This window comes from Tachypleus tridentatus, chromosome 9, assembly GCF_004210375.1.
Source record: "Tachypleus tridentatus isolate NWPU-2018 chromosome 9, ASM421037v1, whole genome shotgun sequence".
Classification (NCBI taxonomy): domain Eukaryota; kingdom Metazoa; phylum Arthropoda; class Merostomata; order Xiphosura; family Limulidae; genus Tachypleus; species Tachypleus tridentatus.
Window position 1 is genome coordinate 137,706,639 of NC_134833.1, and position 140,640 is coordinate 137,847,278.

Consider the following 140,640-nt stretch of genomic DNA (forward strand, 5'->3'; position numbering starts at 1 on the left):
ATATTGTTAAGGCGTGCGTCTCGTAATCTGAGAGTCGCAGGAATCCCTGTCGAACCAAACATGCTCGCCCTTTTAACCGTGGGAGCGTTATAATGTGAGGATCAATCCCCCTATTCGTTGGTAAAAGAATTGTCCAAAAGTTGGCTGTGAGTGGTGATGACTAACTGCCTTTCCTCTAGCCTTACACTGCTACACCAAGACTATCTCCATTAGCCGTCCGTAATTACATAGTCCATTTTTCACTCAGTAAGATTTCATTTGTTCGTTTATTTTTGAAGCACCAATACCACAGTATCGAAACTCAACTTTTAGTGTTATAAGCCTTCATACTCATCACTAAGCTACACAGAGGTAATATGGTTATGTTAATATACTTTTATTGATTATCGCAGGGGTCACCAAACTACGGCCCTCGTGGTCATTTTGTCCGGCCCACCACCAGCTAGCCGCTTGGAAATAAAAAGTTACATTTCATCAAATGTCCGACTGTCATAAGAAAATAAATCACACCGATGGTCGCTTTAAGCTGGCAAACACAAGACGTTATGGTAAAATGAAACAAGGCTGTCACGCGCATTTGTAACCGATAGCAAAATTCTTCTTTCATCCTTGCTGCCCATTTATTCATATCGAGGCACATATCTATGAAAGCATTAGGATTTCGAAAACAAATACAGAATTCTCCCTCGTCCCATCGACTCGTCTTGTAAATTCAACGGCCTTGGGTTACCGCTTCAGCAAGCTCATTTCCTTTAGTAGTCGGGTTATGCGCTTTTTCATAACTCGTTCTTAGGTAAGTGTCGTGGCAAACGTACGTTTTAATATATTTTGTTTGTGCGTTCTTGGACCAGTACAATACTTTTCTCACAGCATTCTGTGTTTTTCATTTTCAGATCCTGTTTTTCTTTCACCCATCATTATGGCTGCTTTTAAAAGAATAAAAGTGGACTCTGAGTGTCGTGCTTTCAATGAAGAATGGAGAGAAAAGTACTTTTTTGTGGAAACAAAAACCATAAAGCTACTTGTATGATATGCACCGAAAGTGTTGCCGTTTTGAAAGAGTACAATCTTCGGCGTCACTATGAAACAAAACATCTATCAAAGTATTTGAAATTTTCAGAAAAGTTCCGTTCTGAGAAATTTGAATCCATGAAACGTGTTTTTGAATCTCAAAAGAATCTCTTCACGAGAAAGTTTGCTGAAAATGAATCTGTCACTCGTACAAGTTACAAAATAGTGCATAGGATGGCAGAGCGAGGAAAACCTTTTCCTGACGGCAAGTTCCTCAAAGAGTGTATGATGGAAGCAGCAAATGAGCTGTGTCCTGAAAAAGCCAATTTCTTTGAAAGTATCAGCCTTTAAGCAACTTCAGTTGTATGGAGAGCAGAAGAACTTGGAGAGAACATCGCATTACAGATACGCCAAAAAAGCTAGAAGCTCCCTATGGTATTCTGTGGCACCGGATGAGTCTACTGATCTCTCGAGTACGTCACAACTTCTCGTGTTCATTCGTGAAGTTAATTTGGACTTTCAGATCACGGAAGAGTTGGCATCAGTTTGCAGCATACATGGAAGAACAACTGGAGAAGACATTTTCATGGAAGTGCATAAAACTTTGCAAGACTATAATCTTCAGTGGAATCACCTTAGAGGTGTAACAGTTGATGGAGGAAAATCATGGCTGGAGTAAAGAAGGGTCTGGTGGTGCTGATCAGGAAACAGTTGGAAGAACTTCAACTCCCAAGCGCTCTGTTCATACACTGCATCATACATCAGCAAGTACTCTGTGAAAAAGATTTAGATATTTCTTGCGTACTGAAACCAGTCATTTCTGTAGTGAACTTCATTTGGGGTCATGCACTTAATCATCGCCAGTTCAAGGCGTTTCTTGAAGAAATTGATTCAGATTTCTGTGACTTGTCTGAGGTGGCTCAGCTACGGTAAAGTCTTGTCTTGTTTTTATAAGCTAAGAAGATAAATAGATATATTTCTTATCGAGAAATATAGAGCCGATCCATTTCTGTTGGATTCAACCTGGTTGTCAAAGTTGTCATTTTTGGTTGACATCACATCCCACATGAATGAATTGAACTTGAAGCTTCAGAGGAAGAATAACCTAATCTGTGATCTCTATAGAATCATTAAAGGATTTCGGAGAAAGCTGTCATTGTTTAAAGCACATTTGGAAGGAGGTAACCTCTCTCATTTTCAGTGTTTCAATGAGTTTCATGCTGGAATCACAGAACATATCAAACTGGAGTTTCAGATTATTGGTGATTTAAATAAGCATTTTAAGAGAGATTTTTGGATCTCGACAGAATCGAAAGTGACATTCTCCTTTTTCAGAATCATTTTGATTGTATCAGTGATGACGTGCAAGTAGAACTTCAGCTGGAGGTCATCAGTTTGCAAGGAAATGACTTGTTGAAAACAAAACACAGAGAGGGGCAACTTATTGAATTTTATAGCTGCATATCTGAAGATGATTTTCCAAAGCTGAAGCAGTTCGCATCAGTGTTCGGAACAACTTATGTCTGTGAACAAGCATTTTCAAAAATGAAGTATGTAAAGTCAGTACATTGATCAAGGTTGACTGATAAACATTTGAAAGTAATTCTAATGATTGGATGCAGCAATTCAAAACTGAACATTGAAGATATTTTGAAAGCCAAACGCCAATTTCATAAATCTCACTAACTTTTTTGCGGCTTAGTGAAAATCAGATATGTACTCACTATGTGCGATGTGACAATTGTTTTTGCTAATGTCATCTTCATTGATAACCTTTTGGTAAATAAAAATGTTGGTTGTATTTCTGTTTGTTTTTTATTATATGTGTGTATTGCATGCTACTCCCACGTGGCTAATGTGACATCCTAAACTTAGTGTTAAGTCTTTTACAGAGAGCTTTCGCTCTAGCTTATAAATATTGAACATAATGATCATGTGGCCCGCGCTTCTCATTCCCCAAGTAATCTGGCCCCCTGTGAAAAAAATAGAATATCAGACCTCTTTTGTCACACAAACCCTGTCACATCATCTCTTTTAGGATTTGTTACTTTAATTCTATCTTACGTATAACTGATAGAAAGCTAATCTTTTCATCTATTAATTAACGTACTACTGTTTTCAGAATTTAAACTGTCAATTTCTATGTTAGTACGAGCTTCTTTCTCATTGGAAAGACAATGACTAGCTTGGATGAATTTGTAACGGCTGTTGTTGCATAGTTATAAACCCCGAAAAAGTGTGATAGATGGACAAAATTGTCTTCTTTTTGCATATTATTCGATGTACTATTTTAATTAAATATAAATATTTAGCGAATTACCATCATCAGTACATATAAAATGAGGGGTTAAGTGTTATTAACATACAAAACTTGAGTAAATATGTTATTTTTCAGTTATTATATATTATGAAAGTAACTGAAATGTAAAAATACGGTTCTCTTTAGGTTAGTTAAATTTATATTAGGTAAAATAAATAATAAAACGTTTCACGAGAGCAGTTCGTGGATAACGTAATTTGATAGTTAAAGTGACCTCTACGTTCTTCAAGTGATTTACAACTTATAATTGCGTGATATTGTAAGTAGACAGTTCACAAGGCAAACAAGATTTATTTATTAATAGATGTATACTCTTTTGAATTTAAAACTAACTAGGATAAAGTAATGTAGTTTCGTGTTAAAATATGAAGGCATTTTAGAAAACAAAAAGCGTAATTTACATGTTTTTGGTGGTTACCACGTCGGTCAAATTGACCAACCTCTTATAGTTAGGGTTGAGAAAATATAACGTTTTACTGAAAACACGTGAAATGTATTTAGGAGTCGTTAAAGACTACAGAAAAGAAATTTGGGAGATGAATAAAGTATTTTTAATTTTAACATGAAAATCACTTTACATACGTTAATGTTGTAGAAAATGAACGGCTGATTGGTCATTTCGTTGCTATAGGACGACAAAACAATTTATTAATTCGGCTCGAATATTTTTTTATTCAAAACTTATTGCATCATGATTTTAAAACGTCATTGGATATATCCTGTAATGAATGAAATATTGTATGCGTACAATGATGTAAGCGTTTGACTACGATATAACATTATTTAATGCTCTACAGAGCGGAGTTTCCAAACTTAAATATCCTAACGAAAATATTCGCTTTCATGGGGAAGTTCACCAATGTTATCACCTAATTAATCACGATTATTCCATTAAAAAATCATAAAGTGGCTAAACGCAAATGTAGTGTAACAGAAGTTTTTTTTAAAATTATAGATATTAACATTTAACATCTGTGAATGCTCCTGCGCCACCTGGCAACAAAACTGAAGTATCAAAATTTTAAGGTTTTGTTTAGAAATGTTTGGTGGTTTTAGTGCAAAGCCACGCTAAGTTATCTGTTGTGTATACCGTGGGGAATTGGATCCCGACTAGCAATAAGCTTTTGATAACTTGATGATAAACGAAATCCATGTCTAGCATTACTAAGTTAACTCAAAGAATCATTAGGTTTAAAGAATTATTCAATTTGATGTTTTATCATCCGACGTACGAAACTTTTTGGAATTGATGGATCTTCACCAAATTTGAGATGGTTTGTGAGACACAAGTTGCAAACTGCGGTTATACATTTTGCGTTTTTTTTTTACAATTGCAAATAAGGGAGAAGCTTTTCATGCTCTAATAAGACCTATCGTTAATCATGAATTTGTACTATAGCTGATTCATAACAACATATACACATGCTACTCTTCTCAATCTTGCATTTAGTAATGTTTCATTTAATCCGTTATCCCTTTGGAATAATTCTGCTCTCCATATTCCTTTAGAAATGCTTATATTGTTGAAAATAAAACTTTACTAACGTAAGAATTACTTATCAAACACAAGTTTATCCAAACAGTACAAACCATTTATCTGAGCTCAAGATAACTGAATATTTTAGTAGTGCAAAAATTTCCAGTCACTTTTCTTCTTGTTGCTCTAAATAATTTATATTTAACTTGTCATAATTCTCTGTAAATATATAGAATCATTCCAGCATTATTTGCCTAATTTTTATATTTCATTACAGAAATGCCCAAGTATGGTTGTAAGCAATATGCAGGTAACACACACTCTTCTATAACATACATATATTAATTATTGTAGATTGAGTCTCCAATTTTCTTGTTACACTTTCGAACTTAGTATGAATTACACCACATGCTAATTTAGTCCTAGGTGATACTCTCCATGGCATGAATTGGTAAAGGATTTGCTGTTCATGACATTGTAATATTGTACTTTCTTTCACACTGAAGCTGCAGTATGAGTGTTGTATAGGGGAAGAGATACTCTTCTCTGCACATATCTTCTTTAATCCAAGAGACAAACCCATTTCTATTCAGTTTCTTAATTATATACAAAAAAAAAAAATGGGAAGGAAAACTGAGAATCTTAATGTATTTGTCTCAGAAAGATCATGTTAATTTCTCTGTATCACAGTAACAGAGAAATCATTGATTTTTTACAACTTTCATTGACCCCCCCCATGGCACAGCAGCATGTCTGGGAACTCGTACCTCTAAAATCTGAGTTTGATACCTGTGGTCAGCAGAGCACTGATAGCCCATTGTGTAACTTTGTACTTAATTCAAAACAAACCAAACTTCCTTTTCTTACTTTTATGTCGTTACTATTTGAAACTTCAAATATTATTACACTGGTACTTTGTAATTCTTACTTATAGTATCCTTACTTCAGTTAACTGGATTCTGTAATGTATTATACAATCTTTAGCTCACTAAATTATGAAATTGTTTCACATCCAATGTTAAAAACATTACAATGTTTTAACTTACTAAATGTAAACATTTTAATACATGACTTAAAAGATCCAGGACAAGGAAAATCATTTACAATGGAGATTTTATTTGTACACAATTCTGATCTTCAAAATTACAATCATTTATGTACTTTTAGGCTGCTGTTTGTGAGGCTTCTTGTTGTGCTTACGAGCAAATCGCAGATTCCTCAAAAACTTGGGATCAACCTAAAGAATAAAAATGCTTTAAAAATTAAACATAAATTTGTAAGAAACTTCTGCCTTATTGAATAAACTACTCCACTATAATCACTGAAAAAAATACATCTACTTAAATAATTGATTAGCAATTTGTAACTTCATAATTTTTCAAAGGAGGTTATCAAGGTTTTGAAAATAGTTTAAGACATGAAACAACTTTGTAACACCTGACTGAACCTAGAGCCTAAATAAATTTACCAGTTCTGAAGTTTGAAGTAAGTACAGAAGTTGTTTGCTTACAGTAACAGAATGTTACTTAAAAGGAAGCCACAAAAGTAACAATCGTACGTAGCAGTTTCTTTAGCACCATTACAAAGGTACACCAGAGGGCTCTTTTAAACACACTGATGTGGACACTGGTGCCACGACTAAAGATGATTACAGTTTTTGATATCGATGGAGAATACATCTTCAGCAGCACAATCACACAATTTTAACCTTCTCCATTGACAGTTTGATTCTTTACAAGGTTTCTTATCAACAATATGCTTATTATTTCAATGTATTACCCTTACGAATCCTTTTCAAGTCAAATGTGAAAAGATTAATATTACAGAAAAATCTAAATATACATACTCCTTTCATGGAAGGCTTCCTGTGTCCTTTGGGCTTGTAAATACCATTACGGTGATCTTTACGGTCTAAAAGATACATATAACGTAAACAAACTTTTCCTTATTAAAGCCTAATTGTATATACATTTATTTACCATCTTTAAATCTTTTTTAAGTTGTCAAGTACTGTTTAAAACCACAAGTAACTATCAGATATTACCAGAATAAAGAAATAGTGAATATGACATTCTTTAAACTACAATTAATACTGTTTAGTTTACAAACTTGAGAAATAATAAAAGTGTATGCATTAAATTACCAAAGTATCAACAGCTTTATTTGTATTGAATATTAAAACTGCACCTAAAATAAAAAGGTTTAAAATGTTTGCTTTGACAGTCAAAACTGTTACTGAAAGGTATCAGATCTATAGATTATATAAAAGCAATTTCATTTTGCACCTTTGAACAGGTACATCAGAGAGTATCTTTAACCCAATGATGTGGACACCAGTGCTTCTCGTGTTTCGTGGAAAAGTGTACATATATAAATGTAGATATATAATTTTAAATATGACAAACTTGCCTAAAAACAACAAAATAATAACAAAAACAGTACTTCACTAGAGTACATGAACTAGGTTTAATGACAACACAAATGGAAAATGTTAGAATATCTAGAAATATAAAACATACTGTTTAATATAATTTACTTTGCAGAAAGTTATTTATGAGAGAATACCAATATTTAATTATTTTAACTTAATAAACTTCAGAAAGATTTTGGTAAAATATATAATCAATCAGATACTCAAGTTTGTAAACCTAAATCATTTTATGTTTGCTTTCAAAGAATGTGTGTATTGCTTTGTTTAACTGATGGCTATTTCAACCATTTTTTTTTAATATTATACTTAATAATGCAATTAACAAATTTACATTTCAAATCTGTTACATAATGTCAACATTTTATTATGTCCAGTTTTTCAACTTTTTTTTGTAACTGAAAATTACTGACTATAGAAAATGTAATGTTATTTTAAAACATATTATTTCAATTCAACTTGTAACTAGAAACTTACTCTGATTGTGATTGGTATGGTTCTTTGTCTTCGCCATTTTCTAATCTTCAGTGGCTTCACCTGAAACATTAACGCAAGTTAAGCTAATACAGTCACTAGAGCAGCATATGACAATTTCATCTGAAACTCAATTCATCAAATCATGCAAGAAAAATCAAACAGATCTATAATGTTTGCTTGGACAATAATGTTACAAAATGAAAATTACAGTAACAGATAATTATCTAAAGCAATTTATTTTGCATCTTTTTTTACAGGTACATCAGAGGGCTATTTATACCCCAGTGATGTGGACACTGATGCCATACGTAGATCACTGTATACCAAGTTGACTGGTAAGGGTATTAAAACGTTTATTAAAATAAAGTAGAAAGCAACATTTCAACCTTCTTAGGTCATTTTCAAGAAAGTTGAAACATTGTTCTCTATTTTAAGAAAGGTTTTAATACCCATACCAGCTATCTTGAAATACATTTTTACTTCAAGTGGGTTTCTCATCATCACACATATGTAGATCAGTATAACAGGCTCTAACATTATGCACTATCATAGAACAGTTTTCTTTTCTGAATAAGTCTGGTATTTTGTCATTTCAGTTGTTCAAATTTAAATTAAAAAGTAACAGCTTTGTTCCAGTAATAATTTTAATGGTAAATACTTAAAATGATTTACAGAAAAACAGAAACTGTGTCAGTTACATTTTTAGATGCAGTTTCATAATGATTAATAATAAACAAAAGTAACACTAGATTAACACACAGCATTTTTTTTTTTGATATACTAGTCTCAGACCACTCTGCTTGATAAACATTAGGCCAAAATGAAATTTTATAAGCTCAAATTTTTTTATTCACATTATGACTAAATTATTACACTTAGTAAGTATATACATGTTCTAGTGACTTCTTCCACACTATTACAAACCTAAAAATAATTTACTACAGAATATGTTATGTCCACACTATATATAATACATATAAACCAGCCTACCTATGCAATATTTTATTTTTGATATAATAAAATACTACCTCAGTGGCATTTAATAAGCAATTTATTACTTCACTCACTGTGGGGTTGTATTCAACAAGTTATGTTTACAAAGTCAGATGAAAATAAGAAAAATTATTCTCAAAACATGACTTAAAACCTTGCAATTTCACATCTTGACTTCATGTTCTTCATAATAAGTATTTAACAGTATTATAGCTTGTGCTACATAAAGGTTAGAATGAATTGTAAACAGTGTGAATACCATTTGATATCAAACAAATTATTCCAATATTAGAGTGAATTACAGACATGCTTATTTTTACGTAACACTTTCTAGCCCACAATTATTTTTTACTAGGATTAGAATAATTATTTTTTACAGCAAAGATCTGTTGATACAAGATGAAATAAGCTGGTTTAAGATCACACGATTCAGAGTGCTATTAAGAACTTTCAAGCCACCTTTTTGTAGGTATCTTGATAAAGTGTAAGATGTTCAGAATGCCAGACTTGCATGGTTGTCCTGATATTACCAACTTATATGTTAAATCAGAAATATATATTCATATCTTTATTTTCTAGTTTAAATATATTACTCAACACATTAAAATTGAGAAATTTCTAACTGTATAGAATAACACAACCATCTAAAACTTTAGTGTTTATCAGAGCTGTAGAAAATGATATAAATTTGAAACATTTTGTAGGACAAGTAAAATATGTGCAGGAAAACTGGCCATACCATTACCAAGACCTCAAGTCCCGAGTATGCGTAGAAGCAAATTTTAAAAGTAAAATACAAAAAATTGTTGTTTTTTTTATATTACAATTAGTAGTGGTAACCCATCTTCAAAGTTTAACTAATGAAGATTTTTTTCAGCATAATAAACCACTTAAAGTCACTCTTATTTGGTAATGGTATAAATCTGAGTGCATTCAATTTTACGAAATTGCGTTATTTTTATCATTTGATTTATATCAATATAGTAATCCTCAATTAACGCTTCATACTTGCTGGCTTAAACTTTCGAGTCTGAACCATTGATATAATCAAAGAGTGTGGTAAAATTCAGTATAATAAAAGTTTATGATTTTTGATGCAAAAGGTGACAATATACAAATAATATTGTACTACTTACTCATGAGAAATAAATATAAATCTTTGCGATACAAGTAACACGTTAAAATAAGGTTATAAATACAGATTAAATTAGATTTTTGAACTCACCACAATCACCACTTCTTGTCTTCTATTTCTAGAACAATAAAAGAAGGAATTTTACAGCGCCCTCTATTTTAATACGATTTTCTTGCTTCTAGAGTAATGGAAAACAGTACATTTGGTAAAAATAATAAAAGTGTTGCAATTGATATCTTTTACATAACATTTTTTCAATACCAATTTAATTCAGTTTTTATAAAATGTCATTTAACTGTAATATAACAAGTGTTATAACAATAATAAAAATAAATGTACGTAACATATCTAGCTATATTAATAGTGAAAGCTTTAATAATATATATATATACACACACTAATGTCTTATGGTATAAGAAAAGAATCATTGGAGCTCAAGGCAGAAAAGTTATGTAAAATAATGATAGTTAAAGAGTTTGTCAATTTTTGCTTGTCTGAAAAAGCTACTTACTTAGATGAAAATTCTTTGAAATAGTGATATTTCTATTCACTCCATCAACACGCAAATTTTGAGCCAGATGGCCTTATAAGTACTATGAGTTTTACTTTTGCGTGTGTTTGTGTGGGTGAGTGTTTACTTATAGCAAAGTCACATCGAGCTATCTGCTGAGCCCACCGAGGGAAATCGAACCCCTAATTTTAGCGTTGTAAATCCGTACACATACCGCTGTACTAGAGGGGGGCGTTTTACTTTTGCTTAGCTGATACTGATAAATAGTCATTGTTGATATTCTATCAAGCATCTTAAAAGTAGCTTCAAACAGGCGATTTTTATATTCGATATTTTGCTGTATTACTATACTTAATTATTTAATAGCACTAAAATAAATAAATAAACAGTAAGGGTGAAGTAAAACAAAAACGAAAAGACCGTTTGAAAAAAAAAATAGATAAAATGAGACATAAAAATTTAATTTGTAAATGAATTGGAAAATATTGAATTTTATAAGGTTGGAATTAATGTCGTGAATGTATTAATATCCCCAACTTGTATATATATATACACACTAATACACATCAGGTTTGAACAGTAAATTCAATCCAATTTTATTAGCATGATAGATAACATAACATGATGGCCCGGCGTAGCTAGGTGGTTAAGGCATTCGACTCGTAATCCGAGGAGCGCGGGTTCGAATCCCCCTCACACCAAACATGGGAGCGCTATAATGTGACGGTCAATCCCAAAGAGTTGGCGGTGTATGGTGATGACTAGTTGCTTTCCCTGTAGTCTTATACTGCTAAATTAAGGATGGCTAGTGCAGATTAGCCCTCGTGTAGCTTTACGCAAAATTCAGAAAGAAACCGAAACCAGATTGTACAGGTTTTCGTGTTATTTGTCTGGATGGACGAATTTCTTAGAAGCTTCATACAAAAACATGTACGCTCTCGTGTGAGACTTCAGAACCAAAGTTACAGCACGAAATAATTACTGCTTGAAATGATTATTTTCTGTTTACAACTTTGCAACATTTGGTCAACACGTGTATGAACAGCTGTATAAGAACTACATGGAAATTTAAAAAAAAATCACATGAATATGTCTACTAGCGAAGGAGAATATTGGCAGTAGTTTTTATGGTAACAGTTGATAAGCATTAACGAACTTCTTTTAATTTTAATTTTGACATTACAAATTACAAAGTGTAAGTTCAAATTACACTTGAATTTATAACTGTTGAAAAGCGATATATTTTATGGAGTTTGTATGAGAAACTGCTATGTTTTGTTTTCGTTATCATAGTTTATTCTTGTCAAAACTTGGTCTACTTAAATTAAATTTTCTGTACTGTATATTCTATATGTTATTAATAAAATTTTCCTTTGCTCAGGTGTTTTTGTTTATTTGGACGAGATAATTTATGTGCTTGTTCATTCTGCATCTTGAAGATATTGTGTTTTTATTTCTGTAAATTCTTAGGTCATAGTCCTTCTAGTAACGTGTGTGTTAATTAAGTTCAGTGAAGAAAGACTTCACCCAAAATGAAGCTCAGAAATGTAATACCACAAGTGAGAGTAAAATGTAACTAATATGAGTTGATTTCAGTTTCTAATACAGAATCATACTGTTTGTAGCTCATGTGTATAAATTAAACGTAGGCACGATTTTAACACGAATTAGTAAAAATAATGCAAGTTATATACCACTTAACTATAAATTAAGAAAACTGTTTTTTTTTCTTTCAACTATGACGATCAATTAAAAATATAATTTTCAATAATAAGCCAAACTCAAAAAATAAATCTAAACAGTAATTTGTTTTCCAGCTCTTTACTTTGTTGAAACACAGACTCAAACGTATAGCACCGAGCTTGGTGCAGTTTAAAGACTAATCAAACCTTACATATGTCCCACTCCATCTCTCTATCTTTGTAGTTTACTTTCGCTTTTATAGTAATCAACAGTATTTAAAACAACTATGAAAGTTTGACATGTCGTGCATCATCAATATGTCTGAAGAAAATTCTAAAACTCACCAGTTAATACTACAATAGTTCCCAATCAAAACGTAAAAACGTATCTTATAACAATATAATGTGTAAAAAGTATTAATTACAGTTAATTATCCATATTTGTATAACAATTGACCTTATATAAGAGACAGTGACAACGTGAGTTTGGTTAAAGAAGTTTTCTTTAGTATAATTGATACCTTAAAGTAATGAAATTAAAAACGTCATATAATCCTGACTCCACACACACAAATAAACTGCTTCTTTGTGGAGCAGTACTGTTTTAAATATATAATTAAGGTATTCTGTATGGAGTTTCATTCTTTTATAAATACTTTAGAATAAATTCCATATGAGTATATTTGCCCAATATTCTTGATTTTTTGTGAATGTATTCTGCACGTACTTGTGACAATTTTGTTAATCCATTGCCAAAAAGTCATAAAGATGAATTAAACGTTTTTACTTAGTACTTGTCCCTAGACTAAAACAGTTAGAAATTTCCAAAAATATGTAGTTAAGATTGTTAATAGGAAATACTTGTGAAATGTGTTTAATTATCTTAAGATAGAGCACTAAGTCAGTCAGTGTTCCATTGTGAAGTATTTAGATCTGCGTTTACTATCACACTTGCTAAGTTACGTTGCATAAGCAAATTAACTATTAAACGCTATCTAATTTTATTTGTAAGGTAGGCTTTCAAGTGTTTAAACTTATTGAAACCTTAAATAAAAGAAATAAAATTAATCGTTCTTGTTACGTGTATTGAATGCTGAGCTTAAAAATACCCACCAAAGAAAACAAATTACCAAGTGGCTTCTGTATTTTGCAAAATAATCTCATATTGATTACTAGGGTAGAGAGAAATTTACATTTTCCTTCAGGTAAAGCACAGAAAAATTCAAATTTATTGCCTAGCTTTTACAATGTTTAATTATTGTTACTTTCATTAGCAGTATTGGTCAAAATGTGACACATATATTTATTATTATTATATATTTTACTATAACGACTACTTTAATTCTTCTAAGCTATCATCACTACGAGTCTATATTTTAATACTGTTTATTATCTTTATCACGCCAGTATTCAAATTATTTTAATTATAATTTCAGACAGGACGCCTTCACTGAGGGGCCGTATTGTTAGTATAGCAATGTTGAAGAAATGAGATTTTAAGTGATATAAAACGCCATCTTTTGGAAATAGGCTCATAGAAACAAAAATGTGTCTGAAACTTTAGACTTTTTTAGGTTTTATCTGGGAAATTAATAAGAACGTTGTGTGAGGTCTTGAATATTTTGAAAACTTTCGTTGTGTTATCCGTAAGGGAGTTTCCTTTCTTAATATTTTAAACAATATAAAAGAATTATAAGCTTTAGAGTAAATTTTTGATTTTTTATAATTTATGAATATCGAGTCTAGATTTAATTTAAACTTCAAAAATTTAAATTAGTTAATTATGACATTATTCAACAAGGTTCTACTGAAAGTTAAAAGTGTTTGCACATTTAATTTTACTAATTCTTAGTTTCAGAATCGGGGTTCAGCTATAAACTGCTATTTAAAATAAGTTGTATATTGTAATATGAGTAGTACAAGGAGTCGTGTGATATAACTAATTGCTCTAGTTTTGCTTGTGGTATTATTATTCTAGATGATATGTGACAAATTCGCTAGTTTCTTTGTAGGTTAGGTTAGAAATAGTGGGAGGTTATTTATTACATGTTCGTAAATAACGTTGATAAAGATATAAACTACAGGTTATAATCTATAAGTATTTAAAATGTGAAATTGCCCAAATGAATCAAAATAATTTTCATTTTGAACAGTTTGTTTTTCAGGATGATCTATGTTATCATGCAAATAATAAGATGTTTCTATATTTTTAATTTATTGATAAATAAGCTTAGAATACCATCTTCTTCCTTTTCATAAAATTTTATATATAAAATTTATTAGTGTTTCATGGGAAACCTATTCTTGCAGGCACTGTTTGCTCTTATTGGTTGGTGTGAGAGAGGCATTAGTGTAGAAAAATAATTGTTTTTTGTGACTAAAACATCTAAGAATGGTAGTTTTTTGGTTTTTCTTAAAATTATAATTTCATTATGAACATGGTACCTTTGTTATGACAGAAATGATAGCTAACCTGGTAATACTGGATGAATGACAAGCTTGTAATTAGTTTGATATATTTCGGTGGTAATGTCACTGATCAGCATTTGTGTTCTTTGACATTTAATATATCTTTTATCATCAGTGTTTTATTATTAGTTTGATTATTCTGGTTTTTAGAATATGTTGCAGACTACAGTCTGCAAATGTATTATCTCTTTAGAGTAAAAACATTAACTGTTCATTTCACTTTAAAAAACACCTCCAGTGTTTTTGCTATTATGAATATTAATATCTTTTGACTGTTACAACTGTTACCACTTTTAAACTTTTATTTACTATATCACGGAGAATATAAGTAATTTCTATCAAAAGTGTACAGATGTTTACCAGTAAAAATTGATGCGCCTTTTTAAGATTTGTAGCTAATTACCAAAGAAAGAATTACCAAATCCTGTAATCTTCCATATCATCTCTCATTGCTTCTTTTATAGATAGAAAATATATTATTAGTCTCTAAATCAGTAGGAATTTTCCTTGACTTTTTTTATAATTTTTTATAAGCTGTGTGTTACAAAAATTACCATATTTAATTCTTAAGTTGGTAAAGAATCCTTTGTAATAATTATCTTTTCATATTAGTATGTCTTTTATATTTTCCAGTCATGTTTTAAAAAGTTTGTGTCTTGTGATAGACTGAAAAATATTTTGCACTTGTGCTACTGAAGTAGAACCATTTATTTTTAATTAGATGCCACTTTTATGCAATAAAATGCCAATGTGTAATTTCTCATTTTGAAAAATACAAACTATAATTACCAAAATACTTACCTAATTAGATTCTCTCTTTGAAACAAATAAATTTAAAATTAGAAACAAACAAACAGTCAAGATGTCTTCAAAAAAGTAATAAGAAGATAAATAAAAATGTAAGCTATATATATATAAAAAAAAAAAAAAAAGGGGTAAATTATTGTTCTTTTTATTTCAAAAACATGGTGAGACATTCTCATATTCACACATGAATATGAGAGTTCACATGCAGTTTTTTTAGTATGATTATTTTGATGGATGAAATATCTTTCTCCTTCTCTTTGTACTTAAAATCAAAGTTAGAAATATTACCACTTTAGTTATAAGTTTACTTACTGATAAGGTATGTTTTATTACAACTTGTAGATTTTATGATAAGTGAGATTAGTTTAAGAACAGATGCGATGTTGTTATCACTGGTGAGATTATTACTATAAATTGTTATAAAATATTGAAGTGTCGTTGACTAAACGAAGAAGCATTTTAAAAATAGATGGAAATCCATCTAAAGAAAATTTAATTGTTCTAAGGTGTTTGGTGTTATGAAAACTTGCAGAAAGGGGAGTTTTGAAAAGTCTGTCTTGCAGAAAAGGAATACTCTATCACTTTGATGAACTTTTATTAAACATCAATTTTCTACCATCCTAGTATTAAATTTTCAATTATGCAAAATTTAGAAATAATATAAATAGTTTTATGTTTGTTTTCAGAGTACATACTTAAATATCACTTCGTTTGGTATTTATGTAAGTTGAATGTACACGAGGTCAGTTCAATGTCTTGACTGTGTTGTAAAAGTAACATTAACACTCCTACGAAAAGACGTTTCTAGTCCTGATTTCTCCAAGCCCGTTCCCCTGGCTGTGGGTTCGCTAGATAGTAGATAGGGACAGTGGGAATCTCTCTAATCCATTTATTAATGGATTTAAATGGCAATTTAATTTAAATACAAAATTATTAGCCTAATATTAATAACCTTTCAAGTTGCTCTGGGGCCTATTAGGCCCCACTTTTCGTAGGAGTGTTAACTGTAATTATGAATTTATAATTTATACCCCCAGTAAATGTGGTAGTCTTTCAGTCAACAGTGCAAGACTTTTGTGTAGAAAATCTGAGGTGTTACTAATACTTTTAATTAAAATATGTCCAAGATCCAAAGCTGTCTGATATAGATTTTAAAACATTGGAGTAAAAGTAATGTGTATGAATCAAAAAAGAAATACTTGTCAGTGTAGAAAATTTGTGTTTATATTCTCTACAGATTTCTGAATATATATCTTGAGTTGTTTTCAGTATTTTTTATTTCTGGTGCTTTAACATGAACTGTTGTGACATTAGTAATGTGAGGTAACATATTGTCCCCTTTTTATGCACATAAGGTTAACACTACTAACTGGTGTGATATTTGCTCAATATTTATTACTATGGTAAATTAATGTAAATAAATACATTTTATATAAGCAATTAATTTTAAAGATTGCCTCTAAATATGCTGAATTAAACGTATTTTATTTTTTTTTTTTCTGCTAGGTTTGAAGATGCTGACACCACGTTTTGAACTTACTCAGAACCACCAGTTTGTCATTTTAGTTATTCATGCTCCCTATACAAAGGTAATGTTGTACCTAATGAGAATGATGATCATTATTGTTACATGTGTGTGCACATCATGCGATTAATGAGACTGATGCTGGTGTTGTTACAGCTACTTGTACATATTACTTTGTGTATAATAAGACTAACATCATTACATTTTACAATATTCAACTGACGCTGGTGAATGAAAAATGCTTATTTCTAAAAAGCAAAACAACTCAAGCACTATAAGAAATCTCATTTTCTGAAAGCACTTGGGTTTTGGGGTTTCTTTTCACAAGTTGTCATTGTTACAGTCCACATGAAAAAAAAAAAATTATGAATTATTTATTTAATAGACAGTCTCAAGTCTTATCTTTGTAACCACTGTTGTATGAAATGTTTAAGTGTTTATAGTTAGATTCTGTAAATTTTCTTTTTGATAGTTTTTTGTTTAAATAAATCATTTATTATACATGTTAAGCTATAACATGTATGTTATTCAAGACCGTATTGAAACAATTTGATAAAAACTTTACACTTCCAGTAATTTATGAATCTATTATTAGTATATATCCATACATTTTGTTTTGAATAAAACATTTTTACTGAACATAATAGATTTAAAGTAGAACTTTTAGGTAACTGTCTTTATACTTTTTAAAGACTGAATATGTTAACTTGCTTTTTACAATTTGTTTTTAATCTTAGTATTTTTGAGTGTACTAAACAATTTTGTTTTCTGTTTTATTCAATTAAAATAGTTTTAATAATAAAACTTCAAAGATTATTGATGTTAAGAATATGGAAACTAGTATTGTTAGTTTATTAACATGTAGTTGATAGTATTAATAATAAATCAGTTCTCTTGACATTTTTGAAAAATATACCTTTTAAAAAGTGGGGTTTAATGGATGTTAACTAATAACAGCTGTAATACTTAACATTTCCAACTTGTTATATTTTCTATTGGGTTCTTGCTTATTAGACTTTAAAAGTTAAAGTAGAAATTATTAAAATTAATGAACATTGTTTTTTGTCAGAATAAGGTAGTTGTAAATAGGTTTCACTGTGTATCCTATTATCTTTTTGTTAAATGAACTGTAAATACATTTTAAATGTTTTCCTTTGCTTTCCCAAGGTGGTTTTAAAAACATTTTGATGTTTTTTATGGTTTTAAGTATGTTTCAGTATTTACTTACTACATTTTTGCTAAGATAGCTCCTATTTATCTGTTTTTGTCTTTTTTAAAGAACATGTCATCTGGTTTCTTTTATATCCTTTAAGCTTTTACTTATGTTAACTGATTATGAACCAACTTGTATCAATGTAAAATTTTAATTAGCATACATTGTTCTTTAAAACTTTAACTTACTGAGTCAGTTTGATTCCCATCTGTTTATTGGGTTAGATTTAAATTTTAGTACTATAACACTAGATTTAGCCATGGCATAGAATCAACGAGATGCCTGAAAGTATATTACTAGGTTGTAGCTAATCTTTTGAAGATTATTTGCAGTGGTTTCACTGATGGCAGCAAAGGATAAATGTGAGGAACTTCATGTCCGAGTTTCTCTTGGAAATACTCCATTATGTTAGGACTGGTGATTATACTGGCCAGGAAGGTGACTGAAAACACTCTTGTTTTCAATTAAATTTGACTCTGCAGCTGCACAAGAGCCAGTAACAAGCAGTGGATAATGCCACTATAGGTCTGGGAAACTGATGGAACTCAAAATGGGTTTAACCATCAACTTGGAGTACAATGAACAGCTTGCACTGAAACGTTTGCTGGTCAACCCAGCTCTTTCAAAACTTGGGTGTTGGTGTGTGCTTTTCAGAGTACAAGGGTGAGAGATGGAATACCAAGAAAAGCTAGAACTCTGGCACATCTCAATTGCTTCAAATAAAACTACCAGATGGATCGGTTAACTCAAACTTTGATCTGACGATGGAAAGATACTAGAAATGAATGGAAAGGCAAACCTCTGATTGTGTCTAGGAGACATTAGTCACAAGATGAAGGTAGTCTTTGTCAGCTTTAGTGCTGTGCCATCAGTTAACTAATGTTCCATAGGAAAGTTACTTGAAAGTTAAATGATGGTTCTTAGTCGCACCACTACTAGCTGTAACTAAAGTTGTGATACACTAAAGATTGAGTAATGTGAACACAGATGCTGTACCACAAAGAAATAATTGCAATATAGTCTCGGTATAACACTTTCAGGAATGCTTGTATGGTAAAAAGTTCGTTATTTGAGTAGACCATGTATTGTTGAAATGGTTGAACTTGAATATCCAGATGGGATGACAGCAAGCTGTTACAGAGCTATGGCACAAATGTGATTTAGTTATGCATTATTGCTTGGGCTTGTAACATTGAAATGCCAACAATTTTTCTCACCTTACAAAGAAACTACACACACACACACACACACACACACACACACACACACACACACACACACACACACACACACACACACACACACACACACCATTTCTGCCATAGTTAAGATAAGCGAGATTTTAATTTATGGATGAATACTAAGATTAATGCTTCAGAACTTCTGAGAAGAACAGTTAAAGGACCCAGCTTTAAGATGAGTACTCCTTGCCACGCAGTAAGGTCAAAACAGTTTTGATTAAAGAATGTAGCTTGGATGCATATAACTTACGGCACTGTTACAAACCGTTAAAAGTGCAGGAGGGTGTGAAGTAGAATTTGATAACCAGTTTATCATTAGGATGTCAGTTATTGATTACACTTTACTAATTGATTATTTTCTCCCAATTTATTTTAATTAACTATTTTTGTGAGTTGAGATGCTAATATATTAAGGTGAAAAACCTTTTAATTAATTAAAAAAATAATAATAATGAGAAACCATAATACAAATGTTTTTATTATGTGGATAGTAGGAATAGTCAGTAACAATTGGAGACAGTTTCCTCGGTTCATTGTTATCAGGATAATAATAAATTTAATAGTAATTTCAATCACTTGATAATTTTATATGATACTAATTTGTGTAATAAATGCTCAAAGGTAATTTGTTAATCATCCAGCTCTGGTGTGGTGTACCAACCTCTAAGCCATGGTTCTCACCCTGTGGTATAGCTAGTGATCCTTAATGTAGGAGGGGAACCTATGGCTGACGTCTAATCAATTTGGTTAGGACTGAACCTGATCATTAAGAATAGTAGTTGGTTTAGTTATCTTATTTTAAGATCATATTTATCAATTTTTTTCTAATAAAGCAACAACACATTTACCCACAACTAAACGTTTTATACATAATTCATTTTTTCCTTAGTTTTTCTATTATATTTGACAAGCCAGGTACATAAGGAATTGCACAATAAACCATGTTATCTGATCGATTTTTCTGTTTGTCTTTTTTTTTTTTCTGTCACCCTATAAATTCTTAAGTATTTCCTAACCACACTTGTAGGATAATTCTTCTTTATCAGTATGGTTTCCAGATAATATACTTCCTTAAACAGCTTTTCTTTTTAACAACAACAATTTCTACAATAGCCAGTGATGTTTTTATAATCTGTTTCTTGATTTATAATGAGCTGATGACCAGTTCAAGTACAAATCAGTACCAGTTTCCTTTCTAAATACCTTCATTTTAAAAGTATTATTAACCCTACTAACCATGATATTGATAACTCATTTTCAAGGGAAAATTTTATATGAGGGTGCAGTGAATTTAAAAACAATAAAATATATGTTCAGTCATGTGCTCAGAAACAGCCAGGAAGTGTACCATCAACAACTTTGACAAAAGAACGTGATCTGAGATTGACTGTACTTTTAACTTTTATAATGAAGCCTGTTCATAAAGATGTTATCAAGAGTAGGTGCTAATGGATTGTCCATACTTATTCCCTCAATTTGATCATAAAATTTCTTGTTAAATTGAAATATGGTTTGCTTTATTATAAAGATTAGAATTTGTTTTTAAACTTCTTGAGGTAGTTGTTTCTGAATTTTCATCTTGTGTAAAACAAGAAAGAACACACTCAATAGATTCATTGATTGGTACTTGTGTAAATGATGAAACAACGTTAAAATTAACATACAAAACTACAAGGATTGAAAGTATCTAATAATTTTGTGCTATAAAAAACAAAAACAAAAAAAACAACAACACATTTTACTTTCTCCCTGTAGTGCATAAGGTCCCAATATCCAGGCTAAAAAATTACTTTGATTAATTGAGTGAATACAATAGGCATGAGAGATTTATGTATCCTAGGCAACCCATAACTGTAAGGTGTTTTTGCATCAGTACATTTCAAAAAGTTTTGAGGAAAATTATTCGGTAACTTTTGTTTTTGATCAGGTTGTTAGTTAAATGTTTGTTTATAATGCTTTTGATCACACACTAATTTACTTGTTTTACTTAAATAATTACAATAATTCAGTACTACATCAATATTAACTTTGTCAACTTTCATAATAGTTAAATTATTTTGTTGCCATAATTGTTGGAAGGCCTTCAGTTCAACTACAGGGTCTTTGGAAAGTCACTGTGCACTTGTATATGATTACAAAACTGCACAGTGACTTTCTGAACACCCTATATTATATTAGGTTTAATACATTTAGATCTAGTCATCAACCTTTTTAATTTCTCAGCAAAAAAATCGCTGAGAACATTAAATAAAATGTTTTTTTGGTACCTGAGTAAAATTTTGTTTTTATAACAAAATGATTCTGTGCTGTTTGTTCATAAATCATGTCATGTTGTCTTATCTCATGCTTTTGTGTTTAATTAAATAATTATTTTTCTGACAGAAGCGTCCAATCCTGGTTTTAACCAACAAAGATGTTCTTTTTGGGAAAATGGAAAAATTGTCCTTTTTTTTTATTTTCATAACATCTAGTTTTGAAAATCTGTTTAAATTAGTTGATAAGTCGTGAACAGCTATAAATTACTGACATCTTATTATTAAAGTAGAAGTTGCTCCTTTAACTTTCTTTCATGATTTACTTTAACTCTATTATCCAGATATGTTATCTTTTTTTTTTTTAATAAAAGTTCATAAAAAGCATCATCTTCAGGAGTAATCAATGTGGCCATGGTCACTTTCAACACCAGCATTCTATTTATCAAATAGTTTTGTTCTTTATACTTAAGTTGTGTATTTTGCCTGAGTAGTGTATTTGTATTGTAGGTACCTGTTAGCTGCATCTTTAATTTGGTATAAGCAATTTACATGAAGGAAAAGTTGGAATAGATCTTTATTTTTACAAGTTTTCAAAACCTGTGTCCAATTTAACTTTCTTGCCACATAAGTAGGTTTTCTGTAAGTTTCTTAATGCATCAGGTCATTCCTTAAGTAATGTCCGATTTTTAGGTTAAAAAAAAAAGAGAAAGAAAGGACTTCAAATGCTTTTAATGTTATTTAATTAATAATGCATGCTCCATTATTATTAATTACTTCTTGTCAATGACTTGCAAGCTTCTGAATGCCACTTCTATAAAATTTTGGGGTTTGGAGGGAAAGAATGTAGGGAGGGTAGTTTTGAAATCTTCATGTCCAAGCTCTTTTCCAGCAAGATAGTTCTGCAAACTTTCTCATCATCATGGAAGCTTTGGAGTACATGATTATAAGATAGGGCAAGGTCTGGAGAATAAGAAGAATGTGGAAGTTTTCCCAGTTTAGCTCTTCAGTCTATGCAGATGTGATCCTTGTTGTATGGGGGGCCCATGCATTATCCTGGTATAATGCAACACCTTTACTGTCAATCAAAGCAGGCCTCTTTTCTTTCGGTGCAACATTCAAGCGTTCTAACGGTTGGCAATAGAAGTCTGATGTAATCGTTACGTTGAGTGGTAGCAACTCAAAGTGGATCGCACCAACATTATCTTGCCAAATACTTAACAAGACTTTCTTAGGGTAGAGGTCCATTTTGGGCTGTGCTTTAGTCATTTTATCTCCACTAAGCCACTGTCTGCAGCACTTAACATTTTTATAAAATATCCATTTTTATCTCTAATCACTAACCTGTCCAAAAAAGGTGTTATGTTCACGAGAGTGCAGAGAAGTGCAAATCTCCACTCTTGCTCAAAGGCTGGCTTCTGTCAAATCATGGGGTACCAATTTTTCAAGGTTTGACACCTTTCCAAGCTGTTGCACATGATTATGAACTGTTGAATGGGTTGAATTAAGCTTCTGTGCTAGTTCTTCGACTGTTACAGCACAATCTTTAAGTGCAGCAAGTCATCATTAGATGCAACAAGATAACCTGAACGTGGTGCATCACTTAAGCTGTAGTCACTCGTTCTGAACTTCTGAAACCACCTTTGACATTTTTGTTCATTGAGAGAGACTGCACCATAAACACCTTGAATGTTTCATGTAGTTTCTGCTGCACTATTGCCTTTTTGAAACTCTCAATTCCTAATGTGATCTTCAGACACATCTCTCTTCTGAGGGTTTATTTAATTAATGATCTGAAAGAGTAGATTTGGGTTAGTTTCTTTTATTTGTCTGAACATTTTTATATATGTCCTACTACATATTTTAGTCATTAAAGCCTTCTACAAAGACAGAAATGGTGATGCACTTTCTCTATTAAATTTTCAGATGTTACTTGTGAGATGACCTAATATCTTTGGTACAAGTTCTATAGCAAGTTAACAGTTTTGTCTTAACAAACTTGTATTACACTGAATGAACAGAAAGATTCATAAAACTAGAAACAGGAAAGCATGAAAAACCTCTCTCATTCACTTAACAAACTTTCAAAATAGATATAAATGTTGGAGATGTCTCACACTATAAATAAAAAAGACAACACTAAAATGGGATAAAAAAAACATATTTAAAAACAGTTTTGCCACTATTAATATGGCATTGTCAGTAGTTAGATACTCACCTAAGTGGAATGTAAGATCTCTGGAAAAGGTTAGGAAGGATAATTTTACTGTAGCATAAATGTCTTTAACAAAGTACTATTATTGAGGTAGACTATTTCTATTTAATAAGTAACTTTCATCTTAAGTTTGTTGCTTTAATAAAGCAGTTCACAGTTTAAAGTCATAAAAGAAACGCACAGTACCTTGGGTGTGTTACGTCATTGACGTATTTGTATAGGAAAGGTTTGAGAGGTTAAAATGAAAATAAAGATTGATTATTCTGGTAAAGCTTGGCAAATCAAAGATAGAACAAATACACAATTTTGATGAGTTTTTCTTTCAGACATACTTAGCTATTCAATTGATTATCAAAAGTTCTATAATAATTATACAAAATAATACTTTATCAGCAATTTTGTTTGAATTATCTATGAAACAAAATATACATAATTAAATAGTGTATATAATGCACAATATCATGATGTGAAGTACAGCTTCGACAGAAGTCATTAGTAGCCAATGTTTCTAAGAGACAGCATATCATCACTGACAGTTAAGGAAACCCTGTTTGAAATGGAATATTGACAACTGTATAGGCAATTTGTAGATGAGTTTTTGAAAATAAAATTGAAAGATAATGTTTCATTGATAGTAACTAATAATATGGCACATGTGGGAGTTTCGGAGAATACAGCATTATTTGTCATGCATGAGTTTTTGCAGAAGTTGTTGAACTTGTGTTAGTGAATGACTTTGTTTAGTTTACCTATTAATCTAAAAGTTAATGCATCTCATATCTAAGTAATATACTGGAAACTTTACTGTTTGCAGAGCTACGATTCTCATCCATTAAGTGTAAGACTTAAATATCCGAGTTTATTTTCATGCCCACGTATATTAGTAACAACAACAACTTTTGATAAATCTCTCTCTCTCAAATACTTCATGTTTCAAAAAGCCGCCCTATTGAATTTCTAAGCAAAAACCCAATCATGCAAAGTATTTCACTTGTACAGCTTTCAGGTTGAGGTTCTTCTTTACCCTACAAAAAATTTGAATTGTTGATAATTATGGACGTGAGAAGAACTTTCTGAAATTTGATGTTATCCAATGTAAATGTATGCAATCTTGAAAAGGAGTGACAGGGTGAAGGTATGCAATCTCTCTGATTGCTCTTGTTTATATTACCATGATTACTGTGTCATTTCTACCTCTCTGCTTATTATGCCGTATCTTTCAGTTTGCTTATCTTTTAAATTTTGAGAAAGCTGTACAAGTGAAATGTAACTTTTCCTTATTAATGAACACTGGCTAAGGACAAAGTATAATCTTTTTAAAAAATCAGTATGTGTTATCACATATAATTATAGGATAAACTTGATTTGTGCTGATGACTGCCAGTAGCGATTAATTACATTGAGATTATTAAAAAAATTGACTAAATAATTTATATCAGAACATCTATCATGTAATTGTTTTATGTTTACCTGCTCCTTTTAATTCTACCAAAAACAGGAACATGCTATTGAAATATATGGTTCTTACTTCATGGCTTTCTGCATGATTAAACTAAATGGTTCATACAAAAACTGTTAGTTTGATGGACATAAAATCATTGTGCACAAACTTGTTAGGTGAGACTCCACTCACCTTGCTGCTAATTACAGAGTTGGTAATGAGGATTGGAAAACAACAAGAGTGTTGTGCAACATAGAAAGTTTATCTTAAACACACAACAAACATATTTTTTATTAGTGACAGTGCATCAGAGTGGGAGAGTTAGAAAGAGCACTTTGCTTCGATCCTAGATCACTTTTATATGCTCTGTGTATTGTGTGTGTTTAGCAGAGTTAACTTAGGGTGGAATGGTCTAAAACAAAGCTCTTCCTTTTGAAGATTTAAGCCATTAATGGTCATTGTCTGTTTGGAATGTCAAAGTGGATCACAAAAGGGAGTGTTTCACCTCTTTTAAAAATTGCACTTTAACCATTAGTAGGTAGTAGTTACAAGTGTCACAGTGATGTTTTGATCTTAATTTATATTTAAATCCATTTTACATAAAATGAGTTTTCAAGATAGTTTATTGGAAAAGATTTAAATTGTGATTGTTAAATAGATTTTATATAAATATTCTACACTACTGATTAAAAAGACATTTGACTTTACCACAGAAATTTCCCATAATCAAGTACTTGAACACTTTTTTTTTTTTAGAATCATTTGAAATCTTTAAATTTTCCACTGATGCTTGTTTTTAAAAATTCACATGTACCTTGTCCATCTTTCTCTTTGACTTTATTGTACTGTCTATACAGGTTACAGAGGCAGAGCTCTTCTTTGAAGGGAATGATTTTAAGTTCTTCTCCAAGCCTTATTTTCTGAGGTGAGTATATATTAAATCATATGTCATGTAGTAAATTATTTTCAACACAGTATTACAAGATTTGAATGCTAATATTTAATGTGGTTGTTAGAGAATGATGTTATACACTGACACCTTTAAGAATGCAGTGTTTCACAAATTACTTATTCTGTATGGTAGTATGTTATGAAATTTCTGAAATAATAAAGATGTAGATTATACAAAAAAAAACACCACAGAATAAAGCATTTGAAGTTGGAAACTAGAGTAGAAAGACCAAGGTAAAAACCCCACAGAATAAACCAGTTATAAACTAGGGTAGAGAAGCCAAAGTGAAGACTGTCATAGGCAAATTTGAGTGGTGTAATATTTGTGTGGTACATGAGAACACGATGTGACTGTGTGTATAAAGGTCTTCAGCAAATCTGTAGAAGCATTTGACTTTGTTGTTGTAAATTACATTTATATTTTGTGTGTGTGTGTTGTTTTCGTGAAGTTATGGTATTGATTTACATGCCTGAGAATAATGGTAGAGATATTGAGTTCCAAAAACCAATCCTTAGTGTTTGTGTACTCTGTTTGAAGACATTAGCACCAGAAAGAATGACAAGAAAAAACAGATGGTGTACAGGAATGAGAAGTTTTCCAAATAAATATCGAAATTCAAAGAAAGAGGAAAAGAGAAAAGGGCAAAATTTGGAGAGGAAATGAAGTGAATGAAAGTAAAAATTAGGAAAATAAATTATAGATTGTTTATTGTGTTTTGTCACTGAAGCTACCATGTTGGTATTTTAAACCAAACAGAGTTAAAAATTAGTGAAGAATTTTAGGAACCTTGATTCTGTGACTTATTGGAAGAATATTTACCTGTTTATTTGTTAGGTTTGTAAACTTGAAGTAAATACTAAACTGCTAGGAATTTTGTAGAAAATTGTATTAAACATTATTAAATATTGAGAATCAATTAAGGTGCAAACCAGGATGACTTATTTAAGATGTTTTGATCATCAGATTGTGTAATTTAATTATTTTTAACAAGTTAACATTTTTATACCTCATGAAATGTTCAAAGTTAATGTTCAATACAGGTAAACGTACACTGCACTTTCAACTGTGGGCATGTTATAAGAGTGACAGTTAGTCCTATTTATTCAAAGCTGGATGAAACCCTTGTGGTTGCTGTTAACTATCTGCCTTTATTTTTATCAGTAGTTCTAAATTTGAGAAGGCTGTACTTGAATGTTGGGTTTCTGATCTGGTTGTTTAGTCTAAATTTCATATAAGAAAATGCTGAAGTTTAAACAACCAAATACATTATTTAATAACAAATATGTCCCCTGCTGGTACAGCAGTAAGTCTACAGATTTACAATGCTAAAATCAGGGTCAGGGATTCAAATCCCCTTGATGGACTCAGAAGATAGCCCGATGTGACTTTGCTATAAGAAAATACACACAACAAATATATTCAAATGACGGCTGGTATGAGTATTAAAGCTTTAATTAAAATAAAGTACAGAACCATATTTTGACCTTTTTAGATCATCTTCAGGTTAACAAAGAATGCATTTTTATTTCAAGTGGGTTACTCATCATCATGAATAACAACAAATATATTTTGGTTTTATAAAGTTTAAATAGATATTTTATGGGGGTGTTTCATTGCTTCTTCTGTTTATATTTATTGTTTAAAAATTATGGCAAGAGAACAAAATATTTTATTAGAATCTGTACTGTGCCAAAATGAATATTTTTTTGAACATACAAACACATCACAAGAGTAATTGAAAAATAACTTCTAGTTAACCTCCTGTTTTTCATATCTTTATGAAGAAAATCTTTCACATTCCATTGTTGTACAGTTTTCTCTCAATTCTTTATTTCTCTTGCTAGACATTTTCATAAAGTCAATTTTCTGTTCATTGTTATATACTTAAGAAATTATTACTTTTGTAATGTGTGCTTCCTGAAGCTAATTATTTTTTGTTTTGGAAACAGGTTGACTTTGCCTGGAGAAGTGAATGAAAATGGAAATGAAAAAGCTACATATGATGCAGAAAAAGGTTAAAAGAAATGCCATTTAGGCTGTACTGTAATGAATATTTTGTAAATATTTTGTGTTATTTAAATACTAAATTTGTAGTTTCTTTGCACAAACTATTTGTCATAAATGACGTGTACTTTAACTTGTCTTTTTTTTTTTTTCACTAATCACCACTGAATATGCGAAGTACATTTTATGTAATAATGGTCTTTATTTCAGTGGAATAATAAATGTTTTATTTATTTGTACTGTAGTATTCTGTGGGGCTTCCAGTTCATATACATCTGTTGTTATTCAATGAGAAATGTTAAAACTTAAAGCATCACACAGTTGAATTTAAAAGAAGTTTGCTTACCAATGCCTTGCATTTAAGCTGTGATCAGTGAGGACTTTCAAGCAGTATGATGGTGAAAGATTAATACAGTTCAAAACTGTATTATATTCAATCAAACAACATGATTTATTTACATAATTTATTTGAAAACTTCTTATGCTTTCTTGTGATTTCTAGGAAAGAAATCTTGTGATATTGTGAAAAAAGATTCACCCAATGTACAATTAAAGTTTGTGTTACCAAACAAATTGTATGTTGTGTTAGTAGTTATTACATATGATTAATAAAAGTTTGAATAAAGTAATAAAGAGTATGTTTATCATTCAAAAACAGTGTTCTCTCTAAGTTATTACCAAATATATTTTACTTTAAAATGTTTTACCACCCAGAATAACAGATTCGCTATGTTACTGTTTCAAAACAAAAGACCTCCTGTTGGTGTTAAGAAAAGGTTTTGTTTTATGGCTAACAGTTTTTCACTTTTGTGATGTGTGTTATTAATGAGTTTTTCTACTGGAAAACATCAGTATTAATTGTTTTGAATGATTCACTCATTGGTCTTATTTAGGTACATTTACTATAAAGATGCCCAAGACATCTCCTGGTGAAGTCTTTGAAGGTTTGGACATGATTACCAAACTCTTAACACCATCAGGAAAACTCTCTGCAGCATCACCACTAATTGAAGTCCTCGGTAGGGTTATTTTTATTATCCCTCTTTGTTTTGAAGAATAGATTGCTTGTTACAAGGAATATAGAGCTTCTAAATGTATGAAAAGTTTGTGGGCTTTATTACCCATTCCTCTAGTAAGATTTTATTATGAAATAATAGACAGAATCCTTATGTTCTTGTATTTTAGAAATAAATTAACATGTAACTGTATGAATTATACTTTAACTACTTCATCCTTACTTCTTACAGCAGTAAATAGTTTGAATATTTAGTTCCACAAAATGGTTTATGTAGAATTCATCAGAGATCATGTAGATCCTCTTTGATCAAATCTAGTCATTTGTGGGGGGATTTTTGGTTTGAAGACAAAGGTGCTCAGAAAGTAATTAATTCCTTTTTGTTCCATTCCTATATAGTTGTATTTTGAAGCCTAAATGAATTGTTTTTCCTAACTCGGATATTTTCAGGATTTTTAAAATTGTAGTTTTCTAACTAGTAATTTTAGAATTTGATTAACTGACAATTGCTTCATTTAATTGTCAGCCTCATGCAGAGATGATGGCAAATCCTTGGTAAAGTTAAATTTTCTTCTTTCTCTCTACTTTTTTTTTAATTCCTGGTACCTTTTTCTGTTTATCATTTGGCCTACTCTTACAAATGTTTACTAACAGAATGGTCTTAACTAAGGATAGATTGTAGCAAAATGTGCTGTTAAAAACATTAAACTGATGTCATAGAAGAGTCCTTGTCCTCACCTGTCTGTAACCTGAAAAGAAGGGACTAGAAAAGGTAAAAGGTGGTATTTGGTTTGTGTCCTGTATATTTAGTGGTTTTCTTAAATTAAAGAGTGGTGTATGTTTATTACAGGAAACTAATGTTTTACATGATTTTGCAAATTGTGTCAATGGTGAATTTTGATAGATTTTTTTTTTTGTTTAACACCAGTTATCTCACTTTTTAAATTGTTTATTTTATGGAGGTATGTATACCAATGGTGTAAATTTGGAGATAGTATACTATTCAAATTGCTTCAAATTGTAGTGACTCTGACTTGTACAGATATTTTGACGTGTGTGTTATTACGCCATCATATTCTGTTATTTATAGATTAGGATGTGGATTGTACTTTGTATTTTTAGTATAATTTTCTCTTTTTCTGAAGATAATTTATTCTTTGACATACTTTAGTTAAAGATTCAGAGAAGTGTGTATTTCAGGTTATTTGTTGAATATTAGTCCTGGAAATTAGGAGAACTTGATATACATGTTATAGTTTAAGTTGAACTTTATTTACTTTCCTAGTATTTCTTGTAAGTGTTTAATGGAATACTATAGCTTCTATCTTCTGTGGGTTTAATCTAGCATGCCAGATGTTACACTGTGCTGTTGCATGGTTTAAGGATATCTTAACTTTTGATGGTGCTATTTATTGTTGGCAGATATGTATGGCAGTATCATTCGTGTACTGAGATGTGCGAGTTTGTGGAAGTTTTGGAAAGTTAACACCATTGATGAAGATAATGTACAATTTTAAGCTTAAGATTGAGCCTTGTGGTACATCTGCTTGTACTGTAAATGTTGCTGAGGCTGTGTTGTTTATTCTTACCTTTGCTGTACAACTTGATAAGAAGCTTGAAATCCAGTGAATTAAAAAAAATGAGAATGCTGTATTGAGACAGCTTATACTGCAGGCCCTTGTGCCAAACTGAATCAAAGGTTGTTTTTTTAACATTTAGAAATACTTGCAACCATTACATGGTTATGATTAAATCTTTGATGAACTGATAAGAAATCTCTTAACTAAGTGGTTGGCTTTTTGGTGATGTTTTTGTGATGCATTTTGGATGTCTGTTAGTAAGTTGTCAGTGTCTAGGGAGTCTTGCATGGCATGATATTTAAGAGCTCAACTAACAATCTGAGCATCACAAGTTCCATTTCCCATCGCATAGAACATGCTTATCCTTCATGCTCTGGGGCATTTAAAAATGATGGTCAGTCTGACTTTTCAATTTTAAAGTAGTGGCCCAGTAGGATACAGTGGGCAGTGTTGATTAACTTCCTTCCCTCTAGTTTTTTACTGCTAAATTTTGTATGGCTAGTGCAAATAACTATTGTGTAACTTTATGTGAAACATAAAACAAACAGTTTCGAGGTGAAATAACAATGTTGCTGCTATTATTTTTCCAGTGTGTTACATCTGCATTAAGAAGACTAATTGGCCAATGATTACCTGGATTGCTGAGATTTAAGATTTGTGTATGAGTAGTCTAGAGATATCTCCTTTCTGATTTATAGTTGAATATTTCTGCAGTTAACTACTAGTGATTAATATTTTGGTTTTTGTAACATGTAGAAACAATAAGTGTTAATGCTTGTGTTATAAGCACTTGATATTTCTGAGAAATATATGCTTAACTTGCTGCTGGAGTTGACTGAATAGAAGGATATTGGTAGTATGTTTAATTTTATTATATTTGGATTTGGTGAAGTCAAACTTTTGGTAGTAGGTTGGATATTATGTTTTGTACATTGATAATTAAGTTTAAAAGAAATGTGGTTGTTGTTTCCTCCAGTGTGTCTAAAAGTTGCTTGTGTGGGAAATTCGAAACTGCAAAATGTATGCTAAACTTATTGTGAGATTTATTATGATGGGTACGAATTGGAGTTCTGTTGTTTATTACCATGTGGTCATTATTTTCAATGAGGTTGTGTGGTATATTACCATTCATATTAGTTGCACATTAGTTTTATATATATATTTTGGTTTAAGATGGTTTGGAATAAAGTGGTGTCTAGATGTTGTTTGGGAAATACATGAACCTCCGTTAGTACTGTGGTTGATTTGGAGGCTGAAAACAGCATAATGTGTTGATTGGGGCTGTTTGTATTGAGGCTAGGAAATGTTATTTTTATTTTATTATTTTTTGTTTTTTAAATATAACATTGCTATTCCACATGTGCCTGGAATTTTGGGTATCTGTTAGGGCTGCATAGAGTTTCATTAATGTTTTTTGTTGTTTTTTTGTCTGAATTAAGTTTGGTATTAAGGTTTAAAAGATTGCACTTTTTATCATGTCATGCAACACTTTGAGTATTTTACCTTTTCTTAGGATGAGATGGCCCTCACTGATGGTTCCCTTTTTCTTTTTGATAAGTTCTTCCAAGGATTTGAAACCTGGATTGTATAAATCAAAGTAGAAGTAAGTTTCCTCTATTAGTGTGCCAAAAATCTTTAGGTCTGCACATGTTACTTGGAGAATAATATCCATTGTGAAGGCTAGAGTGCTGTCAATGGTGATGTATTTTCGGAAACTGCTTGGATGTTCCTTCAGGCTAGTTTGTATTGTTCTGGGTATTTTGAAGACCTGCTCCCAGCCTTAATGAACACAAGAGCAGCTAAAGGTTTCATTTGTTGTTCTCCTCCTTGTTTACTTGAAACACTTCATTCTTATTTCTTACAGACTCTACAGAACTAGAAGAAGACAAAGATGATGATGAATTTGATTGGCAGATTGAACAGATACCTTGGTCAGATGACACTATTGTATGTGGAGAAAAATATGGGTTTGCTAGTGAACGATACGGAGTGTGTACTCGTCTTCAGGTACTAATGTTTCTTTATCTAACAACATATGGAGTGTGCACTCGTCTTCAGGTACTAATGTTTCTTTATCTAACAACATATGGAGTGTGTACTCGTCTTCAGGTACTAATGTTTCTTTATCTAACAACATATGGTGTGTACTCGTCTTCAGGTACTAATGTTTCTTTATCTAACAACATATGGAGTGTGTACTCGTCTTCAGGTACTAATGTTTCTTTATCTAACAACATATGGAGTGTGTACTCGTCTTCAGGTACTAATGTTTCTTTATCTAGCAACATATGGAGTGTGTACTCGTCTTCAGGTACTAATGTTTCTTTATCTAGCAACATATGGAGTGTGTACTCGTCTTCAGGTACTAATGTTTCTTTATCTAGCAACATATGGAGTGTGTACTTTCGTCTTCAGGTACTAATGTTTCTTTATCTAGCAACATATGGAGTGTGTACTCGTCTTCAGGTACTAATGTTTCTTTATCTAGCAACATATGGAGTGTGTACTCGTCTTCAGGTACTAATGTTTCTTTATCTAGCAACATATGGAGTGTGTACTGTCTTCAGGTACTAATGTTTCTTTATCTAGCAACATATGGAGTGTGTACTCGTCTTCAGGTACTAATGTTTCTTTATCTAGCAACATATGGAGTGTGTACTGTCTTCAGGTACTAATGTTTCTTTATCTAGCAACATATGGAGTGTGTACTCGTCTTCAGGTACTAATGTTTCTTTATCTAGCAACATATGGAGTGTGTACTCGTCTTCAGGTACTAATGTTTCTTTATCTAGCAACATATGGAGTGTGTACTCGTCTTCAGGTACTAATGTTTCTTTATCTAGCAACATATGGAGTGTGTACTCGTCTTCAGGTACTAATGTTTCTTTATCTAGCAACATATGGGTGTGTACTCGTCTTCAGGTACTAATGTTTCTTTATCTAGCAACATATGGAGTGTGCACTCGTCTTCAGGTACTAATGTTTCTTTATCTAGCAACATATGGAGTGTGCACTCGTCTTCAGGTACTAATGTTTCTTTATCTAGCAACATATGGAGTGTGCACTCGTCTTCAGGTACTAATGTTTCTTTATCTACCAACATATGGAGTGTGCACTCGTCTTCAGGTACTAATGTTTCTTTATCTAACAACATATGGAGTGTGCACTCGTCTTCAGGTACTAATGTTTCTTTATCTAGCAACATATGGAGTGTGCACTCGTCTTCAGGTACTAATGTTTCTTTATCTAACAACATATGGAGTGTGCACTCGTCTTCAGGTACTAATGTTTCTTTATCTAGCAACATATGGAGTGTGCACTCGTCTTCAGGTACTAATGTTTCTTTATCTAACAACATATGGAGTGTGCACTCGTCTTCAGGTACTAATGTTTCTTTATCTAGCAACATATGGAGTGTGTACTCGTCTTCAGGTACTAATGTTTCTTTATCTAACAACATATGGAGTGTGTACTCGTCTTCAGGTACTAATGTTTCTAGCAACAAAGGTCTTTATTTTAGTGTTAATTCATTTTGTTGTTTCACATTTCTCAAACTTTATGTGCTTTTTGTTTACAATTGGTTTTTGACAATTCTGTTTAGTGTTGAATTTTAACTATATATGCCAACTGGAATTATAGGTACTAGTTCATTTTTTATGGTCTCTATTTAGGATTGTATGGTGGGTCAACTGTAAGTTTACAGAGTTACAATGCAAAAATCCAGGGTTCACTTCTCTGGAATGAACAGAGCACATATACCTTATTTTGTGTCTTTGCATTAAAACAAACTCTTTAGGAGCAATAAAGGATAGTTTCAATTCAACAATTTTTTTTTTTATATTCCAAATTGAGAAATGATGGTAGTGTATAAAGAAGAGATCCCAGTTTGTTGTATACATATCTGAAATCTATCTGGAACATTCATTTTCTACTATAAAGTAAAATGCTCATTGAAAATTTTAAATAATGTTCAAAAACAATATTTGTCTGTTACATATGAATATCATAAATATATTGTATATATAAATATATATTACTTTTCTTTTTAATTGATGAGTATGAGATTATCATGTTATTTCGTTCACAGTTGTAGCTTAAAAAATTTGTCAGTTATTGATAGTTTTATTTTCTTAATTAAAGGAAGAAATACCAGACTTGTAGATGTTAAAAATCCAGATCATAATTTTGTTGATTGTCAATTATTGATAGTTTTAATATTTTATTCAAAGGAAGAATTACCAGACTTGGTGGATGTTAAAAATCCAGATCATAAGTCTGTTGAAGAGAGGAGGAGAGAAAGAATGACCACAGAAAATGTCCAGTTCAATGATGATCATTACCTGTAATGAAAATTTACAGTTATTACTTTTTGAAAGTTTGTTATATCTCGTGTCTGGATGTAATGTGTTTATGTTTTTAATAGCAATTAATCCATTCTATTTTCTTGTGAATTGTTATGACATTATATACTTAAAGGTAGCTGTATGTTTCTTAAGTTACTTTTTCTCTTTAGTTTTGACTCTGTATAATTAACTTGCTTTGATCAGGAGCTATTGATAATTGAAAGTTTGGTGACAGTTTTATGTGGCTGCAACTTTTGACATTGAATATAATGACATGAAATAAAAAGCTTATTTTTTTATTAGTGCTGACATGCATCAAACTGAGCTAGTCCAACAAGTGATGGAGTTCCAAGCTCCATGGGAAAAACTCTGCTATAATCTGGGAAACTCTAGTAATGTAGATGAATTAGGTGAGAGTGAAATATGTAGCAATTTATTGTAATAGTATTTAAAACATTATGTACATTGTGTTTTTATGTTGAAAAAATGTCTTAATCATTTTTTTTTGTTTCAATCTTATTTCAAAGCGTAAAATGACATGAAATAATTGAAAATTATAATGATAAGAATCAATATTTTTTATGGTTGATTAATTTTGTGTTGTGACACTAATCTATTAAGCTGATCAGCAACCTTAAATTGAATAGTTAGAAATCATAATGCACACATCGATTATATGAATAGTTGTAATAATTGAAAACACTAGTGATTGGAAACGTTCATTTAACTTGTTTAATTATTTTTATGGCATTAATAAATTTACTTGCAAGTTTGATTAATCAGTTATTTTATGCTGTACTGTTTCATGTGATCGATCTTCATGGATAAATGATTAATCATGTAGCTTTGCTATAAATAGAACAAACAAATGATTACTAATGACATGATTTTGTTATTAAATTTGTAAGCATGCTCTCAGTTATACCACTATTATAAAAATCTTGCTATAAGTGTGAATGATGGTTAATATTTTAATAATTAGGCTTAGCATAATGTGTAAAGTGCCCTGAGTATGCTTCTCATTTTTATCAATTTCATTATTTCAGTCAGTTTTACAGAAGCAGAAAAAGAAAAAATGAGGAAACTACCAAAAAAGGAATATATCCTTTACCTTTGAAATTTATGTGTTTTCTGCTAAACTGTATTTTAGATGGTTAATTATTTGTTTTGAAAAAACCACTAGAGTAAAATATTAACATTGTATTGAATTTTAGTTTATCGTTTTTCTAGTATTTTGTCTGTTATATGTTAAAATAAAATTAATAATTATAATTTAATTTATAAGCTTAATAGTTAATTTGTTTCCTTAAAATTGCATATATTAAAGTTATATTTTATTAGGACTTTTTTATGACTGTACATTAAAAGATATTACTGTAATTAGAAGGTATTAAAATGATAATTACATCTTACTTGAGTTGAATAAATTTGTTTATTAATACATATATAGGGTGTTTGAAAAGTCACCGTGCACTTATATATTTATTAACAGACGTGTTTCAATGTAGAATACAAGAGGTAAATATGAATGACAATTATAAACAATGTTGAAAGTGACCCCTGTTGGCATCAATACAGGCCTGGAGACTTCTTATTTTGTTTCAAAATGCTGCTATCAGTTGCTGGCTTGAAATAGATTGAATAAAATATGATTACAAAACTGCACAGTGACTTTCCGAACACCCTGTATAATTTCAGTGTATAATTTAGTGTTATGTTTCTTATTTCTCTTAACTTGCATTACATTTACTCAGCAAGGCTACTAAGCAAACCTTGTTTTTAGGTCTTGTGGATATATTGTTTGCTTATGCTTATGATATTCGAACAACAGAAGGTGAACAAACGGTTAGTTTGAGTTACTTGAAATGAACTTGAGTTGTTGTTTAGGTTTATTTTTTCAGTTGTTACATGTCTTGAATTTATTTATTTTTTTTTTTCTTTTAGATTAATGTATGACAGCATTATTATGCAATCTGGCATGTCTCTCTAGATTAATAAGTGACAGAACTATTATTATTTAAATGTATGATGGAAAGTTTATGAATAATTTGGAGTTCTACATTCAGATCAGTTTTAAACATTTATTTATCAGCCAATATTTGATCTCTAAGTTAGATTGAATCTCTGATTGGAATATTTTCTTCCAGTTTTTATTTTCTTCTAAGAGTTATTAAGTATACTCTGTAGATTTCTGTTAAATTTTAAACCTTTATTATTAACTGTAATCATACATTAGTTTTAGCATATCCAGTGGTAATTTTCATGCTATGGTCAAAATTTTTAAGATAATTCAAATTAATTTTACAAAATAAACTAATAAGAAGTAAATTAAAACAGTTTTAATAACTCCATAACTAACAGACTGAAACTAGTATTTCTTTTTATCTCCAATCTCCATGTGTCTGGTATCACCAGGTAGAGTCAAGCTGGACCATCAGCAAGTTAAGTGCTACTTTGTCGTGGTTGGAGGTGAGTTTCGTTAGTTTAGATAACTAAAATGTAGGACTGGACCTGTTTTAGTTATGCTTTAGCTGTTAATGTAGTTGAGATATTAGTTTAAAAAAAAAATAAAGATATGAATTTTTTCAATAATTTGTTCTCTGTGACTACAGGTATTTACATCATTAAAAGTGTGACCATTACCAGTGTTCGACGTAGCCTTTGTTACCCATTGTTACGTAACTGGAATTTGGCCATGAAGGTGGTTAAAGATACTCAGCAGATTTTAAGCTTAGGTAACTTTTTCTAGTTATTAAAGTTATAAAGAATATTGTCTTAGCAAGTTTTGTCCCATCCTTTGTTTTTTATACATTTATAATTATTATCTTACAGTTTTTAACCATCCATGTTATGAGATTCTTTAAAGTAGTTTAAGGTAGCATATACCTTTTACATAATGTCTAGATTTGGGCTGTTTCATCAGTAAAACATATTTTTATGCTATATGTTTTGTTTAAGAATATACTGATATATGTTCAAAGACATATTCTGGCTCAGTTTGTGTAACATTAGCAATGCCTAATATATATATGAAAAGTCTTATGTTCTTGATAACTCCTACAAACATGACTGAATGTTCCAGACTGATGTGATTTGAAGAACTTGTCTGGACTAAGGAAAACTCTGAAAGTAAAAGGATTCAAAAGATGTAAAATTAATTGCATTGTTGTTGATATTTATAGGGTGTATGTTAACTTAAATGACAACTTCTGATATTTCTACTATTTTGACTTGCAAAGTGATGAAAAAAATATTGGATCACCTGGTTTTTCTCATTTTTTTGGTTTCTGTAACTTATTGTATGTTGTGGAAGTTTCAGAACTAGTGTAAAACAGTTGTGGATATTGTGTAGTGTAAGCTAACTCATATTTCAGTCATCCAAACATATATGTGTAATTTTGTTGACAAACGTATTACAGCACATGATCAACAAATATTTAGCAAATACAGAAATGTTCTCTGAGTAAGAAAAACCTAGATTGAAAAATAATGCCACTAATGTAATAGACAAAGAAGAGGTCACAGTCTGTTTTTTGTTTTAATATTCAGTTGTGCCACTTCTGATTTGGATAACTTAATTGACTTTACTGTGACAGAGTGCACTAGGGACTGAATGTAGGCAGTTCATGATGCCACACTTGAATTAGGGCCTCTTACAGTTCCAATGTGCTTCTTGTTTTCTTCTTTCACCCTTTGTTACTCTCTAACTTTTTAGCAATTTTTGTAAGGATTGTTTGACCAGCATGGTGTGTCAATCCTTCCCCTTCAAAGATAGTCCTTTATCTGAAGCAATAAAATGAAACCCAAGATTTATTTTTGACAAACGCAGAGTGAAATTTCTTCCATGTTTCACATCAACTGCATAGATTGCATGATGGAATGGAGCAGAATCATCCAGGTATCAAAGGGATTTGGAGTTGTTGGCTTTAATTGGGACTCGAGAATATTCATGTACTTGTTGCCATTATCAGAGCCTGTCAGAGGCCCACCTCCATCTGCTAGACATGTGTCTACATATGATCCGATCCTTCTTATTGTTCATAGTTGTGTTCAAACACGTTTGATGAAATCTTCTTTACATCAGTGTTGTGTAAAATGCTTTTGATGAGGGTTGAACGTTGTTTCATATAAGAAGATCTCTCTGCTCTACATTGTTTGAGCTCAGTCAGCATGCACTTTGACTCAGTTAAGTTTAACATAGCAACTTTCTTAGTTGCTATGCCAAGAGACTGGCTGAATCAAGGTGAAACTGGATAGTGAGCTTGGTGACAGTGATCTATAATCATTTTTATGTTGTTTTGAGATTCTGCAGACTCTTCAGAACACAATCAGTAGCTGCTGTGTAAGCTCTTTCTTTCCCTACCATTCTGTTGCTGCACATGGGAAGGTGGTAAGGGTGCTTGACTTTAATCTGAGGGTTGTGGGTTGGAATCCCTGTCACACCAAACATGCTTGCCCTTTCAGCCATGGGGGTGTTTATAATATCACTGTCAATCCCACTATCTTTGGTAAAAGAGTAGCCCAGGAGATGGTGGTGGGTAGAGATGGCTAGTGCAGAGAGCCTTCATGTAGTTTTGCATAAAATTCAAAACATACTATGGCTCTGCTCAGCTGGCATCTTTATATCTCTGTTTTTTGCAATTCACAGTAGATAGGTTTGATTTAATTATTCTAGCAGTTTGTTTTGTTTAAAGTCTCTTTGCTCAAGGAAACAATGACTGCCTTTTTCTGTGGAGTTAACTTACAACTCTTAGCCATGGTGGTGTTACATGTATGTTGTAGCAGATAGGTTTATCAACTGACTCTCAGTAAGACCCTCTATTGTGGCCAAAACACGAATGATATGATAACCAACAGCTTATAAAACTGCTGAAGTAATAACACAGGCCTGCAACTTTTAACTTCATTAAAGTTGTCTTGGTTTCAATAACCTATTTTCTCCAATTTATCTATGCAGATTTCAAAAATATTTTTTTATCACATAAGGATTTTTTTACAGATCAAATTTAGATCAAATCTACAACAAATTCACCACAAATATAACAAAATTTGTTTGGGTCATTTACACAACTTATTGTTGCCCTAGCGATGAATAAGTAATATTGAAAAGAAAAAATAATGTTAAAGTGCATGCATGAACAAATACTGTCCAGAAATGACATCATTTAGTCTGTTAACCATTTATGTACTAGTGGTGTATTTCTCATTGATTCTAGAATAATTGATAAGATGCTCATGTTTTAAAGGGCCTAGAGAAATCTATTGTCAGTGTTTGTCAACATTTTAAGCATAACAAAATGTGACCCAGTTTCAGTGAAAATAATTCACTCATGTAAAAGTACATATGACATTTTGTGAAAAATCTGTACATAATGGAGAAACAATGGATATCATGTTCAGATTCATCTTACAGAAGTTATTGTAGAACATGTAAACATTTCAAGAAAATAAAACTACTACAGGCCTGTGTAATTAGACAGTATTGCATCGTCCATGAAATAAATTATCACCTGCATGCATTACAGCCTTGAAATAGACAATGATTCTAATGAGAAGTGTGAAAAATTGCAATAAATGTTTCCACCACTGTTTCTCAAGAAATGACAAATGTCTGTTTCTTTATCAACCTATGTTTAAAATATTGTGGCATAGAAATACACAGTTAATATAAATTTAAGAATAAAATTTTGCAACATTCTTGTATAAGGTATAATGAATAGATACAAATTTATTTGTGTATTTTATCAAACTATTTTGACACTCTCTCTCTGTAGGACGAAACTTTGTTTTAAAGTGTTTGTTGAAGATCCATGAAACCCTGAATGACAGTGACTCTCGATATGTTCTGAATGACTTGTACATAACAGATTATTGTGTTTGGATTCAAAATATCAAGTAAGATCCAGTTTTTCTGAAGCTACATATTTTCATTATGAGTTTATAATTTTTAAGTTACTTGAAAGTTTGTCTTAAGTACAAAACTACAAGGGCATACTTAATAAATTGACTAATTTTAAAAACAAACTTTTGAAATATATAGTTTATTTATATTGAGAAGATGATATATTTTAGTTTGGAAAACAAATCTTGTCTTGAAGTAGGTAATATTGTTCTTGTATGACCTAATTATGAAAATTAACCTTTACTTTGTTGTTTTGTAATTTTTATTTTTCAATTTCTGTGCTGTTAAGTTTGCTTAAATATTATGGCTAATGTAGATTAACAGGGAAGCTTTAGAGATTGATTTAGATTTACAATAAAATATTTAGAAATAATGGATGGAGGAAGGTTCATCTTTTACATTGATTTGAATGAGGTTTGGATCATGAGGAATATTTAGGCTTAAAAATTGTGGCTAAATTACATTTGTATTAACCCTTTTGCAACAGGCTCGGTATAATATACACATTATATATTTGCACACATTAAGTATTTGCACTATAACGTTTGGTACAGTGTGTGTATCTTCACAAAACTTGGTAGGGTTTTAGTAAAGGTTAAAAGTATATTGTTTACAAACAAGTCAGTTTTTTTAATGAATTATTTTTACTAAACATTTGTTTGTGAAAATAGTCTCTTTTGTTAATAGTCTGAATGCAATGATTTAATGTTATTATTAAAAAAACTATTCTTTATTCCAAAAATCTCAAATATTATTTACGTAATCTCTAAAACTTCCTAAATAAATTTCACACGTTTGTTTTCAATAAAACTTTATATTTTATTAATTTTTATACTTTAACTGTGTGGTGTCAGTCACTTAATCAACCTCATAACCATTGTAAAAAAAAAAAAAAAAAGAAATAAATATAAACTGTGCTTTTTTTCATGCTTGAATGACAAAATATTATAACACAAGGATACAAGTGTTTAGTCTTAGTAGCTTAAGTCTCATAATGCTATATATGAACATATATATTTATTATTTTTTATTATACTGACCTTCCAGTCATGCCTAGCTAACATTACACAACTTGCATTGATAGAGTGCACATGTACATGGGTCACATATCCAGTAATATAAAAGTGACCTTTAGTTTTCCTTATGTTTTAGTAGACTAGTATTTTGTAATATAAAGTCACATTTCAATTATTATCCATTATATATACATATATAGATTATCACTATTTAGAAATAAATTATTCAGCTTATTTTTCTGAAAATATAGAACACTAAATGAAGATGTAAAGCAAACAACTATCTCTTCTTGCTATGACCTTTGTACTCGGTTGTAGCTGGACATGGGTTGCTAAGCCTTTTCAAATTTTGCACATGAAAGATATCAAACAAACATTTTCTTAGGTTTTATGTATACAGTTGTTTAACCAAGAAACTATAAATAACTATACCAATACCATAGAATTTCGTTAGAATTTATTAAGCTTAGTGACTAAAATTTTTTTAGATTTTACAAAATATAAAACTTCGATCTGACTAAAGATATAACATACCCTTTTGAAAATGGGGATTGATAGAATGTGGAAGCCTTTTTAAAGATTAAAATAGCTGAGAAAAACACTTTCTAAGCTATTTGTTGGTTATTCACACATCATATACTGTAGTAAGAGTATATAAAGGACAGTTTCAAGAAATGGAAAGAGTTGAATGGGACGACCGTGTTTGATTTGGTATATAAGCTATATTTCGGCAAAATAAAAACATATAATGTTCTTACTTTATATTAGAGCTTGCAAATATTAGTAATTTGAGTTTCTAATTTTACAAACCAATAGACTTAGTATTTTGACATAAATTATCTAATTTTAAAAAGTGCTATATTCAGTATACCACATGACTCGCTAAAATCGTGTTCTTTTAATATTTACTTTTAAATTAAGAAATTAACTGATATATAATATTAAAGTATAAATTATAATCTACAATTTGATTCCAAACTTATTGACATAAAATAGTAGTTCAATAAAATTTTGAATGCAAGTCACAAACGTGATGACATGGTCTTTGAACTCTAACCTGTTGTGAAAGGGTTAAAACTGTGCAGAAGCAGTAAACTAACTCGTGTTAGAATGTAATGCTGGTTGTAAATAAAATAATCCTGGTGGTTACACTTTTGAATAATCTTGAAGCTTGTTGCAACTGAATGTTAAATTAGATTTTTTGTACAGTTGCATGTAAGCAACCATAATGATATTATATGAAATATATTTTTATTCTAGACCCAAACATTTGATGTCTTTAGCTAAAGCCCTTGAAAAGGTAAGCTGTGTTTGTTTATAATCACTGAAAGTTTAACATGTTTATTGAGAAAAGAGTCATGAAGAGAAATCTGATAGTATATATAAAATTGGAACATATTTCAATTTATAAAAGTACATTTTATTGTTCTATCTGTTTTATACTCTCATAGTAAATCTCTTAATAATGAAACGGTAAACTACAGTTAACCAATAACTTTTTAATGATATAATATACTTAACTATATAGCTACCCCACTCATGGTAGTATACCTTGAAATACAGCAAAGCTAGTGATCTTACTATTTTTATTAGTGTGTTTGCTGACTCATCTTTGTGTGTTTTTTTTTTGTTTTTATATACACATTTAAAATATTAAAATTTTAAGTTTACCACAGTAAAGTTTACAATATAGATATTACTGAAAGAAAATCATTTGTTCCTAAATTTTCATTCCAGTGCAAGAGTCAGTGGATAGATTAAAAAGTGGAAGAAATTTCAATGAATTATCTTCAACATTCATCTTCATTCTTTTTGTTTTATTGCACCTCATGCTCTGTTATGAATTAGCTACTCTTTCCCCCCCCCTTCAGTTTGCTCATGCTCTCCTTTAAGTGTTTGAAATATTGCAATTAAATTTTTTTCCCTACAGTTGACAGTTGATTTGGCTAAAAACTACTAAGTATTAATAATTCTTCATTCATTTGATTGGTCTAATTTATTTTGTAAAAGATGCTACTGTGACATAGTTGCCAGAAACTCATATTCAGACAAGAAAACTAATTGCTTCTTTGTTGATATATTAAAAAAAAGGATTGATCAAGATATAGTGAAGCAAGTATATGTGGATATTTTCAATACATCTTAGACAATGACTTATTAACCCTCTAGATATAGGTGGATAAAAGTGGACATGTCGTGATCATTTTAGAATGGCAACTCATGAAGGGGTGGAGAGGATCCTAGTATTTGAGGGGTCCAACCCCAGCACACCACTTTGGCCTTGGGGTGCTCCTTCCTATGGACAGTTGGCTGGTCCTCTGGGACTAGCATCAACTGAGTTACCAGTATTAGACATTCTCAACAGGTGTTGTGCACCTTATTGCTGATGCTGGTGTTTGGGTATAGTGTTCATGAAACCCTAGCATTACTGCTGAGACCTTTGCTTTCAGCTCTGTTTCTTTCCCTTTGTAGAGCTTCATGATGGGTGGGGTCAATGGATACGAAATTTTGGTTCTTTCTCATGGCTTCTCTCACTGTTAAGGTTAAACAGTTCTTGATTGGTAAGAGACCATGATTGGAGGGCTCTAATACTCAGTCTCAATATATATTGATAACATACCTTGATTCCTCATTTTATGCTCACTATCTGAAAAGTTTCTTAGGCAGATGTTGCCATTTTTTTTATTCAAAACATATTAGAATGGTTTGCTGGCTCTCCCAGATCTGCCCAAAAATTAAGATCTTGAGGCATTTTGGTTGAAACATCCAAACTGGGACACACCAAACTCCTCTTGAAGTCCAAGGCTTTAGGGTGTTTATCAATTTAGGTTACTTCTCATGCTACCCTGAATACATATGAAGTAGTTGTTGCTAAGAGGAATCTTCTTAACATCCCTGAGTCAGAGATTCTTGCCAGTCTATCCAGTTCAGGAGTTTTGGCTATGAAACATATCTCCACTTCCAAAGATGGGGTACTTTGGGCTACTGGCCTTCTCATTTTAATGTTCACTTCATCCTTATATTTCTAACCCTCTATGGTGTCACTATAAGAAGAGTGGCTCTTTCTGCTGTACTCATGGTGGTGGTAAAAACCATAAGTCTCACTGCATCAACTGTGATGGCTCTCACCCTTCCTGTTCTTGACCTAAGTGGATTGAGGGGGGAAAAAAAAGTATAGTCCTGGACTTTTGACAACAAGTCCTATTGTGAGGCATGAAATTTGTGTCTCCATGTTGACAGAGACATACACTGATGCCCCCCACTCTACAACCTCAGTGAATTTGCAGACCAACCTATCTGCATCTTTTTTTTTTAATCTTATGTTGAAAGTTTCTTGCGCTATGTGAAAAAGGGAGTTGACAGGTCCACATCAATTCCTGTCTCTGTCCTTACCTCTGTTTCTGATGCTGCTTGGGTCCTAAGGTGCAAAACCATTACATGGTCATACCCACAGTCACTAGACTTATCATTTTCTGATGTAGAGCTTCCCACTCAACCTTGGGCAGAAACCATGTAGGTCAACAGACCTGTTTTCTAAATAGAATTGGCATGGTTGCAAACCAAATGGCTGTCTGTCCTCATCCCGTACTAAATTACAATAGTCATACTGATTACAGTGGAACTTTTGAGGCTTACATTCCAACTTTGATGACATTAAGGCTCAGACTGATTTATACCATCCAGTTTGTCTCTTCTTACAGGGAACTTTCCTCCACCTTGCCAATGCTTGTCACCCTTAGGGAGTTTCCCCTTCATAGGAAAGACAGGTTGTGATGGTCAAACCCAGGATGGTGTGACTTTGCTGGTTGCCTAGCATGTGCCCTTCACATCTGTTTCACTAGCCACTCCACTTCAGGCTGTGGTAAATCATATTTCTTTGTGTTGTACCATCACTATTTGTTCTATCTACTGGTCTGTCTGCAGGAGAGATTTGCAATCAGTTGAACCTAGATGTTCTTTTAGATCAGTTGACATCTCCCATTCTTCTCTTGGGTGAGTTTAATTGAAATAGCCCTCTGGGGCTGTGCCTACATTGATAGAAGAGTTTGTTTTATAGAGTGTATGCTCTTAGATCATAATCTCTCCCTATTCAATTATGGTACTTTTACTTACTTTTGTGAACCTAGTCAGTCTTTTACTACTATAGATCTATCTATCTACCCACCCTCGATCTATTCTCGTTTTTCTTGGAGTGTGTAGAGTGATCCTTGTGGCAGTAATAAGTTTTCCATCATCATTCCTGAAACTGGCCGTGGTCATTGCCACCTGACATGTGTGCCATAGTGGAAGTTGGACTAGGCCGATTGGATCTCTTTCATCTCACTATCATAAGAATTATATGATATGTATAGTTGACGACGATTAATTAGTGACAGTTGTAGCATGAGAACGACTTGATAAGATTGTTGAAGGGCTTGTTGTCAGTATATTGAATTTAATTCTTTAAACAAAGAATTTTAAGAGATGTTACTGCTGTTACTTTTAATGTCCTTCAGAAATGAATGACAACTTTTAATATTTATTAGTTTATATAAAAGGAATATGTTTTTGTACTGTAACTGAAGCATTGGCATCAACTGACTTTTTAAGTTTTCAGTATACATGTAATGTTAACCTGGATTATTACTGAGCACTGAATTTCAGTGACTTTGCTACTAAATTTTAATATATAGCTTATGTCTGATAGATATGAATTAAATGTAAGTATTACTAACTGATTTTAAAGGTTTTAATAAATAGGTATTAAAATTGGCTATGTTGGTAAACTTTAGTAATTGAGTATTAAAAGATCACTACCTTTGTAAATCTGAATAACCAATTGTTAATGTTGATTGACTATAAATCCTGACAGACTGGCTTGCTGGTTTTCCATGTTTCCCAGTTCTTCTGAGTGATGGGTAGAAATAAATAATTGTTGTTACAATGAATAAATAATAGTTATTAATCCTTACTCTATTTATGATTTGTAAACGACTTAAAAAATTATTAATGATTACACAACACCAACTTATAATTTATTTCACACCATAACAGTTGTACATGATGAGGTTTGGTACTGGGTAAAAGTCTTTCTCATCATTGTATATGACAGATGTAGGGTGGTATACATTCTTGACTAGTTTCATTCATGAATTCTTAGAAATAAGTACAAAAGATGTAAAAACAATGCACACCTTAAAAGTAATAAACATAATGTACATTTGTTGATAAATTTAATAGGTTGAAATAAATAAAGGAGATGTAAATCTGGATCTTGAAGAACTGGAAGCAGCTGCAAGACTGGCACTTTTGGAAAAAGAAGAAAATGTTGATATTCCCAAAACTGACACATTGGGATCATGTAAATCTAATTCTGTGGCTTTGGTTGGTGAGCAGTTGGATAACCTAAAATTGAGTGAGGAACCCAGTAAGAATTCCTCTGACCAGTCTGATGAAGATTCTGCTACGGACTCTGATGACAGCAGTGGAAGTGTTGGAACATTTACTTCTTGTTCTTCTTGCATATCTTCATCTTCAAACAGTGGTGCTTATTCTAGTGCTTTTAGTGATGATGAATGGCTCTCAGATAGTAATGATGACAGCTCTGATTCTGAAGATAGTAATGAAAATTCCTCACTTCTTCAGAAGAACTGTGAAAGAAAAAGATAACTGATAACATAGCAGAGGTTTTACGTACTAGTTTTACTTTAAATGTTCATAACTTTAGTTTCCTGATTCATTTTACCTCTCATGAGATATTTTGGACCAAACAACTTGATTCAAGAGTTTTTTAAACTTGTTGTATCTATATCCTTAGCTTAAAGAAATGTTATTTAACTCATAGCTACTGAATTTATTTGACATATTGAGTTGCTTGATAAAATGACTAATTGTTTTTAACAGCTCTTTAGGTTACTTGTTTTGCATGATGATCAATGATATGCACTTATAATCAATTTATGGGAAAAAAAAACAAAAAACCTAATGAAGATAACTTTTTCATGCAAAATATTTTTTGTAAATAAAATACCATTTTTACTACACAAAATATTTGTGATAACTTGTAAATTTAAAGTGATTAGAAGCCTTCCTAGAGTCACAGTTGTTTATCTTTTGTCATTTATGACTTGTAGTCTTTAAGACTACTAATTTTTTGAAATAACAGTTAATTCCTGTAATATTTTTAAACACTATGACCAATAAGAACTTAAGTGTGTCATGAAATATGTTATTTTTGTCATTATGTTTAAAAGAATGTAATTTTTACTCGCTTACTCTAAGAGTAACAAAAATTATCATGGAAGCTAAAAGGTATTTCTTGCTTTTCTTCTTATAGAGAAGAAAGAAACTGAAACTGTATTAACTATAGAAATTTCAAACAAGTTTCTTTCTGATGCCAGGATGGCTCTTTTTATTTAATCCCATCATATATTTTTACATAAATTTGTTTCTATTACTATTTAACAAATATTTGAATAATTACAAACGTGTGTTACTTTGATGCAGACTTTTAGCCTTGTATTAACATATTTATATAATTACAAACCATTATTTTCACAAACGTATGGCTGTTGTAATTAACTACTACACTTTTATATAATTAAAAATATTATTTTTTGAAATGAACTTTTGTTCCTTGTTAATTGAAAGACATTTCATGAACTTGCATGGTAATTTTTGATACCAGGGTATTAATTTTTTCATTGATTCTATAAAATTTACTATTATATCTTGTAAAAAAACAACAAAAAAACATCTAGTCCTCAAAAAATGGAGAATGTGTAATTCTCACTTGAGTACATTATTATCTGTTTTAGGCCCTAATCTTTTTAAAATTAGACACCCTCAATTCTTTCTAGACTAAATGTGTACTAAATTACACAATAACTGTTAGTCTAAAAGAATTAAATATTCACTTCTAGGAATAATAGAAACTGTTATGAAAGCAAAGAATACTTCTTGCTCTTCTACTTGTAATAGATTCATACAGAGAAGAAAGATCTGTCAAACTTTTCAGATGGAACTATCGCAATAAGTTGTGAATAACTTTTATTACTTTATCAGTTTAATACTATACCATTATAAATCGAATTTTGTGAAATCTGTGTAGAATGATCTTTATGTATATTGTGAAAGTAAATATATTTTATGTAGCTGTGACATGTTGAATACTTAATGTCAAATTATTCTGAAGAATATGATCATATTGGAAATTATAAATTTATAACTATTAATAATATATGACAAAATAATATACAAATATGTTAGTTTCACATGATAAAAAAACTCTTTAGATACAGTAAAGGAAAAGCCACAGATTTCTGAATCTCTAAAGATTTAAGCTGAAATCTTTTAAGTTGGTAAAAACAGAACCAGTGAAGTGTACATAGGCCTTGCTGGCATTACATTTGTTTTTTCAGTTTAAAAATACGAGCAACCATTATTTTCCACCTTGCCTCTGATTAAGAAAAATAAAGTCTTGAAATATTTCTTTATGATGGCAACTCCTTGTAAATGTGGAAAACAAATGTGAATTAATTCTTATATGATTATTAAATTCATGGCATTACATATACAACAGAAAAAGGAATAAATACTGGTTCAAATATCATTACTGCAAAATGAAAATAGACAAATTGTGGTACTTCTGTGTATGCTAATAGTATGAGCAGCAAATTTTGGTGTTTATTGCCAAACAAAAGTTGATTTGTGAGACACATACTAGAAAACTATGAAATAGGTATTGCATACAGTTTGCATATAAAGTGATAAATGTTCAAGACAGTGAGAGAAAACCTTCATTTTGGATTTTTTGTTTTAAATTTCATTAAAAGGGAAAATTATTTCAGTTGGTTTTCACTTAAATATTATCTTTGAATTAATTATTTTAAAACATAATTTGTATTTAAAGACCTATGTTTTAAGAATAAGGATATTTTAAAATGCTTAAGCTAAATCTATTTCAAATTTGAAAACAGGTAAATGTTAACATTTTAAAAGTTTTAACTGTGAATATAACTGTGTGCTGAGTGTAACATCAAATCACTTGAGAAAAACATATCTGTATATCTTCATGCATTTAATATATTTTTATACAAAGTACTGTATATAACCAAACATTTAGTTAAAACTACACTGGCAAAAAAGATATCAGAATTAAATAATAGGTTGAACAACTCCCAAGTGTTTTTGTTTTTATTTCAAGAAGGATGACATTTCAACTACCTCTCTTTGTCAGATTGTATGGCTTACAATAAAGGTGCATGCACAAAATTAAAAGAAATTGTGTGCATACATAAAACAGCATTACTTTCAACATAAGACAGTCCTTTACATGTACCCTGTATCATTCATAAAAATATTTAGTTTATACTTTAAGACAGTCCACCGACTTGGTGATTTGAGCACAAGAACATCAGAACCAGGAGACACCTATTGAGAAACATTTCACTATCAACAATACAGTTGAGAACTTTATTATTAGTACTCCAACACATTCAACAACAAACAAAAATGGAGAAAAAATTAGTCTACAATGTGAGTGCCCTTCAACCAGCTGGTTTAAGTTAATACTTTTCTTTCCTATAGAACTTGAATTTGTTTTATCTTTTCATGGCTTGTAATTTTGTACAGAATTTTTACACTGAGAAGAAACAGTTTGCATAATCTATAATTTATCTGTACTGGCATTTTGTGCAAGGCATTAGCATGAAAACTTGTATGAAATAAATGACAAACTGACACATATGGATGGAAACGTTTTTAAGTTTTATTTTGCACAATGTTTCATACAAATCCTGGTCACATTAAAATTAGGCTAAAAAAGAATCAGTATGTAGCATGGTAACAAAAACATTGTTTGATAAAATATTTATTTTTTGTTAAAAAATATTAAAATTAGCAAAAAATAGAAATGAAGTAGTTAAAGCAATTGAAATTGGATATATACATCAGTATGGGAAGAATTCACTTAGGTAAGATATAAGGAGGTATAATAAGTAAACAATAAGTAAGACACATCTAAAGGTTAATGGAATTTTTTTATTATTATTTCAAACTAAATTTTTAATTAATTCCAAGAGGAGATAGTGTTCATCTGGAAGATAAGGCAATGTTCTAGGCTTTCTTTTTAAGTTTTGTGTTTTTCATACCATTCAGACATTCATGTCAGAGGTACCAATTTTTTTCAGGAGTATTAAAGTACCTGGAAGTCAGTGAAGTCTTTTCTTACAGATATAAAGTTGTCAAAAAAACAGCCACCAAATCTTCAGGCTATTTCTCCAACAGAGAGTTTATGAACTAGGACCAGTTATTGTAGTTTTGTTTGAAATGTGTGGACAGTTGTAATATTTTTCTAGTACAATGGCAAGTTCCAATAGTGGAGAAGTTGTTTTCTTGTACTTTTAAGTTTTAGATTATGGTTACATGAGATTAAAAGGGAAGACAGTCACGAGTAATTTAAAATTGTTCTGTATAATATCTGTTGAGAAGATGGTACTTTAATATTAAGGGGATTCTTTCATTTTGACTTTTATCCTCAGGTTGGATGCAGCTGGTATTTGATACAGTATGTGTTTGTGGGTTTTTTGATGACATGAGCTAGGCAGTTGTTCAAAGAATCCTGCCATCTTGGTGGTTTTGGAGAGAAGGTTTTGATTCTCAGAGCATAAGCTTCTCAATCTTATGAACTGCCCTAGAAAAATGTTAGTCTGAGTAAGCCCAACTATCATTGTCTTTGTAGTATTTTATGACGTGAAAGAGAGTCACCTGAAATGAAGCAGAGGTATTGGAGATTTGGCAAGTGTATCAATGAGCTGGATAAAGTTGAATTGTTCTGTTTAAGCTTTAGTACATGTAACAACACCTAAAATGTAGTCAATATAGCAGGTAAAAAGGTTAGGGAAAATACAAATGACATAGCCTACAAACATATCAGTGAATAAACACTGAAATTTCATGCCCATGGAAACATTTGTGAGTTAATACAGTTAGCAATTGAATTTGAAGATATTTATCGTTAAATCTGTTTCTAATGGTAGACAGAAGGTTTTAGTGGCAGGGGATATAGTGTCCTTTTTGTTCAAAAAATGTCAGAGCTGGCATGGCATAATTAAGAGGAATACCAGTGTACAGTAACTGTACATCTGTAGGGAAGATGCAAGTAAAAGATCTTGTGTGATGAGTCATTGAAGTGGTTTAGAACATCCATTGTGTTTTTAACAGAGAAGAAAAATGACAATCTAAATAGTTAGAAAGCTTAAAACTAAAACTTAAATACCCAGATTTGTGAATCTTGAGTAACAGGAAAAAAATTCCTGTTCTATAGAAATCTATTATGATTAAATGCTGTAAGTTTACTTTCTACAGAGTGAGAGTTATTTTTGACTGAACTCTGTCTGAGCATAAAACAAAAACTTAATCCATAAAAAACAACTTTTACCCATACAATATCATAACACTATGTAACAAAGTTTTTACTTTTTCTTGTTCCTGGGCAGAAAGTGTTATTTCCCAATTAATTATGCCTAAAGTAAATGGAAAAGACCTATTTTTCTTTTCAAACTTTGCTCTTGTGACCTGGGAGCGTATAACGAAAACATGATGGGAGACTATATTTGGGGGCTGATACGTGAAAGTGATTTACGTTACAGTTGCAAATCTCGAAAAACTATTCACTTCTAAACATTTTTGTATAACCTTAGTATAAATACATGTAAATCTTGATTCATGTTGTTTTATTCAGACCTTATGTAAATGAAAATGTGCAAATTTGCCCGTTTTTATATAGAAAATATGTTAATTTCTAAATTTCATTGTCCAGGTCACAAAAGCAAAGTTTGAAGAAAATATGAGCCATTTTCTGTACTTTTACAACATAAGCAATTAAGAAATAACACATACTATCCAGGAACAAAATTTGTGTAACACTGTAATTTATAATTCTGTATAAGCCAGTGAATGAAATTGCTGGAAAGATTTTTCACATCTAACATAATAAATTACCTTAGCAGTAGTGAGCAAAACTGTGTTCAAGTATCATACTGGTGCAAAATATATTTTACCTCAGATTACATTTAGTAAACAATTTTATACAGAGATTTTTGCATATATGAATCCCTGAGCAGAATAGGTTCAACAGTTAATTTACAGCTTTATCATGAACTGCAGTAAGTGGTTCATAATATGAATTTCCCATTTTTTCTTTATTATTAGTTAATATTGTTTTACTAGCCTATAGCAAGAATAGCTGTGAATATTACAATAAAACCTAGGTAATATTACTAAATGTCACTGTGCTTTGTACAGCATAGTTTTACGTTCATTTGACTACCTAGCAAATAACAGCAGCTGTACAAATATCATACTCAATCATTTTATTGTTGTCTGTGGTTTATATGGAGCATAATCTACTACATGCATATGTATATAGCTGGAGACAGGCCATGGATGTAATATAATATTTATATGACAGGCATGACACATGTACCACCACAGTGATTATTAACTTTCTGTTGCATCTGTATTAATGTCAAATATCATTTGTTTACATATAAAGTTTCTGCTCTTTTGAATATGATGCTATTTACAGGGTCTCAGTTTTGTTTTACCACTGCATGATTGATTTTAGCCATGTTACACAAAGGTCTAAAACATCATACAAAAATCTAGATTGTCACTCACAATAGAAATCTTTTAGCTATAGTTTAAGACAGCACCAAGCTTAGTTACAGATAGAGGTCAGCAACAAAAATCTACCATCAGTTAGGGTCATCACAGTGGAAGATAATCATAGAAGTGTCATGACCCATACTCCATCAAAAGGGAGAGGGGAAATGTGCATTAATACAATCAGTTTATAATTGTAATAACACATTTTTGACCTTAAGGAATGTCCAGAATGTCACTCTAAGAGAGAACCTGGCTAACTGCAGCAAAACCTTGACAAGTGGAGAGGAAGGGGGAAATATAACAGCGATAAGAAATGTATACTAATACTTATTAGTATTCATATGCATGCATCTTTACAACTTGAAAAATTGATGTGACTATATATGTATTGGACTTTACCACTTAAAAATTATAAAGCCTTCATGTATACATAGATATAAATACTAGCCAACATGTATTGCATGTTTGAAACTCATGCATTTACAAAATCCAGTCCATGTATACCATTCCAGTATAGTTCAGTATTCCTTCCAATCCAGTGTTTAGACTCCCCATAGAGCTTCTGGGTATAAATATAGTAACTACATATATTTTACATACATACATATATGTGATATGCTGATTATCATGCATCATGGTGACCACACAAGTAGTACTGCTATTAATGATAATATTATGGCAATGATGTAAGAAGCAATAGCAATCCAGTCTGGATAAAACCAACCCAAAGGTTTTCACTGTGTCCTGATACACCAACTACATATTTCACTAAACTATTTCAAATAGGACAGTATTGTTATTATACAGATTTATGTCCATGATGGATATATATAAACTAAACAAACAAAATTATTAATAATTGGTAATATAAATAGGGGAATATGGATCTTTAAATAATTACAGAAAGAAGGCAGGTAGCTGAAAGTTAAAATGAAATCACAAACAAGCTTTAGTTGGAGATGTATGGTGTTGATGCTATTTCTAAAAAAAAAACCACTTCAGTAATCAATTTGCAAAGGCAGAAAATTCTTTGGGACAGAACATCTGGAAATATTTCTGTTAGAAAACTGACAGTTTTAGGTTAATGAGGAAGATCCTTTCTTGGAGAGTAGCTGCTACTACACTAAATAAATTGAATTTGATTTTAAATCTAAATACTGAAAATTAAATAGCAAGTTTGTTTTCACATGATTTTATTATGTATTTTAAGAAATATACAGCAAAGTATTAAATATTTGCATAAAATAAATCTTAAAGGGCCATAATTATCAAACATTATCTGAAATATTTCAAAATTGGAATCTACATAGCTTTCAGTGTTATGAAATTAGAGTATGTGCAGGAAGAAACATTTGTTACAGACTGGAAATTAATTTAACTTAACAGTACCACATGTACAGAAAGCTTTGAGGATATTTTAAGTTTATTAAACCTATTTCACTTATTTTAAATCTCCTATTCTTCTGTTTTCTTTTTCATTCCTTCTCTTTGTTTCTTTTTCTTTTTGGTCTCGGCTTCATCAATAGGTGCTAGCTTCACAAAGGGAATTTCATCTTGATATTCTACAATGTTATACAAAATGTCAACATTTTTTCTCAGAGCTGCTAAGCTGAAATATCAATTTTTCTTGAGATGTATACTTACTATTTACAAAATGTTAATTTTTAAAAGCACTTATAAATTATATTTTCATTTATTTGTATTAAAACATGTAACAGAATGAACAATATTTTTATAAAGCTAAAACTTTAGAGCAGAATTTATGTGCTCCACTAATTTTTTTTTCCACCATTACAGAAGAGGCCACTGGTGGAAAACTCAGTTTCATGTCCTGACCATCAAAATTAATAATGACTAAGAGAAATGAAGTGTGCAAGTTTAAACTTCATATTCCATTTATTATTCATCTTCAGTGTCAGTGCACCATATTAAAGGAAGTAATAAATTTAAAACAGTTGTAGTAACTTGTTGAAGAATAGGTATGTATATCATCAAAATTAGAGCTTCTACTTTTTATATTTATCAATAAAAAAAATATGATTGATGCTAAGTTCTGGCTTTAGATTATGTGTAGTAAGTTATTCTTAAATAAATAAAATTCATTCATTATTAACACGTTTTAGAATCATCAAATCAGTAGTACATTACACAGCACACAAAGCACAGTTAAAACTAAGGTGATAAACACAGCCCTAATCAGTTCAACATGAAGCAGTCACAGCTAATATGTTGACATATAAAACAACTCTCAATATCAGATGTACATGGCTGGGACACATAAAATATAATTTAAAAAAACTAAACATCCAATAGTGAAATTTTAACAACACAGCAAAACAAACAAACTTTAAATACTTAATCAAGTGCTTGTATCCACAATAAACATTATATTAACAGCCTATTTGAAATTCCAGATGTAACATTCCTTATTTAGCTCATTTCATACAGAATCAAATATAAGGAGAGTAAATGGAACATATGTTGTATTTTTTAATGTTACATTAATGACAGGGCTTGAAAAGCCAATGGATTGTATAGTTAGTGACCATGAATGTGTACTACTACTGTTTGCTCCATTGTTAATCCAGGCACCATTATGAATATTCACACCAACCATAAACAGCATTGGAAATTAATATTTATAAAAACTGACTGCAAGCTAAACATTCATGGCAAACCACACTATGATGATAAACTGATATGCCTTTCCTTGTAACATCATTCTCATACACTTCAGTTGGATTCTTCAACTTTAAAATACTAAGACAAATAATCCATAAATGTTTTTATATATATTTTTAGTTTACTTTATATTATAAAATATAATTGTCACAAAGACCTAAATTTTGCTGGCATATTAAAAAAATATTAATCTGAAAAGTCATATCAGCTAGCTAGTTTTATGAGTTATAACTATGAATTTGTTTGCTTTTTTTTGCCAGTATTACTATCCTTTTTTTACAAATAACTTTTAACATTTGCTAGTGCCACAAAAAGTTAGTGTGAAGTCCTTAATGATGTTCCTCAAAATTATGCAAATATGCTGCAATTGTTACATCTACAAGAAAATATTTTCATAAATGATATCTAACCAATTGTATTTTAGTTATGTTCTCTGCTCTGATTCAACAAACCTAGAAATGAAAACATGATGAATAAAATAACAGGCAACTCACCAGAAGGAAGATATGGCTTAAGGGCTTGGGGAACCTTAACACCAGTGTCAGTCTGATAGTTCTCTAAGATAGCACAGATACAACGAGTTGTTGCACACATTGTTGCATTTAACATGTGAACATAATCAACCTAACAAAATAAAAAACACAAAGTTAACATAAGTGAAAAACTGGCAGTAATGAGTGATATTATAAACATTTAACATCTACAAAGTCTTTGGTATTATAGCAACAGTTTAGAATTACTTAAAACAATGTATTTCTTTAGTTTCTGAAACTAAGAAGAAATCAACGAACTGAGTATAATAAAATAATATCATAAAGTATGTAAAAAACTCAGAAACTCCAATTAATTTAAGTCTGCTAACTGAAGGAAAAAGAATAAACTTACCTGAGCATTCATCTTCTTGGTCTGACCATATCTCACTTGGAGCCGACGTGCCTGATAGTCCAGACAGTTGGAACAAGACACTAACTCCCTGAAGGCTCCTGACCCAGGAAACCATGCTTCAACATCAAACTTCTTAGCTGCAGCATTATTCAGTTCTCCTACAGAATAAAACATTAAGATTACACAACATACCAATTATGCTGTACAACCAAATAAAATCAGATGAGATCTACAATTCTAACTAAATGTTATATTTTATCAACACTGACAGGTCGATAATAAAGAATGTTAACCAACTGCTTCTTGTATAAGGCCTAGTATGTCATGGAAGTTTTGTGTAATGATTAAAAGACTATCAGAATTATTCATAAACAAAAACTTTACAGATGGGATACAACAGCTCCACGTACCAGAGACAATGTTCACCACGCGATAGGGAATATTCAGCATTTTACAAAACTCCTCTGCATTGCCAATCATTTCATCAAACATTTCCCAGGACTTGTTATCATGTGGGGAGGTCAAACAGAACTGCTCAACCTGCAAGAGTTAATACATTACTAACTGCAGTACACTTGGAAGACATTATTTTCATCTGATTAACTACTGTATATGCTTTACTAAGCAACATTATCACATCTAAGTTCTTGTTTTCTTTACACAGTTCTCTTCCTAATTCACATCACAGTAAAACTTCTTTTTTGAAAAATACACAGCTATATATATTTTGATAAGAACTTGTGGTTTGTGCCAAGTTTCTACCACCTAAACCTCTTTTCAGATATAACTTACATAAATAAGAATCATAAATTTCTAATTAGATGAAACCCTGTGATTTATTTACTGTCACAATTATAAATATATTACTGTCATTACTTAACTATTCCCAAGGAAATAATAGAATCTATCAAATGTACAAATGAACTTGTCACAAACGTTTTTGCATATTTCCTTAATGCTTTTAAATTATACCTTTTGGAACTGATGAACCCGAAATATTCCTCTAGTGTCACGGCCATGTGAACCAACTTCCTGGCGAAAGCATGCTGACAAACCAGCATATCGGATGGGAAGCTGTTCTGTTGGAATCCACTCATCTCGATGAAAAGCTGCTATTGGTTGCTCAGAAGTTGCAATAAGATACTTTTCTTCTGATGAAGCTTCATTATCCTTGTCTGATTTTCCAATAACCTAAATTTTTGGAAAATTCCACAAAAATGTTTTTAAAAATTAAAAGAAACTTGTATACTGTAACAAATGCATATAATTATTACCCATAATATAAAACTCCAATATTTTGTCACACATTTGTAGTTATGTCCTGTTAGCAACATGTACAACTATTCTACAATATGTGATATTGCAATTAACTCTTCTGCTATGGTTAGGTCAAAGTGTGCATGTCATGACCCTATAAAGAACTACATTCAAAATTTACTTAATCTTTTTTATCATCACTGTATATAAACCAACTTGGCATAAAAATGTACTAATAAATCAAAGTTTAACATAAGTCTTAAGTTTTTAATTTTATAAGGAAATGTTTAAAAATCCTCAGTCTCCTCTACTATGAGAATTTTGATATTTGTTCTCTTGGACTTCCCTTTTTCCTAACGTATTTACAAATCATCTAAAAATTATGGAATTTAATGAAAGTTATTCTTTATAATACAGATATTACTAAAAAAGCAAGTCATATTTTCATAATCTCTCTAGTCTTTAATATTATCAGAACCACTTGTCATGCCCACTTGTTATATCCCTTCTTTCACAAATTGTCAGTAGTTCTCTGATGTTTTATACTGTATTATTTACACCCAACAGAAACCTAAAGTTTTAGTCTATCAAACAACGTTGTTTACTGCAGAAAGTATTGTTTATTTTACCTCAGTTTGAAAATGTCTCTTAAAGTATTCACAACAACAGGCTTAGCTAAATTTTTAAAGGCCCTTATAACACAATTAGAAAACTAGAAAAATGATTATAGTTATAAGATACTGTTTGTTATGTGAACGTTATTATTTTGTGTTCTAAGGTTCATTATTTAATTAAATAATTATTTTGCAGACTAGTACCATTAGTATAAAAAAGTAAGTTTAACTTTTGTTGACAGTCAATAGCAAAAAAAAACCAAGGGAAATAGGTAAATACCATTTCCTGTTTTTCAAGTACATTATAAAACTAACTAAGATGTAAAAATTAGATACTTTTTAAGTTAGATAAAGTTAGGTTAAGTATGATAACAAAAAATAGTAATAATAATTATTCACAAGCTATGTTATGTAAATAAACACAGTAAACTGACTTAAGCATTCAAAGTGATTTACAGCTTGTATGGAGGGATTATTAGTTAGGCATGAGTCAAAGGTCAATAAAACAATAAAACTAAAGAATAAGCAGATGTTTACTGTTCTGAGCTTTAAGCTATTTAGGATCAAATGTTAAAGCTATTTGCAGTCATTCTAGAGAGAAAAAAAGGATAATTGGGAATTATTTAATTTTTTTCATTGTGGTTTTAAGGTCAGCCAAATTACCTGAATGTGCATAGAGATAAAGTTTTGTATCTTTGATTCATTAAACTTACCTTATACAGTTCTTCATCAAACTGGCTTAACTGTGCAACTTCCTGCATTATTTCCTTTCTTACAAAATATGGAGTTGAGAGAATTTTAAATTTCTTTTTATGCAAAATGTGTAGGGCAAGCTGTATAAGGGCTTGTTCAAGAAACACAGCAGCATTCTTTAAGGAAAAAAATATATACATGTAAACAACTACATACAATATGGCATCACAGTGAATAAAACTTGCTAAAGAAAGACAGCTGCTAATATAATTTATAAGAATTATATTTGGTAATTCTTACTGCTGTCTAAACTGTTAATGACAAAACAAAATGTTATAAAACTGATTTTTTGCAGACTTTCTAGCTTGCCCTGTAACTACTGCAGCATATACATATATATTTAAGGTAATATAAAACAGAAAAAAAGAAGACAATATTATAGTGCATGAATTGAAATAATTAAGTACACTAAGGAATACCTAAAATGCTTCAGCAACTTTGGTGTTACTAAAGTTAACAAGTTTAATGATTTGTTCAGTCTATACAGTATAGCATTCTCTATTTTTTTATGTAATTTGAGCATGAGGTAGTTTTTGTGTAAATACTGTGCCATGACATAAAATACTGCTTAGTGTGGATATTATCTACTCTGAGAGAATATTTTGATTGTTTAGTTTTGTTCATAACAAGAGAGTTAAATGCAAATATTTTAAAGTAGAGAACATGAAAAGTTTAGTTACAGAACTTGGTAAGAATATGTTGTTTATAACTTATTGATGTCAAGTTTATAGAATGTCATGGAAAATTATTTGATGTTGAGAATATACAGTGAGTAGGCAATCCAGTAATAAACATATAAATAGCATGAGATGAGTGAGAAACAGCAGACAAAGACAGAAAAGATGAGAAACAAGGTAAAGTCATGTAAAAGAGATGTTCTGATGCAGGATTCGGAAGGCCTAGTGGCTGATATATATTATGGTGAGAATAACAGTGTTGAAAGAGAGATGAAAAGTTATTTTCTCAAAGAGTTCTCATATAACTGAATCTCCCCTTTATGCTCTTTGATAAAAAGTAGACATTTATGGAAAGTTTGCTTAAATATGATAAAGGAGCACATGACAAAGTAAAGGATACAACTCGATGAAACATAAGTGAACTATGCTTGGATTGTTTGGCATAGGTAACAGAGAAAAGTAGTTTGGCTTGTGGACTGAATTTCTAAAGCAATTGAATAGGCCTAAGTGAACTTTTGACAAGATGAAGAGAAAACAATATGGTGTCTATGATACACCTATACTCACCTACAGTATAAAAAATTTGTTGTACATACATTTAACTAGTTCAAAATAAATATACTATTTGGAAAACAAGTGAAGTGAGTGCTGTTAATTTATTCTTTTGAAAATATCACTAAATCACAGATGTCTTCTACACAAGAATCCTGAGACTAACAACAACACAATATATTAATACTATTAAGGACTATAATTAAGATTTTAATTGACAATTGGTAAACACAACCTTAACATCTCATATACTATTTAGTTCATTTAAACTTTCTTGAAAAGGATATACTGAAATACCAGGTATTTATACATAAAAAAGATATGTTAAAATACACCCCTTTACCTCCTCTAAGTTAATAATGAATCATTTATCATACTTGTATTAAAGCCAAGTCTGATAGTTTATACCCATTCTCCAAGAGAAGCCATTTGTATTGAAAGTGACTACCACAAATAACAAGTTTCCTGCATCGTGATGATCAAATTCTCTTCAACAACTTATTCTGCAGTACACAAAAAAACTTATTACATTCAAGTATTGCTAAGCTACTGATGAATAATAATAAAGGTTATTAAAACCTTTATAAATGAAATAATTTCTTATCTTAAGTAAAGAAAAATGGTCAGGATTTTTAGATGCTACCCATGACCTTAGTTACCAAAAGATAATATCCTCTGCCTCCTGCGGTCACTGCTCCTCGTTCTCCATCAACACCATCAATCATGTGTATAAGATCTACATGAGAGTATTTTTTCCGTGTTTCTACATCTCCCCACACTCGTATTACTTCATTTTCTTCCTACAAAAAACAAGCTAATTAGGGTCTAATAAAGGAAACAAGAGTTAATTCATGTCATCTTGGCAAGTTAAGAACTTGTGTTTTAACCAATGGCATCTGTATGCTTTTGTGAACTTTCACATCTTAAAAGCACTTTTTTTTTTTATATGGGTTCAAAACTTGCTGCAAAGTCTTTAGAAATAAACTTTGTAAAAATGTTTTACAACTTTGCTTTTAAAGTTCATACTGCTAAATTCACTGACTGAAAAAATTAGAGTGAATTATAAATTATTAAATTATTCTCCAAAACTAGCATTATGGAAACATTAAGAAGTTTGACAACTGAGAAGATGCTTTAATATTGTCATTGATCAGAAGCTAGGGTTATATTTGTTCAAGCAAATAATTTTATTCTAAATTAGCATTTACAAAATCTCTAATTTTTAAATAAACAAATCACTTATCATTATGTTTTCAATTTTGTAGTTTAGTAAAACAAAAACTTAGAAACATTTTCTGTTATATAAATGTACACATATATGTACATTATGATGAATTACAGTAAATATCGTTGTATATCTTGAATCTAACCCATAATAAATATTCACTAATATATACTCATTACTACCACTTACATAACACTGATATCAACTTTTGATTAGAACAAGCTACCTGATTAAAGTGAATTAATAATCAACTGGTTACAAATACAGCTAATCAAATAAACTTTCATTATGTTTTCATTTATTTATATAAGAATGCCTGTTTTATTAGAGCTGTACCCTCACCATCAACAAACAGGTGACAAGTCCTTAAGTTGATTACAAAAGTTCTAGCATATTCAAATGTGTGATGAACAAATGGTTGTGTATAACTATTCTTACATTTGTTTTTATTAACTATATCTTTTATGTTCCTTATTTCATCTATACTAGTTGTTAAAAGAATTTATGAATTCATATCTGGTTTGAATAAAAGTTACAAGGCAAAGCTTTGAATATTAATTCATGTAAAAAAAGAAAAACTGTCCCAGATTAGATTTTTTTTTTTTAATTACATGCAAAGCTATACAAGGGCTATCTGCACTAGCCATCCCTAATTTAGCAGTGTAACACTAGAGGGAAGGCAGCTAGTCATCACCACCCACTGCTGACTTGTGGGCTATTTTACCAAAAAATAGTGGGATTGACTGTCACATTATAATGTCCCCATGGCTGAAAGGGCCAGCATATTTGGTGTGGCAGGGATTGAACCCGTGACCCTTGGGTTACGAGTCAAGTGCCTTAACCACCTGGCCATGTTGGGCCTCCTAGATTAGAAAACTTCACAGAAATTGTGAATAATTTTCCATACATTTTAACCTCTTCTAGACCTGAAGGGTGACACTAACATCCCATGAAAGTTTTGTGGAAATACTTGATTAAACTGCATGAAACTTAGGACCAATGTACTACACAATAAGTAGTTTTAGCTTCAATTAAATTCAATTTTAGTTTTTACCAGTTATTACATGACAAAAACTTAAAACTTTTGTTACAAAACAATGAAAACATTTGAAATGCTTCCTTTTGTCCTAAAATTAAAAGTTTTTCATTGCTGATCAGATAGTTACATTTTATATATCTTCAACTTAGGTTTTTATTGCTCTTTATTCTGCCAATAACAGTGGTACCACTTCTGGCTATAAAACATACAAGAGTGGTAAAACAGATACAAATTTATTAATGAACTATGACCTAAATTTTCAAAATTGCATCACTATTACATATGTCAAGTTATGGAACAATATTGTTATTACTAGTATTCTGGTCAAGATCAACTTGTATTTAATGAAAATAGTTTGTTTTCAATAAATAATGATTTGAATCATCAAAAATACACTGATACTGCTTCCCATACTTTCTAAAACTTAAGTAAGCTGACCTAATGTTAATTCATAGAAGAATATTTTTACAAACATATGCCAAAGTTTGAATACCTTTTAATTTTTCTATGCATATTACATTAACACTAAAACTGAGAAAACATGAATTTAAAAATAGTTTTGAGTTAAAACCCATGAAAAAGCATTACAGTGATTTTTTACTCTTAAATAAAAGGTGCTCTGTAGTCAAAGTAGGGTTAAAACAACTTAATTCATATTGGTATGAAGTCATTTACTAATAAATCACTTGAATCATTCTTGTTACCATGACAACTATCAATAGAAGAGTTGTTCTGTCTTAGCTTGAAAGTAAGACTGTACCAACAAATTAGCAGACAACTTACCTCATCATTACTGATAGGAACAGAATCATGGATCCAATTGCCAACCTCCTTCAGTGTTTCATTTCTCTCTTTTTCAAGCCTTGTTAATTCTTCACCACATTTCACCATCTCCTCGTCCATCAATGTTCGGATTCTTTTAATCTGAGTGACAGTCAGTGTCTAATGTACAGCCAAAAACACAAGAAACATTTTAGTACTTTTACTGAACAAATATTTAGATGCATTAGTCTCTGTGGTGACACAAACAGGTTCAAAGACAATGTTTTTATGCAAACATACACTAATATCCTTTTCAAAAATTCTTTCACAGTTTATTGAATATAGTGAAGATACTACATTCTGAATCGATGCGTGAAATTACACTTTTATTACTTATTACTAAGTATGATGGTGTTTAGTATGCAAGGGATGAGCCATAGTCAATCTATTACTGTACGATGCTTACAAATAACTGCTAAAGTTCACGTGCAGTCTTATTTAAGCATATAATTGCCATTATCGAGCATTTCTCATGTGAAAGTCTCCCAATGCCACTGAAAAGTGTTGCTACAGTAGAGACCTTTGAACTAGCTAAAGTGTTCATCTTTCTTTTTTATTTTTCCACACTAGTCAAAAACTATGATGTTTTTGCAGTGGTTTTAGTGCAACAGAAAAATATTTTAAGAGCACTTGGGAACAGGCTATCACAAAGCACAGTAGTGCCTAGTATAAGCTAAAAAAAAATCAGTTCTCGTGTAAACAATATTATCATTACCTCTTGAAGTTAGTTTTCATATAGAAATTTAGTGTATCTTTATAAAACTTAAATACGGGTGAAATAGGAAATACTAGTCTATCATAACGAAAATTATATGGTTGTAACATGAAGAATACTTAACGCCTTGTACACTATACAACAACTGGCATCTTTAGGAACCAGCCCCTATACCGCATAAGTGACACAGTAACAACAAAAAAATTAATACATATAGTAATAAATTTTATTACATACATTCATATCTACAACTAAATGTTGAATTCCTATCAGTTGCATAAATTTAGGTTTGAATAAAAGCATATAAATTTAACAGTGAATTATAAGAATAAAACAAATGTTCACTTATCAGCCAACTTCAATGAAACTGTTAAAAAAAACAGTAAACAAGTAATAAAAGTTTGTTTGCAAATATTAAGTATGATGTAGAGATGGTAATGCCATAAAGTACAGAAACAAGGTAGAGATTAATACACAAAACCATACAAAAATCATTACATTAGTAACCAAATCTTTCAAGGTAGAGATTAATACACAAAACCATACAAAAATCATTACATTAGTAACCAAATCTTTCAAGGTAGAGATTAATACAGAAAACCATACAAAAATCATTACATTAGTAACCAAATCTTTCCAAGAATAAATTTTATTTACAACTAAATGTTGTTTTCTTATAGTTTCATGAATTTAGGTTTGAACAAAATCATTTAAACTAAGCAGTGTCATATAGTCTTGGAGTGGTGAATAAAAGACCTTCTACTTACTGAAAAATAGTGTAGAAATCTTAGTATGGTTTGGTGTGTTCACATCTTAATTGTATTTGTCTTTTTAGCATTACCACTCCTACACCAAACTTAATATTTGCAAAATTTTTGAATTATTTGTGATATTAAATATATAAACGAAGAAAAAGCACAGACCTCCTTCACGGACATGTACTACTCTTATAACTCCATGCTCTACCAAAAAAAAAAGCACAAACAACCAAAAATGACATTAACCATACCAACTACACAAGCAAGTTGAACACACTATTAAGTATTCTAGAGGAATTCCTTTCTGTGTACAGCAGTATGTATACAGAATACATTAGTGTTTTAAAAAAACCCTTATTCACAATAAAAATTCCAATATAAACATTATCAAACATTAAATAAAATATATCTAAGATTTGCAAAGGGAGTACAATTGTTATTTTAGTTAAATAGGCTTTATAGGGTTTAAACCAATGTTTTAGTATTTTTATTCATAAAGGGATGGAAAAAAACACAACAACCCATAAGTATTACATTTCATGTCCTCAGCAGTTTTATACACCAAGAAATCACTTTTTTTTTAAATCAGTTATGTTTGGTTCTCAGGGATTGAAATGTACACATTCCTTAATTATACTTTGTAAATAACACCACATGTATTTTGTGATTAATCAAAATGCCATAAACTACCAACTCTTAGCAGTTGTTGATTTAAATTGCTGAATAATGCCATCAAATCAAATGAGCCTTACCTTTTAACCCTTCTGTGATGGGCTTGGTATAAAATACACAAGTTCGTACACACATCTGCACACGTTAAATTGGTTGGCTGTTTGGCATTTATTGACACAAAACAACTGGGATAATTGCACCAAACCAGAAAAAAACTAAAACTAAAATCCTTGTAAAATGTAAAAATTAATCAGGATAAAAATAATGGACAAAAGTCAGATTAAAAACTTAAACAGAATAAAAAGGCCACTGGCCCTTAAAAAGTTAAAGACAACTGTGGCGGACAGTGTCACCATCGCCAATGACTGTCCAACATCAGGGGTGAACCCATGGTAAAAACATATCTAAAATGGTGCTGTTGCTCATGATCATAATGATAAGATGACAGTAAAATGTGGGCTACTGTGACTTGAGTGTCACACAGGACACACAGTGGTGCATCAGTCCCAGACAAAAGAAAATGATGAGTTAAAAAATTTTGACCAATGCATAACTTAGTCAACAACTTCCTCCTTTTGATCCATACGGAAACAAGATGGTCAAAGTGCAACAGGTTTTATCTGGAAAAGCTTGTTATCATATTGTCGACTGCTAACTGGCATGGAGCCAAGTCTTGAATACAGGACTGCAGTCCACGTATGGAATAGGCACAGCAGTGATAGCACCAGAGCAGACAGACTTAGCTGCAATGTCAGTGAGCTTGTTCCCGCAAATACTGACATGACCTGGTGTCCAGAAAAACTGGATAGAAATGGATGATAAAGAGAAATGGGCTAACTGGTTTTGAATATCGATGTGAACAGGGTGACAACTAACTTGAAGCAATTACAGGGCCAGTAGAGAGCTAAGCGAGTTGGTATAAACAGTACAATTTATGTACTTCATAGATTCTACATGATGCAGGGCAGGAGAAATGACACACAATACTGGCCTCCATGGATCCTGCCCTGAGTTAAGTGGACAGGTCTCTGTTGGTGGACAAAGATTCCAGCAACTGAGGGCATGAACAAATAATTGTTTTGCATTTTGGGGCCAAAGAAGCAGATGGACCCAAACTTATACCAGAAGTCAGAGCCAAAGGAAATGGATCTGGGGAGAGCCATTGAAAGGAATGAAGGGGACAGAGACAGGCATTGACACAGAGTCATCAACTATCTTAATCGTGGAAGGCAAAGACTTTTCATGTGATTTGAAAAGGACTTTGTTGGAAGCAAGGAGAGATTTATCTGCACTACCACTGTAGCAGTGGAACAGAGTGCAGCAGCATATGATGACTGTTGAACAGTAGTCCATATGTGGTCACTTTATGATGATCTGTTGTTTTTTTAATTTTTCATGGATGGGGGTGCCCATAATAAATAGAATACATTTCAGTGCATACTGAAGTATCCACCATGAAGCCCTACAAGGGGATGCACTACAATGTCAAACAAAGATACTGCAGCAATGCCAGGATTTCATGAGCACTATATTTTGGTATACCAAAACCCCAGCATAAGACACAATGTCCACAACACCTGTTGAGAACATCCAAAACTGGTGCTTGGCTGAACCTACCCCAAGTGGACCAGCTTACTGACTCTGGGTGGCCACCCCAATGTTGCCTGTCCACAGGAACTCAAGGCCAAGGTGGCCTTTTTACAAAAGATTTGTTTGTGAAAATAGTCTATTTCGTTACTAGTCAGTGTATGCATTGATTTTCATTTTAAGATTTAAAGAACAATTCTTCATTTCAAATATTTGTATAATCTGTAAAACCTTCCAAATAAATTTCAAACATTTATTTTCAGTAAAACTTTATATTTTATCTGTTATGTATTTTACCTAACAAATTCAAACTATACTATACTTGAACTACATTAACTACTCATAAATTAATAAAGAATGTTGACCCATGATTTATTACTGTGAAGGTACTCCAGTCTCTGTTTTTATTGAACAGCTACTGGAATTTGTAAAAGTTTAATACAATAATCTGTCTTGTACAAACAGAGTGTTAAACATTTTTTCTTTCATAAATTAATCCTCTAACAGTAAGTATTACCCACCTGCAAGATATCAGAAGTTAGTTCACTCAGCTTGTTTATAACATTATTTGTAAGTTCATCACTCTCTCCAATTGGTTCCTTGTTCTGGAAAATAAACAAAAAACTCAACTGCATTCATTGATGTATCCTCAAAATAATTCTTTAGTTAGTATGAAAAGAAACTTTATATAATTGAAAACACTAAATACCATATCTGAAGCACACACTTGTAGTTATCTGTATACAACTGGTTGTCAATTTAGAGAATATACAACTGTATGTAACTCCACACTGCACATAACAAGATAAAGAAGATCATACAGCCACATTAAATGGGTTCAATCATTTCATTTGAATTTTAGGTTTTATGTAAAAAAGTGATACTTTTTTATACATCAGTCTATTTGATATTAATAAACATGTACCTGGAAGAATAATACTTTCTCTTAATAACAACATGTTTCACAAATAAAAGCCCTAAAATGATGATTATCAGGTTTAATATAATTTGACTGATTATGTTACACATAATAAATCAAAGCATATTTAAGATAAAGATAACACAAGCCTAGCAGACAGTGTAAAAAGTAATTAATTCAAACTACCTTCATTTTGGTCCCAATTTCTTTACTGCACAGGTTTTTTAATTTGTTCCAATTGTCTAGAGAATAGCGTACTGCAATGAAAAACAGTTATTAAACAAAATATGCTACATTACCTTTACAAAAATACAAGTAAAAACAAGAAGAAAAATGTCATTTGACACACTCAGCTTACTCAACATACAAACAAATATAAAAACTCGGCTCTCCATCTCTCCAACATTACTGATATCCTTCCAGAAACTACTGTACACAGCACTCCAAACAGGGACTTGCTACAGACTTTAAACATCCTTTTTGGTTCTCAAGTCTAAAATATCTACAAATAGAACCATGAGCCCTATTTGTTCTTGTTATCATATATAAACACTCAGCATAGGGTTTTATCAACAATTACACCTAAATCCCTCTCTATTTGCTGTCTAACAACACTAGTGTTCCTCTCATACATGTCCTTTCAATATTTATATATTATAAGAACATAATTTAACACACCTAAAAAGGACCTAATTTATCAAATTCTTCACATTCTGATCCATTCACTAAAACTGTCAAAAACCTATAGAATATTGTTTCTCAACCTTTTGTGCTAGAGACACCCTTACACTAAGCTTGCCATTTTCATGGCACCCCTAATATTTTATAGCCTAGTTAACAGAGATGTAACCAGGGAGGGAGATCACAGAGATAACAATATTTTATCACAATCTTGTGGCATCCTGATTGAAAAACAATGCTTTAGAATAAGGAAAGAACAGTCAACAGGATCAGCTCTTCACAGCACTGATATTATTAAAATTCATTTACTAGTTTTCAAATAGTATACAATTATTAGAAATAATATTTATAGCTTCTGTTCAAGTTTTTATTCTTAGAAAATAACACTTATGCGAGTCCCCTCCACGTCATAAAGTGTAAATGCACAAAATAAGGTTCAGGACAATGTTATTTTTCATGTTCATAGTCTTGAATAAAAGAATGTAAAACCCTTACGAGTCAGTTTTTAAAATATTTTTTTATTTATAGTTTTGATCCTCAACTATTGACAGTTTCATGTTATTTGACTGTTAGTGTTTTGCAACTTCACTATTTTCAATGATGTACTGATTTCATGTATAGTATTGAAGATAATTATGGAAACAGAGAATAAAATGGGAATGAAATGCAAGTATTATGAGATGGTTCCTTTCACTGGAATGAAAATGAACTGCACAAGAGTATTCACATGTTATTAATTTTCAGCCATACAACTAATCAGGCAGTGCCACATCTGCTCATTCCTTATAAAAGTACTAACAGTAATATTACTCCCAGCAATAGTTTGGTGGATGAATTCATGGCTCCTTGGATAGAAATTCAAAATGACTAACATATATATGAAACTAGTACTGTTGACAACACAAACTATCAAAACATAATTCTCAAACTCTTCAAAGTGATGTTCAATAACTCAGGTTAGTTATACTTTTTATATGATACACAACAATCTAGTAGGGATCTTGTCATTGGCTTCAACAGATGTATACTTGCTCCAAATCCATTGTTCAAGAGGTGAATCAAACCATAAGAATTCTAAGAACTAAGCATCAGACTTGAAGTCATGGGATGAGTGAAACTGAAGTGTTCTTTATAGATGAATCCAAGTGAAAACTGTTTAATAACCAATCAACAACAGTATGTTTAAAAGTAAATGGCATCACAATTTCTGAAAAGAAAAAACAACAAAGAATCAATGGGGCTTTTACAACAATGGTTAGCCCACAGCAAGTCCTAATATGATTATTACTGCAACCACACAACTTGGTTGAATTGCAAGGAATAATGAAAGATATTAGGAACAATATTTCAGAATCATATGTTAATAAAAGCTATGGCAGCAAAAAAAACAAAAACAAGATATATTTATGTTTAAAGCAAATGCAAAGACAAAATGCATATTTATTTTTTAGGTACTCTGTAATATTAAATATATTGCACTACTGACAAACTGAACCTTTACTTTCAATTACTTATTGTTTATCACCTGTGTATTTTCATACTTCAAATTATATTAGTTCTTCCTTTATCAAATGATACAACTGTAAATTGTACTTGTCTCCAAAATCAGTGACTATGTGTATAATGAATACGTCTAAGAGCTTTCCTATCGTATGATCTAATGAATGATTCCAAATTTATAATTCAACAAATTGTGTTTCTAAACATGCAGCAGACAATCTCATTACACTAGTACAGTGGTAGATTACGTGTATTTTTAATATTAAAAATATTTTACAACAATATTACACCCTTTAACAACGATTATTTCACTATTAACTATAAAACATGATTAATATAATATTTGATTGTAAATTACTCCCTCTTCTAAAATTATTACGGCTTCATATTGTAGCTTGTATTGCATTCAGCCATCTCGTATGTAATCAATTTATCACATACAAATTTAAGCCGTGATATTAAAAAGCATGGCATACATTTTACAATAAAGTTAGCAAATGTTTTGTTACAATTTGCATTTTTCAACACTAGGCCAGGAGTGCACGTCACGGAGATGACGACATAATTTACTCTTATAACGTTTAAACAAGAAAATGTTTGAAATTGAAATTACAAGCTGTAAATACTGTCTTCCCAAATCCGAAACGTCATCCTACAACTCAATAAATATATATATTTCCACAAAACCAGTTTACAAATGAAACTTTATGTTGACATCACATTGAGCTGATGCAACGTTTTTCATGATTTCATCAACGGTTTAGGCCTTACTACTATAACATGAATCCCAACCACGTTGAACATAGTTTGCCACCGTGGAATATATAGCATGTAGCGTAAGGTCTTTTACGTTTACAGTAACAGTATTATTAACAGTGTTACCTACATTTCCTCCATTGAGAATCCGATTCAATAACTTTGTCTACTAGAGTAACATCTTTAAAACGTTTTGCTTGATTTTCTCTAATTTTTAAAGGATCTCCGCCTTTTTCGGCTCGAAACAATTCTAAATCCAAAACCATATTCTCAGAAAATTACGGTTCTCAAAAACTATCTTGTCGCACTTCGACTGCACCGGTTACTCTAAGCAAAGAATAAGAAATACATCAAAGGTGGCGTTGTGTATTAATTTAGCCCTTTGTTGCTAATGTTTAGTATAGTTGTTAATTGTTAACTAAACAATTGAGAAACAAAATAAGAAAGTAAATATTCAATTTATTGGTTTAAAGCAGTGGTTCTCAACCTTTTTTATGCCCCGCACCCCTAAAAATTTTAATATGTTCTCCACCCCTCACAGTAATTATTTATTTAAGAATAAAGGTGAAGGTGGCCAAAACAAAATTTTATAATTAGTTTTTAATGATATATAAACAAAAACGAAACATTTGGAAAAGAAAAAATATTACAACAAACTAAAAGTTGCATAAACCCTACATGGCATACAAAAAAATAAATTTTCATCCATGCATGAAATGAAACTTCTTTGAATTTGAAATGTTCAAATGTTCATAAGCCAATTTAAATTTAATTACTCTTTTGTTCCTGTTTATTTCTTTCGAGTTTTTCAAAGCGTGGCACTTTGTTGCTGATAGCAATCCGCAAATCTGCCTGTGCACCCAAGCGATTTCTAGATTTTGCCTTGATTGACAAAAGGGCACTAAATCCAAACTTGCATAAGTATGTCGTCGCGAATGGGATGAGCACATTTAGTGCTTTTTCACAAAGTCTTGGAAACATGTCCGTTGCCGAACACCAATATTGTTCCAAAGTTTTGCTTTCAAACTGTATTTAAAGAACTCGATTTGTGAGCAGTTCCATAAGATCTTTCTTCAGTTCTTCTTCATCCGACATATTATCCAAATTGAAGGAGTATGGATTCACAATCCATTCTTCAGAAGTTTCCAGTTCTCCAAAATATCCATTAAATGACTTTGATAGTATTTTCCAAATGATCCACAATTTCCTCACACACATGGGACTCATTCTCACCTACCATTTCTTCGAGTGTTGGAAAATCTGAAAGATTCCCTCTTTTAACTCGTCGACACCAAAGATGTAACTTTTCTTTGAAAGCATTTAACTTTTCGCAGCATTTCAATATGTTTATGTTTTTCCCTTGAGGAGATACACTCAGGTAATTCAAACGAGTGAAAATATCACTCAAATAGGCTAGCATTTGGTTGAATTCTTGTGATTCTATTTCTCCGGGCAGATCATAGTCACGTTTCTTCAGAAAAGTTTTGACTTCTTCTCGCAGTTCAAAGAAGTGCGTTAAAGCTCTTCCACGTGACAGCCAGCGGACTTCTGTGTGGAAAAGCAAAACTGAATTCTCACTTCCAAAATCTTCACAAAGCGACTTGAAGAGGCAGTGGTTCAGAGCGCGACCTCTAATCCAGTTGATGGTCTTCACAGAAGTGTCAAGGCCCTTTTTCAACTTTGGAGGCAATGTTTTTGATGCCAAAGCATGTCGATGAAAAAATCAGTGAGTACCTTGTAAGTGCAGAATCTCTTGTTTCATCAGTGCAAAAAATCCTGATTTATTTCCTAGTATAGCAGGGGCACCGTCGATACACACAGAACCAATAATTTGGATATCTAAATCAAATTTCGCAAAGAAGTCCTTCACACATTGGAAGACATCTTTCCCTTTTGTGGTTATTTTCAGATCTTCACAAAACAGGAAATCTTCCATTATGGCACCATCATGGACATATTTCACTAGTGCGATGAGTTGACTGCAATTTGCAACATCAGTTGTTTCGTCCGATTGAAGAGAGATTTTCAAGGGACTAGTCCTGATATATGCGATAACTTGGTCCAGAATGTCCGAACTTAAATCATCAATTCGGTTTTGAATAACATTATTTGATAACGGCACTAATTTAAGCTTGTTTGCGGCTTCTTTTCCGAGACCAATTGTTGCCATTTCTAATGCACACGGTTTATCACCTCTTCTGCAATTGTATGGGGCTTTTTTTATTTGGCTACTTTATACGCCACGTGGTATGAAGCCATCAGCAGTGGTTTGTCAGCAGATATAAAACCTAATTTTGGAAGGGTTGCTAGAGAATCAAAGCGGGCCCTTCTACCTTTCAACGATTTAACATTATGGCCTGCAATAGCTTCTTCACCATGCCAGTTGTTGAAGTGTTCTTGCAGCTTAGATGGCTTCAAATTTGCGTTTGAAAGGACAGCGTCACAAAGCATGCACTGGGGTTTTTGCAGATCATCAGTTGTTCCGATGCAAGTGAAACCAAACTTCACATAATCATTATTCAATTTCCTTTTCTTTGACATAATAAAGTTTTTGTACGAACTCAGAATCAACACTGTAATGACTATCATAGCATAACGCGAAACTTTCTAGAACATTCTTGAATATACGTCACATGACGTCATCGATTAATTCTGGATACTTCTGGAAGTTTCTCGAGTCATGATCACGTGAATACATAACATAAATAAATAATAGACACTTTAAGACGGCGTTCACGAACGTAACCTAATTAGTTGTGCCGAGTATTTAAGTCACGTTTACGTTTCGTGTGTTGTTTGTTTGGAGTTGTAAATTAAGAATTCGGTCTGCGCCGGTGACGGTAGAAACGATATTTCATCGTAACAAGAAAAATAATAAATAAAAATCGAACGTAATTTTTGAATATATAGGACAGTGCCCTCAATATAAATAAAAAAGAAACTGAAATGTTATCTCGCACGCCCTGGAACACTATCTTGCACCCACAAGGGGTGCGAGCACCCCTGGTTGGGAACCACTGGTTTAAAGTATAAATTATTTCATTAAAATTAAATTAATAAGATGGCCAAACATACTTGTCTGTTACTAGATATTTCTGCAAAGCAACTCAAACGATATCTTCATTAGTTTTCTCTAATTTTGAACTGATTAACTAGAAGGAAGGCAACCACTGCCAACATATGGAATGCTATCGTTTGACCTTATAACTGAAATGGATCTTACCTTTAATAACGCACCAATGGCTCCAAAGTGCAGATAACAACTTCTTTTTATTTGATATCGGAAAACGAACATTGGACCTGCAGATTCACAGAGTAGCACACTAACTACCTAAAATTGTGTATATTTCTGTAATATGTGTAATATGTTCATTACGTAAATGAACAAAAATAGCGTTTTCTTAATGGAAAAACTATTAAGACTGTCTGTCGCCATTCCTAATTTTGAATTGTCAACTGCAAAAGGTAGGTAACCCGGCCAGCAACACTCACAAAGAACTCCCAGAGCACACATTGTCACTAAATAGTAGGATTAACGTTACAACATGCCCGCCGCTGAAAGAGAGAGCATGTTTGGTGCTAGTTTTCTTTTCTCTCGTCCCACATATTTCGGGCCTGGCATGGCCAAGCGCGTAAGGCGTGCGACTCGTAATCCGAGGGTCGCGGGTTCGCGCCCGCGTCGCGCTAAACATGCTCGCCCTCCCAGCCGTGGGGGTGTATAACGTTACGGTCAATCCCACTATTCGTTGGTAAAAGAGTAGCCCAAGAGTTGGCGGTGGGTGGTGCCTTCCCTCTAGTCTTACACGGCTAAATTAGGGACGGCTAGCACAGATAACCCTCGAGTAGCTTTGTGCGAAATTCCAAAAACAAACAAACCCACATATTTCAATCATATCGTTTTAACTACAAGGCAAAAACAGAAAATAATTATACTAAAAAATATGATAGGTAAGACGAGTGATTATACTCCACTCCTCAGAGATGATAAACCTCAAATACTGGGATGATATTAACGCTGTCACACTGTAACATTCTATAAATAGTGTAAAAAATATCTTTAATCTTAAGTATAACTTTTCTAAATTTTCATGCAAATATTGAGCTCGTAGTAATTTGCAAGTGAAGGGTAGTCCAAGAGTTGACAGTGGGTGGTATTTATAGTTGCCTTTTCTTTAGTCTATTAATTCAAATTTACAGAACTCTAGCAAAAATGACCTTAGAGTAGTTTTACAGATATTTAACAGAAATAAACAAACAATCTGCAGTACCTAGCTTTTAGAGGTAAACAAATGTAAAAAGGCCAAAACGTCAGATTAGTTATTTTACTTATGTGTAGGTTACATACTATAACGATCATTCTCTTTATAAAAAAATCAAAATCTGTTTAGCCCTATTTATGTATCTGCCTCTTGGAGTGGGGTTATGTAATAAAGAAATTAATAGCTAGTCCATAGTTTGGTTTCAGTCTATACGGACACATCGACTTATTACTTAACAAGTCCTTGTTCGTACTGTCATTTCAAGAAATTAATTTTTACCTTGCAACCACTTCTAGTCATCCTCTGAAACATTACACACAGTGTAAGTTAATCAAGTAAAAGACATGTACACACTTTATTGTATGAATAAATATTTCTGTTTTATTTATGATTTACACTTCCTTTCCTACCTGAGTTTATTATCATGTTGCATTCTCACATTTAATGATAACTTTAGAGTCGAGTTTTGTTCGTTTTTGAGGATTTTTTTTCGTGCAAAGCCATTTGAGGTCTATCTGCACTAGCTGTTCTTAATTTTGAAGTGATATACTGGAAAAAAACAGCTAATCAATAACACCCATTACCAACTCTTGGACTACTTCTTACTAACGAACAGTGGCATTGGGCGTAGAATTATAACGTTCAATCCCCTCGTGGATGAAAGATACAGCATGTTTGTCGATAGGATTTGAACCGGCAATCTACGTGTTGCTATTTACGTGCCGTAACCGTGAGGCCTTATATCAAAACAGTTCATTACTGAGGCATTGGTTGAACACTGGATATCATACTTTACTACGTTTGGAGAAACCCATATGGACCAAGAAACTATCTTTCAAAGCTAGATGTTTACAGAGCTATGTTGAGTGTTAGATGTAGTAAAAATGTACACTTCGCTATATCATCCTCAATCTGATGGTTTGGTTGAATTGATAGTACAAAATGTTTGCTAATTTTATTAGCGTTGACCAAACTATTTGGGATGAGAACCTACTGTATTTCATGGTGGTGTACCACGTAACGAAATAACAGTTGACTGGTTTTTCTACAAACATCTTGGTATTCAGATAAAAAGCACATCTTTCTGTGAGTCTGATGGATGGCTCTTAACTCTTTTCAGAAAAATCACAGTGTCCACAGAAATATCTCGAGTGTCTGTGCTTTGCAATAGTCAACATACGTTATCAGGGCCACATGAAGAAAAAAATGTTACAATTGCCCCTGACCCCTGAATTGAAGGAGGCTCCTAACTAAGAAAAGTAAAAAAATGCAAAAACTAAATCTCCAATTGAAAACTATATTTTTGCGATTGTGTTACTGTAACAAACTATTAATTTTGTAATGTTTCATTAAGATTTGTTTTTCCGTAATTAACTGCTTTGTCATTTGCCAAAAAAAATCGTTTTCATCACATTATTTTTATGATATATTATCATTTTCCATATAATATATCCATTATGGATGTTTTCGTACTGCTAAAACTGTAGTTAATAAATTGTATTGAAATGTATTTGACATACTTATGAAATTCATTTTCCCTCCCCTACAAAAGCCCTTAATCCGGCCCCATGTATGAACATATGTGACAATCAATGGGTAAAGTATCTGTACATCAAAAGAATAAAGTAGTTACAACTGTTTGAACTTGGAGACAGGGTACGGTTGTGACACATGCTTTCAGTGCATTAAAAACGATTGGACTAGTCCATATCCTTTTTCTCAACACCTTAGGGATAAAAATTATGAAATATATTACTGCTAGTGGTCGTGTATAACATGTTCACCAGTAAAACTCATTTATAAGCTTGAACTCTACATTACTTACGAACCTCTAGATAACTGACCTCACCAATAATCAAAGGTGGTGGAGCAGGTTATTAAGGCTTGGATCAACTGCTTAATCGACGGTTTACTTGACAGGCTACTCAATACAATGACCACTGATAAAGTGTTGTGATCATTACTTTCCAGTCACACAGTACATATGCAAGAAATTTTGTGTTCGTTACTTAATTATTTTATTAAGGACAGTTGGTTGGTTGAAAATTTTACAGTTTAAAGAGCATTGTGACCTTTACTTTACGAGCAGTAAACCAATATTTGGTGGCGAGACGTTAATCAAATGTTTTGTGATAATCGTTTGAGCTCTATAGTTCAGTTGTAGTGGAATTTTTGTGAAGCATATTCCACTAAACTCTTATTAGATACACTGCGGTTGTTGCATAAAATCTCAGGAAAATGACAGCTGATCTTACCTATCAATAAGGACTGAGAAGTCTAACAAACCAACATTCTGAAATGGCTTTCTGAGCACTCGGGTTACGTTTTGTGCCAGATATTGGTGAACATCTGCTGGCATAAACTTCTTGAGCAAATTCTCAATCATGCAAAAAGTCACGGCTATTTTTTATGTTGCTAATTAAATTGTGTCTGACTAGAATACATCAGTCTTTTTGAACTGTAGTTATGGATAATTGTGTTTTAACATTGCAAGGAAAATTAACGTATACTGTATAAATCAAGCAAAATTTGTATCATTTTGCTTGATTTTTAGGTATTTGTGTTTATCTGATGGAGCGAGTTTTTTGCATGAGCCCTAGATGACAGCGCTAGACGGGTAAACTTGGTACTTTGTCAGGTAACGATTACAAAAATAATGTTTCCATTGTTTCTTTTTTTACGCCTGCTATTTTATTGTATGTTTGTGTGCTGTGACGAATTTACTGTTATGCATTTATTTTACTGTCGATGTTTGTTTTAGTTAAATATATATATTTAAAAATACGTGTAACTTATATCGTTAAATCTATATTACGCAATTCCCGCTTATTCACTAAAGTTGTAGAAAATTCTCGAGTGTAAGAATCAACATTGTATATGTAAATAATATTAATCGCCAGTATTGTTGGGTCAGCTGAAACTTCTAGAAATTCACATCTCAAACTTATACGGTCAACCAACACAACATACCAAGAGACAATACATATTGTTAGTTTACTACAGTTGATATACTATAAATCTCGGAAAATGTAGCTGTGATTAACGCTTATTAATCGGAAAACTACAGATATTTGACAAGGAACGTTTATAGATTTCGAATATTATAAACTGTTTAACTTTAGCTGATTGACATCGTACTTTAGTATTTTTACGAAGACGTTATATAACTTCAGCGGTGAAAAACTGATGTGTGATTAACGAAGGTCTAGCTAGTTGATCCCCATTAAGTGAATTGTTTATATATCAACTCAACATTAATTTGCTCATCGTGAACCATCGATTAAATATCTAGTTCCAGACCAAATAGAAGACTCAGTATTGTTTGCAAGTTTGTAAAACTGTTGTATATACATCCTTATTTGTAGTAACTGTTATAATAAATCTTATTATTGTTTGTATATTAAAATATACTTGAATTAAAAAGGAAGACTGTGTATCAATCTTGTTGGCAAATATCATAAATGTGATATATAATGACATTTAATTAACTTGTAAATCCAAATTACAATGTCACTCAGTTTTAGGATATTTTACATCATAATGCGTAATATAATAAATCAGAGGCTCATCCGATATAAATTATAATATATACCATAATAAATTAGGAGCTCGTGTTCAAGATCTGAATCAGAGACAAAATTCAATCAAAATTCAAATTCAAATCATAATTCAATTTATATTTCTCAATGCCATCAAGATTTGAACATGTCTGGTTATTAAGATTTTCATGGATCATCCTCCTTCCAGCAACTAGAAGAGTATAACAAAAGTAAATTGCTTGAAGTTGCCAAAGTTTTATAACTAGAGATTAGAAAGTGAATGAGAAAAACGATCTAAAAAAGCGTATTATTCAAATACTAATCGATGATCGTTTGTTGACTGAGGAAGCATTAGGAGAGTAGTTTACTGTCTCCACTAACAGATAAGAGTTGAATGATGAAGACAAGTTAGAAATCCAACTAAAATCTAAAGAAATCGAGCTTGAACAAGTTCGTATCGAAGCTGAAAGAGAAAATAAATGTATCGAGACCAAACAAGCTCGTATTGAAGGTAAGAAAGAATGAGATCATATCGAAGCCAAGGATGAGCAAGCCCGTGTAGAAGTCGAGAAAAAACAATTCCGTATTAAAGGCGAACAACATATTAGGCTGACAAAAATGGAAATTAACCTTAACTCCAATCGACCAAGGCAAAATGATAACTTTCGATATATTAAAGTACCATCATTCAATGAAAATGAAGTTGATACATATTTCCAACATTTTGAGAAGGCTGCTAAAACCATGGAATGGTCCAAAGAAAAATGGTCTTAAGTATTTTAACTAGTAAAGTACAAGAAGCTTATGCCACGCTCTCTCTAGGAGACTGTATGGATTATGATAAGATTAAAGCATCCATTCTCAAAGCATAAGAGCTGGTATCGGAGGCTTATCGCCGAAACTTTCGAGGTTATCACAAGTAAGAAAGTCATATATATATATATATGGAATTTGCTCAGGAAAAAGTGGTTTGTTTTGAAATATGGTGTAATTTTATGCATACTGATAGTTTTGACAAAACTAAGACAGTTATGTCTAACTAAGGAATATAAACGTTGTGTAAGTTATGACCTCGAAACTTACTTGAATGAGCAGAGTTGAAACACTACAGGAATCAGCTGCTCTTTCCGATGATTACATATTAACACACAAAACCACTTTTCATAAAAAAAAGTTCCTGCCATCTCAGCCAAAAACCTGTGTCAGTTCAGTCTTCTAAAGTTGAGGATTTTTCTAAAAAAATCCATCTCCTCTACTTTAAAATCTTCTGACAATCGGGATAAACCTTTATAACAAGGCCTCTCTGCAATTTTTGTAAAAATCTGGTAATATTATATCTGATTATCGGTGTTTGAAAAGCAAAAATGTGTTTGTGTCCACATATGGACATAGTTCTACCAGATCATCTGATATTGTTTATTTGGCCACTGATGAAAAGGGTGATGTAGTTAGGGAGAAATTTAAACCTTTTTTGTTTATTGTTTCTGTGTCTTTGGCAAGTGACACTGTTAATCCCATACCAATATGTATTCCACGTGATACTGAGGCGACTCAGTCATTGTTGCTGGAAGGTATACTGCTTTTGGGTTCAGGTTCTATCACTGGTGACTCTGTTATTGCTCAGGGCAATAAGGATGGTTTTATTAATGCTTCTTCGTAACATTTATTTAATATCAGACCGAGTTTTGAGACCAATTATGGTTGGTGTAAGACCTATCTGTCAATTAATGGTCTATTATTATTGTTTAGAAACGAGTTGGCTGGGAGTAAGTTGTTGCCGAACTCAAAATGATTAGTGAGCTGATCATTGTTATATCCTAGAATGATGTTATTGTGGAGAAGAATTCAAAAGTGTTTCCCTCGTGTGCTGTGACTTGAGCCCATTCTAAGAAATTAAGCTAAAAACAAATGATAGACAGGTATTTAGGGAACAGAATTATAGATTTGTCTTAGACTTTTTTTTTTGGATTGGACAGGAATCTCGCGAATAACTGTACAACTGTCAATTCCTTGGTAAGTGACAATGATGGGCGTGAGGGATCCGGCTCACCTGGTGGAATTCCGTTTGCTAGAAATAAAGATAGCTCGATGTGACTTTACTATAAGAAAAACACATAAACAACTGATGAAAAAACAACAACAGCAGGCAGTATTGATGCATCTTACTGAAAATGTCGTATTAAAAACTTGTTGCACTTTTAATTTTCGTTGTCTATTTTTATTGTTTTCGAACGCAGAGAAAACTTCACTGATGCAAGCGGTGGCCGTTGTCTTTGTGGATTATATCATCTGTTAACTTCTGCTTTTACATAAGATGTCTTCTCGATCATTTACAGAAGTAGTCCAGCCTTCCATCAGATTTACTTGCACACAGGATCACAAAGAAGCATCCAGACTTCAGCTCTCTTTATCGCCTGGTTTTAACTTTTCCAGTCACGTCTTGTTCCTGGTAGTTCTCCTTCTCTGTACTAAAAGTGGCCAAGAGCAAGCTCCATACCATCATGGCAGAGAAGGTCTGTCTCAGTAACTTGATGGTTCCTTCAGTTGAGTCAGAACGAGTAGTTAGATGGTATTCATGATCTCTTCTGAGACCATTTCATAACAATAACGTTTTCATTAAGCATATTGTATGCACCTACTGTATGTTGTACGGATTATTATAAGCATATCCCGTTACATGTACTATGCACAATTTTGTGTACTGTACTCAAATATAAATATATATATATGGAATGGTATTTTGGGGCTACACTACGGTGGCTGCTCATACTGTACGACTTGTTGTTTTATACAGTAACATGCTTCTGTTCCTCGTGCATAGCCGTATGTAATCCATGTATATACATAATATCAATAATAAACGGAGCGGTATTTCAAACACACAAAAATCAACGACTGTTACTTAAGATAAGAACAAGTGTTTGAGGGTCCTTTAAGTGAACTATGCTAGTTTTTTTATTGTTGCTTTCATTGATGTTATTGGTTATACAACTTAATATATGGAATATAATTATTTTTTCATTTGATGTTTATTATTGTATTTTTATAATAAATAAGTTTTTCACTGTTAGTTTTGAATTTGTATTTAGGACTAACATAAGTCCCATAAGCTGCCAAACATCGTAAAATATTTGAGTTTAAAGCTCAAAATATCGCTACTAGCGAGGACACCAAATTCTTAAAGCAACGCTTTCTAATATTTACTAACGCTAAAATCAGGGGTTCGATTCCCCTCTGTGGGCTGAGCAGATAACACGATGTGGCTTTGCTATAAGTAAAACACACAAACACACTAATCTTTACAAGTAGAAATGGGTGTTTATGTGTTTTCTTATAGCAAAACCACATTAGGCTATCTGCTGAGTCCACCAAGGGAAATCGAACCCATGATTTTAGCGTTTTAAATCTGAAGACAAGTAGAAATGAAGTAAAGCATGTTTAATAAGCTATACTGATACTGATAGCCAGATTGATTTTAGGTTTCGCTCTTAGTACATAGCTTATTCTGATCAAAAGTTCTGACTATTATTCAGTGTGCGCCTCCCCCCCTAATGGTTTGGGTGCGAGACACTACTGAAAGTATTCACAAGTTTTCTTTAATTAGGAATATTGAAATTCTCTAAATTTGGCATTTCTATATAGATATTGTAGCGTATTCTGGCTGTACGCGATGAAAACTTTACCTAATGGTTTCACCTAGTGGTTCAGCAATAAGTATAGCTTTTAACGCTAAAAACAATTTCGATGCAAATAGCTCATTGTGTAGAGTTGTAAGTAAGAACAAACAAACAATTCAGATTTAACAATGACTAAATATTAATTAATATTAAACTGAGTTTACATTTCATAAAATCGTTGATTTCTGTGCGAGCCTTGAGTTCCTTAGGGATATCTCTTGGAAAACTGAATATATTTAAATGTCAAACCAGTGCAATAGGAACTTGTGACTAACATACACAAAAGACAGTTTTTAAGTAATTTTATTCTTAACTGGAATAATTTTGAGTGAATAAAATAACAAAAGAAAATAAATGGAACAAACATATTTTTAAATGTCCAATAAGAAGTTAAACGCATAGTAAATAATCAGAAACTTACAATATTTATTAATTCAAATGTGCGTAACATTACTTTTTTACATATTGCGACAAGTTTGATCTAAAAAGATTGTAAAAATTGCTTGTTTGTTGAAAGTTTAATTAAAATAAGAATGAAAATTTAAAATGTTCCTAACGAAATTTGAAAGAGAAATGAACATGTGCACACCTTTCTACAGGTGATCTTTAATTTAGGATACAACTTAACTAATTTAATTTCTACTATCATATGTTAGAATGTAGTAACGGGAGACAACACTGCACAATGAAATAAGATAACAACTTTTCGAGAAATGTATGATCTTAGAAAAGAACTGTGAATTTAAGTTAGGAACTCACACCAGTAACCAAAATAGGCCAGACACCACTCGGATACTATCCCACATATTCCTGACTGAGGAAATCCAATAATGACATGACAACACTTAATACACCTACTGGGTAGGTCAAATGACATCGACAGTGTTGGTTATTTACCCCCCCAAAAAAAAAAAAAAAAAAAGAAGAAAGAGAAAAAAAACCTAAAATAAATATATAATATTTCACGTAATTAATATGTTAAGCTTACAAAATTTTTACTGTCTTTCTACCATTACAAATTATATTCATGAAACATTCAATATTTTAATGATAGAGTATGGGCAGGAAAATACAAAGTATTTGCTTCCATACTATAGGATAAATATGAAAAATATACGATAAAATTAAGTGTTGACATGAGGCTCATTTACCGAATGAATTATATATATATGTCTCTGTGGATGTATATATTTCTATTTCTACCATGCCTTTCCGTGTAAATCGGCTTAGTAAGGATACGTAAGTCACAATCGAATATTTTTGGAAACAAAATATTTATTCTAAAGCTAGAAGACTTCAACTATTATTGCTGAGTTGTATTAAAACTTAGATACTATAACTAATTATATAAAGTATAAATTCGAGGTCATTTTAAGATCATGTCACACGCAGAGATGGTCGACCAATAATAAATTTACCTTTTGCACCATGGACGCTTTTGCTAAATTACTTCAAGGAAGAATTGTGTAATTTAAAACAGTTAATTAGAAGCAAATTGTGCCACTCAAGTTAATAATCTATGTGAAAACTGGTCATTCCTTACAAATTCCTTCACACGAGTATGAGAAAACTATAGAAAAGAAGAAGCAGCTTCATTGGTCGTTATTTTGCTGTTCCTTGTAATCTGGAATACCAACAAATTGCACGTCCTTCACTGCTCTGGATTCATTCACAAGTAACGTCATGATGTCATCTGTTGTGATTAGGAGAAGGAAATAATAAAAAACACGTAAGAAAAAAGTATCATAAAGAAAAAAGATGCTGGTTCGAGATCTATTTGTTTTGAATTAAAACTTCTCACTTGTCTAAATAAAAATAGAAGAATGCTTTGTTTGTTTTTAAATTTCGCGCAAAGTTACACGAGAGCTATCTCCGCTAGCCGTTCCTAATTTAGCAGTGTAAGATTAGAGGGAGGGCAGCTAGTTATCACCACCCACCACAAACTCTTGGGCTACTCTTTTGCCAACGACTAGTTGGATTGACCGTCACTTTATAACGCCCTCGCGGCTGAAAGGGCAAATATGTCTGGTGTGGTGGGGATTCGAACCCGCGACCCTCGGATTACGAGTCGAGCGCTTTAACCACCTGGCCATGCCGGGCCTTAGCAGAATGTCTTTCTAGCTAAACCAGGTAGTCACGTGCACTGTTAACTTTCAGTTCTTATTCTGTGAATTATATTTCAGGTAGTTTATTTCCGTGTTTGATTTTAAGCACAAATTTACTCAACTGGCTAACTGTAATGTGCTGATCGCGGGGAATGAGCACCAAATTTTATTGCTATAAGCCCTGAAGCTTACTGTTGGACCACTGCACTCGACTCGTAATCTGAGGGTCACGGGTTCGAATCCCCGTCGCACCAAATATGCTCGTCTTTTCAGCAATGGGGGCGTTATAATGTTACGATCAATCCCACTAAAAAAGAGTAGACTAGAGTTGGCGGTGGGTGATGATGACTATATATAAAATTTCAAAAACATCGCAGTTTTCTAATCATTAGTCTGTGAGTGGAAATCTAATATAACCAGGTGGTTAAGGTACTCTACTCGTAATCTAAGGGTGGCAGGTTGGGAACATCATAATGTGACAGTCAATTCTACTTTTCATTTGTAAAAGAGTAGTCACAGAGTTCGTGGTGGGTGGTGATAACTAGCTGCCTTCTCTCTAGTCTTACACTGTGAAATTCAAACCAAGCCACTAACAATGTATGGGTTAAAATTACCCCATGTATTATAAATTTGTTTCTTTTTTTCAGAGAAATACGGCCGATGTAAGCCCATTCACACTTGAAGAGCGTACTATGATAAGTACGTAGGTACATGAGCGCAAGAATACTGGTGACAGTACACAGATACACTGGGTACATAAGGTATATGGATGGGTAGGGACTTACGGGCCACCCTGTATTGTCTTAGAATTGTCTCCGCAGGTGGTCATCAATTTACTACTGCGCTCTGTGCAATGTATTATCTTAGGTCATTCATTTTAACGGCGTTACAACTAAAGATACATATATATTAGTTTTACTAAAGTATAATCGTACATACTATAAATTCGCATAAAATCTACGAGCCTAGATAAAACAAGTATAAATACGCTTGACTATAGTGAATTGACCTAACAATATTGAAGAGTGGATACACTCTAATATGTAATTAGTCTATATAATAATTAAAATAAATTTAGTATGTGTGAAATTGAAATAAATAAACCAAAATGAGCTGATGGAACGTTCACGCTATTTTGTAATGAGCCAGAATAAAAGAGGACGAACCAAAGATTAGTTTGAAAATGGTTTGTTTTGAATTTTGCTCAAAGCTGCACGAGGACTATCTGCTCTAGTCGTCACATATTTAGCAGTGTAAGACTAGAGGGAAGGCAGCTAGTCATCACCAGCCACTGCTAACTGTTGGGCTACTCTTTTACCGAAGAATAGTGAGACTGACTGTCACAAAATAACGCCCCCACGATTGTAAGGGCGAGCATGTTTGGTCCAATTGGGATTCGAACCCGCGACCCTCAGGTTACGAGTCGAATGCCTTAATCATCTGGCCATGCAGGGCCTCATTTTTAGTGTATACACAACCAAAATAGTCTAGCTGTAAGTAACTGTGGAATATTGGAAGTGACTGTAGTATATACACAACCAAAACAGTCTCGCTGAAAGTAATTGTGGAGTATTGGAAGTGACTGTAGCATAAACACAACCAAAATTGTCTAGCTCAAAGTAACTGTGAAATATTGGAAACCAAAATAGTTTAGCTGAAAGTAACTGTGGAATATTGGAAGTGACTGTAGTATATACACAACCAAAACAGTCTCGCTGAAAGTAATTGTGGAGTATTGGAAGTGACTGTAGCATAAACACAACCAAAATTGTCTAGCTCAAAGTAACTGTGAAATATTGGAAACCAAAATAGTTTAGCTGAAAGTAACTGTGAAATATTGGAAGTTACAGTAGTAAAAACACAACCAAAATAGTTTAGCTTAAAGTAACTGTGGAATATTGGAAGTTACAGTAGTAAAAACACAACCAAAATAGTTTAGCTTAAAGTAACTGTGGAATATTGGAAGTGACTGTAGTATAAACACAACCAAAATAGTTTAGCTTAAAGTAACTGTGGAATATTGGAAACCAAAATAGTTTAGCTGAAAGTAACTGTGAAATATTAGAAACCAAAATAATTTAGCTTAAAGTAACTGTGGAATATTGGAAGTTACAGTAGTAAAAACACAACCAAAATAGTTTAGCTTAAAGTAACTGTGAAATATTGAAGTTACAGTAGTAAAAACACAACCAAAATAGTTTAGCTTAAAGTAACTGTGGAATATTGAAGTTACAGTAGTAAAAACACAACCAAAATAGTTTAGCTTAAAGTAACTGTGGAATATTGAAGTTACAGTAGTAAAACACAACCAAAATAGTTTAGCTTAAAGTAACTGTGAAATATTGGAAGTTACAGTAGTAAAAACACAACCAAAATAGTTTAGCTTAAAGTAACTGTGAAATATTGGAAGTTACAGTAGTAAAAACACAACCAAAATAGTTTAGCTGAAAGTAACTGTGGAATATTGGAAGTTACAGTAGTAAAAACACAACCAAAATAGTTTAGCTGAAAGTAACTGTGAAATATTGGAAGTTACAGTAGTAAAAACACAACCAAAATAGTTTAGCTTAAAGTAACTGTGGAATATTGGATGTTACAGTAGTAAAAACACAACCAAAATAGTTTAGTTGAAAGTAACTGTGGAATATTGGAAGTTACAGTAGTAAAAACACAACCAAAATAGTTTAGCTTAAAGTAACTGTGGAATATTGGATGTTACAGTAGTAAAAACACAACCAAAATAGTTTAGCTTAAAGTAACTGTGGAATATTGAAGTTACAGTAGTAAAAACACAACCAAAATAGTTTAGCTTAAAGTAACTGTGGAATATTGGAAGTTACAGTAGTAAAAACACAACCAAAATAGTTTAGTTGAAAGTAACTGTGGAATATTGGAAGTTACAGTAGTAAAAACACAACCAAAATAGTTTAGCTTAAAGTAACTGTGGAATATTGGAAGTTACAGTAGTATAATTAAAGTCTAAATTGTGTGTCTGTGAGAATGTCGTAAGTAAGATAAAATTTCATTCCATTTGACCTTCTGTGTATTTTAACTAAAACTGTTATTCTTATGATGGATATAGTGAGGAAAAACCCATTGTATAGCAACAACCTAAAGATCAACACCGAATATCGTAACACGTAATAATAGGCATTTTAAGGCTCGGCTTAGTAAGAAATTCAAACAATACAAACCCTCTGATCGCTTCAACCAGGATAAACTGCTGGCTTGTCGATTGTAAGCAGCTAGTAAAGACAGTTCTTTCAATATTATTATTAATAAGACAATGATAACAAGACACCACATAATACGGGTAGATAGGATGACAAGAAGCCTCATCCTTAACTGTGTTATGCTATAAAGTCATCCTGAGGTTAATGGAAAATCTCTGAGACAACTGTTTCAGTAGCACGGCATCACATCATGTGCTGTATTTGGCGAGGCTGACATGTACTGAACAGAGGAACAGATGGTTAATGATGCCACGCTGCCACGCATGAAGATACTTTAAAAAATATATAAAAATAGACATACAAACACGTGTATTTTATATCAATGTGGTGTCCTAGTTCAACAACAAACTAATCATATCAGCAGGGTTAAAGATGAAAATATTTTTGAAAGTTGCACAATTATTTGATATTAATCCTTTTGTTTAAAAATCCCAATTTTCAAGACAAACTTTAGAAAACGAACGTAAATAGCATTTATTACAGCATTAAAATATTCCAATCCAATAAAATTAGATCATAACAATCAACGTAGAAAAGACAAACAAATAATATCAGAGAAGACTGTTATTCTACTTCAATATTGGCCGATTATGGCATAATCGCAAAGTCCAATCCTGAAAGGCCCGGAATGGCCAGGTAGTTAAGGCGCTCGATTCGTGATCTGAGGGTCGCGAGCTCGAATCCCCGTCACATCTAACATGCTCGCCCTTTCAGTCATTGTGGTGTTATAATGTGACAATTAGTCCTACTAGTCGTTGGTAAAAGAGTAGCCCAAAAGTTGGCGGTGGGTGGCAGTGACTAGCTGCCTTTCCTCTAGTCTTACACTGATAAATTAGGGACTGCTAGGGCAGATAGCCCTCGTGTAGCTTTTCGCGAGATTCAAAAACAAAACAAATAAACCAATCCTGAAGGTGTATATCGCTGAACATTCTTTGTACTACGCATTATAAAGGTGACAGTCCATCCCACTACTTGGTTAAAAGTGGCTGTACAGGCGACCGCTTGGTTACCCTATCTCAGGTCAGCAATTAGAAACAACGACAGCTAGGTTATGAACTTCGGATTTCTGATCCAGTTGTTTAGATTTTGCGTTGGAACTCTTAAATGACGCTGATTCAATAACGTCTACCGAACCTGGCAATAAAAACACATCCGAATTATAATCATATTCTTTGTTCGTATATGTGTCGTCTGATGTATATTATTTTTATATCAGTTGGTATTTATGTTATGTTTTGAGTTAAAGGCTTTCTTATTTTAGTAAAACTGCAGTAAATACATTATGTATAAAGAAACAATAGCGTTTATTTACAAAATTAATAGCCAAATCAACGTTTCAACAACAATAAAAAATTGATCGGACTAAGATATTCTAACTCGAAAGGTGAATAATTTAACGTTCTCTATTTCACTACAATCTATTTGTACTGTGATCGGGGATTAGCGGTAAATCACGACTGGATTATTTTGGGTTAAAGTTAATCGTAACTAGCAAGTTCTAACTAAGCTACCTATTACGCCTAATTACTAAGAGTACATTAACCTCCACCACAAAAACGCCTAACTAACCCTAACCAATACGATAAGCACTAATTTCAAAGAAAGAGCCATGCTTTTGTTATGTGATTTCCAACGCTATTCCAATCAATTTTTACATAAGTTCCAACTTACGAAGTTATCTCAAAATATAACACTTCAATGGTTTCTGACTTTCTCGCTTCATAACATCCTTTCCAGAATGACGTAATAATATCACGCGATCTTGTTGTTTATTCCCGGTGTCGGCCATGTTGAACGGTAACACTTGTTTATTCAGTTGTGAAAAGCTTGAAAGCGCCTTTCCACTGTTATTTTTTTGATTCACCAATAGATAAGATTTAGAACCCGTTAAATCGTTTTACAAATTCCCAAGTGACCTAAAAGATGAAAAGGAGTTGTTGCAGTTAAGAGACAAAACAGCCACCTTCACGATATTTCCTACGTTAAATATTTTGTGAAAGTTATCACGATAAATATATTGATTAATATGTGTATGAATCAAAACTTTCATTAAATAAGTATCTTATAAGTTTTCCAAATCATTTCTATAGGTACTAACGAGTAATGCGTGCAATTACGATGATAGAGTTATTGTCGTTAGATTAGGCCAGTATTGGTGGAACACGATTGTTTATAGACCGAGAGGTATGTAGGAAACATAACATCACATTGAATATAGACCCGGCATGGCCAGGTCGGTTAAGGCGTGCGACTCGTAATCTGAGGGTCGCGGGTTCGCATCCCGTCGCACCAAACATACTCGCCCTTTCAGCTGTGGGGGCGTTATAATGTGACGGTCAATCCCACTATTCGTTGGTAAAAGAGTAGCCCAAGAGTCGGCGGTGGGTGGTATTGACAAGCTGTCCTCCCTCCAGTCTTACACTGCTAAATTAGGGACGGCTAGCGCGGATAGCCCTCGAGTAACTTTGCGCGAAATAAAAAAAACAGACAAAACAAACAAACACATTGAATATATACTATTAATTCTGTTACTGGTGACAGCAAGTTTTATGTTCATAGTAACGACTATGGGAGATAAAAAAAAAAGTAATCTTGGCACTTGTAAAGAAACCAGCCACAAACTCTTTTACTTTCACGTGTATAACCCATCCTACTAAAGTATCATTATAATTACCTAAGTTATATAACATTTCGTACTTTCATAGGTTAAGCTACTAGTGGAAGCGATTAAATACACATAAGTGTCATGATATACTACTGGCCAAAATCTTATGGCCAATGAACATAAAGAAAAAATATGCATTTTGCGTTATTAGACTGAACCACTTATTTGAATAGAGCTTCGAAAGATGAAAAGGGAAAATAAAAAAAAAACAACTTTTTGGCATTTAATAGAGTAAATGTGAACACTATGAAATTAACCTAAATGCTAGCTGGTCAAAAGTTTAAGACCATACAAAACAGAAGTCCTAAACAGGGTAAGAAATGCCCAACAAGAGGTCTCAGTAGTGAGTTGCACGGCCGTCATTGCGAATAACTTCAAACATTCGCTTTGGCATGGCCGATATAAGCGTTTGCAGAAGGCTGGCTGGATTGTTATTCCAAGTGGTGAAGATGGCTTCACGAAGGTCATGCAATGTTTGGAATTGACGTCCATTTCTATAGACTTCCCTTGCCATCCACCCCGAAACATTTTCAGTTGGGTTCAGTTCGGGCGAACACGTTGGATGGTCCAAAAGAATCACGTTATTCGCCATGAAAAAGTCCTTTGTCCTGCGGGCATTGTGGATTGCAGCGTTGTCCTGCTGAAAGATCCAGTCATTTCCACACAAGCTCTTTCCAACATGAGCCAGTTGCTGTTTGACGCCTCTGTATAACCTGAACAATGGAGAAAGCACCCCAGATCATGATGGAACCTCCTCTACTGTTTCGTGTAGAAAATGTCTCCGGTGGGACATCCTTATCGTGTCAGTAATGTTGGAAGCCATCTGGATCATCCAGGTTAATTTTTTTCTCATCAGAGAACAAAATCTTCCTTCACTTTTCTGCGTCCCATGTCTGGTGCTTCTCAGCAAAGTTTAACCGAGCTGTTCCGTGGTGTGGAAGGAGGCGTAGCCTTTGAAGACGTTTACGGTTTTTAAAGCCTTTTTCTCGTAGATGCTGTCTTATTGTTTTGAGCTGCATTTTGCGTCCGTAAGGGCCTTAATCTGGTTCGACGATCGGCTGGTGTTTTGCTGGACAACCCGTCGAATCCTCCTGCTCAACGCCGGCTAAGTTTTCTTGGGACGACCACTTGAAATTCTCGTTCCGTATCCCTCAGGGTCTTTTAATAAATTTGCAACAGCAGTTTTACTAAGCCCAATCTCACCAGCGGTGGCACGTTGAGAGAGACCTTGCTTTTGCAGCTTGACAATTCTGCCACGTTTAAACTCTGTCACCTTTTTAGCCTTTGCCATGTTTTTACCCAATATAACACAGGAGATGTCAGTGGCAGATGTTGACAACGCTAATGCTTGAACACAAATGACTAAATTTCGTTACGTGTTTAGTGATTAACGCTTCGTTTCAGTATGGTTTTATAATTTTGATCAGCTTAGGCTAATTTAGGCTAAAGTACATAGGCTAATTTCATAGTGCTAACATTTTCCCTATTAAATGCTAAAAAGGTTTTTATTTTCCCTTTTCTTATTTTTATCTTTCGAAGCTCTAGTCAAATAAGTGGTTGAGTCTAACAACGCAAAATGCACATTTTTTTTTTCTTTATGTTCATTGGCCTTAATATTTTGGCCAGCAGTGTATCTGGAAGATGATCATGTTTATACTTCGAACCTGACATGAATAGTGAGTCACCAAGGTCACCTGTGGAATAATATATGAATCGAAAACAAAAGAATTGCCCATATAAACGTCTCTAAACTCATTTCCATAAACCATTTTGGCAAAGCTGTAAAGATTCCGATCAGCTTCATTGTTACCATTGTCATGAAACATAGACAGTTTGACTACCTCAAAAGGTGGTTTCCAATGTTGTTCTCCCCGTAAATCACATGAACTGTTCAGGTATGTTGTCTAGAAAGGGTAAAATATCAGTTCTCGCTTTATCGTTTAGAACTCCGAATGTTTAAGTAATTGGGAATTAATCTCATACAGTCTATCTCTAATCAATAGGGATTTAAAAAATATTTTATACAGTGATGCTTGCAGATATGATTTACAAACATCTAATTTTACTTTCTTCAATGTGAGATTAAACTGGTCTTGTGGTGAAACTATCGATTTAGACAATAGTAAGCCGAGTTTATTATCTGTGTGATACCACTTAGTATTTCCCGCACTTTAATAAGTTGTCTGTGCGTTATAAGTGTGATAGTCAATTCCTTAGGTGGTAGTGTGCTGCTGATTGGGTGTCTTCCTTCTCGTCAGCAATCTAAAATAAGGGATGGCAGCAGCTACCCTTAGTAATTTTGTCATAAACAGAGTCAGGTCAAGACGTTCCCTATAAATTTTGCCGAAACTATCATAAACACACAAAATGGAAATAATTTCTTTAATTAAACTAAAACTATAAAATTCTGATTGAGATATTCGTGCAAAGCTACGGGAGAAGCAGTCAGTCAACACAATTCATTGCATACTTTTGGATTACTGTGATCGAAGAGTGGGACCTCACTACCATTCTTCTAACGCACTCACAGCTTCTGAGATTTACCATCTGGCTCGTTAACCACTAGTATGTACCCGGCTCCAGATATAAAGGATTGTATTTATTGAAGAGTTGGTGCAATCCAAAAATGTTGAATGTGATGCTGATATGTTTCATGTTGACATAATATAGATTTGAACCTAAGAAAAGTTAAAATCGATTTGTATCTTACATGACATTTAGATATATTTCGATTATTCCAAATAGTGCTGTTGAATCCGTTCATTACTAAACTTTGACAACGTAATAGTTCCATGGTTGGATAGTGATAACTTTTCAGATTTACAATGCTACAGATAGGGGTCGCTTTTCCTCGGTAGCTACAACAGATAGGTGAAGTGGCTTTACTATCAGTCAAATACAAACAACGTAATACATTTATGCAAGACATAACAAACAAACAACAATCCTTTACCGGTCATATTTAATTCATAAAGCAGGTTACCGTCTAGATGTAAATACTAATATATTACTTGCATTTTTCTTTCACAAATAAAACAGTAAGATATCCATTCGGTTAGTCACTACAACTCTTCGATGTTTAACTAACAAAAACAAACTAAATACTAGACTACCCCGTAAACTAGTGTTCTGGGGTCAACACCAATCAAATCTCCCTATTATTAAGCCCCTCTGTAAACAATAAAACACATGGTTCGAGTCCCCGTGGTGGACACAGCAGGGATCCTACTTTGGCTTTGTTTTAAAACAAACTGAACGTACAAAAAAACAAACTTGCAGCCTAATTCGTTGATACTCTTTCAAAACATATATTATTATTACAAGTAAATACAAATATTCATACAGTCAAAATCTGCAAATTTCCTACCAAATGTACAAATGTAATAATCATAATATTGTTTACGCGACGTTAACATAGCTCTATTGGCTATATAGTATATTTTCTCCGAGAGATTTTAATATATTAAAGACAACATATTTCACTAGGTGCCGCCACACTCTGAGAGATTTCATAAATATAAATAGATTCAAAGTTCAGTAATTTTATGATTTATATTTTAAACCATTATTTTGTATCGGTAATATGAATGCTAGGGTGATGCTGTCTTCATTTTCTAACGCTAATTTCTTTTCGCATCGTTTGATTATTATAAACCTTCTAATAACGTCGAGTTCAGGTGAAGATACATATGCTTTTTTTTTTCGTAAATGTTTAAACATAATTTTTTTCTCATTACTGTCACTTATACCTTAGAGTCTTAGCAATAAGTGCTAATCAAGTTTTTTTATACAATGCATATGTGAGATTATATATAACACGGTATACATCAACTTAGTGTAATTTTCTTTGTTATGGTTATGGCCACACGTAAGAGTAATTTTTAGCGTTAACCAAACTCTCTCCATTATGAAGTCCTGTCTCGGTACATTTCTACATGCGCATCTTAGGCAGCGTGGCAAACACTGAGTACAGAGATACAAACGTTCATCGGAACCTACTGCTATGTATAGAGATATATTATTTTGTTATTAATTAATTAATTATTCATTTTATTACTGTTATTATATACTGTTTGTTATTTTTACACCAAGTTCTCAACGCAGACAAAGAAAGTGCTATTTTAATACAAAGCAGTGGAGAGCAAGGTTTCTAATCGCTGCCTGATGCTGTTAAAACATGGCAGAAATACCTAAATTCATCCCCGCATCAACAACCTAGCATTTTATTTCACAAAATAATTCAGGCTTGCTATTTTATTTTCACACTAACTTGACATTAATAAAAATATTATTTTAAATATTCAGAACAATACTGATATTTTTTGAAAGTAGTAATTGAAAGCAAAAGCTATGAAAGCTCAACTAATAATGTAAGACATGAGAACCTATCGGATTAGCCAGGCGTAAGTCGAATAATATTTTGACTTTTTATACGTTTTGTAATTGAGTTTAGGAGTACTGTATCAAACAACTCCCTGTTCCGCCATCACCACAAACACTTGTGATTGCGGCCCTTCTGACATTTTATTGAAGTTAGAGACTTTGTTTAGTAGTAAACGATGTTAAGTAACATCGTTGTTACATTGTAATGATCCCCGTCGCACCAAATATGTTCGCTCTTTCAGTCGTGGGGGCGTTATAATGTTAAGGTCAATCCCACTCTTCGTTGGTAAAAGAGTAGCCCAAGAATTGGCGGTGGGTGGTGATGACTAGCTGCCTTCCTTCTTGTCTTACACTGCTAAATTAGGGACGGCTAGTGCAGATAGCCCTCGTGTAGCTTTGCGCGAAATTAACAAATAAACAAATCATTGTAATGCCTTAACACTTAACGAATTTGTTTATTACCTTACATTTTTGCTCTATAATATAGAACATGCTTACTATTTACTATCTGCTTAAAACTATAGCAACAAATCAAACAAACGTAAGAATTATTTAAGTATAAAATTTGAAAATATAAGTAACTTGAACCACATTGAGTATTTATCCTTAAATTAACTGGAAATGAATTCAAATATTTGTAAGAAATTACAAAAAATATTAACTAAACTTTAAATTATATTTTTAAAAATTCCGACAGTTTAGTTTTCTTCTTTGTTCTTGAGTGTCTCCTGTCACAATTTTCTTTTTTATTTATTTTAGCCGTTTTTCTGTATTACCGTATTTTCTTCCCTTATTGAGTTTTGCCATTTGTGGAATATCACATTTCATGTAATTCTTTGTTTTTCAGAACTTATATATAATCATTAAATTCACCCTATTAACAAAATATTCTTACTGCTGTTTTAAAATCACTGACAGAACATTGGTTTAATATCCTGGACAGCCGGATTTTGTTTGTGATTTTTTTCATGTAATTTTCATCAGTTTTTCCCACCTTGTGAATGTGTATTACTGTTTAGTACAAAGACAATAAATACATTTGCATGTATGGATTCAAGAGCAAATGGCTGTGCTTTTTGAGTTTTTAAAGTAATGAGTTCCACCAGTGACATAGATTGTATCCAGTTGGACTGTGAATGACAATGGCATGTGAAAGACAACATATCCGAAGAGCTGAAAATTTTTGGATTGTGAACGGTAGTGAAAATTGTCGACCCTGTAATGGAGATTTTAAAACTTGGGCGTAGTTAACTTAAAGGTGAAGGAGGTTGTCAGCAATAGTGGTAGAAGGATTTCTTTGCACGTGTGCACGTACTGACAGAAGAGTGTATTGAACACATATGGTTTTGCTGTTCGCCATCTGATGGGAAGTTATGCTGTTTTTCATGTAAACTTCCTGTAAAAGAAAGTTGTCCCTTTACTTATGGTGCAGTTGCTAGAAACACGGAGTTGCAAGGACTTCGTCTAATGAATACAGTTAAATACATCAAGAGACCACGATAGCGATGTGTACAAGGCAATCAGGTATCGGCTTTATGGATAAGAAAGTTGTATCCCCGGTTGCGAATGAACGTTAATTATTGACGTAAGGCACTTTAAAGAATGCCTTAATTTCTGGGCTGGGTGAACGAAGTCTTGCTTGCGAAGTAGAGACGAAATCGTCGAGTTTACACACAACGGTAACTACCTTGGTATACTCGAACTTCTAGAAACAACAGTAACTACCTTGGTATACTCGAACTTCTAGAAACAACGGTAACTACCTTGGTATACTCGAACTTCCAGAAACAACGGTAACTACCTTGGTATACTCGAACTTCTAGAAGAGTGTGACCCATTTATTGCTGAACACATCAAACGCTTTGCTAACAAAAGTAAGGGATATAGATCATATCTATCCTTTGCTATTTTTAATAATTAATACGTGCTATGGGTAACGTACTTGAGGCAATTGTCAAGGAATTAAAATCTACTAAATTTTTTTTTCCCTGTTTGTTTATTCAACGTCAGATATTGCGTGTTCTGATCAAATCACTTTTATTTGGTTTGGTACGTTTTGCCAACTTAATCTGAAAACAAGATTCCAAAAGCTCTTACCGATGTAGGTCATGATGGCCAAAACATAGCTGAAGTTTCACTGACCATTTCGGAGGAGGATGTTTTGGATATAACAAATTGTCACGGCCAATCTTAAGATAATGCTTCTAATATGAGTGAAAAAACAGTGGTTTTCAAGGTTAAAATCTATCATTGGTGACAGAAATCCTTATGCAAATACCGTATGAAGGCCACTCATTAAACTTGGTTGAAACAGTGCCACATGTTGTCATATGATTGTAAGATTCTTCGACACACTACAAACGTTATACACATTTTTGCCCGCATCACCGCTTTGCTGGCAATTTATTTGTGGCAAGCTGTAACCTTTAGGACTATATGTTATCAAACTAAGTTCTGAAACCATTCTGAGATATTATATCCCTATATGCGAAGTGCTGATATCCCTGGCAAATAACCTTGAACAAAAACTGTATGTAGGAATGAAGTCGTTGATAAACTGGGAGGATACGATTCGAGTTTTCTCATCGGTATTTAGCACAAGTTATCGGAACGACTACACCAGACAAGTTTTGCACTCCAACAAACCGGCTTAGATTTCAATGTTGCTGTGTGATTATTGTAAGCCATTATCAAATCTGTTAAAGATCGAAGAACAAAGTTTTACGAACTTAAAGCCCAGGATGCTAAACTATGTGATTATAGTGAGTACAGTTCAGTTCAAACGAGCGTCCGGATGTGCAAATGTCGCCATGATGATGGAGATGCAGAGGATACCATATTATCATCCAAGGATAAAATTATAACTGAAGTATCTTACGTTGAAATCGACCAACTTGTCACTGAATTGAATTTCATGTTGATGCATATAAGGATGCCGCCATCAAAATTAGATTCCTTTTCAAATTATCGTCTCTTTCGTCTTCAAACAAGTAAAAAGTGGGCTCAGGAACAGAAAAGCACAAAACTAACTAAACATTCTTTCTGTCATGAACATTGAATATGACAAAACCAACTAAACATTCTTTCTGTCATGAACATTGAATATGACAAAACCAACAAAACATTCTTTCTGTCATGAACATTCAATGTGACAAAGCCAACTGAACACTCTCTCTGTAATGAACATTGAATGTGTGTTGGGCCCGGCATGGCCAAGCGTTCGACTCTAATCCGAGGGGTGCGGGTTCGAATCCCGGTCGCACCAAACATGCTTGCTCTCCCAGCCGTGGGGGCGTTATAATGTGACGGTCAATCCCACTATTCGTTGGTAAAAGAGTAGCCCAAGAGTTGGCGGTGGGTGGTGATGACTAGCTGCCTTCCCTCTTGTCTTACACTACTAAATTAGGGACGGCTAGCGCAGATAGCCCTCGAGTAGCTTTGCGCGAAATTCAAAAAACAAACAAATAAACATTAAATGTGACAAAGTCAACTAAAATGTTTGTTTATGATGAATATAGAACGTGACAAAACCAACTAAACAGTCTGTCTATGATGAACATGGAATGTGACAAAACCAAATGAACAGTCTCTCTGTAACGAACACAGAATGTGGCAAAACCAACTAAACAGTTTGTCTGTGATGAACATAGAATGTGAAAAACCAAATAAACAGTTTGTCTGTGATGAACATAGAATGTGACAAAATAAAATGAACGGTCTCTCTGTAACGAACATAAAATGTAGCATAACCAACTAAACAGTCTGTCTATGATGAACATGGAATGTGGCAAAACTAACTAAACAACCTTTCTGTGATGAACACAGAGTGTGACATACTTCGAAAATAGTTTTCCAAACTCATTGATGAATTTAATTATAATCAAGCTTAAAAAAAGACAATTCTAGCTTTATACGCGTACCTGCAGTTTCTAATCAAGTTGTTTTCATGATCATGCATGAGTAAATGAATATTTGCACAAGTTTGTGGTTTGTTTATACTGTTTCCAGTGTTACAGTACAATGTATGTCATTAACATCTGGTGGCCCGGCATGGCCAAGCGCGTTAAGGCGTGCGACTCGTAATCTGAGGGTCGCGGGTTCGCATCCCCGTCGCGCCAAACATGCTCGCCCTTTCAGCCGTAGGGGTGTTATACTGTTACGGTCAACCCCACTATTCGTTGGTAAAAGAGTAGCCCAAGAGTTGGCGGTGGGTGGTGATGACTAGCTGCCTTCCCTCTAGTCTTACACTGCAAAATTAGGGACAGCTAGCACAGATAGCCCTCGAGTAGCTTTGTGCGAAATTCAAAAACAAACAAAAACATCTTCATATTGATATGCATAAGGTTTTTAAAGTACTGTTGTGACCATTGTGAACTGATAATTAGACACTCAGTGTTCAAGCTTGTCTTTTTGTATTTCCCAAATCTATGGCCTTGAAGGTAAATTAAAGATTGTCTTACTATGAGTGAAGATGTGCATATTTTAAGCCAGTATATGAAGGAGGAGGTAGTTCTAGCACAATCGTATGTGGTTATTATTGGATTAATCTATATATAGTGCACGACCTGACTCCATGTTAGCAGGTTCTTGTTTCTTTTAAAACGAAAGGCGTTTAAATAAAACTTGTTTAGTCAGTAAAGTAAAAACATATATTTGTAGTCGAGTGATCTATTAATGCATTCCACACTATTGTCACCCAGTGGCATAGCAATGCCAGAAACCAGGTTTAGGCTTAACTACAAGCAATACAGTCCACACCAGTATATTCGTACTTCAAGGTCAGATGTACTGTAGTTTTAGAAGAACGAAGGCTACTCGGTAAGGTGTAGTTTCCATCATTAAACCAAATTTTATTTGTTTTTACATACTGCACCTAATACAGCTTTAGGTGGTGCCAACGTTTTCAGATCAAACAGGTTTATAACTCGCGTTACCTTGAGAGTCGTACATGTGTTTATGCTTGAGCAGTTATTATGTTTTTAGCTGTCCTTCAAAAACAATTAAAGCTTTAAAGAAATATCAAAGAACGAAGTGTGACGTCATTTCATAATCCAATCACAAACCATCTGCCACACACAACTGTCATAATCTTTTATTGAATTTTTAACTTATACATTTTCTGTTTAGTTTAAATATATTACTAACACTTCACCTTTTATATAAAGTCTTGGTGAAAAATAAACAATAACAGAGAATGAAGTGAGTATGTTTATTAAATATTCATATTTGTAGTAAAGCCCAAACCTACACAATGAGCTATGTGTGCTCTGTACACCACGGATATCCAAACCCGGTTTATAGCGGTATAAATCCTCAGCCACGCCGTTATGGTACTGGGGGCCATATATACATCTGTACATTTTTTCTCATATATGTAATTTCACGATCAGATTTCTTGTTTGTTTCTTTTATTTCTTAAATGGCTTACAATTTGTCTTCCATTTAATGATTACAAAAAAAAAAAAAATGTTAACACGCTGTTACATCTAACAGTATTGGCTATTCATTTTCACATATCATGACAGAGAACTCACAATGTCTGGAGTGTATCAGCATACATTATTATTATACTTCTCATAAATATTTTCCTCCCGCTAGTACAGCGGTAAGTCTACGGATTTATAACGCTAAAAGCAGGGTTCGATTCGCCTCGATGAGCTCAGCAGATAGCCCTACGTGTCTTTGCTGTAAGAAAAACACACACTCATAAATATTAGGCCTAGTATATTTTTAAGCACTACATTCTTTGTTTAGTTCCTTGCAAGAGTTTTTTCAACAATTAGAAGAGTGTATAATAACAATACTCCAACAACATTATATTTTGATATCCATTGCCGACGACGCGTTTTGCCAAATCCAGAGATTTCCACGACCAGCTGGGAAACATATAAACCATCAGTTACAGATGTATGTTGTTCTTTATAGTTTTTCAACTTGAACCAAAAAAAAAGTTAAAATGATAAACATTATAAAATATCATTTCGGCCGTATATATTATGTCTATTAATAATAGGTAATTATAAATATAGAGCAAATGGGGACAAGAAGTTCAGTGTAAAGGGTAAAATCTAATTGGTTGTGTTTGGTTTTATTCACACGAGACTTGAGACCAATCAGAATGCAGTGTTTTCCTTTACGCAGTACACAACGTTCTTTGTTTTTTCATTTTATGCCTTTGTTCGAAAAGCACGGAAGAATGAAAAGATTTGAGTAAGATCAACAACGACCATTACAAATTCTACAGTCGATTTCTGAACCAATAGACGTGAGAGTTATACTTTGATGTTGTTTTTTATCTCCATGTTTGTTATCTTTTAAAACTTTTGGAAATGTTATTAAATACCTTTCTTTCATGTTGAGTTAAAAACTCTAAATCGAAACACACGACGCGTTTCACCTATCAGTATTATAACAGGGAACATTTACAACTTCTGTATTAACTTATTAGCAAGTCTTTTCTTGTTTATGCTGTAGAATAAATAGGAGGTAACCCATCAATGTCGCTAGTAGAATTCAGTATATCATATCCTAAGGTTCTCAGAACATTGGAGCAGTACCTTTGGATACTCTGTATTTGAGAAAACGAGAGTCGGTGTCGCCACTCGAATGCGACGGCAGATGAGTTCCTGCGAGTAGAATAAGGGTTCGTTTCCGACCGCCTTGTGTGCGATGCAAGAAATTTGGGCACTTCACTAGAGTAATGAAGGTGGAGACGTTTGAATAACATCACGCTTTGTTCTTGGGGGTGAACGGCGAGATCTTCGTATCTGATGAGAGTAAACTTGGAAGGATTTTCTTCTTGTAGTCGATAAAACACGTCCAGATCTTCTTCATTCTCGGTACAGAGTACTCTGTAGTCAGAACAGTTGCTGTTCTTACACCAATCCAGGACTTGGCGGGAACTAAGTGTGCCGCGTGGATCTCGCACGAGATAAAGAACGTGTATGTTTAAGTCCGAGTTCTGTTTTAAAAACACTTCAACTTGTGACATTTGCAACCGTGTGAGTTTCATCACGTGCGTACGAGCTCTTTTGCAAACAGACGTAACAAAATAGGGAGTAAAACAGATCCACCGCTGAAAATGACAGAGTTGCCATAGAAACTGGTTCCTTAGGAATAAGAATTGATGGTTTGGTTGCTTGACCCATCTGAAATACTCATCTTCTTTCTGAAAGTCACATAGCAGTAGGTTCCTCAGATGGATCAAAGCTTGTGGAAGTTGGTAGTGCAAGATTCTAGTACCATCAGACATAGAGTGAAGTGGTTCGAAATGATAGAAAGTCATTCTGTTTTGTTGAAGCAGTTCCCCGAGAAATGTGGAACCTGACCGGAAATACGTTACTAGCAAAATAAAAGTCACATTCTCGGGACTTATCTCGGGTAAATGACTCAAAAAAAGGTTGGACTGATTTGTTAAGAACGTTCCTTTGTTCAAGACGGATCCTGTTTGCTGAACTATTTGCTCTAACTTCTTTAGTATTTTAGTAGATAATGGTTTGATGCTTGGTAGGCCGACCTCTGATTTACTTGTTTTATTTAATATCAAGTTTTGACTAGAATCGCTGGATTGAGGACCTAGTTTTCGGGATGTTTTTTCATACTGCTTTGCCCCGAATATTTTTCCTCTGTTAGTAGATGTAGCATTTGACTGTTGGTTTGTGTCGTTAATCTTAATATCTGAGCTTTGAGCTACCTTGATATATTTCCTGTTGGGTTCATCGCTCGACGGTCTTACGGACGAATAGACACTTTTATTTTGATGTAGATTTGACAAACGAAACTTTTTGTTAAAACTTTGGCTTTTTTGTTGATCCGTAGAGTTTGAGTGAAGAGTCAACAGACCAGTAGTACTTAAAAGTTTTTGGTTCGAAATTTGTCTAATTTTGTTACTATTTAACTCGTCTGAATTTTGGTCGACTTTGGAACTCGAAATGTCAGTATTCAGTTCTTTAAAATCGCTATGATTCTTTGAGAGAGAACTCTGAGCAGTGATTTTGATATCAGATTTCGGAGAAAGAGTATTTAACCTGTGATTTTGTAAGTCATGATCACCAATAGAAACTGAAGACTCCGAATATTTATCAGTTTTAGCGACCACTGTGCCAGAAGAAGTGTTTTCAGATTCCTGAAAAGTTGTCTTGAAATCACTTTCATTTCCTGAAAACCGTTAAAAAGAAAAAAAACAGTAATAAAGACTCACGAAGAAACTAGTGTTTCTCTTTCATGAAACATAGCACAACGTAACTCTAAAACAACAACATACTCGGAAAACTGTCAATCTTCAAACAAAATTATAAAGAACTACTTTTAGCTTGATTCTCGTTGCTCAACGATCAAATATAGTGAAAGATAAAGTATAAACTGTCTATTACCACTCACAGATTAATGGTTTTCAAGTGGTTTAATCTAAATAAGTTATTTGCCATTAATTAACGAAATTAGATTAGGAAGCTATAACCGTAACTTCGTTTTTACATACACCATATGTAAATAATTAACCACATTTAATACAGCTACGGGATTGCAAAAACGTTAATTTTTAATACTATAAATTACGTATTATTTCAATGAGCACCAATGATACTTTGTTGCGTTTTGCAGTGACCTTATGTTTCCATGTTTCCGCTCACAAGTTCTTAGAATAATATAGAATAACTGATCTCACAATAAACAGATGATTAGTTTATATGCGCAGAGGTACCCTACCGATTTATTATATTTTTCTGAATGAGTAACAGTGGTCGAAGCAATGTAAATTCCTCTATTACAAAGCACTGAGCATGCTTTATTAAAATCATAAAATATTTTGAAGCCTTATCAAGTCGTTACAGATCATGTAGGCACATTTTGTCATACTTTATTTAACTACCGAGCTCTACAACTTAGATTCTTTTGCAAAAGCGACGTTACGTAATACTGTTACGTCCAAAATACACCATTCCCCCAATTTGTTTTCCACAGTCCAACTAGTGGATTCTACACACTTTATTCTCCAGCTGTTTAAAGTATGCTACAAGAAGAAGTATGATTTAAAATAAACATATTCTGCTGGTCTCACTTCCAGATAGAGATCCTGTTTATGTTACGTACTTTTGCCTGGGGCACATGAGTCGGTTTCTGCCCCTAACATTTACGTTTCTTGATTTTCGAAATACTGCACTTCGTCTACCACGCCTAAGGTACAATTTGTTGCAGGTCTCCATCTGGTTGGTCCTGGTTAGCCTTTTTGATCCACATTTCTTTGTTTTATAATATCATTAAGTACAGTGGTTACTCCCGTCTTGTGAATTCCTCGATCTAAACTCAGCCGTGTAGACATTTATATACACATACCTATATTACCAAAAAAACGTGGATATCTGTAGTAAACGTCCAACTTCTATCCCCGTAGTATGTTTTTTCGTTAATATATTCTTTAGTTCTCTTTGTTATAACGTTAAGTGAAATTATTAGTTGGTTTTACATCAAGGTTCGTCGTGAATTTACAAACGATGTTGATTAGATGCGGCAATACTTACAAAATTAAACTGGTAAAACAATTACTTACAAGTACTGAATGACATTCTCAGATTCATGTGCGCTATTAATTAAGAGCACAAAGCAAGAAGCCTACTAAACTTATACGTGTTTAGTATAAGTTATTATACTAAACCTGTGTTTATATTACCCAACTAATAATTTGGTAACTATTATCGCGACAAAAACGCAACATTTTATATGTGAATACTAGATTATAAAAATGAATGTTTTTGAAGAATACGAGTCCTTCTTTAAGAGCAGACGTTCAGTGATGACGAGAAACCCACTTGTTGAGAAATTTATATGCAAAAACGGCTCGTTTGGGTGTGTTCGCTCTTCTATGTAAAGTGTATTCTCAGCCCAAACGAGCCGTTTTTGCATATAAAAGAGCAGACGTTGTTTAATTTCTTGAAAGTTTATAAGAGTACCTACCTATCATAGACGTTTGATGATACTTAATGTAGATGGCGCTGTTTCTAAAACCAATCCAACGGTCGAGATGAAACTGCAAGAACACTAAACAAGCTACGCCACCTAGTAGAGTAACAAGTACAATTTTTGTAATAGACATGGTGAAAAACCTGTAAGAAAAAAACAGCATTAAATGAATTTTTTTTATATGTGTAAACAACAATATCCAGAAATTAATAATATACACAACGATATTTCACTGACAAATTATTTTCATAAATTTTTCACTTCTTCAAAAACTAAATTATTTGTAACAAAAAAAGGGGGTCTATTATCATGACTATGCCAAGTAAACTCGCGATCAAAATTCATTGACAATGTTTCGTTTAATAAATTTCGTAAAACATACTTTTCACACCAGCTATAAAGATAGCTAAAATTTCTAAGAAGCAATGAATTTTATCAGTTGCTTAAATATATTATTCAGGTTGGAAGTTTAATAAAGACTAAATTATTGCAATAAATTAATTAATATTGATTGTGATGTTTGTATACAAGGTGGTTACGTAACATAAGTATTCAGTGTTCACTGTGGAAACCTCTTAGGCAAAATCCTTCAAAATGGATATGCACACAAATGATATATCTTGTAATATATAAACTAGTTCAGTGGATAATATAGACCAGACAGTTTGGTTTATACGTCGTAATAGCATACACAACTATTCTCATGTTCCAACTAATCGTACCTGTATGGTTATTAATTTTAGAGAAATTTTACACCCTACACGATATTTATTTGGGTCTGTACGATTTTTTTTTCGGCCATCTTTAACAAACAAACATAAAAGTACAGAATGCAACTTAATACTACAATCTCTATCTGTACAATTATTAAAGTTGAGGTCTGATTTTTTCCTACCTGCACTATTATTTGGAACATGAGAGCATGCCTTTAAAGTTTCGCTTTCGTCTTTACGTCGGTGCTTTTGTTCTATCTCAGTGTTATAGTGAGAATAAAGTAGATAATGACATTAAAATAAATTCGAAAGTCTGATTACTATTTATGATAATTAAAGTGTTAGTGAAATGAAAATAATGTTAAATAACAACAGCACTAGTTGCACACTTACATACATGTATACTAGTCTCATAGATTCTATTAAGTTGAGGAATAATTCGTGAGCGTTTTTAAATAAATTCATTCAAGCATTACATGCAAGACTATACAATACTTCAATGCATGAACACATTACACCCAAAACATTTATTATGATAATTTATTTCATGTAATACCTAGGTATATAGTATGCATTTTTTCAAAGAAATTGCAAGAAATTAAATGCGAAAAGCAGATGGTGTCGAAAATGCTCGATTTTGTCCACTTGACATTCCATTTAATGAACTGAAAATGAAAGCAAAAATTAAAGACATATGAAAATCAAACACACCATCTATTAGAGCAAAAAATTATCTACCAAATGACATGAAATATTTTGCGAAAGCGTTTCATTTATGAATATATTTTGTTAACTTGAAAAAACGCTCACGAATTATTCCTCAACCCAATAGATCGCGAAACGCCTGCCCAGAACTTACTGATAACTTCAATATGCAAGGGTGATAAACGAACGAATCACTTCATTGTTGGCGACATCGTGACTCACCCACATCACTCTGTTGTAACAACTTTACCCTACTATTAGTCATAGCTTCATACAGGAAATTATAACATTTTTGTATGTGCGTATGTCCAAACGCTCACTTCTAGTGTTTTTATATGCACAGTGTCATTTTTTTTACCCTACCCTATAAGTATATAAAACAGAATTTACCTTTTTAGTGGATATATTTTTAAAAAGTCGAATTTATGTCTCAAAAAATAGAAGAAAGAAAAAAAAAGACCAAATACACGTATTAAGAGAAATGAAATAAAGATAATTATAACTTCGTAAAAATAGAAATGAATTTTCCTAAGATAACTGAGATGCTTACATTAAATTGAACTAATCCGTATTATAATTAAGGGTGGTTAGGACATCTGACTCTTGTGTTGAAGAGTGCGAGATCCAATCCCAGAGCTGAACATAATCACCCTTTCAGCCGTGAAGGCGTTATAAGTGACGGTCAATCTCACTATTCGTTGGTAAAAGAGTAGCCCAAGAGTCGGCGGTGGGTGGTGATGACTAGCTGCCCTCCCTCCAGTCTTACACTGCTAAAGTAGGGACGGCTAGCGCAGATAGTCCTTGAGTAGCTTTGCGCGAAATTCAAAACAAACAATTTTTGTGTTATTAGAAACTAAATGTTCTTTTCAAGAAAGTACAGTTTAGAATTCAACACAAATGTTTTCTATTACCAAACGAATTGCAATATTAATGAAATATGGTGCATTCGATTGGACATTGTATGTTTTTGAAAATATGAAATGTCCTGGAGTGGAATATATCTTTTTTGGGGGTAAAAAATGCATTTTCTTAAAGATAAGTGGGGATAAATATTTTGTTTCTTGATTGTTTTTGATAAAACATGATTCATGTGATGAGATACACTTTTTTTTGTTAAGATATGTTATTTTTAGGAGTTTAAAACGTAAATTTTAGGGAAAATGATATAATTTTTAGCCCTAGACTATTTTTGAACCAACAAAGTAGTCTTAAAGTTTTTGACATGTCCTTTCACGTATTGATAACAGTTTTACTTTCTTCAAGATAACGTGTTTTTTTTTTAATCAAACGAATACAAACGCGGAAAACTGATGCTTCTTTACCATTCATACGTTTACAGAAAACAAAAGCTTACATCTTGTGTTCTTTAAATAGGGTTCACTATAAAACAAAACTTTCAAAGGAGTATCACTTTGTTCTTTGTAGCGCAGTAATAGGTTTTAATCAAGCAAATAATTGTAGAAATAACTTGTAAACTACAAAACTGATTTCAAACGGTAGTCAAAAAGAATGCAGACAGACATTAACATACGTTGTCATTTTGTCGACAGGGTCGGGACATATGAAATTGTCACAACTAATATTATCCCACGACACTCTCTGCTAGGTGATGAATACAGAAGTCCATGGTTCCTGCAACCGCATCGTAGACTTGGACAATTTATTTTACAATTACATTAAGCAATGAAACTGGTGCAGGTGACCCATCGGAATGTCGATCCATAATTTAGCCGCCGTAGAATAATCCATCCCCAGTCTTGTCGATCCATATTTCCTCGGACTCCACCCATTGTTTGACATAATAATACGCACGAAGGTTATGACATTTAGCATCTGCAGATGTTGAATGACATTTAGCATCTGCAGATATTGAGGGTGAAACATTTGGTTTGACATATTTCATTAATACCACTTTATGGCAAAAATATTATATCGCAAGAACTCAAGCTCTTGTTTTTCTTTCCCTTGTATAACATACTGATGCTTTTCACTAGCTGCATTAATTTAGTTCATTTGCCAAATCTATAATAAGAGAGACAAGATAATTACCTCTGGAAATTTGGTTTTCCATAAAGAGTCGAAGCGAGGTTTCTATTTCAGTACTAAAAACACTGAATGTTGTGCCATATATTAGTATTGAATGCACAAACAAAATATTGTTGCATACAGCTAGGCCAAGAAATGCCTTGGCTGAATATATGTCCAGTATTCTCTGACATTTCTAAAACTTTATTTGTTTCTTTTTCTAAAAAACAAAAAAGGATCTTATGAGCATCAAATCCTGCATGGTAACACAAAATAACAAGAAATGTGTTCTTACTAATAAGCAAGCATCAATCGATCCAATGATACAATGGGTGTTTGGACAATCAGTAAATCTACATGTCTTGTTGTATGATGCAATTTGTATACACTACATTGTAGTCTGTCACCGAACAGCAATGGCATTCTCTTTTTATTTGACTTGTTATGAGAAAATTAATTAAGTATGAACCATATTTTATCTTGTTTGTCTATCTTGGGCTATATCCTTAGTAGATGGGCCATCTTTGTATTCATTAAATACAATCATCACCTTACCATATCCAGGTATTACAAAGACAGTATAGACATACAGATGGCATTACATTTCATGCTGTGTCTCCAAGGGATGCGCTACGAAACTAAACCATAGTCAAGAATGTTTATTGTGTGCTCAGCAGAGGGTGCTACAAAAACAACATTGATAACTATCCACATGGTATCTGCTACCAATGGTTTGTCTGCTTTCAGTACATCAACCTGAGTAAGGAGACAAAAAACAGCTGCACATTTCATGGCGGAATAACAAAGAAATATCTTCAGTAGGTCCCTCTGTTGTTGAAATAATTAATTCCTTGTAGCCTACTGTGTTAGGACTACATTATTTTCGTTTTAGTTCAGTATATGTACAGTTTTCTACACACTTTATGTATACACTAGCCAGATAACACAGATATGCAGTCATTTGTTTTTACTTTAACTTGGTTAATTCCCTCTGTACTCTCTAGAGATGTATCTTGTTCATTATCGAGAGTTCAGTACATGTATTCATCGTAACTGCTTAATGAAGAATGTCCTTGAACTCAATAGATCTTGCAAATTAAAAGACGCGTGTGCATTGTTTTATGTTTGTTTTTTGAATTTCGCACAAAGCTACTCGAGGGCTATCTGTGCTAGCCGTCCCTAATTTAGCAGTGTAAGACTAGAGGGAAGACAGCTAGTTATCACCACCCACCGCCAACTCTTGGGCTATTCTTTTACCAACGAATAGTGGGATTGACCGTTACATTATAACGCCCTTACGGCTGAAAGGGCGAGCATGTTTGGTGCGACGGGGATGCGAACCCGCGACCCTCAGATTACGAGTCGCACGCCTTAACACGCTTGGCCATGACGGGCCACGCGTGTGTAAATAAAACTAAATTTGTAGATTTTTCACCTTCAAATACAAAAATAAACTTGATCATCATCCAAGGTAATGGATAAATTATTTTTTTTGGATTATAAATTTTCTGTTCTGTAATATTTTGGTACAATAACGACTTACCGATATGTAATCTGCTGTTTTACGATGATGTATTATAGCATAAAAAGCTCATGAAGTTAAAGGAAAGTTTTAAAGTCTTTGTTTGTTTTTAGAGCGCAACCATAGCAAGAAATCGAACGATGGATTTTAATGTTGGAAGTCTATAGACTTACCGCTGTCCCACGGGGAGACTTTTTTTTTTTACTTGTTGGCAATGTAGTATTATAACTCATATACTATCCCTGTTAACAATGAACATACATCATTTCGGTAGAACTTCACAAACGTAATTACAAAAGCTAGTAAATTAATTGTATAGTTACACAGGAAAAGAGAGGATACAGTAGTGTTTAAAATTATGAGTAACGTCATTTAACCAAGGTCGTGAAGCTTCTAGAGGCCGGTTCTTTAGCAACTGATGAGAGTAAGTTTTGACAGTTTTCTCAACACTGGTTTTATTCAACTTGAGATCCATTCAACATGTTCTTTGAATTACTACATCACTTGAAATTGAAATTGTCGAGAGAACCACTGAATAAGTTGACGTGAAATACAGAAAGACTAAAACATGGAAAGATAAATTGTGCTTGTCTTCTTTATTTAGTGCACGTGCAATTTTATAGGTTGTTACGAGTGTAGTTATTTTGAGTTACTGTTTCTACATTAAAGTAATAGCCTATATGTTTGATTAATGGTAGAAATATGTACATATTGCGAAAATGAAGTGTAGAACTACAGATTTAAGGCTTAAATAATGAATTGAATTTGAAAACAAACATTACATCAAAGTCCTCCAGATTTTTTTAGTATTAATTGATATTCTCAAGTTGACACTCCTTTTGGAATTAAAAGAAAAAATCTTACATATTCTCTTTTTTTATAGACTAACAAACTTGAAAAAGAGCAGTTACAAATCGGACCGTTTCTCTTGAAACATGCGTGGAAAACATCAGATAACTGATGAGAGTAAACCTTCAGCTGTGCATAGCCTTTCAAACAGTAGAAACTGCGTTACTCAAGTTGTTGAAGTATATGTAAACAGGAACGTGGGAGGTGTCCTACAAACAGCTGTTTTGAGAAACTCGAAACAAACAAAAATAAACTCTTGCAACAGGTCTATATTCACCAAAGTGACTGTTGTTTCGGAGTAAAGTAACAAAATGGAATATCTGCGTTTTGTTCACGGCAGATAAACGACACCAGGATTATACTTATTGTAAGCTCGTAAACTTACGGCGGACTAATCTTCTCTTTATATTTAATAACACAATTTTAACAGTTTATTTAGATTTACATTTATGTTAATATTTGAAAACAACAACATTTGTAAAACATTTGATCAAAACCAAAAGATTGTATTCTCCATCATAAGTCGCCATGTCGAACTTCGCGTGTGTGTTTTTCTTATTGTTTGTTTGTTTGTTTTGAATTTCGCGCAAAGCTACTCGAGGGCTATCTGTGCTAGCTGTCCCTAATTTAGCAGTGTAAGACTAGAGGGAAGGCAGCTAGTCATCAATACCCACCGCCAACTCTTGAGCTACTCTTTTACCAACTAAAAGTGGGATTGACAACGTCCCCACGGCTGGGAGAGCAAGCATGTTTGGTGTGACTGGGATTGGAATCCGCGCCCCTCGGATTAGGAGTCGAACACCTTAACACGCTTGGCCATGCCGGGCCCCGTCTTTTTTTTTTATAACAAAGCCACATCGGGCTCTCTGCTGAGTCCACCGAGGGGTATCGAACCCCTGATTTTAACGTTGTAAATCCGTCGAACTTTGTACGAAAAACAGAAAGTTCTACACAGTATTTTATCAATGGCCGTGTTGGATCTCTTAGGGATCACAGAAAATTATATTGGTTTAAGGCTTCCACTTCGTTGACTTATATATGGAAACAAATGAAAAACTAAAGTAATTTTGCTAAATGTACTTGTAGTGTTGATTTCTTTAATTTGAATTTGTGCATACAGTTTTTTACATATAAAGCCAAAGTTGTTACCTGTTTTATCAGTAGAAGTAATAATAAATTCCTCCTGCATTTTTTGATTTTGTATTGAAATAGGTTTAATTTTCTCAGACGATTGCTTATGGAATTGATAAAAATTAAACTTGGAGAACATGTTTGTTTAGAATTAAGCACACAGCTACACATTGGACTACCAGTGTTCTACCCACCAGAGATATTGAAACCCGGTTTTCAGTGGTGTGAGTTCGTAGAAATACCGTTGTGCCACTAGGGGGCGACATGGAGGATAATACGATTTTAAATTAATTTGATAATGTAATTATCAATACTATTTTTTTCCAAATCTTTTAATATTTCGCCTTCATTAGTTGTTTTTTAATTATAAATTTAGTTTCTTTTTCGATATCGATTGTAATTCTTTATTTTTTGATAATTTCTAAATTACCTATAACTACGTGATTATGAAAAGGGTCCTTAAATACATTGCCATGACAATAACATGGTAATTTATTAACTTCTGTTGGATTAAATTCTTCAATATTTTTTTGTAGTTCAAGATAAGAGGTCCTATACATTTATTATATTTAAAAATAGCTATAGGCTGAACTGATTTTTACAGGAAAAAATTATCTTGAACACTTTTGTGGATTAAAAATAGTAGACACAAGTTATCGAAAATCTTGTGTTTAAATTCTGTGACCATATATGATTTTTATTTTTTCATTAATAAATAATTATTATTTAGATATTTGATTCCATCTTAATCTAAATTTAATTAAATATATAATTAAATCATTGACACGTATATGTTTAAATTCAAATATTGATATATATCTTTAAAAAAATACCTAAATTTTGTATTTCTTAATTCAAAAAAATTGTTTTAACATACATTTTATCAAAATTATGTCTTTCTATAGCAGAATCTAGATTATTACAAACATTTTCAAAATCAATCAATTTATTTTTATTTTTTCTTTACCTCTACATTGAGTTTATTATTAATATTATTATATTTATTTATTTGAAGCAGATTTCTAATACAGATGCTTTTACCTAAAACTTCAATATTTGTATTCTGAAAATTTTGATTTAATCCATTGGAACATAGAGTTTGTTTTTTTTTCGTTTAAAATAAAATACGCTTTCTGTTAACAGATTTTCATTATAGGTTTTATCCAAAATAATGATTTTGACAATATTAAATGATTGCTTATTGAAATGATCTATTTAAAATTAAATGAGGAAATCCATTATTACTGTGAGATATACACAGGTTAATCCTTAGATGCAAAGGATTAGTTGTTTGTCTAACATATTTAAGACCACATGTACCATAAGTTAGTAAATTAATTACCTTGTCTTACGGTATATATTGTAAATACATGAATGCCGGACAAATTAAAAATCTTAAACTCTTGCACATACCCTTCTCATAAACTTCAGTAACATATTTAGAAAGCTGACAAGTAGCTAGCTAGGCTAGTAGTAAGTATATAAGATAGAAAAATCCCTCCAATGGCATAGCGGTATGTTTGTGGACTTACAACTTTAGAAACCGGGTTTCTATGTGGGCAGAGCACAGATTACTCATTGTGTAACTTTGTGCTTAATTACAAAAAAAAACAATAAAATAGAAAAATGAAAATTCCATAATTTAAAAAAAAAGGTGTAAAAGCAACAAATCAACACCTTGACACCATATTTCTCCAAATAGTTAAAAAAGCCTCAAAATATTATTATATTAATTACACTAGTTGTAAATAAGCGATTAAAATCAGCACTATAAAACGATAATGAATTTGATGTAAATTAAACCTTAAAATTATTTTTATTTTACATTTTCATTGCCAGTTCCCAGTCGTAATCTTAAATTCATAACGAATATTATATGTGATGATAGCACCCAAAAGTGTTGGGAATGTCACATCTACAAGGAAAACTAGTCGTGGAATTAGTATTCTTAGAAATAAAATCATTTGAATCTTTATCAAGGAGTGAGATTTGTTATAATCCGCACCATATAACGCAGTGAAAATGTGCCCTAATGCATAAGATGTGGATAAGTAATGTGTACACATGGATGAAAAAATGTGCCCTATTGTAAAACAATGCGTACACGTAAGGTATTCACGGCGATAAAATAGTTCGATATACAAAGTATACATATAGATAATCTGTAAACAAGCCCCCCCACATCGCAAGAAACCGGACTTGATTCCCATGGTAGGCAGAGCACAGATAGCCCATTGCGAAGCTTCGCGCTTAATTTCGAAAACAAACAAAAATTTGAATAAAAAGAAGATAATTTGTAAATTACGTTGCACCCCCCAACAAACAAACAATTCATTTTAAAAGCCATAGATTTATATGTGAATATTTTAGTTAAAAATCGAGAAAACCCTAGTATTAATATAAAACTGTATGGAATCAAAAAAAAATAAAAATTATATGAGCTTTTGTAGAGAAACCACAGAGGGCTATCTGTTGTGTCCACTGAAGGAAATCGAACCCCTCATTTTAGCATTGTAAATCCGAAGACTTACCGCTGTCTCAGCGGTGAACAGCTTAACAAAAAAATGTAAAGAAAACATATAAAATAATCCAAAAAAAATCTCCGTTGACGCATTATCTAGACGAGCTATATATGCGAGTGTGTATGTGTTAGGAAGGTTGTTTGTGAATAAGTACCACCATGACATCAGCCACCGGTTTTAAAGAATTTTGAACTCGAATGGGCTGGTTGATTTTTTACTTGAACATACATGCTGATATGTGGTGTGACGAGAATAAAACGAAAAGGTGATTCTAATAATATTTACGTCATTTAAATATATATTTATATATCTTTAATACGCTAAGGTATCCAACTTTCACCAATAATTAACAACAACAACTTAAATAAAGAGTAATTGTAAACGAAAGGACATAAATGATGCTATCAAGGACATCGCTATGACGTCAGATGTGACTGTACTGAGTGGTCCACGTTTTCTCGAGCTGTAGGTTGACGTCTCTTACAGAAAATCCTTTATTTTTTATATACACATTCTAAATGTTAGTTTTATCCTTGAAATGTAAAGTGTCAGAATCTGCCATGCTATTTATTTCTTGTTTCAATTAGATGTGTATTTATTATCAGCTCAAAAAAACAAGTGTTAAACTTTTTTTTTAACCGTATTCTTTATCGTGGGTCGCCATGTTGAACATCGTGTGTAAAACAAAAAGTTGTAGACAGCGTCCTTTATCGATGGCCACGTTGGATTACTTCGAGATCGCAGGAAACATTGTTGATTTTATGAATTTCACAATCAGTTCCACCTAGTAGTTGATTTAGTATTCTTACTAATTTATTAAAGTAACTCCTAGTGTGTGTTTTTTTTTGCAACTTCTGTATCAGTGACATCATTAAAAACTTTTTATATCCTGGAACAAAAATACCGAGTTTTTGTATTTATTTGTACTCAGTAACGTAAATCTGTTGAGTTTTGAAATGTTTCATCTTATTCACAACAACGTCTGATTAATCCTTATCGCTCTTTGAAAAAATAAAACTGATATTTTGAGACTTCTAAAAACCTCTTTTTTTTGAAATAACAAAAAGTTGTGGACTTTTGTGATTATTCACAAGATGAATAATCAAGTATTATTTTTACTTCAGAGTCCTTTGATGCTTGGCTCTGGCATGGCCAAGTGGTTAAGGCACTCGACTCGTAATCCGAGGGTCACTGCTTCGAATCCACGTCACACCAAACATGCTCACCCTTTCAACCGTGCGAACGTTATAATGTGATGGTCAATTCCACTATTCGTTAGTAAAAGAGTAGCCCAAGAGTTGGCGGTGGATGGTGATGACTAGTTGCCTTCCTTCTAGTCTTACACTGCTAAATTAGGGATGGCTAGCGCAGATAGCCCTCGTATAGCTTTGCCCGAAATTCAAAACAAACCAAATCACTGAAACAAGGCTTCTCTGAAAAATAGAAACTTTAATATCTTGAATTGAAATAATAGTCATTCAAGAACCACTACGCAACTGAATGATTTATCTGTAAAATATGCCAGAAATACTTTTAAGAAAAATACTTATAATATACATATATTCAATTTAAAGAAATATATATATACATGTGTAATGAATATTCGTAATTCAATATCTCTGATATTATAAGATATATAAATAAAAAACGAATACTCTGTATCACTGTTGTTTGGTCTGAATTTCGCGGAAAGCTACACGAGGGCTATCTGCGCTAGTCGTCCCTAATTTAGCAGTGTAAAACTAGAGGGAAGGCAACTAGTCATCACCATCCACCGCCAACTCTTGGGCTACTCTTTTACTAACGAATAGTGGGATTGATCGTAACATTATAACGCTCCCACCGCTAAACGAGTGAGCATGTTCGATGTGACTTGGATTCGAACCCGCGACCCTCAGATTACGAGTCGAGTGCCTCAACCACCTGGCCATGTCGGACCGTATCACTGTTGAATTTTTACAAGAAGATGAAGAGAAAAAAAGACAAATAAATAATTTCTCAAACAAAATTTAACTTTTAATTTTTGTCTGTGCTGAATTCAGTAAATAATTTAACTTTAAAACAGCATCTTGTTAAAGACATAAAGGATGTCTTTATGGTACATTGAGGAGCAATATAGGAATAACAACATAATGCCTTATGAGAGCAATATTCGTTTTGTGAAACTCTTAAACCTTAATTCATTGACAAATTAGAGCCCGTGTCCTCTATATGATTACACAAGCAGGCTTCATTGTTCATAAGTTTCTGATACACTCTCAAAAGAAATCTCAGTTGTTTTAAAGAAACGGATACAAAAAGCAAAAATTGTTTGTAACAAAAGGCGCTCTGTTCGACGGGGCAGCGTTAAGTATCACTCTTATAATTATATCTAATTAGCATATTTAATGTATATAAAATTTCATAGTCTCTGTATTATTAAAGAAGGAATAAACTTATATCAATTTCATTTTCTTCTTATAATTTAGAGACGTCAAACGGTTGACAGGACAAAAAAATCGCTGTATCTGGACAGATCTTTACCGTCTACAGCCTAAGTGAACCTTATACAACTACTACAGAGCAACAAGCCAAAATGTTGGTTTCAACGCCATAAGTGTGTTTGGACATAACACCGGAATCGGCAGAAATAAACGCTGCGAACGACCAGGGAACGTAATGGCAACTGTATTTAGGGGGTGTATGTGTTTTGTAATTTGTATACAAAAGGAAAGTTTAAAACATCTATTATATTTTTCTTACCTCCTAACCGAAGAAGACTAGACAATGTCCTTTTTCTTTCTTGTTAAAAAAGGTAGTGTGCGTCTCAAAAGCAATAAGACTGTGCGCAAATACATCAATTAACTGAATGGAACAACACAAGCATTCACAAGTTAGACTTCTTCATTCTGCCTTAGAAGCGTGGACTGGTTTCAGGCACACGCGTTCAAGCGGAGTGCTCGATACCGGAAGGTCTCGAGAACTAAATAACTCCTTAGACCCCTACATCAGTTCCCCTACCTTGTCACCTGCTCACCTAACACTTTCTTTACGGAATTCGTTTCGTCAGCCTCTATAGGGTTAGCTACCTGTACAAAGAAAATGGTGGTTTGCTGTATAAATATGAAAATACAAAACTGCATACTTTGAAACCGAATGAACTAATATTTGTACGATTTCTGTCAACGAAGCCATTATATATATATAGAGAGAAGAGGAAAAAGATGTCCCGCGTCCTTTCTCGACTTACAAGTACAGATGTTACACTGGGGCAGAACGCGAGGGGCCGAGCGAGACTGGTAATTAGCGTACTTGTCTGTAAGTCCGAAAGTTCGCGTCTTGTTGTCTCAAAATCGCACTCTACACTTTTATACCGTAGCTGCATTATAAAGGTGAACGTTAAATCTCACCATTTGATTATAATAGCTCAGGGATTTCTTATAAGCTGTATTTTTCTTATAAGCTATATTTTCAAGGTTTTTGATTTCGATGTTAGAGGGCGTATGTCGCTAAGATCGAAAAGTTCATAAAAGTATGCCTAGAATACATGGAAAGTTCTAAACGTGATAGAAAGAATATCTAGAAGTAAAACATCAGATCATGGTTCGTGTTGGCCAATCAAATATTTAAGGTAACAAAGAAAACACTCCTTTATTTTTTTTTGCGAATGTTTCAGTGAAGAAACTAGATTAGTATGAGTTTATTTTTACGTTAGTCATGGCTCAATTAACATATTAATTCCGTTTGAAAGACATTTGTAAACCAGGCCTACAAATTATAAGAGGGTACAAGTCTGTAGAAATACTGGAAAAGAAATACAATTATTTGTTGTTGTTAGGTGGAATGGACTTTAAATTGTTTTGTTTTGTTTTTGAATTTCGCGCAAAGCTACACGAGGGCTATCTGCACTAGCCGTCCTAATTTAGCAGTGTAAAACTAGAGGGAAGGCCGCTAGTCATCACCACCCACCATCAACTCTTGAAGTACTCTTTTACCAAAGAATAGTGGGATTGAGTGTATCATTATAACGCACCCACGGCTGAAAGGGTGAGCATGTTTGGTGTGACGGGGATTCAAGCCCTCGACCTTCAAGTGACGAGTTCAGCTCCCTAACCACCTGGCCTTGATGAGCAAGACTTTGAATTATCTTCACCAAGTAATTTTAAAAGATTGGTTTCGTTTATTTTGAATTTCGCGCAAAGCTACACGAGGGCTATCTGCGCTAGCCGTACCTAATTTAGCGGTGTAAGACGGAAGAGAAAGCAGCTAGTCATCACCACCCACCGCCGACTCTTGGGCTAGTCTTTTACCAACGAATAGTGGGATCAGTAGTAGCATAGTAGCATTATAACGCCCCCACAGAGGAAAGAGCGAGCATATTTGGTGTGAGGAGGGATTCGAATCCGCGACCCTCAGATTACGAGTCGAGTGTCTTAACTACCTGGCCATGCCGGGCCTAATTTGAAAGAACTCACCCAACAAAAACAATATTACAACAGGTTCGTGACGGGTTTTGTTGTTGTTGTTAGCTACCTCTTCCAGTAAAGATTAAAATATCATAGTTTCTCTCTAAAAAAAACTGTTTTAGTGCAAGGCCACACTGGGGTATCTGCAATGTGCACCGCGAGGAATCGAGCACCGAATTTTATCATTGTAGATCCGTAGGTTTGCTATTGTCTCGGGGAGGGACTGTTTTAAACAGTAAAAATAAACATAGGTTATTCAGCGAAACTTAGAAGTACACACGTTTATTCTTCAACATTTATAATATTATTTTGTAACAAAATATAGCTGTGTGTGAGTATATGTACTTATGAACCACTGTAATTAGGTTAATAATTAGGTAATTAGTAATTAATAATTAGTAATTAGTTTTTTTTGCATTATGATTAAATGTATTTTGAATGACGATATGAGTTTGAATTCGACTGTTTCCTTCTGTTTTCTAAGCTTTTATTACGTAATTCTAATAGACACCGCGCTTGTTTCCGTCAACTTTCCCTATTACGTAATTTTAGTGTATTCCGCGCTGTTTTTTATCCGCTTTCTTCTGGTTTTTTATAGTGAGTGCTTTTAGAAACTAAGGTATCAGGTCTCGAATGACGTCATTATCAATATTTTTTTCCAGCTTTCTTTAGCACGTGCACATACAAAAAGTGAAAAGTGAGTCTCGCGATATTTGAGACCTAACAACTTTCTTCCGGTAGCAGGAACACTGCGCAGTCTCGGTTGTCATTTCCATTGTAAATGTACAGTTTTGCAGATAAGGGCAATTATCCTTGACACTGCTGTTCATGTGATCCTGAACAGAATTAGAAACTTCTCAGGTGTTGTAACTCCGTTATATATCTTTTACTCTTAGTTAAATAACAGACTGCAAATAAAAGCTTTTGGTATTTTGTTTTTATAAATATCATTTCAATTTTAATTTTTCCTACAGGAAATTGTTCTTACTGGAGGGGCCTGGCATGGCCAAGCGCGTAAGGCGTGCGACTCGTAATCCGAGGGTCGCGAGTTCGTGCCCGCGTCGCGCTAAACATGCTCGCCCTCCCAGCTGTGGGGGCGTTATAATGTGACGGTCAATCCCACTATTCGTTGGTAAAAGAGTAGCCCAAGAGTTGGCGGTGGGTGGTGATGAGTAGCTACCTTCCCTCTAGTCTTACACTGCTAAATTAGGGACGGCTAGCGCAGATAGCCCTTGAGTAGCTTTGCGCGAAATTCATAAACAAAGAAACACTGATTCTCGTTCCCTTTTAGGGCCATGTTAATGAATTGAATTCTTATAGCATTTAGCGCTTCAGCTGATTGTATACAAACGGTTTAATATTAATATTTCTTTACATTTGGTTTCATACACTCACAAAGTGAAACTAATTCAAGCGATATACAAATGTTTTCGTCAGCTAAAGAAAAGGAATGGTACCTGACCACCAGGGTACAGTACTATATATCTTTACTGCTTTAGTAGGTAATATAACCTTTGACATACAAAGTAGCTACTTTGTGTTATGTTGAGCATATGGTTAGTGTCTTAAATTACAGAATTTGTATTTATTCCATGAATAACTCATACGTGATATTATACGTCGTTTATATATATAGATCAGTACAACAACAATCTTTACTTTAGATTTTATGTATTATATAAAATTTTACTACGATGTTATATTTAAAGCTACATACTGGTCGTCTCTTTAAAAGTTATATACATATTTTTGTTTTAAGATACTGATGACGCAACTTAGTCTTTTTCTGGTGCCAGCGATGAATGTGAAGTTTGTGAGGTTGAAACTATTAAGATACATTCTTGTGGTGAAGACACTGATGACATGCAAACTGGTTTACTTGAGCCTCAAACGGTTTCAAGCACTGAAGACTCCATTCTTTCTGGGTCATCATCAACACAGTACACTACAGAGATCATGGATTGGTCAGAGATTAGTCATGGTATTTCTGTAGTCAGTGAGCCATCTATTGATACTCGCAATTTATTGACACCAACAAAATCACTTGATGAAAAATTTTGAACTACTGATAATCTATCAAATGCTGAAAAATGTTCATGGTATCACCGAAAGTTTTTCCTACCAATTTTTCGCATGGGTGTAACCGCAAATTTAAGATATCTTGACTTGAACAATACCCATGGTCATTACATTGGTCAAAATTGGACAGTGGTTTTGTGGTCCTCGTGCTACTAGTATTCCAGTGCACATTCGACGTGATAAAGTATCACTTGTTAACAGTTCCCTTCAATTATGTATAACTTAAATAAATATATCCTTCATGAAAGTGTTCACGCCATTTTGTTTTTAAGAAGACAATGCTTGGCATTTCGGTGTGATACCAAAGGTGTAAATTCTTTCAAAAATCCTGTCAATTCTTCTGTTCAAGCATGATACTGAAAACAATGAGATGCTGAGAGCTCATTTGTATCACCCCAAGATAAAATATGATACGTATTTATCTCCATTTTCACAAAATTGCATCACAGATGTCATTAGATATGATGTAATTCGAGGAAAAATCATTCATGAAGTAGAAAATGGTTATGAAGTGTCTTCTCATAATGTAGAACATTTATCAAATATCTTCGCTTTGTATGTGGCAACTGTGATAATAAGGAAGAATTTGTTAGCTTTGTTAAGCTTTGTCATCCTTTCTTACTTCACTCTAGTGAAGTTATTATGTGTGAAGATGATAATTTTGAAATGTTTAATGACAACTGGGTTGCTCTAGGTAATACAAATGCTATGGCTTATCTGAAAATATTGGTATTATTTAGATTCATTTTTTAACAGATTCACAACGTTACATTTACCATTTTTAAGAAGCTTCTGTAAACTTACAAGGTTCAAACCAAGACATTGGTTCTGGTGTTTCCCTGATAGAACAAAACAATGCTGAAAAGAACTGACTTCATTAAGAGTGAACATAGATGATATACACATTTTATCTTGAAGCACAGCAGTAATATTACAAACAAATCTAATATTAATGTTAACATGTTACAAGTTAGTCAACTACAAGCCCAACATGTAAATGTAGAATATAATTCCGTGGAGGGTTACCTTAATAAAACGGTAAACATTCCTTTTGTTGAACACATTATCAGTAATCTTTCCTCCAGATTTGATGCACAAATACAACAAGCAGATCAGTTCAGAAACTTATGCCATCAAAACATCCACAAGAGTTTTCTATCTCTGATATCAGACAAGCTACGGATTTGTACAAGGAGGATTTATCAAATACTGATATCTTTTATGAAGAAATTCATTGGTGGAAGACAAGGTGGTTTTCTACACCTCTCCAGGACAGGTTACGGATGTTGGCTAACTATTTAAAAGTGTTCTTCAGTTTACCAAATATCTTAATGTTATTGAGACTCTTTGCCGAATTGCAACTAAGTTCATGTTCACGTGATCGTTCGACATCTGAATAATAACCCGAGGTTTACACAAACCGAAGAAAGACTGAGTACTCTCGCTTTAATACATAATAGTTACAACATTGCTATCAACATTTAAAATGTTTGTAAATAAATTATTTATATGAAGAACACCACAGAAGAATGGAGCTTGTTGTGTTATTTCAGTTGTCCATACATGTACGTATATGATAACCAATGATCGAAATAACTGATATAATACTATTGTACAAAGTTGTTTAAATTAGTAATATAATTTAACACTTAATGACTACTCTGTATTTAGATGGTACGATACTTTACTATAATACAACGTACACATATATACTAACTTAAGACTAGCTCCTTATGCAGTGTTACAATAGAAGGATGATTTGTCGTCTTTTCATTGGATGTTTGTAGATTTTACGTGAACAATACAATTGTTTAAGCTATATTGCTTCAAAAACTGCTTCCTGATTGGCCTGTAATATTATTGAAACTAAAGAAACATAATGTATGTTGGATTACTTCTTTGTTTCATAGACAGATATGCAGTCGGTAAAATGAGCTTTTCTCGCCAAGTCTACATCTAACTACATGCACCACAGCATGGAAACTGTAATCGTATCCCAGTCAAACAGAACGTTTAGTTGACGTACAACAGGCACCATCAATCAGCATCTTACAAGAAATGTAAAGTGCAGAGAGAAGAAAGTTGCCCCGTAAATAAAACAATTGTTAATCAGTTTGGTTAAATATGTGTGGAATACGATAATGATTAAGACAAAATTAATTATTCTCTTACTTAGAAGTTTTAGTTTTATAAAAACATTTGTTCTTTAAACAAAGCTATCCAATAAGATATCTGCACTGTGTATACTGGCATCCAGTGGCACAGTGGTATGTCTTCGGACCAACAACGCTAAAAACAGCATTTTAATACTCGTTCTGGGCAGAGCACAGACAGCCCATTGTGTAGCTTTGTGCTTAACTTCAAACAAACTGTATTCGATTGGGAATCGAGTCCTGGATTTTAGCATTGTAAGACCGTACACTTATCGCTGAGATACAGTGGAAGAAATCGTTTCATATGTTATTACACTATTAGTTGATAACATTTCTCATTGAATTAATTGGTGAAGTAAACACGTGAATCCCCTGATGTCACCACAGTTGTGTTTGCCACCGACTCCATGACAATCTGCAGAGAATCCAGAATGGCTGGCTACTTGATGAGTGTAGAGAGGCTGCACCTTATCTCCATGATAAATCTCCTACCTTTGTGTATGTCCCAGGCCACGTTGGTGTCAAGTACAATGAGAAGGCTGACCAACTTGCAGCAGCAGCAGAGCTAACACACCAGATGTCACTCTTTCCTCAAGATATAACACTCTTGTGCCAGCAATCAGCACGCCAGAGCATCAGACTCTCATGCACTCAGAAGAGGGAGATAGAATTCTCAGCCTCAGGACCTCTTTTGGCATCTCTTGTGACAGCCACAACAAAGGCCTAAACAGATGTCACAGGAATCAGCTGATCACTGGCAACATTAGTAGAAGTACTCTCGACCTCCTGTTGACCGGAAGGGTCAAGGCAGAGAGGATTTGTTACCCACTGGGATGCCTACCGGCCAAACCAAGTAACACGTGAATATTTGGTTTTGGCTGATTATAAATTTTATAGAAAACACTTCGTGAAAGTAAGCTAAGTACAATATATATTTTCGATAATACAAAATTATGGATTCATAAATTTAGTGTTACCGTTATTACATAAATGCACAACTTAGTGTTGATTTGAGGATAATTGTTTGTTGTTGTTGTTTTTAATTTCGCGAAAAGCTACACGAGGGCTATCTGCGCTAGTCGTCTCTAATTTAGCAGTGTAAGACTAGAGGGAAGGCAGTTAGTCATCACCACTCACCGCCAACTCTTGACGTCCCCATGGCCGAAAAGGCGAGCATGTTTGGTGCGACAGGGATTCGAGTCCGCAACCCTCGGATTACGAGTCGAATGGCTTAACCACCTGGCCATGCCGGGCCTGAATTTAAGAATAAAAAAATGTAAAAGAATAAAGATTAAATTGAACGGTTGTGTTTTGTTAGGTTTTTATGTGTGGGTGGGAAAGATTTTTTTCAGTAGGTAACTGTGATGTGTTGGTGATAAACTTCGGTGAATAAATAAACAGCACATGGTCCGCTTTTTTAAAATAATATATTAAAACAAGTCAATAATATATACAAATGTTCATTACACAGTTAATTACAGCACTTTAATTTACAGCTATAAATAATTTTATTGTTCTTCAAAAGTCCACACAGTCTGGTTCAGTTACTTCAGAACCCAACTGGCAAAATAAATTATTATTCTCAATTCTATTATTACAATAAAATATATTATTATTACACTTTAAGAGTCACCACTATACACACTTTATGCGTAAACACTGGATAACCCAGTTTATATCTATCTCTATCTTTCACTAACTTTTACTTTGAATTAACTTTTTGTACTGTTTATACATATATTTATATATAGACTAAATGAGTCCTAGAACATTTTACAAACCACTAGATGTTTGATGTAACAATACTCGATTAAAGCGACAATAAAAATTCAGAAGGTTCGAGTAACATAACGCCAGTTCACAACAAGTGACATACACAAAAAAATATTTGTAAACAATTACTTAAGCAAAATTGCCATAATTATCACTATTAAAATAACTTATTTCAATTTTTGTGCTATATAAACTAAACAATACTATCACGTTAAACATAAAATGAACAGTCATGTATACCAAACAATCATTAAGAAAAATATTTAAAATATAATTACATTATATAAAAAACTGTCCTCATTTCTTGCACAATATCTACTCATACAGTTTGTACCAACATTTTTAGTTCCCTTGATGGCCTCAATGTAGAACTGATAGTTATGGAGGTATAGCATCTACCTCATTATCCTCGCACTAGCGACTTTGCACTTTTGGATGTATGGCTATGACTTACCTGGATGATGAAGTAGTACTGTAAATTCTAGATGTCAAATATGATGGTCAGACACTCAGAGTAGTTCTTTTCGCTACGCAATTTTTTACTTTCATACATTACTAGAAACAATCGATTTTCATGTTCTTGTAGGAGCAACTCCAATTCCAATGTCTGAAGCATCAGTCTGAATGATGAATGTTTTGTTGAAGTCTGGCATTCTAAGGACTGGCAAACTCCTTAACATGTTTTTAACTTCTGGAATGCCATCTGCTTTGATTGTTCCAACTTAATATTGTTGGGTAGGCCTTTCTTGGTTATGCCAGTTAGTGGTGCAACAACTTCAGCATAATTTAAGATTAATTTTCTGTAGTATCCTACTAAATCCACGAAGGATCTAACGTGCTGCTTTCTCATCAGAACTGGTGCGTCTTGTATCACGTTAGGTTCTCTTCTTCCATGACATTCTATTAGTCACTCATCTTGTGTCCAACAAAGTCCAGTACAGAATAGCTTATGTGGCACTTATTCGACTTAATGATCAGCTTTGCTGCTCTCATTCGCCTGAACAATTCTCTGAGTTCCTTCAGATGGTTTTTCAAATTGCTGTATGGGTCAGAATGTTGTCCACATAATATTCGTTGTTTGCGATTTTGTACAACATTTTCCTCGTCATGTGATTGAATGCTGCTGCTTAGTTGACTAACCAAAATGGCATCCTCTTTAACTGCTTGCAGCAATAGGTGTCACAAAGGCTGTCTTCTCTTTCGACTCCCTTTCCATCCGGATCTCCCAATAACCTTTTTGAGGTTAATCTTGAAAACGAACTTGGCTCTGTCTAGTTTTGTCACAATAGTCTCTGGGTTACCCATAAGTCTGAAGTCAAACTTCTTCAAGAGGTTCAGCTTCTGGAAACCTATGCAGAAGCAATTTGAACTATCCCTCTTCTTCATGATTACCACTGGCCGAATTCGAAAGATCTACGATTCCAGCTTCTAACATTGCCTCAACTTTTTACTTAAATAGGTCTCTCATTGTTTAAGACATCTAATAGGGCTTGACCTTGACTACTGTGATCTCGATCTGTTTTGCCTGGTCTATCTGTGATGACATCTAGATACTGACACAATAAATCGTATAACTCTTTCTTCTCGGTCTTGTGCTCCACCTTCCCCCTGACAATGTCCTAAAGTTTCTGTAGTAAAGAGTGTTTTTTCTGTACATTCATCAGTTCCAATAAGTATATTTGGATGTCACTTTTTGAGACATCAAGGGGCTTGCTTTCTTGCTTGCTTTTCTTCTCTTGAGCGCTTGTGGTGACAGCAGATGCTTCGTCAGTCTTATTTATCTTTGGTTGCTCCAAATTTCTACTATCTGATATATTGCCAATCACCACGTCATAGATGTATTCCTTCATACACATAGCTTTAAGCAGTGTCTACCTTTTTTTCCTGCTACAGGAAACTTTCTTACTGTTTAATCAACAAGCACACACACACACGTATCTTGCTTGTCCTTTGTTCATCAGATACCAGACTGGCTCTCAATGCTGCACCAGTGCATGCAGTGTCTTATAGGACTTTCACGTTATTGTCTCTGACGTAGCCTCCACCTACTGGCATATTATAGTTTATTGGCACTTCTTCATGTTTGCCACATACTCTAATCACTCTTGGCACTGTTGATGAATTTGCTAACTTGAGTTAATAATCAGTCATGAACTTTTTAATCATGGCAATAGCATTACCTTTTTATGATGATTCTGATTACTTGGCACTGTTGATGAATTTGCTAACTTGAGTTGATAATCAGTCATGAACTTTTTAATCATGGCAATAGCATTACCTTTTTATGATGATTCTGATTACTTGGCACTGTTGATGAATTTGCTAACTTGAGTTGATAATCAGTCATGAACTTTTTAATCATGGCAATATCATTACCTTTTTATGATGATTCTGATTACTTGGCACTGTTGATGAATTTGCTAACTTGAGTTGATAATCAGTCATGAACTTTTTAATCATGGCAATAGCATTACCTTTTTATGATGATTCTGATTACTTGGCACTGTTGATGAATTTGCTAACTTGAGTTGATAATCAGTCATGAACTTTTAATCATGGCAATATCATTACCTTTTATGATGATTCTGATTACTTGGCACTGTTGATGAATTTGCTAACTTGAGTTGATAATCAGTCATGAACTTTTTAATCATGGCAATATCATTACCTTTTTATGATGATTCTGATTACTTGGCACTGTTGATGAATTTGCTAACTTGAGTTGATAATCAGTCATGAACTTTTTAATCATGGCAATAGCATTACCTTTTTATGATGATTCTGATTACTTGGCACTGTTGATGAATTTGCTAACTTGAGTTGATAATCAGTCATGAACATTACCTTTTTTAATCATGGCAATAGCATTACCTTTTTATGATGATTCTGATTACTTGGCACTGTTGATGAATTTGCTAACTTGAGTTGATAATCAGTCATGAACTTTTTAATCATGGCAATATCATTACCTTTTTATGATGATTCTGATTACTTGGCACTGTTGATGAATTTGCTAACTTGAGTTGATAATCAGTCATGAACTTTTTAATCATGGTAATAGCACTACCTTTTTATGATGATTCTGATTACTTCTCTCAACTTTTGTTTTTCTGGCAGTGGCATTCATGGTAACAGTTACTCTTTTTTGTTTTTTGTTAGGACTATTTCTGTAGGTAATTCCACCTGTTCTATTTGAAATTTCTATGGCTGCTTATTAGTGACAGACTTGCACTCATTTGCAATGTGCCCCATTTTAAAACAAACATGGTATCTCTTCTTCATTTTGTCCGTTAATCTCTTGTTATCTGGCATCCTGCTTCTAATCAGTTACTCCTAGTTTCGACTGTAACTGGTTATTCTTGGACTTGTCAGTTATAACCTCTTCACGGACTTTTATATACTGTTCTGGTAACTTATCATCTCGTTCACGTCTTTTGGTGTTCTCTTTTAGGAACAGTGACATGTCAGTTGATCATCTGATCACGAAATGTTTATATATTAGTATATCTGCTAGTCCTACAAAATTATTTTTACACCTGGCCATACTTTTTGGATAAAACTCTTTTAATTAAACTTATTTTATTAACATCGTTAGATACAATATTAAAAAGAACAATTTTGAATATTATTATTACTAAGTTTTAGAATTAAGAATAATATTTTGCATTTTTAGCTCAGTTAATGAATTAAGATATTTGGACTAATCTAAACCTTCCTCGTCGAACCTTGTGAATATTACTGGGAATATACTTGAAATTACCGTCTACAACGAGGGTGCTTAATAGATGTTTTAGTTCATTCTAATCGTTAAGGGTTTTAGATTTCTTATTATGTTGATTCATCATTTCTAGGTAAATTTTGCCATATAAAACTGGCTTCATTATTTATAAATATTTTGTTGTTCTGACCTGTTTAATTTTGAATAAAAGTGTTAATAACTCCAGTAATACCTTCAACCAGTTCTTCTTCACGTTTAATGTAAAGCTGAAATTAGTTGCTTACCTGAATTTTTATGTTTGTAGGTTATGCACCTTATACAGGACAGTCAGTTAAGCACCACAAACCTAATCAATTTGGAATTATAAACACAAACCCGTAAGAACGGTCAAGGTCTTGTATAAAATTTGTAATAACAAAGGAATCCTAATTGGTAAAACACCCCAGGTAAAATGTTTTTATCACTCAATCTATATTATGTTGGTTGTCACATGACTCAGATACATGAATAGCAGAAAGTCATTGGTATGTTCATAATGATGACTGAAAAAATACAATAATATTCACGAACAAAATTAAATAGTTTAACCAGATACTGAAGTATTGGTAAAAGCACTGGCGTATCTGTTAACGACTTTATGAAGATTTAAAATTAAAAATAGTTCGGATCGGATAGAGAAATCAAAAGTTCACGTTTCACTTTTCGGAGAGTGGAATACTGAAAAATTATATATATATATGTGTGTGTGTGTAAAATTATGAAAACCATATGTTAATGTATATCTTGAACACTAGATGACAGAAGCATCTAGACAGCTTATAACTAGTGGGAAAAGGTTTATGTAACCATTTTCTAGGCTTATTTCGATGTAGAACGTGGCCCCTTGAATACCTTGCGGGAGTTAAGTCTAGTTACCATGTTGATGATATCGTTTGTCACGAGAATAACAAGTTTGCCTCTTTTTTTTTTAAGGTAAACTCGATACAAACAGCAGAACCTCTATAATCTTGCCCCCTACATCTTGCTACAAATACAAGACTTGAAACTACTGTAGAATGGACGGCAACTACCTGTTGTGGACCCACAAGTGTAGAGGACGACGTTTCGAAAGTCTTCCGCCTTTCGTCTGCTACACTTGTGTCTCCACAACAGGCAGTTGCCGTCCATTCTATAGTTATTTCATCATGAATACTCTGCCTAAACAATCTATCAAAGAATGCAAGATTTGTTTAATACACTGCGCCGGCCCGGCATGGCCAAGCGTGTTAAGGCGTTCCACTCGTAATCCGAGGATCACGGGTTCGAATCCCGGTCGCAACAAACATGGTTGCCCTATCAGCCGTGGAGGCGTTATAATGCGACGGTCAATCCCACTATTCGTTGGTAAAAGAGTAGCCCAAGAGTTGGCGGTGGGTGGTGATAACTAGCTGCCTTCCCTCTAATCTTGCACTGCTAAATTAGGGACGGCTAGCGCAGATAGCTCTCGAGTAGCTTTGCGCGAAATTTAAAAAACAAACAAATAAACAATAAACTGCGCCAGCGGTTGCAAATATAAGGTACCTAAGCAGCAAGATAACCAGATTACTAAGCACCAACATTTATAATACTAATTAAACTTATAGGGGAACAGGTCCTGTAAAATATTTGTTTTAAGTAAGGTTCAAATTAAATGAACAATCATTATTTTAATGGATTATATATGTAACACATGTTATACGTTTGCGAGAGATAAACAAGAGGAATATATTTTCATTTTATTTTTAAGTCACAAGCGCGAGGCATGAAGAGTCATTTGTGTTGACTGGGTTGAAGACTGGTGTCAAAAGCAGAACACAACGAACATTTTTTCCGGTGTTTCATTCCAATTAGTCCCTCCAGATTAATTTACGAATTTACAATACTAAAATCAGGGGTTCCATTCACCTCGATGGACTCAGAAGATAGCCTGATGTGGCTTTGCTATAAGAAAACACGCATGCGCTCATCCTAATTACCTCAGAAGACTGATGCACATTTACAACTAAAATTTACCATGATAATCTCGAAACACTTATTGAAACGATGATGGATTTTAGAACATATATTCTAATTATGGCTTTTTTTGTGAATTTATCCATGAAAACTTGGGTTTCGATACTCGTAGCTGGCAGAGTACATATAGTTCATTGTGTAGTTTTGTGCTTAACATAAAAAAAAAAATTGTAAATTTTATTATTCTAAGTTTGTGTGTCAATAGGTTTTAATATGAGTTAATAATGAATATATATCACTAACAAAATGTCCCGTGGGCGGGTCACGCTAAAATCTGGTGTTCGGTTCTTCGCAGCGGACAGAAAAGTGATAACCTGATGTCTAGCTTTATCTTAACCAACAACATCATAATAAATATCTGGCTAAAAAAAAGATGTATTTCTAAGAAATTTTACTAAATGTATAGAGTGCAATAAAAATTTATAATGTTGATTTGACTATTTTTTATCGACAGCGAAAACAAGTACATGTTTTCAAATGAGCTTTTTAATTAATTAAAGGAAAAAGAAATATTTTAAATATTCCTAAGTTTGTTCTTTGATGTAAATGAATAGTTGTACTTTTTTAAATGTAATCTGAGGGTCGCGGGTTCGGCCGTGAGGGCGTTGTAATGTTACAGTCAAACCCGCTATTCGTTAGTAAAAAAGTAACCCAAGAGTTGGCAATGGGTAGTGATGACAAGCTGCCTTCCCTCTAGTATTACACTGCTAAACTAGGGACGATTCACTCTTCTATCCAATTACATCGGTTATTTAGAGTGTCGAGCTGCTGATCCACAGTTTCATAGATCGCGCGTCATTACTTTAGAGTGTTGAGCTGTTGATCCACAGTTTCATAGATCGCGCGTCATTACTTTAGAGTGTTGAGCTGTTGATCCACAGTTTCATAGATCGCGCGTCATTACTTTAGAGTGTTGAGCTGTTGATCCACAGTTTCATAGATCGCGCGTCATTACTTTAGAGTGTTGAGCTGTTGATCCACAGTTTCATAGATCGCGCGTCATTACTTTAGAGTGTCGAGCTGTTGATCCACAGTTTCATAGATCGCGCGTCATTACTTTAGAGCAGGGGTGTGCAACAGGCGGCCTGCGGGCCACAACCCGGCCCGCCAAGCCATTTAGTGTGGCCCTAGTTGTTGTAATCTAACCATGTGGCCTGATCTGTAATCCAACGCAAATGGAATATTTTTAAAAGCATCGATCCTACGGGATTCCCAGGCTTCGACTCGACAAACTTCTAAAATTATCTTTGCTAGAGAGGAGCAGGCCGAATTCGATTGGTCGGCCTCCTTAGGGCATGAATAGGTGACGTGCACTAGCACTATTGTCTACGACTCAACGTCATGTCCTGAACCTCGCCTTCGCCCGCTGGCGACAATTTTCCCTAACCTCTGCTGTCCTTCATTCATTATTGGTGAAAATTTTATTACCTTTTACAGTTACTACAAGAGATTGAAGGTAAATTGATTATTATTTAGCATATTGTTGTGACTTTACTGAATTTATTAAAATTTTTGCTTTCAGATGCATCTGATTCTATGTACAGTGTGACCTCGTTATTCGCGGGGTTACGTTCTTTACCCTCCCGCGAATAGCGAAAACCGCGAATATTGGATGCAGTTTTAAAACGTATATGTATGCGATTATATACTATATGAAATGCTTCCCAAACACTAATGATACTTATACTCATTGATGCAGTAATAATGTAGCAATATTGCATACTGTTATGTATTTCACTAAATTGTACCGTGCGTTACCGGGCTGTGCTTTGCCGTTTGCGTTGTTGGGGAAGCTGAGGCAGTCAGCCAATAGCAGTCCAATCTTGTTTGGTGAAGACGACAATTGATAAAAACGACTTGATTGAGTAACTACAAGAGAAATCTCCTCGAAAAGCCCTTTCAGTCTCTGTGACCTACAAAAACGCAGTTCGCGCATAACCCGCGAATATGCGGGGCCGCGAATGGCGAACCGCGAATAGGCGAGGTCACACTGTATTTTGCTATTCTCAATTAATTTAAGTACCGGAAGGCTATGATCGGGATGCCAATTTAGAAACGTGTTTCTGTCCATAAGAGGTTCCATGTGTAAATAAATTCTATGTTTTTTTCTACTTTGCTATTTTCGTGAGAATAATATTTGTTTTGATTTCAGGGCTAGTAAAATGTCAGCAGTTAAGAAACGAAAAATTGATGATGAGGGAAGGTTATTCAACAGTGAATGGTGCACAAAATATCTTGTTGTCCCACATAATCAAGGTGTTGTCTGCCTCGTCTGTCAAACTACAATTGCAGTCATGAAAGAGTACAATATTAAGCGACATTACGCAACTAAGCACTCCTCCCAGTTTGATGAAATTGTTGGTCAGGCACGAAAGGACAAAATTGAACATTTAAAACATCCATTGAAAAGCAACAAGGTGTTTTACCACTTTCAAGAAAAATTCAGAACTGGTGACAAAACTGAGTTTTAAGCTTTGTGAATGTATGGCAGAAAAGGAAAGCCTTTCAGTGATGGAGAATTTATTAAAATTGTTTAACAATATTCACAGAATATGCATGTCCAGAGAAAAATATTTGGTGGAGCAAACTAGCCTTTCCGCTTTACTGTCTCACGCAGGACAAAAGATCTTTCAGAGGACATCAAAGAAACTTTGAAAGAGAGATTGAATTCGTGTGAAGCTTTCAGTCTGGCTTTGGATGAAAGCACTGATATCAATGACACATCCCAACTTGTCATTTTCATCAGAGCTGTTACTGCAGGCTTTGATGTTTTCGAAGAGTTTTAGATATGGCAAGCCTTTCCTCCACAACCACAGGACAGGATATTTGTGAACAAGTGCTTAAGGTTGTAGAAAAGTTTGAACTGAATCCTTATAAATTATGTGGTGTTACAACAGATGGTGCTCCTTCCATGACAGGTAGGACAAATGGATTCACCAAGAAATTTCTAACTGCAATTGGAGCACAAGACGTAGTTGTAAGCCATTGCATTATTCACCAAGAGAGCTTGTGCACCAAAGTTCTGGATTTTGCAGAAGTCATGAAAATGTCGTCCAATGCGTAAATTATATTCGAACACGAGGGTTAAATCATCGACAATTTAAAACTTTTTTAGATGAGCTGGACAGTGAGTATTCAGATGTTTTGTACTTCTCTGCTGTACGTTGGCTTAGTAGAGCTGCTACTTTAAAGAGATTCTGGAATCTGCGAGAGGAGATTAAGTTCTTCATGGAGAGCAAACGTCAGAATGTGGACTTCTTGAGCAATGAGAACTGGCTGAATGACTTAGCATTCCTCACAGACATTACACAGCATCTGTCTGATTTAAACTTAAAACTACAAGGGAAAAGTCAACTTGTGAATAAGTTGTTTGAGCATATTTGTGCTTTTGAGAAGAAATTGGAACTTTTCCAGGTTCAGTTGAGAAGAGCCATATTGACCCATTTTACATGTCTTGCAACCAGGAAACTGGAATTTCTAATCTGGATTGCACCAAATATGGAACCAGTGTACAAAAGCTGCGTGATGAGTTTGCAAACAGATTTCCAGATTTCAGACAAACTGAAATTAGATTGAAATTGTTCGCTCAACCTTTTGATTTGGCAGTGGAAGACAGTCCTGATGATTGCCAAATGGAACTCATTGAACTGCAGGCTGACATAAACACTAAAAGGAAATTCTCTGAAAACAGTTTGCTAGACTTTTACAAACTCTGTGTACGTGAAAAGTTTCCCAATTTGTCCCGTCATGCACAAAGAATTGCCTCCCTTTTTGGTAGCACCTACTGCTGTGAGCAATTTTTCTCCAAAATGAAGCTCATCAAAACCAAATGTAGAAGTCAGCTGACTGATGAACATTTGACCAGTCAGTTAAGAGTGGCAACCACTTCTGTCAAAGCTGATATTGACAAGCTCTGCAAGGACTCTAAATTTCAAGTGTCGCACTAAAATGATCACTCATGCAAAAATATAAAATATTATTGCTTGCATTTTGAGATTTTTTTTTAATTTATTGTGCATGTACACGAATAAGCTTGTTTTTTAAGTGGCCCCGCTTGATTGATGAAGTTGGTTATATGGCCCACCGACGAAAAATGTTGCACACCCCTGCTTTAGAGTGTCGAGCTGTTGATCCACAGTTTCATAGATCGCGCGTTATTACTTTAGAGTGTCGAGCTGTTGATCCACAGTTTCATAAATCGTGCGTCATTACTTTAGAGTGTTGAGCTGTTGATCCACAGTTTCATAGATCGCGCGTCATTACCAAGAGAAAAAATATTATAAAAAAATAATTCGCGTCCCGCACTTTCTGGTCGTGGAAGTGTTTTAAGAGAACTTTCATTCGTACATATTTCGACTGTATTCTGCATCAAAACTGTACAAGAAATACTTTAAACCTACCGACCATACTTTCATTTTGTTTATAATTAATTTCACACAAAATGTCAGATGAAAATTATAACAAATAGAAAGAATTCACACAAACAAAACACGTTGCAAACATTCTTGAAATAGTTTTAAACAAGAATATTTGTTTCTAGTACAGGACGTTTTTGTTTGTTTCTTTATTTTAGAGCAAAATCACACTGAGTTATCCGCTATGTTCACCGTGGGGAAATTTAACACCGTATTTTAGCGTTGTAAGTTCGTAAATTTTCTGCCAGAAATAAACTATATTAGTTTTCATGTGTACACAAAGAACTTATAAAACGAATTTTATAAAAGTGATTTGCATATATACACCACGGATACAAACCGTGGCGCCATTAGCGACATTTTTAGGAACTATATAATTGGTTCATGCCAGTTTCCCGAAATTGTCAAATCATATAGAAGGAAAAGGTTTAACTCTTAAAACAAGGAATACTTCAATGTTCTTTGGGGAAGGAGAAAATTGTTTATTTATTTTTCGCGCAAAACTACTCAAGAACGTTTTTCTGCACGTAACCGTTCTTAATTTTGAACTGAAACATTGAAAGAAAGATAGATATTTAATAGCACCCACCACCAACTACTAAACTATTTTTGTTTGATCGAACAGTATGTTTTTTACCGTCACTCTTACATTAGACTAACGACCCAAACTGCACAGATTTTTCTTGTAAGCACAGGTGGTCGTAAACCATAAATACCCTGTACACTTACTACCGTGTCCTATGAAACGGTAATACATTCACAGAAAACCACACTTCCAAGCTTATTCGGAGTAATTGCTTCATTCACAAAGTGACTGCTGTGGTTGTGGTGCTTTTATGATTTCTCAACGTATTCTTTCAGGACGTAGTGAAAGTATTCCGTATTTCGTAATTTCTCTGTATGTGTGTGGTATAGTGAGACTGGACAAGTTTAATCAAACGAATACCGTCTTTATCACAAAACAGAGAAAACTTAGCGTATGCACTTGCGCGCACGAAAAGACAATCAGTTCTACCAGATCGTGATAAGATCCACAGCTTTAGTCAGTTCTACCAGATCGTGATAAGATCCACAGCTTTAGTCAGTGCTACCAGATCGTGATAAGATCCACAGCTTCAGTCAGTTCTACCAGATCGTGATAAGATCGACAGATTCTGTCAGTTCTACCAGATCGTGATAAGATCCACAGCTTAGTCAGTTCTACCAGATCGTGATAAGATCTACAGATTCTATCAGTTCTACCAGATCGTGTTAAGATCCACAGCTTCAGTCAGTTCTACCAGATCGTGATAAGATCTACAGATTCAGTCAGTTCTACCAGATCATGATAAGATCCACAGCTTCAGTCAGTTCTACCAGATCATGATAAGATCTACAGATTCTGTCAGTTCTACCAGATCGTGATAAGATCTACAGATTCTGTCAGTTCTACTAGATCGTGATAAGATCCACAGCTTCGGTCAGTTCTACTAGATCGTGATAAGATCTACAGATTCTTTCAGTTCTACCGGATCGTGATAAGATCTACAGATTCAGTCAGTTCTACCGGATCGTGATAAGATCCACAGCTTCAGACAGTTCTACCAGATAGTGATAATATCCGCAGCTTTCTCTCTCTTCAGATAGACTTCTGTCAGACTAAACACACTAATTTTAATGTATGTCTGTATTCGAAATAGCTGAACTAAGGAAACATCCTACAGTTCTACAGGTAAACAGGTTTTTGTCCAGTTGACAGCATTATCTCGTGACCTTTATTCTCTCACAGTGCTGGTCAGCAAAGGATATTATAACGGCTAATCTTTTCAACCAGACATAGAGAAAAAGAATCAATGTAACCAGAACAAGGCAATTTCAACGAATTTGTGGGCAACATGTTTATTGTAAATATTTAAATAAAATAAAAGAGGAGTAAAAGATTACATTCTCGTGTAACTTAAACAGGTGAGAAACATGTGATGTGTCTGCATAACACATGGTTTCGAAAGAAAACTCTCAAGATCCCATTCACCCTCCACCCCACAAAAAGTGTTGTGCACCCACTGTAGTTTCATTTTGTGAGCTAATTATAATAAAAAGATTTAAAAAGTACAACAGGTGAACAACAGTTTTGTTAGAAAATGTAACTAAAATCACGAAAGCCAGAGTTAAAATTAGAATTTGAGATCATATTTGAACAGATCTCGTCGAGTACGTTCTAAAAACATAGTCCTGGCATGGCCAAGCGCGTAAGGCGTGCGACTCGTGATCCGAGGGTTACGCTAAACATGCTCGCCCTACCAGCCGTGGGGGTGTATAATGTGACGGTCAATCCCCTATTCGTTTGTAAAAGAGTAGCCCAAGAGTTGGCGGTGGGTGGTGATGACTAGCTGCCTTCCCTCTAGTCTTACACTGCTAAATTAGGGACGGCTAGCACAGATAGCCCTCGAGTAGCTTTGTGCGAAATTACAAAACAAACAAACAAACAATCTAAAAACATTTAGTTTTACATATTTTTCTGTTACCTAACACAATATATAACAAATTAACATCATTTTCATGGGGGATGTGGCATATTTTTTTGTCCACACACTGTATGTTTTCATAAGAAAGACGGCCAAAGCAAATAAAACGTTATAGCGTCCTAATTTGACTGCATATCTGTTTGTGAAGGCCCTCATCCATGTCCACTGGGCTTTTATGTGTGTGTGTGTGTGTGTAGATATATGGTCATGGAACCGACTTTTACGTTGATAGTCTATAGAAAGTTTGTAGACGTATGTGGTCTAAGATAGCCTTCACTGTTCTCCGCAGAAGCTTATTACAGTATTAATCATTGGTGTGCATTTTCATCATCATAAGAAAGGATATAATCCCCAATAAAAATAAATAAATACAAATACAACTTACAGTATCACCAGCACCTCTCTGATTAAACCGCTGTGAAAATAACGTAAAAGCTCATTTGATTCGACATTTGAGAGACTATGATTGTCTAACAACTACGAGGTTTTCCTCACAGAACGGTTTCTTAGAAGTTTCTGAGTTTATCAAACTAATATCCCCACCCCATTATCTCCCACGAGTTCAACGGCACATTTACGGATTTCAAACAAAAACCTGGGGTTCGACTCTCGTAGTGGACTTACCACAGACATCCTTTTATATGTCTTTAAACTAAAAAGAACAGAAACAAGGATGGCGAAAGACTACCGTTGTTGTTGTTAATATGTCTTTGGGGGATTTCTGTTACATCTGTCACTCACAAATGGTAAATAAACGAAATATAAAACGTTATTTAGTTCAGAGTTTGACTCGTTTAATGAGTTTTTTAAATCCTGCTTTACAAGTTACTACTTTTATTTGAGTATGTAATAATAACACACAAACATAATAATGCACAAAATATTAAAACGTTATCATAAAACCGAGTATTTTCAAAATCTCATGCTTGTTATTCATTCTCAGTAAAGCTTTCAAACATTCTTGCTGATTATCACGAGCTGCAGAACTTGTATGGATTGAGAGGATGAAGTGGGAACACTAGCCACTGGAAGCACCTTAGTTGCTACTTTAACCGGGATTTGTAAATGCCAAATTGAAATAGAAACTTTCTTTCTATGACATTCTAAGCGGTAATAGTGGCCGGGGTACATTTCATCGGTATGATCTCAGTTCCACCGCCTACCGTGATAATGAAGAGTATGGGTTCTGTAAGGATTTTTAATTGGTTGAAATTAATTTTGTGGTGGGTTGTGTGAAACCGTGATGCTAAAGATGATTTTTTTCAGGTTCTTTCTGACGACTTTAGCCTTCATGTTCCTTTGCCCAGAATGATTGTTGTTTATTTGTTTGTTTACAGTTAAGCAGAAAGCTACACAATGGGCTATCTATGATCTGCTCACCACAGGTATCGAAACCATATTTGGAGCGTTGTAAGTCCGCATAGATACGGCTGTGCCAGTGGTTTGGTTTGAATTTCGCCCAAAGCTCCACGAGGACTATCTACGCTGGCCGTCCCTAATTTAGCAGTGTGAGACTAGAAAGAAGACAGCTAGTCATCATCATCCACCGCCAACTCTTGAGCTACTCTTTTAGTAACGAAAGTGGATTGACCGTCACATTATAACGCCCCTACGGCTGAAAGGGCGAGCATGTTTGGTGTGATGGGGATTCGAACCCGCGACCCTCAGATTACAAGTCGAATGCCTTAACCACCTGGCCATGTCGGACCGTGCCAGTATAAACCGATACTCAGAGAATACGTACAGTTTATTTATATACAGTATATACTGCGTACAGCATATTTATGGTTTTTACGTTCTGTTAATTAATTTTTGTTCATGTTATATCAATGAACGTTTCACACAAATTTTAGTCAAATACAAAGAATCACCGGTGAACTTAGTGATAATTGAATGGTCAGTTAGGACGTGAAACGTTACAATTGTCTCATTGTAATTACCTTCTGTCCCTCGAACAGGTTTTATTTGCATATTATGATTATTTTTGCAGGAGGATTTTCGCCCACGTACATGTGACCGCCTGTCTCGTAAACACGCAAAATATACAATTGCAAGATACAGTAAATAACTTTTAAATAATTGTAAAGAATGCCGGAAACAGGAAACTAACTCTGGCTGATAAGTGGTTTAACTATAGGGTTGTTAAAATCTTTTCTGGTAAAAAACACAAAAAAAAACACAACAAGCCCGTTCCAAAAAAGCTGGTATTTACGTGACTCAAATTTTTCCTTTGTCTAGAGCATTTTAGACAACTGAAGCTTAAATGTGCTTTTTGATACCCCCTCTCTGTTGTGTGTGTCTAAAGAAGTAGAAATACACAATTTCCGAGAAAACAACGATAGAACAGTACACCTCAATGTGGAATGTATTTTCACGCACGTGTCACTTTAAGTAACAACGTTTAATTACAGTTTTATTTGTGTTGTGCCGAAGTATTTTCATTTATTTTTTTCATTCTTTGTAAACTGAACCTCGCCCAAAACAA

At 33.2% G+C, this 140,640-nt stretch overlaps 4 protein-coding genes and 1 long non-coding RNA gene across 7 annotated transcripts; 1 reads left to right on the forward strand and 4 right to left on the reverse strand.

Annotated features, from left to right (window-relative positions):
- Nucleotides 1–5,903: 5,903 nt before the first annotated feature.
- Nucleotides 5,904–10,029, reverse strand: RpL29 (ribosomal protein L29). Its single transcript, XM_076457487.1, has 4 exons — nucleotides 9,932–10,029; nucleotides 7,714–7,773; nucleotides 6,655–6,719; nucleotides 5,904–6,045 (listed from the first exon to the last, which is right to left on the reverse strand). Exons 2-4 carry the CDS (start codon nucleotides 7,748–7,750, stop codon nucleotides 5,962–5,964), a joined length of 186 nt encoding a protein of 61 aa, XP_076313602.1. The 5' UTR covers nucleotides 7,751–7,773; nucleotides 9,932–10,029; the 3' UTR covers nucleotides 5,904–5,961.
- A 3,454-nt stretch (nucleotides 10,030–13,483) lies between these two features.
- On the forward strand, nucleotides 13,484–47,795 carry LOC143226474 (protein SHQ1 homolog). The gene is made up of 15 exons (XM_076457491.1): nucleotides 13,484–13,680; nucleotides 16,817–16,899; nucleotides 26,055–26,122; nucleotides 28,099–28,163; nucleotides 29,047–29,172; nucleotides 32,613–32,755; nucleotides 34,978–35,090; nucleotides 35,395–35,501; nucleotides 36,138–36,191; nucleotides 36,836–36,936; nucleotides 37,507–37,564; nucleotides 37,704–37,826; nucleotides 40,866–40,986; nucleotides 43,270–43,309; nucleotides 47,230–47,795. The coding sequence occupies exons 2-15, from the start codon at nucleotides 16,825–16,827 to the stop codon at nucleotides 47,656–47,658; spliced, it is 1,623 nt and encodes a 540-aa protein (XP_076313606.1). The 5' UTR covers nucleotides 13,484–13,680; nucleotides 16,817–16,824; the 3' UTR covers nucleotides 47,659–47,795.
- A 7,039-nt stretch (nucleotides 47,796–54,834) lies between these two features.
- Nucleotides 54,835–72,101, reverse strand: SerRS (Seryl-tRNA synthetase). Of its 2 annotated transcripts, none has more exons than XM_076457489.1 (11): nucleotides 71,883–72,101; nucleotides 69,002–69,072; nucleotides 68,418–68,501; nucleotides 64,126–64,284; nucleotides 61,738–61,878; nucleotides 59,810–59,965; nucleotides 58,198–58,416; nucleotides 57,636–57,765; nucleotides 57,226–57,383; nucleotides 56,835–56,964; nucleotides 54,835–55,220 (listed from the first exon to the last, which is right to left on the reverse strand). In XM_076457489.1, exons 1-11 carry the CDS (start codon nucleotides 72,016–72,018, stop codon nucleotides 55,114–55,116), a joined length of 1,491 nt encoding a protein of 496 aa, XP_076313604.1. In that variant the 5' UTR covers nucleotides 72,019–72,101; the 3' UTR covers nucleotides 54,835–55,113. The 2 variants fall into 2 exon arrangements, with proteins under 2 accessions (XP_076313604.1, XP_076313605.1); XM_076457490.1 differs by lacking the exon at nucleotides 71,883–72,101 and adding an exon at nucleotides 70,464–70,533.
- Nucleotides 72,102–83,546: 11,445 nt separating this feature from the next.
- LOC143226476 (uncharacterized) lies at nucleotides 83,547–88,788 on the reverse strand. The gene is made up of 2 exons (XR_013014643.1): nucleotides 88,527–88,788; nucleotides 83,547–84,920 (listed from the first exon to the last, which is right to left on the reverse strand). It is a non-coding gene; the product is annotated as an uncharacterized LOC143226476 (long non-coding RNA).
- An 11,892-nt stretch (nucleotides 88,789–100,680) lies between these two features.
- LOC143226475 (carbohydrate sulfotransferase 1-like) lies at nucleotides 100,681–118,296 on the reverse strand. Of its 2 annotated transcripts, none has more exons than XM_076457493.1 (3): nucleotides 117,780–118,296; nucleotides 105,565–105,666; nucleotides 100,681–103,770 (listed from the first exon to the last, which is right to left on the reverse strand). In XM_076457493.1, the coding sequence occupies exons 2-3, from the start codon at nucleotides 105,569–105,571 to the stop codon at nucleotides 102,077–102,079; spliced, it is 1,701 nt and encodes a 566-aa protein (XP_076313608.1). In that variant the 5' UTR covers nucleotides 105,572–105,666; nucleotides 117,780–118,296; the 3' UTR covers nucleotides 100,681–102,076. The 2 variants fall into 2 exon arrangements, with proteins under 2 accessions (XP_076313608.1, XP_076313607.1); XM_076457492.1 differs by having other exon boundaries at nucleotides 105,565–105,713.
- Between the last annotated feature and the right edge of the window lie 22,344 nt (nucleotides 118,297–140,640).

Excerpts from the sequence above, each read along its gene's own strand:
- RpL29 (XM_076457487.1), bottom strand. The coding sequence starts at position 7,750 with ATGGCGAAGACAAAGAACCATACCAATCACAATCAGA. Across the intron at positions 6,720-7,713 it reads CCATACCAATCACAATCAGA|ACCGTAAAGATCACCGTAAT; the intron begins GTAAGTTTCTAG and ends TGTATCTTTTAG. Across the intron at positions 6,046-6,654 it reads GGAAGCCTTCCATGAAAGGA|GTTGATCCCAAGTTTTTGAG; the intron begins GTATGTATATTT and ends TTTATTCTTTAG.
- LOC143226474 (XM_076457491.1), top strand. The coding sequence starts at position 16,825 with ATGCTGACACCACGTTTTGAACTTACTCAGAACCACCAGTTTGTCATT. Across the intron at positions 29,173-32,612 it reads ACCACTAATTGAAGTCCTCG|ACTCTACAGAACTAGAAGAA; the intron begins GTAGGGTTATTT and ends TATTTCTTACAG. Across the intron at positions 36,192-36,835 it reads GAAACTACCAAAAAAGGAAT|ATTTACTCAGCAAGGCTACT; the intron begins ATATCCTTTACC and ends AACTTGCATTAC.
- SerRS (XM_076457489.1), bottom strand. The coding sequence starts at position 72,018 with ATGGTTTTGGATTTAGAATTGTTTCGAGCCGAAAAAGGCGGAGATCCT. Across the intron at positions 58,417-59,809 it reads TTGATGAAGAACTGTATAAG|GTTATTGGAAAATCAGACAA; the intron begins GTAAGTTTAATG and ends CCAAAAATTTAG. Across the intron at positions 57,766-58,197 it reads GGGTTCATCAGTTCCAAAAG|GTTGAGCAGTTCTGTTTGAC; the intron begins GTATAATTTAAA and ends TAACTCTTGCAG.
- LOC143226475 (XM_076457492.1), bottom strand. The coding sequence starts at position 105,703 with ATGTCTATTACAAAAATTGTACTTGTTACTCTACTAGGTGGCGTAGCT. Across the intron at positions 103,771-105,564 it reads TCATCAAACGTCTATGATAG|GAAATGAAAGTGATTTCAAG; the intron begins GTAGGTACTCTT and ends AACGGTTTTCAG.